This window comes from Rattus norvegicus, chromosome 2, assembly GCF_021556685.1.
Source record: "Rattus norvegicus strain SHRSP/BbbUtx chromosome 2, alternate assembly SHRSP_T2T, whole genome shotgun sequence".
Classification (NCBI taxonomy): Eukaryota; Metazoa; Chordata; class Mammalia; order Rodentia; family Muridae; genus Rattus; species Rattus norvegicus.
Window position 1 is genome coordinate 143,942,862 of NC_141535.1, and position 122,118 is coordinate 144,064,979.

The 122,118-nt window shown below is 38.7% G+C and overlaps 1 protein-coding gene and 1 pseudogene across 3 annotated transcripts; both read left to right on the forward strand.

Moving 5' to 3' along the window:
* Rps13-ps8 (ribosomal protein S13, pseudogene 8) lies at positions 9,068-9,441 on the forward strand (annotated as a pseudogene).
* Positions 18,711-70,250, forward strand: Tsc22d2 (TSC22 domain family, member 2). 3 transcript variants are annotated; one of them, XR_015667719.1, is made up of 4 exons: positions 18,711-21,529; positions 41,309-41,466; positions 62,632-62,683; positions 63,313-65,055. XR_015667719.1 is itself a non-coding variant. In NM_001191960.2 (4 exon segments), coding segments are annotated over 4 exon segments (2,307 nt in total). In that variant the 5' UTR covers positions 18,711-19,607; the 3' UTR covers positions 63,574-70,250.
* Positions 70,251-122,118: the final 51,868 nt, after the last annotated feature.

A 122,118-nucleotide genomic window follows, 5' to 3' on the forward strand; every position in this document is an offset into this window, starting at 1 on the left:
TTTGCAGGATACAGTAACCTGGGCTGGCATTTGTGTTCTCTTAGGGTCTGTATGACATCAGTCCAGGATCTTCTGGCCTTCATAGTTTCTGGCGAGAAGTCTGGTGTGATTCTGATAGGTCTCCCTTTATATGTTACTTGACCTTTTTCCCTTACTGCTTTTAATATTCTTTCTTTATTTTGTGCGTTTGGTGTTTTGACAATTATGTGACGGGAGGTGTTTCTTTTCTGGTCCAATCTATTTGGAGTTCTGTAGGCTTCTTGTATGCCTATGGGTATCTCTTTTTTTAGGTTAGGGAAGTTTTCTTCTATGATTTTGTTGAAGATATTTACTGGTCCTTTGAGCTGGGAGTCTTCACTCTCTTCTATACCTATTATCCTTAGGTTTGATCTTCTCATTGAGTCCTGGATTTCCTGTATATTTTGGACCAGTAGCTTTTTCTGCTTTACATTATCTTTGACAGTTGAGTCAATGATTTCTATGGAATCTTCTGCTCCCGAGATTCTCTCTTCCATCTCTTGTATTCTGTTGGTGAAGCTTGTATCTACAGCTCCTTGTCTTTTCTTTTGATTTTCTATGTCCAGGGTTGTTTCCATGTGTTCTTTCTTGATTGCTTCTATTTCCATTTTTAATTCCTTCAACTGTTTGATTGTGTTTTCCTGGAATTCTTTCAGGGATTTTTGCGATTCCTCTCTGTAGGCTTCTACTTGTTCTCTAAGGGAGTTCTTTATGTCTTTCTTGAAGTCCTCCAGCATCATGATCAAATATGATTTTGAAACTAGATCTTGCTTTTCTGGTGTGTTTGGATATTCCGTGTTTGCTTTGGTGGGAGAATTGGGCTCCGATGATGCCATGTAGTCTTGGTTTCTCTTGCTTGGGTTCCTGCGCTTGCCTCTCGCCATCAGATTATCTCTAGTGTTACTTTGTTCTGCTATTTCTGACAGTGGCTAGACTGTCCTATAAGCCTGTGTGTCAGGAGTGCTGTAGACCTGTTTTCCTGTTTTCTTTCAGCCAGTTATGGGGACAGAGTGTTCTGCTTTCGGGCGTGTAGTTTTTCCTCTCTACAGGTCTTCAGCTGTTCCTGTGGGCCTGTGTCTTGAGTTCACCAGGCAGGTTTCTTGCAGGGGAAAAGTTGGTCCTACCTGTGGTTCCAAGGCTCAAGTTTGCTCGTGGGGTACTGCCTAAGTCCTCTCCGCAGCGGCAGCAACCGGGAAGATCTGCGCCGCTCTTTCCGGGAGCCTTCGTGCACCAGGGTTCCAGATGGCGTTTGGTGTTTTCCTCTGGCGTCTGGATGTGCACAGAGTGCAGTCTCTTCTGTTTTCCCAGGCGTGTCTGCCTCTCTGAAGGTTTAGCTCTCCCTCCCACGGGATTTGGGTGCAGAGAACTGTTTATCCGGTCTGTTTCCTTCAGGTTCCGGCAGTGTCTCAGGCGCAGGGTTCCTGCCGCTCCCGGGCCCTCCCCTACGGGAACCCAGAGGCCTTATACAGTTGCCTCTTGGGCCAGGGATGTGGGCAGGGGTGGGCAGTGTTGGTGGTCTCCTCCGCTCTGCAGCCTCAGGAGTGCCCACCTGATCAGGCGGTGAGGTCTCTCTCCCACGGGGTTTGGGAGCAGAGAGCTGCTGCGGGCCGGGATCCGCGGGTCCTGAGTCTCATTTATTTTGTTGCAAATATCTAAAACTGGCAGACTCAAGACTGACCAGAGTATTTTACTCTGGCCAGAGGAGAGTAAGACAAAAGTGAGCTTGCAATTCCTGAACTGCACCATGTGTGCTATAAATTCTTTGTGCCACGGTTGCACGAGACAGTCCTCACACATGTGTCTCGTATCCCTACATGTGCTTCTATTTAGAACTCACAACTCAGATTTTCCAAGGTCATTTTAGATTCCATTCTTACATTCTTCAGCACTAATAATCCTTCTTGTAGCATTAGCCATACTGTGTGGGCTCCACAAATATAACCCACAATTCTGATAAAACTTAAAATATACTTCTAGGCTTTCGGACTTGCTGCCATCACTTCTGTTAGCCTATTCAAAATTCCTTCCAAATATTAAATTGTAATAAGGATTGGGTGACTGTTCTTCATGAAGAAAACACCACTTCTGAGAACGCGTTTCAGGGTGTCTGAGTTTGGTGCCATATTCTGGTGTTTTGGCACAGCTCCTAGCTTCAGCTTTTCAGAGGCACACTTTTATCTTATTCTACAAATTGGGCCATGCATAATTCTTTTTCCATATCTCCAGTATCCATCAGTTAACACCAAACAGGTACAATAAGAGAAGTAGAAGGATATAAGAATAAATGTTATAAATGTATATATGCAAGCCAGTATTTCTTTAATCTACTATCAACCCAATGTATAACATATGCATCGAGTAACTGTCATGTTGCAGGTACCACAGTGTGAGAAAGATAAGGTTCCAGTCCTGCTTAATGACACAACTTTATACTTCAAATGAAATCATACAGTACAAAAGCATTTGTCAGCTCTCTTTTGTTTCCAGATAGGCAGTAAGCATCTTCTATTAGCTTTGAGTTTCCTAGAACCACAGAGTACACGCAACTTATCTTGGCAACCTCAGCACGTGCAGGATTTACCCTAGCAAGAACTCATCAAAAGAAGATAAATCTGGGGTTTTTTTTTTGTATAAATAAAAATACCTGGCCTTTCTTATGATTATGCAACCACTTATGAACTTACTCTTAGAAAAGCTCAGTTCAGTATGATAGTAAAAGAGTTCTATTTGGCCTTCCTTTTTCAGTAAATTATATGTCGGTGAATAGCTAAACTATTATAAGTTTAGCTCTGTATCTGATGGTAGCATGGTGGAGCATTTGCTCCCCTAACACTGGGAAGTTCCTGGGTTTCATCCCAGCATCCCAAAACAAACTAAAAGATTTCATCCATTCCACTTCATATAGCATTTGACTCTAAAATAACTTTTGAAAGGGGAGCTGGACTTTTTTTATTTATTTTTTTTTTATTTTTTTTTTTATTAACTTGAGTATTTCTTATATACATTTCGAGTGTTATTCCCTTTCCCGCTTTCCGGGCAAACATCCCCCTCCCCCCTCCCCTTCCTTATGGGTGTTCCCCTCCCAACCCTCCCCCCATTGCCGCCCTCCCCCCATAGACTAGTTCACTGGGGGTTCAGTCTTAGCAGGACCCAGGGCTTCCCCTTCCACTGGTGCTCTTACTAGGATATTCATTGCTACCTATGGGGTCAGAGTCCAGGGTCAGTCCATGTATAGTCTTTAGGTAGTGGCTTAGTCCCTGGAAGCTCTGGTTGCTTGGCATTGTTGTACTTTTGGGGTCTCGAGCCCCTTCAAGGAGCTGGACTTTTTGACTCTTAGACAAAGTTACCTGTGGTTTAGAAAGCACCTACACTGGACACCTAAAATTTCAAAAAGAGGTAAGGACAACAACGGTAACAACCAAACTTCTAATAAAGTTTCAGCCCTAAATAAAAATTTTAACAGTTCTAGAACACAGTCAGATGAGTGAATGGAAATATTAAGAGGTCACTTCTGGAAAAGTCTACAGAAGTGATGGACTTTCAAGTCTGTGGAACAGTAAATGTTTAGACCATTGAAAGTGCTCACCTCCCCACCACATAGCTCTCCTCTTTCCCCAAGTGCCTGTGATCCTTATCTCCCCCTCCGAACTACCAGAAAGGAAAGTGGTCTAGGACTTTCTACTCCAGCATTTTTACTATCAGAGAAAGAAAAACAGGCCCAGAGAGGTGAGGTATCCAACCATTTTACAACTGAGGCTAGAAGCAAAGTGTCCTGTTCTCTCAGACAGGAAGCAGCAGTGGTTCGCAAAAATACTGCCTGGTATCCCGGGAATTTGCTCGTCTGCTGTGTGGAAATAGTCTGACCTAGAGAATCTAATTCCAAGACGGTTACACACACATTCCAGATTAAGACCCATCTTCATCTGAATAGAAATAGAGTGACAGATCTGCACCATGGCCACTGTTCTTAAGAGTAGAAAAATAAAATTCCTAATCTAGTATTCTAAAGTCTTCAGTCCTTTGTATAACAAAAAGCTCTTTGAGGAACTATATCCAGCCACAGCACTGATACCCAATACAATTGGCTAGTTTAGGTGGTGTGCCCCAAAGCCTGCATTGGTCCATTTCTTTTTCTCTCAAAAGGAGCTTCCCCCTGCCCATTTCATTTCTGATCAAGGTTAGAAACCTCTCTTCCAGCAGCCTGTATTCTTACATTTATCCATACCTAGTTGAGTCCCCTGGGTACCCTAGCATGAGATTTCAAAGAAACAAAACCAGGGAAGAAATATGTTCTTCTTCACAAGTCATGTGATTTAGGGCTTTGTCAACTTTGAGCTAGAGTCATAGAGGGGACATAGACTGGAGTATTGTTTAGATCCATTTCAAGTGTGGCTCTGATCCTAGATACTGTGAAAGACCTCAGTTCCAGAGGCTTAATTTCTTTCTCTCTAAACCAGTGGTTCTCAACTTTCCTGACACTGTGACCCCTTTAATACAGTTCTTCATGTTATGTGACTTCTGACCATAAAATTATTTCCATTCTACTTCAAAGCTGCAATTTTGCTACTGATATTATGACTCATAACATGAATAGTTTTGGAGATAGAGAACTGTCAAGGGGTCACGACCCCAAGGTTGAGAACCCCTGCTCAAAACTGTATGTAGATAATAACACTTCTGTGTGTTGGTGTAGCAAACACCAAATTAAAACACACTTATAAAGTACCTCATGATTCATACTCATTTCATCTCCATCTCTCCTTGCTGCTCAGCTTTTCTCCTCAAAAGCAAACCCCCACAGTTCTGAGGCTGGTGAGATGGCTTAGTAGGGAAAGGTGCTTCCTGCCAAAACTGAGAACCTGCGTGAAATCCCTGAGGCCCACTTGGTCAAAGGAATGAAGTTCTCCAGCAAGTTCTCATCTGACCCTCACACATGTGCTGTGGCAAGTGGACACACACACACACACACACACACACACACACACACCCTCCCATTAAATAAGTAAGCTCAGTAGACTATGCTGAGTGTGAGGACTGACCAGAAGCTGAGGCAGGAGGATTGTGAATTCAAGACAAGCCTTCAAAAAACCCCAAAGCTTGGCTAAATATACCAGTATTGTAATTCACTGTGCAACTGTCTCTACTTTGATTTGTATTTAAACATTCCCTTAACATTGTAAAATGAGCAGTTAAAAAACAAACAAACAATGTTTACTTCTTGGCTTGGTAGTGCAGGCCTAGAAGCCTAACTTTGCTACCTTCTTGGGAAACCGTGTCAGAAGAATGCTAAGTTCAAGCCAGCCTGCTACAAGAGTGAGTTCAAAACCCTCCTGGACCACTGAGTAAGACTCTGTCCCAAAAATGAATAAAATCTAAAAAAATGCTTGAGACATAGCTTGATGGCAGAGCCCAAGCACAGCATTTGTGAGCCCCAGTACAGTCAAACCAACCAATCCACCAAGGCTTAGTAAGTATAAATAAACTTGTAAATAAAATCATGACTATTCAGAAGAAAAAAGTTTAAGTCACAGCAATTCCAGGGAATATTTTTTTTATCCCAATTGAGGTATTTTATAAAGTATCCAACATCGTCAGGAGGTTTTCCTCTAATATAGAAGCTACCTGAGATAATAGCAATGACAAGGCTACCATCTTAGCTTTGACTTGTTCTATACTCTGAGTGAAGACATTTAAAACACATTGTTTTAGCAAACTATCACCTGCTCTTTTCCTCTAGTTCCTTGTCTTCAGTTGTCGTAGGTAGCCTGATATGCTCAGCAACTGGTAAACATTATAGCTCATCTCACGAAATAAAATTTAGGGAGTCCATGGTTCAGCGTAAATATTTGAAAGCTTTATTCTGGGATGGAATAATAATCGGGGATGATATAGGTGCAGCAGTCATGTATGAAGTTTCCAAAAAGGAAAATTCAAAATAGGAACTACAGTGTTGTGTTAGTGAGGCAACAGTTCGCCCTTTGGACTGTTGCTCACATTTCTCGGCTACACTACATGTCAACCTTGTAAGACAGCTGTGTGTTTCTTGAGTTCAATGCTATTACACACTTACAAAGCTTTGTGAATGTACTATCTCTTTTAAAGAATTCACAGCTCATGGAACTAACTCTATCGTTAATTTTTTTCCCATCCCTGTTAACACTGCATACTTTCCCACTGCCTTTCCAAAGAATAAGTGAGTGTATAAATAAATTGTTCACAGTTCTGAGCAAACTCTACCTTTGGGTTGGGTCAGTGGTTCTGAGCCTCTCCTGCTGCGTCTCCTCGGCTTCCTACTTGGCTGGAGAAGCGCAGAGGAATTCTGTGGCCCACTTTCAACAGCGCTGCACGCTGCTCTGTGGGCCGAAGCTCGCAGAGCTCATGCATCATTCTCCCGGATCCTCATGACAACTTCAGAACATAATAAGCAGCTTCAAAGGGGTCTGTAGCTAATAAAAAGTGTTTAAAACATGCCAAATTTCATGGTTGCTATGAAAATTATCAACCAACCAGAAACATTGGGTATTTTATGCCCAAAAAAAAAAAGTGTTTTAACTATGATTCATCTTCGGTCATTAGCTGATGATTCTGAGTCCTCATTATACTGAAACTGCACTAGCACCAAGGAAAAATATTTTCAGGTTTGGCTTCATTTATGTGATGGTTGTACCTCTTCTGTAGCAACCATCAATTCTGCCTCTGGGACTGCAAATGATTGGGATGTAATGTAAAGTTAGTATCCCATGGCAAGACATTTGCTGCTGCTGTAGATCAAGGCCAGCACTAGGTACAAACCCTAATGAGAACTAGTATTTAAATAGGAACAGACAAACCAAACAGATGAAGGAAAAGAATACCAAGGAGTCTTCCAATTTTTTTTTTATAAAACCTAGGTATTTAATAATCTGTGAGTTCAGAAAATTTTACCAATAGTTATTCTAGCATGGTAACTAGGAACTTTTTACCCTTACAGTAATCCCATTTGATTGATTTTTCTGTGTACAGGAAACATCTTTTTAAACTTTCAACTATACCAAATATTTTAAATAGTTCAGGGCTCTTTGAACCAAATACAATTAAAAATGACTATCAAAAGTATGGCAAGCATTCACTTACATGAGGGTGCTCACTGCTAAGTCTTCAGTAAGCAGCCTACGATCTATATAACCACACTGAGGGTGGGGAGCAAGGATTGCCCTAGGAAGAAGAAATAGAACAGATAGTTTTGGGTGAAGAGGGCTGGGGTTGGAGGTGGTTAGAACCTGAAGATCAAACAGGAAGGGAAGTCACAATACAGACTATTTAAGGGGTTGTATGAAAACCTAAATAATAAAGCCATCTTAAAATATATACATATAGGGGTTGGGGACTTAGCTCAGTGGTAGAGCGCTTGCCTAGGAAGTGCAAGGCCCTGGGTTCGGTCCCCAGCTCCAAAAAAAAAAAAAAAAAAAGGAAAGGAAATATATATATATATATATATATATATATATATATATATATATATATATAAAAGAGACTGTCTTAGTTAGGGTTTTACTGCTAAGAACAGACACCATGACCTTATAAGGACAACATTTAATTGGGGCTGGCTTACAGGTTCAGAGGTTTAGTCCATCATCATCAAGGTGGGAGCTGGGCAGCATCTAGGCAGGCATGGTGCAGGCAGAGCTGAGAGTTCTATAGCTTCATCTGAAGACCACTAGTGGAAGACTGACTTCCAGGCAGGTAGGATGAGGATCTTAAAGCCCACACCCACAGTGATACACCTATTCCGACAAGACCACACTTCCAAATAGTACCACTCCCTTGGCCAAGCATATTCAAACCTTGACATTCCACTCCCTGGTCCCCATAGGCTTGTTCAAACATATGAGTCTATGAGGGCCATACCTAAGCATAGCATAAAGCAAAATACATTTAGTCCAACTTCCAAAGTCCCCATAGTCTATAGAGGTCTCAACAGTGTTAAAAGTCCAAAGTTCAAAGTCTCTTCTGAGATACGTCCAATAACTATAATTCCCAAAGCAAGACAGGTGGGTCAGGTTTCTCCTGACTCGTTCCACTCCCTGTTATCACCTTTCCTCAGCAGGTATCCCACGGCTCTGACATCTCTAGCATCTTGGGATCTCCAATCCAACTTCAGCTTCATAGCTCCTTGTTCCGATGTCTGGGATCCACACATGATTTTCTGGGCTCCTCCAAACGGCTTGGGTCACTTCAACTCTGCCTTCTGTAGCACTCTAAACTCTGGTTGATTCCACTCCACTACTGCTGCTGTTCTTAGTGACTATCCTGTGGTACTGGCATCTCTAATATGCTGGGGTCTTCCACTGCAATTAGGTTTCACTAATAGGCTCTCATAGGCTTTTTTCATGGTTCCAAGCCTCAAATCCTTTACATGATCCCTGGGCCATCAACTACAACTGAGGCTGCACCTTCCCAATGGCCTTCCATGGCTTCTCACAGTGCCCAGCCTCAGCTGTTCTTCATGACCCCTTCATGCCTTCAAAACCAGTACACCTGGGCAACTCTTATGCATTACCAAGTCCAGCTGTAGCACAAGGTACAATCTTGGCTATCTCTGGAACACAGCTTCTTTGTGCTCTCAGAAAACACTTTCCAGAAGATTTTACCTCAGTGAGGCTAGCTTCTTCTTAATCCCCGCTAATTTCTTAGCTCCAGCTAACCAGCATCAATTGTTCTGTTGGTCCCTTCTATTTTTCACTCTAAACTAGAACCATGGGCCAAAGGTGTTCTGCTGCTTGCTAGAGCTGGAATATCTGCCCCCCCCCCTTATTCTATTACCAGCTTTCTGTTTTCCAAGTCCCTCTCTGCCTAAGCTTGGCTTTCTTGGAATTTGCTCTGTAGATTGACCTTGAACTCAGAGATCTGTCTGGCTCTGTCTCCTGTAATGCTTGGATTAAAAGCATGTACCACCATGCCTGGTTTTAAGCTTTTATTCGCCTAGAACCTGCTTTCTCCGAGGCTAGCCTTGAACTCAGAGATCTGTTTGACTTTGATTCCTGGGATTAAAGGTGTTTCCCTACCTCATTCTCTTTGCTACCAGACCTCCATCATGGGTCGCACGCATGTTCCTGGGAAGGGCCTGTCCCAGTCAGTGCTGCCCTACAGTGATAGAGTCCTCACGTGGCTCAAGTTGACCACTGACAATGTGAAGGAACAGATTTACAAATTGGCCAAGAAAGGCCTCCCAGTCTCCCAGATAGGTGTGTGTGATCCTAAGAGAGTCACGTGGTATGGCACAGGTCCGTTTTGTGACTGTAATATGTTGAGAATCCTTAAGTCCAAAGGCCTTGCCCCTGAATTCCCCGAGGATCTCTACCATTTGATTAAGAAAGCAGTTGCTGTCCAAAAGCACTTTGAGAGGAACAGAAAAGATAAGGATGCTAAATTCTGCCTGATTCTGATACCGTAAGACTAAGCAGGTCCTCCCACCCAGTTGGAAACATGAGTCGTTCAACAGCATACATGATGTTGTGTATACATGATGTGTGTAAATCACTTTGAGTAAATTAAAAAAAGTGTGTAGGTAGATCTAAATTTAGCTGGGTAGGATCTTGCCCCCAAATTCTTTAAACTGTTAAAGCCCATGTCCACAGTTATGCACCTATTCCAACAAGGCCATACCTCCAAACAGTGCCACTCCCTTGGCTAAGCATATTCAAACCATGACAGAGATATAAATTGGAATCACCACTTAACAGTGTTGACAAAGCCCCAACTAGACATCCCTTACCACCAAATGAAACCTCCAGTGCTAGGAATGGGTTATATGTAATTGTGTTGTTGGTCAAAGGGCCCCATGGAAATCTACAAGCAAAAGGCTATTGATTGCTCTCCATACACTGATAGTGAAGCCCTATTGCTGAAGGCAATCCCTACATTAACTCGCTGAACATAGAGAAGTTGATCTGGTGGTATCTACCTAGAGCCTACACCCCTACTGACGAGTGCTCATGGTATTGGAAGGTACTCTGTTCACTACCAGAGGAGAAAGGTAAACACCAAGCTAGTTACAAACCCTGAAATCTACAATGGTGACCTGCCTGCAAGATGCACTGGTATAGTAGTGGCATACAAGTCATAGGAGTAACCAACTACTAACTGATTGGAATTAAGGCCCAGTCCATAACATGGAACCCATGCCCCATAATGTCCAGGTGGTCAAGGACCTGAGACTACATAGACCATGAACTTCCGGGAAAGTGAAACACTACTGTTCCACTGAGGGATCGTAGCAGTGAAATAACTCTAGCGACATTCTTCTATACTCAGAGATCAGTGTCTTTCTGCAGTAGATGGGCACAAATACTGGGACTCAAATCTAGATATTATGCTGAGAATGAGATAGATACCTTCGAAAACTCAGTCCAAGATGAGGCTACTCCATCAAATTCCTTCCCTCAGGGTTCAGAGAACCTGAAGAAGAAGAGATAGAAAGATTTAAGAGCCAGAGGGGATGAAAGACACAAGGAAAGAAGGCCTTCTAGACCTAACAGGACTGAACGTAAGAACTCACACAGACTGTGGACAACGTAAGAACTCATAAGACCGTGGCAGCATGCACAGCTTGAGCTTACATGGGGCTAAGCCAAAAGGACTCCCAGTGCTGAGTGCAGAAGCAGACACAAACCCCATCTCTAACCCTGAGTTTATCATCAATTGATAACCACTCACAGAGAAAAACTTCATTTTCTCTTATGCAGTCTCAAACCTAAGAGTAGGCCCCATGCCCAAGAGTAGATGGCCAACACAAAAATGAACTAAATGGTATTGAGGGAGGTTTGGAACTCATAATCTTTGTCTGGGTCACTGCTTCCTCCTCTTCCTCCTCCTCCTTCTATCTTTCCTTTCTATATTATGATTTCTGATTTTGTTCTTTTAAGTTTTCTGTACATCTCAGGGTTCTTATATGTGTCTTGGTCTTTTTCTTTGGCTCTTTTGTTTTCTACTTGTTTGTTTTGTCCTGCTCTGGTTTGTTTTTATTTTAACATTATCATTATTATTATTATTATTATATTATTACTTAGTAGCCTTTTTTCTAATGAGAAAAAGGGTGTGGATTTGAGTGGGTGAGAAAGTAGAGAGAATCTGGGAGGAATCAGGGGAGAGAAAATCATAATCAAAATACATTATATGAAAAAATCCATATTCAATTAAAAATAAAATAAATGGCTATCAGAGTATTTTCCTGATCAAAATTTTATCTTGTGTTTCCTGTAAAATACTAAAGATGCTATATTCTCAGATTTCAACAGACTCCAATATACACCTGTATTTTTTTTAATTTTCAAAAGAATGAATACTTCAATTAAAAGACAAAGATAACTTCTCTTGTCTAGTAAGAGATTGGTTTCTTTTTTTTTTCCAAAAAATAAAAGGGGGTCCATCTTTGCAGGCACCATTCCATTTTTGTAGACATCATCCCATCTTTGTCGGCATTCGCCAGCGTCGTGATGTTCTATGGTTTTGACTACTCTTGTTTCTCACTTTCATAATATTTGAAAATATTACACTGTTGTAAATGGAAGGCCAATGTATTCCAAAAATACTTCCCTAGAGTCTAACGTGTCAGCCTCAGTGACAGACACGAGTGACACAGGGTAAACCAGACAAACAATAGCCCTTGCCATCCTGGGGTCATCCATTTCAGTGTGCGTTGTCCATTTTATAAAGTTGGGGGGCGTTGCTTGTTTGGTTGGTTTTGGTTTGTTGTGTTGTTGTTGTTTCAAGACAGGGCTTCTCTGTATTAGCCCTGGGTGTCCTGGAACTTGCTCTATAAACCAGGCTGGTCCAGAACTCAGAGATCTGCTTGTGCCTAATTAGTGCTGGGATTAAAGGTGTGGTTTACCTTTTTCATTTTTTAAACCTCAATTCTTTACAATAGTATCTGTGAAGCACCAGATTTATCAAAGTTATCATAATTTCAAAAGTATTGAAGAGATTTAATAAACTTCTCATTTTTGTTTGGAATATATACCAATCTTTTCACATTTATATTGCACACTGTAACAAAACAAACATTTTTTCTCTTATATTCTGCTTGAGGACAGGATCGCCTATGTGTTCCAGGGGAAGTGCCACAGTCTGTGAGTCACCTCTACCCCATCATCCTACCTCTTCTTTGGTTTTTTCCTCCATAAAAACAAATGTAAAGTGCTAAGGCAGGAATATTGCAAGGTCATGACCAGAGGAAACAACATATGCCGGTGGGGGAGGCAAAGAGTGAGAGAAATTTCCACAGGGCAGCCGAGGAGGGAAAGTGTGAGAGAGATTTAACCTTTATTCATTCACTAGGACTGAAACTGGAAGAAGATAAAAAGTGAAGGAAATACCTGGATCAGCTGGCTCTATCAGAGCCTGAAGGTGACATTAATATTTGAATTACTATATTTCTTTATATCTTTGGTGGCACAAACCTTTAACCCCAGCACTCAGGAAGCAGAGGCAGGCAGATGTCTGTGAGTTCAAGGTTAGCCTGGTCTATGTAGTGAGACCCTGTCTCAAAAAATAAATAAATAAATAAAAAGAAAGAAAGAGAGAGAGAAAGAAAAAGAGAAATACTAATATGATATTATTTTAAACATAGTAGCTAACTAAAAATTTTCAAAATTCAGTGGTAAATACTTTAATAATATAAATAAATCATTACCACATAATTTTTCTTTTTTGAGACATGTTTTCTGGGAGACGTTGATATTTTTCTTACAGGGGGTGTATTTTTTAATTTCCTTTTTGCTGTGAGAGATTATCTGACAAAAACAACTGAAGAGGAGAAGCTAGTCTGAAGGCCTCGTCCATCATAGGGGAGACGGACGGTGTATCTCCAGTCAGGAAGCATTAATTATGCTCTGTTTCCTTTCTCCTTTCATTCAGCCTAGAACCCCAATCCATGGACCAGTGCGACTCCCATTCTGTGTGGGGCTTACTGTCCCACCAACCTAATCTAGAAACTCCTTCTCAGATATACATGGGGGTTTGTCTCCTAGGTGATTCTGGATTCTGTCAAGTTGACAACATTAACAATCACAGAAAGCAGAATCATTGTATTGATGAAGTTCCAATAAAAATAATGTTTTTAATTTAAAATCTAGACATAAATAAGTTGTTGAGTAAATATAGAAGATCCAAAAAAGATTACTAATGAAATCTAGAGGAAAGGTAAAAAGTTCTCATCATTTAAAGAAAATATATTTATTTGTATCCAGGGACTTAATGGCTCAAATTGGACCAATCTTCTAGTCAGTTTTAATTTTGATTTTGTATTTGCCTCTAATATCTTCCATTTTGTAACTTCTCTGTCTTCTAAAGATCCCAAGTTAGAGGCAGGTAAGGGAGCGAATGTTAATTTGCCAACAAGCAGACCATTATATGGCCATTTTAAGAAACAATCAAGTTTTATGTGATCATGGATCATGAATTACAATTTCAATAAATAATATTTTCAAAGTAGGAATTTAAGCATTATAATGCTAAATATTAAAAATGCTTTGTTTCTGGGGACTAAAGATAAAATTATTTTTAATTAAATCACAACTGGGAGTACATGGTTCTCAGGATCTGTCCTATGCGTCTCAGCTTCTGGCTTGTACCCACTAAAGGTAGCACAGTCAGGCTGGAACAGCTTCAGAATATTACTCAAGAATAAATCTGGGGCTGGGGGCTGGTCTAGGGATAGAACGCTTGCCTACCATGTGCAAGGCTTGAGCTCCATCTCAGCACTGTATGAAAGAACTTTTTTAAAAGAATAACAGCTGAAATATCTTTTATCTTAAAATCCAACTTATATAGGTTTCTACACTCAAACATGCTTTTAAAAAGAGAAAACATTGCAAGCTGACAATTGTAATTAATAATATTAATTACTATTAATAATACTAATAAAAATAGTATAATAATAGTACTAGAAATTAAGATAAGCTAGAAGCCTAGAAACTAGCAATATCTTCCAATGTTTTATGAGTGTTGAAGTTACAACTTGAAATTATTATTTTAAGCAACACATAATTATACATACACCTGGTTCGCATATATATATATGAAAGATTCAATGATGCTTCAACTTATTAAAAAATAGCTATTAAATGTTGCCAAATAAGCTAGCTCATCTATGACAGAGTGTGACTGCTTTGAAAAATCATGTACATCTAGCAATTACTTCCTTTCTCTCTCTTTTTTATGTGCATAAATGTACATAAGTTTGCACACCATGGACATGCAGTGCCCATGGAGGCCAGAAGTGGGGTTCAGATACTGTGGGACTGGAGTTATGAAAGGCGGTGAGTCACCGTATGGGTGCTGGGAATCAAACCTGAGTCATCTGGAAGAGCAGTAAATACTCTTAACCACTGAGCCACCTCCCCAGCCCCACGACTTCCTTTCTTTTTATTACCTTTTAATTATTGGTATTGGAAATGCTACTGCCAATAGCAGCCCCCTGAGGTGCTGTCATTTCTCCAAAGTGTCAAAGCACTGCTCTGGGATCTTATTCTACATGCTCTTTCATTGCTTTCTGTAGTATAACAGCTTGCTGCTACACATTTCTTCTCAGAATAGGGATGCCAAAGGATTAAGAGGTTTGTCGGCAGTTATAAAGCAATTTTATAGCAAAACCAAACTCATTCTTGGTCTCTCCAATCAGATAATGTACATGTTATTCACATTAGTGCCAGTGGCCACGTATAACACAGAAAAATACATATAGTCATTAATAGCTTTCTCATTGTGCTACTGGTACACTGGAGCATTGAAGCTAAATGGTAGAGCCACAGGGATTCCATCTCAGTTCACTGAGATTACACTGTAAATTCAATGATGAAATGAAGCATGCTCCAACTAGGATACCACATTCATTACTTCAAAATGCAAATGCCTTCATTATATATCTTAACTTCAAAGGTATTTGGGACTCAAGGAGATTTTCACCATTAGGAAATGAGGAGAGATCATTATTGTTTCACATTGTATCAAATGCTAGGCATGTCTAATAATAACTTTCTTAAAGGTGAAGATTTTAAGCATCCATTTTCAAGTAAGATTTTCTATACTTCGGTAAGATTGAGTTATCTGTTACTAAACTAGCCAGGGACTTCCATTAGCTTAGTCCCTCTGCACTGTACTTTTTTCCTTCCTTTTTGGATAATATCGTACAATAGTCTCACTCTGAGGATCTGTTAATGTGATACTGCTTCAGAAATGGAGTGCCAGGAAAACCTTAGTAAAAATCTAAAGAGTGCTTGCTTACACAACTGTGTATTTTTTTTATTGATTCCTTTTTTATTTTTAAAGATTTACTTTATATATATGAGTACACTGTAGCTGTCTTCAAACATACCAGGAGAGGGCATCGGATCCCATCACAGATGGTTGTGAGCCACCATGTGGTTGCTGGGAATTGAACTCAGGACCTCTGGAAGAGCAGTCAGTGCTCTTAGCCACTGAGCCATCTCTCTAGCCCCAATTGATTCCTTTTAAAAGCTGAAAAACACTCCTTCATTTTGTGTTTTTTCAAGTAATTTGGAAAACTTCTGGTCTCCCATGGAGGCAAAAGAAGAAGAAGGAAGAGAAGGAGGAGAAGGAGGAGGGAAGGAAGGAAGGAAGGGAAGGAAAGAAAGAGAGAAAGAAAGAAAGAAAGAAAGAAAGAAAGAAAGAAAGAAAGACAGACAAACAAACATGAACTTTTTCTAAATCCCAGAATCAACATGATGGCTGGAACGTAGGCTGTCCAATGTACAGTAAATATCACTGGGTTTAGTATCACTTCTGAAGATATTTTCCTTAATGTAGATAGTTGCTTAACTTCTACTGAAAACATCATGCATTTCTTCTGAGTCTTTCATGGGCCATCATTCACTGGTAGATGGAGATGTTAGGCTTTCTTGAGAACCCATGGGTCTTGTCTACCATCTGATGACTAGAAGTGCAAGAATCCGGAAGACAGTGGCCTAGCGGAAGTGTGCTCTTTACAAATAATGCAAAGCTCACGTTGCCGCAGCATTGTTTTTTCATCAGTGCAGCGAGGCCTTAGTTTTTAGGGTTGTTTTTCCCCCTACGTTGTTCTTTCTTCTGTACTTCCCGTATGCTGCTGAAAACTGAAGTCTTTGGGGAAGTACCAGATGTAAGTCAAATGGTCAAGTTGGGGGCTAAGAGAGCAGAATCAGGATTCCCACTGCCTCCAGTGCATGGTTTGTGGGTACAGGCATGGAGCCAGGATAACTGCATTAACGCCTTTAAGTCTGGCTCTCCAGGGACCTCTCCAATTCCAATGAGGCTGCATGTTACTTATTAACAACTCTCTACACACTAGCAAAGGTACTTACACGAAGGCTGCAGTCTATTGACTGATTTACTTTTTATTGATTTTATTATTTATTTATTTTTTGTCATTTTGTTATTTGTAGACTTTTAATTCCTTGTGGACAACTATGAATTATATTCTTTTTGTAGTTTGGGAATAGTTTGGTTGTCCTTTATACATAGATTTCAAAATTCCTACATCTAAGAATTCTTTTCATTTCTTCCCAACAGTCTAAAGTAAAAAAAATTCTCATTTTTTCTCTCTTTTTTTTTAACCTAGGATTTGCTTGTTTGTTAAGAAACAGGATATTAATGAGGTAGGAAGGTGACTGGCCTGAAACTCCTGTGCTCAAGTGATCCATCTGTCTCAGCTTCATGAGTTCTGCATTTTTTTAAGGGAAAAATATACAAAAGTGGGGTCTTTAACTGTTTGGAAAATGCTATTCTCAAGAAAACAGTTAAAAACACACACACACACACACACACACAACTTCATGAAACATCTAAATATTTTAACTTAATCCTAAGATGTCTTTTTTAACACTTTCTACTCCCCTTGTAGAAGAAATGTTGTTCTTGTTTCTTCAAATTAGTTTTATGTTTACATTCCTGTCATAGTAGAGCTCACCTGTTGTTTAAGAATGAATGCTTACAGATTACTCTTCCCCCTTTAATTGTGTGACAGAGGAATATCACACTAATAATCAGAAAGGGAAATTTACATAATAAGATAATGCAATATCATGATCAGGCATATGGTATTTATTTTTCTGAAACTAACATAGTTTCATAAACTGATAACCAATTTTAACATCAAAATTAAAATAATCTATTATAAATTCACATTGGATTTAACAAGCCAATTATTTCTACCATATTGTCTTGAGAAATTACTGATTACAGATTTAGAAATGAAGTATTCCATCAGCTATCTCAGGCATAATAATAACAGCATGTAACAGTTTCGTTTTTTCCTGTGCCCCCTCAAGAAACAGGGAGGTATTGGTTTTTATACTGACCTCTGTCATTTGGGTTTGAAGCACAGTTTCTATTGAGTTTAAAATATTTATCTCTGTAAATTACAGCTAAGTACCTTAAAAAACTGTGTAAATTTTAATTCTCAATCTGTTGTTGGATAAAAGAGTTCTTTTACGGTTGAAGAACTGAGTAAACTACTTTAAATGAGTCAGCCTGATATGATCTCTAAAAGCTGCAATAAATCTGACATCTTGAGTTCCAGCAAAACTTCTCAGACTTTAGCTAAATGGGAGCTCTTTTCATATATCAAGAGTTCAAGAGTGGCCAGTGTTTAAAATAACATCCTCACCCTCCCAATGTGGAGCTGATTGCCAGCACTTGGGAGGCAGAGGCAGGAAGCTCACTCTAAGTTCAAGGCCACTTTGGTTTAAGTAAGTAGCCTAGGCTACAACAGGTCTCTCTCCCTCTTTTTTTTTTTTTTTTTTTTTTTCAAATGGACTCTTGGTTTTGATTAGGAAGTAGCTACCAGATGGAAAATTCAGTGGCACTTTCAGAGCTGCTGTCTGACTTAGTCCTGGAAGAAAGAGGTATTTTATTGTGCATGATCCAATGCAAACCAAGTAACAACAAGGCCTTAGCACAATCAAAAGAGCTCCACTTATTTAACACCATAGGCTCTTCAACTTTGGAACCTATAAGCAGATTTCACGTTCAACGTCTCAAAAGTTAAATGAACTCTTGCAGGCTTGAATCACAGCAAATCCTGGGAAATTTGGAATATGTTACTAACTCCTAATCTTTTTCGAAACCCGACTTTACTCTGGGCAAGTAATCATCCCTAACGCTGTTGTTGAAAACAGAATTTCTGTCTGAAAGATCATCTTTCTAATTCAGTCTGGCTTGCTGTTCTGTGTTTGTCACCCTCGTTTCTCTTAAATCTCACTTCTCCGACTATCATATTTTCAGGGCTTTTTAACGCGACTCGCTTTCTCCAGACATACATCTCTTCTGCAGCTGGATCGCCCTACTTTTCTCCCCTGTCACCCGGGTTCCACTAAGACTCTGTTAAACGTTAGACCCAGCACATGACCTCGGGTCATCCAGGATTTCCACACGCCGGCACTAAACCGTGCGACGTTCCAGGATTGCAAATAAAAACCGTCCTCTGGCGTCTCAACTCCTAATGAACCTGCAGCGTAAAATTTAAATTTGAAAAAATTTTAAATAAAGAACCCGCTCCCTTTTCTCTGCCCTTTGGCCCCGCCCACGAACCCCCCTCAAGCCTCCACGAGAAGCTGCAGGAAACCGGAGGGGGCGGGGCGGTGACGTCACGACGCCGACGCGTCACGGAACGGCGGCGGCTGCGGCGCTGGCGGTGGCTGCGGCAGCGGCGGCATTTTAGTCTGCGGCGGCAGCGGCTGCGGGGCTGCTGCTCCTCCCAGCATCCCTGGCGCGGCCATTTCAGCCCCATCTTGGCCGAGTGGAGGGAGCTGCAGCCGCTGCTTCAGCAGTTTGAATTTCAGTTTTTCCGGAGTCTACGAACCGGCCGCGCCGAGGAGAAGCGGAAGACGCCTCCACCGGTCCCCCTCACGCCGCCGAGCGCCTCCGCACGCTTGCCGTTCCTTCAGCCGCCGCCGCCCCTCACGCGCCTCAGAGCCGCGAGGAGGCCGGGCCCGCCGCAGCGGGTGGCTCCCTGAGGGAGGCCAGACTGCCGGCCTTCCCCGCCCCCGAGCGGGCTTCCGCCGCCACCGCCGGCATGGCCCCGGGACTGCGCTCGGGCTAGAGCCCGGGACGGAGGGCTGCCTCCCGCCGCGGACCTCCAGCCCCGTCAGGAAGCGCCGGTCCCGGCCTCGCCGCTCCGCCTTCTTCCTCCGCGTCGCCGCGCGGGAGCAGCCGCGGGACCCGGCCAAAAGAGCCCGAGCGGGGCAGAACCGCCCCTCACGCCGCCGCCGCCGCCTCCTGCGCCCTGCGCTCCACCCCCAGCCGGGCCTGCTGACCGCGCCGAGCGCCGGGCTGGACTGACCGCGGCGGCTGAGCTGTGCGAGCAGCCGGCCCGCCCCTGAACCACGCTCGGACCGTCACTGACGGGTTGAATTGAGGCACCACTGCCGCGGGAGGTGAGAAGGAAGGAGGAGGATGTCGCGCCTAGACGCCGGCGCCCAGAGCAGCCCGTGACTTGCGGCGTGGGCCGTAGACCCAGGCGCGAACTCGGACTTTGTCTTTGGGGGCCCGTGCTCGGCCCTTCTCGGTTTCCGGTGGGGTCCCAGAGGAGCCTCTGTCCTCCAGCCTTTTCCACCATGTCCAAGATGCCGGCCAAGAAGAAGAGCTGCTTCCAGATCACCAGTGTCACCACGGCCCAGGTGGCCACTAGCATCACCGAGGACACCGAGAGCCTGGACGACCCGGACGAGTCGCGCACGGAGGACGTGTCCTCCGAGATCTTCGACGTTTCTCGGGCCACGGATTACGGCCCAGAGGAGGTGTGCGAGCGCAGCTCCTCGGAAGAGACGCTCAACAATGTCGGGGATGCGGAAACTCCCGGGACTGTGTCCCCGAACCTCATCCTAGATGGGCAGCTGGCAGCCGCTTCAGCTGTGCCCGCCAACGGAGGCGGCGGCGTGCCGGCCCGGAGCGTGGCAGGGGCACTCTCCCAGACCCTGGCGGCGGTTGCCACTTCAGTGTCTGCTCCTGGGCCAAGTAGTGCAACTCCATCTCAGCCCCCTGCCACTTGTAGTTCCCGTTTCCGCGTGATCAAACTAGACCACGGGAGCGGAGAGCCGTATCGGCGCGGCCGATGGACGTGTATGGAATACTACGAGCGGGATTCAGATAGTAGCGTCCTCAGTAGGTCCGGGGATTGCATTAGACACAGCAATACTTTGGAGCAGACTGCAGAGCGGGACAGCGGCTTGGGCGCCACCGGAGGGTCGGTGGTGGTGGTGGTGGCCTCCATGCAGGGGGCGCACGGGCTGGACTCGGGAACTGACAGCTCCTTGACTGCTGTGTCACAGCTACCCCCGTCGGAGAAAATGAGCCAGCCCACTCTCGCCCAGCCGCAGAGTTTCAGCGTTGGGCAGCCACAGCCTCCACCGCCCGTAGGTGGGGCTGTGGCTCCAAGTTCGGTGTCGCTGCCGCTGTTCCCCGGAGCAGCGACCGGGTCGCAGCCAATGACGGCAGCCACTCAGCCAACTCAGCTCCAGGGAGCCGTAGCCGGCGGCGCCCTCCCCGGGCCTGTTGGCCAGGGGCTGCCGCCGCCGCCGAATGTCAACCTGGCACAGCCTGTGGCCCTGACAGCTCAGCCTGGCCCGGCGGTCGGCTCCTCGTTGTCACAGCAGTTCGCCTATCCCCAGCCTCCGATACCACCCGGGCATTTGTTGCCGGTCCAGCCATCGGGCCAGAGTGAGTACCTGCCGCCGCACGTGGCCCTGCAGCCACCAAGCCCTGCGCAGCCCTTGTCTACCAGCGCTAGCGCGACCTCTGCTTCAGCGGCCAGCTTTCCTCTGGGATCTGGCCAGAGCGTTTCTTCCTTGGGTGCCCAGATGATGGGCGCCTCTGCCCAGCCCAGTGAAGTCGTGGCCCCGGGTCCGGTTCCCGTGGGCCAGGCCGCTCCTTGTCAGCCGGCCGGAGTGGCCCCAGCTGCTATAGGAGGCGTGGTGCAGCCTGGCTCTGGGCTGACCGGGGTTGGGCAGCCCCAGTCCGTGCAGCCTCCGCCACATATGGGTGGCAGTGTTCAGCTGTCAGCCGTGCCTGGTGGTCCTCACACCGTGGTGCCCGGAGTTCCAAACGTGCCTGCAGCGGTACCCGTTCCAAGCGTGCCTGTTGTGCCCACCACTTCTGTTACTATGCCAAATGTACCCGCGCCTCTGGGCCAGTCTCAGCAGCTGAGCGGCCATACGCCAGTCAGCCGGAGCAGCAGCGTCATCCAGCAAGTTGGTCCACCCTTAGCGCAAGGCACACACAGTGCACCAACAAGTCTACCACAGTCTGATCTAAGCCAGTTTCAGACTCAGACCCAGTCTTTAGTCAGGCAAATTGACGATACTAGAAGAAAATCAGAACCCCTACCTCAAGCACCACTTTCTCTCATTGCTGAAAATAAGCCTGTTGTGAAGCCTCCAGTTGCAGATGCCCTGGCAAACCCTCTTCAATTAACACCTATGAACAGTCTGGCCACCTCTGTATTCAGCATAGCTATTCCTGTTGATGGTGATGAAGACAGGTAGGTAAATTTTTATTTTGAACATCTGGTAGAGTTGCTTGCCCAAATAGATGCAGTTTTGGGAGTGAGTTTGTTTGTTTCCACTTAAGGTCTTTATTTTTAAAACTTAAGTTTGGTAAAAATCAATTCAAAGTTTGGGAGTAAGGAGACAAAAGTCACGGGATTTTTGTTGTTGTTGTTTTGTTTTTGTTTTCTTTTTAAGAAATTAAATGGATAGTGGTTCAACGCCGTTGGTATATTTATTTCAGCTTAACAGTTTAAAGATGAGAGCTGGTATTGCCCCCACCCTTAGTAAGAGAGTCCCTTTCTAAGGTAGTAATTACTTTTGAGTGCTTATTGCAGTTTTGCCTGAGTTAGTTTTGAAACTCTTTAAGACAGAAAACCAGAGAGCCTTTTCCTGGGGGCAGGGAAGGAATGGAATAGAAGCAGTCTCCATCAGTGAATTGGGCAGACTGGAAAGAACGATAAAATGTGGTGAAGTCTAGCTTTGACTACCCCTAAGTCAGTCTTTAATAGAAGGGAGTCGTGAGAGTTCCCAGTAACTTTTCAAACTTTTCAAAGTTTAAGCAAAATAGGAAAAAGAAAAAGTACTGGAAGATGGATGTTCTATCAGTCTTTAGTGAAGGGAGGTGTGAAATGCCTAAACAATAATAAAGGCTATAGTTTTAAAATGTCTGTAACCAACGCCCTCTACCCAGAGTGTAGGGTATGCTTTTTAAATAGGTAGAAATTAGTGCATTGCTACGCTGTTCATGGTTGTGGCTACTTAGGAATTGTAGGGTTCTTTTTTTTTTTTTATTTTTTTTTATTTTTTTATTTTTTAAGGAACTATCACATAGACCTTTGACATGACATAATTCCAACCTTGTTAAAAACTTAACTACAGTATTAACACTACATTAAACATTACAGGAAGAGTTGGGTATCTTCTTACATTGTAGGTTTTCAAGAGGTTAATTTTAGGTGCTAAAAGGATCAAAATTTGGTATGATCTAGAATTAGTTATATAGACTATCATGAAATAATAAAGCATCTCTTCTATATTTTAGTCTCACACCCTTTGACTTCCAGTTATTATGTATATGTGTATGTATGTATATATGTACATATATATTATGCTAGTTAAAAATGCTTACTGGAATTCATCATCACTGTTTTTTTTTTTCTTGTGATTCAGAATTCATGACTTTTGTAGTCAAGTTGTAGGAAATCTATTGCACTTGAGAACTCAAGTGTTCATAAGTGTGCTAGTCAACTAGCCAGTCACTGAAACATTTAATGTAGGTGGGATTACGAAGTTAAAAACAAAGAAAACTGACTTCATAAGCAACTCAAAACAACAACAACAAAAAAACCCCCTCTGTTCTCTAGTTGCTCCTGTTTTTAAGGGTAGGGCCACATATGACAGGCAGGTGAAGTTTACCTTTCACCTTTGACGGTGGTGAATAGTACCTTATCTTTTCTAACTACCAGTAACCTATGTTTTCTCAGTAAATTATCTTTTACTTGCCCTCTCTGATTTATACACTGTCCTGTCTGTATCTCTTCAATTAATGACTTTTTCCCAATCTCTTTTTATACATAAAACCTATGAATGAAAGGTACATCTTTCCTCTTCTTGCACTTTACAGTTTACAACATCTACACTTAGATGTTCAGAACTTAAAACGATAATATATTATTGAAATAGAAATCTATTGACAAATGGAAACTCTGAAATATATTCCTGTTGAGTGTTTCTACAGATGCATATATTTTACCTCACTATAGGAAAAGTTAGTAATCTCAGAAATCTTATTTCCATTTATAATGAATGTTTTGACTACAGATAGTGCTATGTCATTGTTCTTGCATCAGTTGATCCTTTTCAAGAGTTTGATTGTGTGTAGTCCCATTTTAAATGTGCCACTTTACCCCAGTCTTAAATTCTGCATTGCATATTACCAGTTTTTCCATTGTTAACAAGCTAGTTTCCAAGATGTAATCTTACACACTTGATGTTTTATCACTAGACCAATACACCTGGTGAAGGAATGAATCCATTAATTAGAAATAGGGTTTGGTTTGTTTGTTTGTTTGTTTGTTTGTTTAAAAGAGGGCAGTCTAAAGTTTACACATGGGGATAACAGTTTCCCAGGCACATGTTTAAATTACCCAGATGAATAACTTACGAAACAATACTAACTAGAAACATTACTTTTAATATAAATTGAGGTTACTTAAAATCTGCAGTATTATTTATAATATTTCAAATACAGTATAAATTGGAGAGTTCTTGAGGAATTAATGTCTTAAACTTCCTGAATAGGTTCACACATTTCCTAAGGAAATACTTGTAAATATTCATTTTATGTTTAAATTCCAAATTTAGTGAACAGGTTTTAGTTCTTTTGTTTTTAAATGAAAGGAAGGAAGATGAGAGGTTAACTAAAGGTGGGTTTTAGGTTCCTACATTAAAAGTCTGTCATGGTTTGGTTCCATTTAAAGCCTATATTGAATCTGTTTGGAGATTATTAAACAGCTACTGATGCAAAGAGTCCTTATCATTGTCTGCTGACCCTACACTCTTAAGTAATCAAGTTGTGGGATTTTTCCAGCCATTTTGATTAGGAAGATTTATGGTTTTATATTAAGACTTCTCACGTTGAATTTGTATACACCGGTGGTTATAACGATGATTGATAAAGAATTATGTAGCCACTTTTACAGTGAACATTACAAACTTTGCTTAAACTGCCTATACATTTATTTAACAGACTTCTTTACTATAAATGAGAGGACATATAAACTATCACTGGCCCTAAATGGAGCACAGTACAGATTGTTTTCCATAAATAACTGACCAGTGTGAACTCAAAAGGTAGCATTCCTGGAACTCATGAATGGATATAATTGTGAACTGTTGACTGTTTGACAGTTGAACATCTGATTATTGTAAGGATCCCTTAGTGTCATGTTACTTAGTCTTGTTAGTTTAATTTGAATATTTTGCTAATGTCTAGTAATGTTAACTGGCATGTGTTGGTATGGGCTATAACAAATTTATCCATGTATATTTATTTAATGAAGTTCACATACCTTTAATGGACTTCTCTCTTTTTAACTTGAAGTTTAAGTGAGAATTTATTTAAATATATACCAGGAACAACATTGTCCTCTTGTCTTGGTGTAAACTGTATTGACCTTCTTTTAAGAGCTGTGTTACAGAAAGGTCTCTGTGATCTTCCTGCACATAAATTTAAAATGAACACTCCTTATTTGAATCTGTTTCTTTGCACCTTAACTTTTTTTTAAATTTATTGCATCATGGAGGTAATTTTGCTTTTCTGACTTCACAATTAAAGAGTAAAACATCAGTAAAATACTGTCTTATGCCAAGCTAAGACTTTGGGAATGTATTCCTCCTACCCAGGAGTTGGTTGGTAGTCAAAGTATAAAATTAGATGTATTCATAACATTATATCTAGTATAAAAACTGATAATGGTATGGTCATTAGAAATATCTAATTGCTAAAATATAAATTAGTTGTAAACATGGATGTAAATAAACTGAATCTAAAGATTTTCTAAAGAAGCTCAAATTCCTACAGCTTTTTCAGTAGTAGAATCTTGGCTTTTTATATTCACAGGAACATATCTTTTTTAAATTGAGAAATAGTTATATGGGCCAAATGTTTATTATTTTAAAGAAAATACATGCTACGTGTATATGGATGAAATACATTCCAAGTAACTATTTTAGTGTGTTTTTTCAGGTAGGTGGAAGAAGGGTATGGAATCATAAATATACTAAATCACCTTTGTGAGAAGTCACTTTACATAGTATTAGAAACAAAGATAATATGTACCCCTGAAAATAAATGCACCATCATTCTTTAAGGATCTGACAGCATTCATTTGGAATTGGTATGACACTGGGGTTATGCATTTGGTATGTGGTACTTTGGAGTGAAATTTATCTTTTTTTGCACAAGGAGAGGTTAGATGCAGAGATGTCTTCTGTTGTTCCATTAAACAAATGCTCTCACCCTCAGTCTTCTTAATAGAGGAAATGGATGTGAGGAAAGTAGAAAAGAGGTTTTGATTTTTCTTTTCCCATGATGGCCTGAACCTAGGGGTAGGAAAGTATTATATTGAGTGATGGCAAATAATTAAGATGAAAGAAAGTATAACATCCAGTTTGTTCTTAGAAGTGAACTTGTCAATAATGAGAATGGACTAATAGTCTGGTTTTTATAGCTTTTTACTTTTGGATAATTGTTTTAAACCACTTAGATACTATTTACTAATTACTCTTTAATATAAAGAGAAGGGGCTTTATAAAAGCCAGTCTGTCTTGTTAAATGTAGCCTAAATGTTGACTCCTTAGTAGATGTGTATGCAAAAGAAGACCAGTTTTTTTAAATAAGAAATTTTAGTTATTTTTGTTTGTGGAGTGTTAGGCAGCAAAACTCATGTCTTGGAAAAACCTTAAAGCTTGTAGGTTTTTTTTTTTATACTCAACTACTGGTTTAAATTATTGTTTTAGATAGCACTAAATAATAATACTGATGTACATACATCATTTATCTTTCCTATAGCAAACAAAGACATACTAATTATTCAATATCTGTATGTTTTTAGCCTAGCATTGCTTTAAAAAAAGAAAATGGTTGCCTTTTTAGGAGACAGAGGCAAACTCTGTAATTTAAGGCCAGCCTGGTTTAACATAGTTCAGGCTAGCCAGGGCTATATGATGAGACACCATCTCAGAAAATTATATGCCCCTCATAAAGATTCACCAGCCTGCCGTTATCATACCATGGCATTAATAAAATACACTTTATTGTGTATAGTTCAAACTTGAATGATAATATTGAAGTTACATGAATTGGCTTCATGTATGTTGCCCTGAACTTTTCTAATTAAAAAAATTAGCTTCATTTTATTTTATGTATGAGTGTTTTGACTGAATGTATGTATGTGTACCACATGTGTGTTTGCTGATACCAGTAGAGACCAGAAGAACATATCAAGTACCCTGGAACTAGAGTAACAGATGGTGTGAGCTGCTATGAGGGTGCTGGGAGTCAAACCCACTCACTCCTCTTTAAGAGCAACATTTGCTCTAAACCACTGATCCATTTCTCCAGTCCCCTTCCCTTTTAAATTCAAATTTCATAATCAAAACTCCAAATCAGACAAACTGTGTGTGTGTGTGTCTGTGTGTCTGTGTGTCTGTGTGTCTGTGTGTCTGTGTATGAATACATACATATTGGTAAAGTGAAAATTTTACAGATAATTTAAGTTACTAATTTTATTGCTATCCACTTAGGATATTTACTATTTGATAGATTAGGCAAGGTAAGCAAGTGAAATCTGATTGCTAGTTTAACTTAACTGAGTCTCTTTTTCCATTAAGTATTCACTAAAATTTGACTGGAGTTTTACTCTAGAGAAGAAAAGCTTTTTCTGACAAGTATATCAATTATAAAGAACATTGGAATATTTTAAATCTATTTTTATTGTTTTAGACTGTTATTTTTTATTAACAGCCTATACAACAGATAAAAGGTTTAATATGTAATAAAGGATTTTAAAAGCAAATTTTAAAGCCCAGTAGTTTCTAACATAGTTATAGTTTTACCATTTAGGAGGTTGTGTGTATTACACCAAACAAATCTTTTGTATAGTTTACCTCTGCCATGGGAACAGGCAAAAATGGAAAAGGGTGTTCTTTTGATTAAATACAATGAATAGTATGTGTATTAACATATGAATGACCATGACACCAGACAATTGAATTAAAATCTGTTGCTGTATATTTGGGATATTGGACTTTAAGCCAGTCACTAAGCCCTGTGAAATTTCTGCTTCCTTATATGAAAAATGAGTATATTCACCTTGGAGATCTCAGTCTTAATGCTGGGACTCTTTAATATACAGTTCCTCCTATTAAGGTGACCATGAAATTATTTTCTTTGCTACTTCATAGCTGTAATTTATCTACTGTTACAAATGGTAATAATAAATATCTGATATGCGGGATGTCGATATGTGACCCGGTGAGAGGGTCATTTGGCAGCCCACAGGTTGAGAATTGCTGGTCTAACATACTAAATTTTATGTGAATAATCTATAATCTAGGAAATTGGAGTAAATACTCCCATCTCTACTACAGATAATCCCTTGAAATGGTATAAATTTTTCAAAGAGTCTTCAGTTTTGATATACAAGTGTAAGACTGGTAAGGAAAGATGTTTTACCTGCCTGTGTGCGTGCCTTCTGGTGCCCATGGGAAAGGAGAATACTGCTTTAGCCATGGTGTAGTCAGAGTTATAGCAAATTGTGTTCTAATCTTGATTCTTCAACTACTTTGCTGATTTAATTGATCGAGTCGTTTAATTCCCCTCAACTTTTATCCCCCTCCATTTGTAAAGTTAGAATTTGGGTCTTAATCATATTAAAGTTCTGTCTAGTCCGATTAAGCCCATAAAAGATATTGGGAAGAACCATTTGTCAAAATCCTCCACCACTTTTTTTGCTAATACCATTGTATGATTGATTAATTGGTTGATTGATTGATTGGAAGAAAATGAAACTTCTTTACCTAAGCACTCCAGAAGTAATTGAATGCAAAATAAATAGCTAAGGAACAGTATTCCAGTCATTCAGTTTTTGTAGATGGTATCCTATATGATTAGAAATGTGATTTCTTAATATTAACTGACTTCTGTTTAGACATTGCCTTTGCGTATGTATGTATGTACGTATACATACATATGTTTGTAGCTGATAACATATCTATCTAAACCAGGACAAATCGAAAACTTGCTACCTCTGTTCTCCAGCCAACCAGTTTTCTGTCTTCAGAAGTAGTCCAGTATCTGTACATTTTCTGAGGCAAATCTTAAACTGAGTTTTAACTTAAAAGTCCATTCACATTAGATCACTGATAAGAGGTGATTTGCTAAGTTCAGAGAAGTAGTAGCTTGTGAAATGACATTGAAGGGTGAGACTGTCATACTTGGGAAATTATTTGATTAATTTGACAGGAAGAAGAGTGAAGGGCTTAATACCATAGTTAATTTAGATTCTTACTTTCCAGTTGCTATTTATAAGTATTTTTGAAGCTTTTTATTGCTAAACTAGTATTTGTCTTACAGCTTACTTCAGCATTTGTTTCAGTTATTGTATTATTATATATTAAAATGTGATAAACTTGTGGGAGTTGCGGGGAGTGTTACACTGAAGCCCAAAAGTCAAGAGCTGTTAACTTGGCAAATATACTAAATAGTTTTTGTATAACTAACTCTAAATTTTAAATTATTCTCTTTGCTTCAGCATTACCTTGATGATGAAGAAATGCTTGATGCATATTAAGATTCTCTACTAAAAGTTGTATTTTGTACAACATAAAATTAAGCTTAATTGTGTCAAGCCCTATATAAACTTAGCTCCATTTGATCTCTTCAGCAACCTGTAAACAAGTGTTCTATTCTCTTTTATGGATTAAGAAAACAAACACTTAGGGTCTGACATTCAGAAGCCAGTATTCCTTTGCTTGATTCTTTTGATATACTTTAAGCTTCACCAACTTTATGGCTTTGAGATATGCATATGTATGTTTCTCTTCCCTACTACAGTTAACGTACAAATAGAATATCTTGCTAAAGCAAGTGGATATATGTTATATATATATGTGTGTTATATGTGTTTGTCACTTTCTTTTTTTATAAACTGGGAAAGTAAAGTGACAGATTAGTGTATGATGCCAGGGACTAGAGAAAGAAAAGGCCATTGTAAATACCAATGGACACAATTAAACAATTACTTTGAAATGACATAAAAATTGAGGGGACTAAAGGCCTAGGAAAACTCTATTAATAAGATTATTTAAATACTAAATGAAATGTAATAGCACAAAGATTACTGTAACTGAAATGATATTAAACATTGTGCATTTTTGATATTCTCTTCCTCAAGAAATTACATTGGAAACCAGTTTTCTAACAACTTGCTTGACGTGAATACAAACTACTACTCTGAAGGGGTGGTATGCAATTCTTAGAAAAATGAGATGTAGTTTATATTGAATTTATTGAAGTCTTTAAATAAAAATTCTGTTTTCTTGTAAACATTTTTCCAAACCACTGATAAAATTTATCCTTTCCTCCCAGTATTATACTTTATTTCATAGAACCTTTTGATACCCTAATGTTTACTGTTAACTGTAGATAATTTTTTTTTTTTTTTTTGGTTCTTTTTTTCGGAGCTGGGGACCGAACCAGGGCCTTGCGCTTCCTAGGCAAGCGCTCTACCACTGAGCTAAATCCCCAACCCCTAACTGTAGATAATTTTTAATTTTATATTTGATTTATTAGAAATATATCATTACATTTAAAAATGGTGGCATTTTATAACATAAGTCATGTGACTTTATTTGAAGCCTATTTGCTTAGGTGGTGAATTTGCTTAAAATTAAATGTACATATTTCTGAAGTCAAAATATCTGAAGTTCTTTTTTTCTTAAATGTCATCTCTCTGAGTAGACTTAATTTTAAATACTCTTTATAATGAAGTTTTAATTCTAAACTGGACACTCAATTTCAAAGTTTACTCAGCTATTCTCTCCCTCTGCCATCTTCTTAAGAGTTATTTCATTAAAGTTGAAGTTTCTAAACAAAACCTAAGGAATACCAAACCAGTTCTCATATGGGCAGACCTGATTTAGTTGGTGGTAGGAGGAGCCAAATTATTGTTTTCAGACCGTTTGCTTCCTGTCTTACTTAGCTGATTTGGTTTTTTGAAGCACAGTGGGGAAAAAAGTAACAAAAGTTAGAAAATATTGGAATCCTCTTAAATTTTGTTTTTGGCAGATCTAATCTGTGCTTCTGAGTAAAGGGTTCAAAGAATAGAAAGGAAATAATAGAGTAGGGAAAGCAGTAATAACTACATTATTTAAGAGTCCTAATTAATCCAACAACTACTTTGGTTGTTTTCTGTTATCCAGTGTCATTGTGCCTTTTCTAGTTTACCTAGAGGGGTACCTGTTGGTTAAATCTGAAATGTTTTCTAACAAATGGTTTTGTATACAGCATACAGTTTGACTCAGTTCTGATTTTGAAGTCATGATTCTGTTATTTTATAGTTTAATGATCATTGATATTTGATTGCTATTGCAGACAACTATGTAGTTTTAAGGGTTTTTTGTTTTGTTTTAAATTTTCATTTATGTATATGCGAATGTGTGTGTGAATGTATACCATGTGCCTGCCAGTGCCCATGTAGGCCACAAGAGGGTGTTGGATCTCCTAGAACTGGAGTTACAGTGAATTGTTGTGACCCAACTGACATCTGTGATAGGAGCTGAGAGCCAGATCAATTGCCACCTACTTTTATTTTTAGGAAGCTACTTTTGTGTGATCTGGTTCTGATCAGTGAGATAGAAATAGTAAATCTTAGCCCTGTTAGGTAAGGTTGTTGTGGAGATTGAGTCAATTAGTGTAAAGTAGTGTGAGTGGCGTCTGGTATAGCAAGCATGCCCTTAGCTGCTATTCTTATACTAACGCATGGATCAAAGGTTTGGTTTTTGTTTTTCCTTGTGGACTCAGAGAAGAAAGATTGAGTGAGTGAGTGAGTGGGTGGTTGGGTGATTGGGTGATTGATTTGACATAGATTCCATGGAGTTGGAGTTCCATGCAGTTATGAGAGGATCCTGGTAACCAAACTTGGTCCCTCAGCAACAGCACTTAATGTGCTCTCAACCAGAGTGGCCATCTTTAGCTCCAAGTCAGGGATTTTTAAAGTGATGTAACAGGTACTTGTTAACTCCCATAAAGTACAGATAAATGGTGAAGAAGACAGAATTATGCTTCATGACTATAAACTGTTAGGAACCAGGTTTCTCAAAAGTTTATTATCTCCTTGAGAAATTATTCCTAACATAGTCAGTTGTACATACTGGAGTTTGCCTACATTAGCTCATCAGTTATTTACAGTTCTGTGATGTTGGCCCTAAGGATAGTAGGAATAAGTGATATAGTTAATAGGTTTTTACCCTTTAAAGGGACAGTAAACTAATCTAGAAATTAGAATGCTCCCCTACAATTGCCCCATACACATACTAGCCCAGAGAAACTGCACACAAGTAAACTTAAGATGGAAATGTATCATGAGCAAACCAGGAAGGATTTTACATTATTTATCATTAACCGTTCTTACTTTTAACAAATCCTAGGAAATTATACATATTGTACATGTATATTCCATGGAAAACAACTTAACAGCTAAAACCATTGGACTGTTAGTTAAGGCATCTGATACAACTTGGTGTTGATAGGCTCTGAACTGGTCACATCAATGTATATATGTACACAATTAAATATTAGTATTTAACATTATCTGTTATTCTTTCATTTATAACTTTGATCCTGAATTACTGTGGGTTCTGGAGTGTGTATGTATCTCTAAAATATTGTTTTAAACAATATCATTTTCTTTTTCCTTTTTCAAGTTTAAGTGGTTACACTGTAGGAATCTAAAATCTTCCATTTTTTGTAAGTTCTGATTATTCTGTACATTCTCAACTTCATTTCCATTTGATTCTTGGGTCTCACAGGAATCCTTCAACCGCTTTCTACCAAGCGTTCCATTTGAACACGTTTCAGGAATCAAAGAGCCTCTGGGATAGGTATGATTACTTGATATGGAATGCATACATGCAAAAGTGTATGCATGAATTGCTTTGCATAAAACTGACCTTTGCTTTTTTAAAGAGGGAATGCATTACATTATCTAGCTAGCATGGGACAAAGCAGCAAAATAAACCAAAAGACTATTTTCTATAGAATGTAAATGTGCTTTTTATTTTACTACATTGTGTCCATATTATATCTTTCTTTTTTAAACATTTACATATTTCTCTTGAAATACTCACTTCATATCTTAATACAAAACATTTTTTCTGTTAAGTCAGTCTTAATTTTTGTGCTGTTTTATAGAATTTATAACACACACATCATACTACTACTACTACTACTTCAAACTAAAAAAACTGGAGAAGGGACAAGACCTGAATAACAAAATTGCCACTAATTTTGACAGGAAATTGTCACCAAGTTTGCTTATTAGAATTTCATAGATCTGTACAATTTGTAAGCCCTCAAAACGTTTTTTTTGTTTTTTGTTCCCCCCACAGAGATACTGTTTAGGTCTTATTTTTCACTTAACAAAACAAAACAAAAAAAACTTGATTTCACTTTTGGCAAAAGATACTTTGGTTTATCTTTCTGCTTAACACACATTTTTAAATAGTTTATGCTTTGTTCAGTTATTTGGCTGAATATTTATTAGCAATCCATCATTCAGTGTTTAATTAATAGGAGTTGAGCACAGTGGTTTTTGGTTTTTTTGGTTTTAATTCCCACAAAGCTTGTTAGATTCTTTTAACTCTGCCTGGCAACGCATTTGTGTCATCTGGCATATTTTTGGATAACACTCATGGACTCAACTCCATCTCTTTCATTAGAAAAGAGAGTTGCTAAGTGCATGTACATGTCATATTAAGACATGGTCTACATTGGCTTAATGGAAAATGGTAAACCTTTCTTGTAATTTTTAAGCTTGATTTATTTGTGCATATAACTCTAAGGCTATTTTCTAAGCAAAGTATCTTGTAGATGGTTTGTTCCTTACTTAACCAAAAATCGTTTTAAATAATTTTGAAGAGGAAGTTTTAAAATTTGTAGTACTGTGTTCATGTATAAGTCGTTTTTTAGTTTGCTCTAACAGTATACAGTATTATAAATAAATAACATAAGTAGATTATAGTGTGAAATACTTGAAGTTTTAGTCACTCAAGTAGTACTTGAGGTGAACCTTATACTTTTCCAGAAAGGAAATATAGTGCTCTAATTGAATATAATAAAGGTAGCTTTTAATGCAGTTTAATTATTTGTAATATCTAGCTCTCATAAGCTGTCATGTCAGTATGAATGCTGTATTATTTTCGAGAGAGGTTTGATCTTTACTTTCTATAATTTGGATCTAATACCAAAATAGTCTAATACCAAAATAGTTTTATTATAAGACAACCATAAAAATTACTTGCTCATAATTTGTTACAGTGAAATACTTATTTGTTCTCTTTAATAGATACCAAATCCTTTTAACATATCAGAAATGAGGCAAGTTGCTGTATCTACATTGTTTCTTATTGGCTAAAAAATTATTTTTGAGCTGGGTAAAAGGCAGTGGACCTGAATTATCACCAATGTTTAAAAAAAAAAAAAGAAAGAAAGATAAAGATGTAGCAATCCAGACACTACAACACTCGGATCTTACTGGCCTGCTGGTCTACCCAATATAGCCAGTTAGTAAGGTGCAGATTCAGTGAGAGACCTTGCCTTGAATTATAAGATGGGATAGAGTAAGACACCTGATGCTGACCTCTGCTCTACACACACACACACACACACACACACACACACACACACACACACACAGAGAGAGAGAGAGAGAGAGAGAGAGAGAGAGAGAGAGAGAGAGAGAGAGTATGATGTATGTTTTTTTCTTTTTGGAACCTGTTATCTAGAACTAAAAGTTTAGTGGATATTTGTACTGTTGCCAATATAATCAGAGCTTAATATTGTAGGTATTCTTCTCTGTAAGCTGGCCCCTGTTTGGTACCAAGGTAACAAACTGAACACAATGGAAACTGAGAATAGTTTCCTTTTAACTCTTTACATGAAAAAAAAAATGTGGGCTGGAGATATGGCTCAGTAATAGAGTAATTATACACATGCATGCACACATACACACAGAATCCAAAGTGGAAAATGACTAGCTTTATTAGTTCTGAACAAAACCAGAGAAGAGTTTATACATTTTATTTGGCACATCTCTGCAGTCTTGTTAAGAGACACTGAGAAAGCATTGTGGTTCTATTTATTCATAGCAGATGGGTTAAAGATTTTTTTAATACTTGACTTAAAATGGTAATTATAACTTTTGACTTTGTTTTGGGTCTCACCAAAAAGCCTAATTTTGGACTACTGTAAATTAGGAACTTTGTATTTTTTTTCTTTTTTACAATTTGCCAGGTAAATATTTTACAAAGGTAATTAATTCTGTTGTTAAGTAGAACTATACAAAGAGTTAGGACAGTGGTTCTCAGCATTCCTAATGGTGTGACCCTTTAATACAATTCCTCCTGTTATGGAGACACCCCCCCCCAAAATAAAACTATGTTGTTGCTTACTTATAACTAATTTATACTACTGTTATGAATCAATATAAATTTCAGATATGCAGGATATCTGATATGTAACAACCGCCACCCCCAAGAGATCATATCTACAGATTGAGAACCACTGATTTAGGAGGCCATAAGTCCTTTATATGATCTATCTATACTATTTACATATTTTGAAGCATAAATTTTCATATCAGCGTTGCCTGATATCACATTTCAGGCTTCTGTTTCTGAAATCTTGGAATGATATCCAGTAGAGGTAACATTTTTAAGATTTATTTTTATTGGGGAGAGGAATGCTACTTGTGTGTAGGTACCTGGAGGCCAGAAAAAGGACATCAAATTTGGGTTTGGAGTAAAGGTGTTTGGGAGCTATGGTGGATGCTAGTAAACCAACTTGGGTCCTCTGGAATAGCTGGAAGCGCTCCTCACTGTTGAGCCATCTCTCTAGTTCTGGGGATAGCTTTTAAAGCCAACTTTCAAACCAACTTTCAAACATCCCAGAATATCTGAAGGTCCAGGATTGCACCCAATTTTAAGAACTGAAACCTTTTTCTCCTGCTAGGATACTTTCAATTTATCAAGTCTTTTACAATCAAAATAGGAATAACTGATACACTATTACATATTAACTTAACAGTTCTCCTTTGTTTCTTCCTGCATTTAAGTTAGAATTTACAATTTGAGAGACTTTAAAATAGATTGCCTTTGTCTATATTCAGATCATCTTTTCTGAGGTGTCTAGTATTTGCTTATCTACTGAAATTGAAGCCTCCTTTTCATCATTTCGTAGGTACCATCATAGTTTGTATTCCATATTTGTCAGTTTTGCAGAGTCCTCGGAGCCAGTTGGTGAAAGTATTTACAAATGTGAAGAGTCCAAAAATAATCCAGTCCTTTCTTAACCTCTGTTCATTAAAGTAAATAGTATAGCTTATATAATTAGCTTTCTAGGAGGTTATATCCTTGTGAAGTCAATTTTCTGTAATACCCTCACATACTGGCATTTTAGTGGTGCTAAATTTTGACGACCTTTTAAAAATTGTGCTCATTCTTAGATTTGTTAAATCTTTCTGGTTTTTTGTTTTTGTTTTCAGAATTTAGAAACCTGTCTCAATAATCATTGGGAATCGAACATCAAGAGGTTTTATCTATAAAAGTTTAGTGTAAGAATTATAGCAGTTTTACCATCTCTTAATAGCATATCAGGAAGATAAAGGAGTGCTAGAAAAAGAACATTTAGACTAAAGGGAGGAAATCAGACTGCTTAAAAATTTGCCTTAGGGATAAGCACTTGAAGTGTTTTGTCTTCATGAAGAAATGGGTTAAAACTCTGGGAAAAGATAACAAGATACATAACCCACATAATTGAAAATGATGGCTCCTTTATAATATGCAAGCAGTTTCCACTTCACAAGGAGAGTTGGAGTCATTGGTCAAAGCTACTCCAGAAGGTAGTTTTCTTGGTTGAAAAATAGATATAGTTTGGTATTAGAGTTAGAGAACTGAGGAAAAGGAGCATTCCAGTTAGAGAAACAGTACTGTGGATCATTGTAAAGATATAGAGCTTACTTAATATGTGTGGGTTAATATAGTAAGAGTGGTTAAATTTGACTTACCAATATAAAAGCAACATAGAAGAAGAGGTTGATTGAACAGAGAAAAAATATGATTGTCTGGAATTAGGAATCAATCAGTAAGATCTTACAGTTCATGGATTATAAGCACCCAAAGGACTTGAAAAACCCAGTTGGCTGAGGAAATGCTTATATTATAGGTTGCATTAGCAAAATAATTAATTTAGAAAGTACATATATAGATGAGGTTTATGGTTTTAGCTGTTTTATGGATTAGTCATCAGACCATTAGATCCAGGTATACAACTGCATGGAGAAATAAGATGTATTTTTCTTCTGTATTTAAAGTCCAAACTTTAGAAGAGGCCAGGATTCCAAGGAACAGAGTAGGAAAAGAGAGGGCTGGGCCAGAACTATAAGCAGTACCACCTAACATTTTGAGATCAGAACAGAGATAGTATGAAAAAGGATTTAGAAACGGGAACTTTCTGGGAATATTGCTTCCTAACAAAAAAGAAAAAATGTTTGCATCTGCTCGTAGGTAGAGTGTCTGCTTGCTGGAGTTTTAACTATAAGCTTACTCTTTGCAGTGTTGTTTCATTGGTTCCTAGACATCTCTTCTTTCAGTTTTACTGTAGTTCATTTAGAGCACTTGGTATACTGATACCTGTTTTCTGCACATCAGTAGACTTCAGAAATGACAATCAGAAACTATTTAGCAACTTACCAGGCTAAATGGTTTTGTTTCTTCCTTTACCACCTGTCTGTTTAAATTACTAAACAAATCATCCATCCTACTTACAAGAGATCATGGTAATTATGTTCAGAGTGAAGTTTTAGGTAAATTAAGGAGGTATTTATTATTTATATATGTTTCTCACCAAATTTTAAGAGAACAAGAACTTTAAAGACCGGAAAACTGTAAATTCACTAACCTACAAAATCTAGAACTTTACAGCAGAGATTTGTTAGGAGAACCCTCTTAGTGTTGACTCAGAATAAGAGAAAATTTAAATGCACCCTAAAATTTTTACTAAAGTAGAACAAATAGGGTGCCTTTCTTTTGTTGTTCTGTTTTTCCATTGTATTCATCAACAGTTTAAGATTTAGGTTCATACTTTAATATATTTAAACTCAGGTACAGTTTGTAAGCCTTTTGAGAAGAAAGAAATATCACATGAAATTGTAATTCTTTTTAAGATTTGGAGCAGTGGAAGAGATTTAAACTGTAGCTGGTGTGTTCTTTATGTGTCTGCACATACATGCTCATACTAATATCGCAAATAAATCATTGAATATTTTGGTTTTGGTGATCGATAAAGAGAACTTTTAAATAAATGCTGTGGATTATCAAAAATTAGTTTCTATGTTTGGATTTTTAGTTTGGTATTTCTAAAATAATTGTCTTTAGAAGAAATACATTTTAATAGAAGAAAAGAATTACAGAGTTTATTATCCTTTATCTGGATATCCTTAAAAATAATATGTTTGTTATGACAGTTTTTCTCTTCAGAATTTGAAGATTCATTATTATAAATATGAAGAGCTTTGTAGGATGCTACTGGGTTTTTTTGTTTGTTTTGTTTGGGGTTTTTTTTTAGCTTTTTAATTCTATAGTATTTGAGTCAAAAATAATGGTATCTTCTATATTAAAAGTGTGTGTGCAGATAGTATGACTGTCACTGTCCATAGTTACTTATACATACTTAAGTATGTAATATATTCGTGTATATTGCATCAGGCATGGAAGCGCAGGCCTTTAATAACAACATTCAGGAGCTGAGACTGGTGGTTCTCTCTCAGTTTGTGGCCAGCAACTTCCAGGACCACTAGAACTACACAAGAACCCTGTTCGCAAAGGAAATCAACAACTCAGAGTTAAATATATAGTTTCCCATTAAGAAAGTATGTAGTTTCTTTACTTATTCTTGAGTAGTATATGCCCTCTGTTTACTTTGTTATTCAATTTTATCCAATTTCAATTTTTTTATTTTGTTATTACATCCTTTATAAATGTATATAGGACTGGGGGATGTGACTTAGTGTTAAGGATGAGTTTGTGTCTAATATATGTGAGGCTCTGAACACAAACTTTATCACTGGAAAAGAAATAAAAGGAGGGGATGGGCAAGGGAAATGACTCAGTGGGTAATGCTTGCCACATAAGCTTGAGGATCTTAGTTTGATTCTCCTCATTCACATTTGAAGGGGGTGGGGGAAAAAACAGGAACAGCAACACACACCTGTTCAATTCCAGCACTGGAGAGGATCCATAGAGCTTGAAGGTCAGCCAATGAGAAGCCCTAGTTCAAAATCTAAGGTGGAGAACTGATTGAGGAAGACACTTGATTCCTCAACACATATGACATATACATACATGTTGACACAAAAATAAAAAATGTCTATCAGCATGTAGAAGCTTTTTTTCACTGTGTCATATTAGATCAATTCTAACATTTATTGTAATTTCTATGTTCGTTTCTGGGAACATGTGGTCTTCTGCTTTTATTCTATCAGGACTATTTAGATTAATTGCTTATCTTAGATATTTAAGTTCATATTCCTAGTACATAATCTATGGAAAAACTATGTGTAAAAATATAGGGAACTCTGAACAGCAATGAATTTTATCTACATTATTTATTTATTATTTATGGGTAGTCATATAGAATGTTTGGAATACTTTAATGGTTTATACTTGAAGATGGATTTGTATATGACTCTGAAGATATTTTTTCAAGTGGCAAACAAAAGGTTAGGGATGTGGCTGTTAGTGGTAGAGCATTCACCTACTCAAAGTCCTGGCTTTAACACCTAGTATGTCAAGAGATTTTTCACAAAAAGTTACGTGAGGAATTCTTAACAAGCTTATTATTCAGTGTCTATCACTTTTCAAATTAATACTTGGAAATTTTAAGCCATTCACCTGTGCCTTCCTACTCATTGTTTTGTTCTGATTTTTTTTCCCCCGTTTTGTTTGTTTTTCATAAAGGAAAGTGAGCTAAGTGATGGTAAATATAAACTTGGTTATTGACTTGAAACTTTGAAAAGTATGTTGTCAGTTAAGTGGGATTTCTCTTCCTGACAACAGAAATATTGTTAGATCATGGTTGATAAAGACTTCATGTAAGCACCCATAAAAGGAATTCTAATATTAAATTTTCAAAAACCCTCTGATTAATCTTTATTCATCAATAAGTACTTCAGCTAATTTTTTTTAGAATAAGACTTTTCTACCATTTGGAACTAAATGATTTGAAGTAACTTTTCAAATACAACCCTGTTCTATATGATAACTAATTCTTTAAAATGTGTGCTTAGAGGAAAAAATTGAAATGGAATTGTATTTCTTAAACATAGTTTTTAGACTCTGGGATTATATTTGTATAATATGTTTCTATTTATTCTTCTACTATAAGCTTATCAGTAAAATAACAGAATTTGCTTTATGTATGGCTAGTTTAATTCTGTGTTCTAAAGCCTCCTAGGCACTTAACTGTAATAATGTGTGTTAGTTAGCAGTCCCTTTAACAAAGAGTCAAGCAGATTGCTCATTAAATGACCAATTCATTCAAGCCTTCTAGACAAACAAATTACCAGTGCTATCAATACACATTTCAAGAAGCATTTAGTTTATTAAATAGGACTATATGTTTTATCTTCTTGAGAGATTTTTCCCATGACAAGAGTAAATCATCAAAATTAGACACTTTAAAAATACTAATTTTGATTGCTAGGATTATAACTAAGAATTTTCAGAGACATTTGGTGATAGTTGATAAAGCAATCACAGCTTTGGATAAATATGGATTTTTGCCTTCACCAGGTGATTTCATTATAAGCTTATGCATTCAGGGGAAAAAAAATCCAATTCACATAATTTTAATGAAGTCAATGTGTTGTGAGATTACATTTGGAAAGATTGTATTTGTAAATAGTCATGTATGATAGAAAAGTTGCATTCAAAGGTAAAATCTATGTATGGTAATACACCTCATACACTTAGGTAAGATACCTTAGATAGCTGCAGAGTTTCCTTTCCAAGACTGTCTGGAGTTTTAAACATACTGATCTTCCTCAATAATGGGTCTCTTTCTTTCTCCCTCCTCTTTGCTCCCCACCAATCCACCCATTCGTCAATTAAATTTAGAGTATAATTTAGCTAAAATTCTATCCACAACTTTTGCCTTTGCTGTGGATCACCGATTTTTAATGATGTCATTCTTTAGGGATTGAAATAGATGTCCATTAGGAAACTTTCTGACAAAAAGAAATTTAAGAAGATAGTCTTAACGAAGTAGTTTTGGCCATTTTAAAATATTTCTCCAGGTTTTTGTTTTGTTTTTTCTTTTTTTTTTTCTTTCTTTCTTTCTTTTCTTTCTTTTTTTTTTTTTTTTTTTTTTTTTTTTTTTGCCTCCTCTACCCAGATATTTCCAGGACCACTGTTGATTAATTCAGGATATACTATTTTTTGTACATAAAGCATGTGATGAAATTTGTTCTTACCAACATGTCTACTTTAAAAATTGGGAGTATAGACAGAGATGTCAGAATAAACATGGAATGCTGTCTTAAGTGTTGAAGTGATCCATGCAGATTTTTATGATTTTGCCAATTTTGCTGGATTAGAAACATCCATGGATTTGGGCCAGAGAGTAGTGCTCCAGTGCATTCTATAGTGTTAAATAAAAACTGTCTATATCAGTTTGTATGGTGTTAAATCAGAATTTCTGGATCATGATCTTTTAATTGGTTCCATTTCTATTTGACTTGACTCTTCACTGACAAGTATTCTGGTGGCCCGAAAGTCCATGTTGGAATTTTAAGTTTTAGTCAAATCAAGTATTTCAAATTATTTTACATCTAAAAAATATCATTTGTGTAATCATGGTAAAACATGAACCTTTGCTATAAACGATTTTAAAGGCTATTTGATTACAGCACTTATTTACTTAAACTCTTTGCTAGAATTTTTTTTAGAATTCAGCATCGGAGGAGGAATGTGACATAATAATGATCGAAAGCCGAAAGTTTAAAAGTTGTGATGCCCTCACATGGTGGAGGGTTATTCTAGCTTCTAAGGACTGAATGTTGTCCACAAGAGTGTCTCATCAGGTCATAAATTGGTAAGACTTAATGGATTAGATTTTATGTATTATACCTGATGTTATTGTATTGAGATGACTATATGAACAAAATGAGCACGTTGTGTAATTAATAGTATAAAATATAAGTTAAACTTAGAATTTTAAATACTTGGATTATGTAATAATTTCAAAGTCTCACAAAGTACAAGGCCCTGTCTCTGTAGTATTTAATAAATAAAGCAGTTTAAAAAAGAAAGTGAAATCCTGTATAATAGTGACACTAAATATTTTTGTTGCATCTGTTACAGATACTTACAGTATAGTAAAAGCCCAAAATACTTTGCAGCTATTTTTCCAGGAAATATTTGAGAAGTAATTTTTTAAAGGAATATATCCATTTTCTTTATAAAATACTGTATACATTTTATTTCTTTGGAGGATTTTACTTTCTTGATAAAGGCCATCTTTGTTTCTAAACACAGCCAGTTTTTTCCCATTTTAATGTTGAAAATACTTATTTAAAATGCCAGTGTCATATGAAAACAATATATTAGATGTTAGTATACTTTTTTATATCCTGAAAATTAATTTCTCTCAGAATTTTCTGCTTAGAAAACAACTTGTTTTATGTACCTTCCTTGGTTTGTTTTCTAAAGCTGTGTTTTAATGAAGTGGATTTTTAGTAGGAGTTAGGTCAGGGTAAATAAGATTTTTTTTTTTAAATCAGAAGTTCATATTTTGAAAATGAAGGGAAAAAAGTATGGGCTAAATTTGATGTCCATAATTAAATAGTTAAAGAACAAATGTTCTTATTGAGGTATGGTATACAAACACTACAAAGCTCTCATGAAGTATTTGGAATTATTTTCTAAGAAAGCTAAAAGGTGTGGATTGATACTAAGCAAGCCACTGTAGCTGTTTCAGCTTTGTATTCAAGCAGACATAGGTCTTTGTCCTCTATCCCCTTAGTCACATTCACGCCTAAACTTCTTCTCAGTAATATCCTCAAGTTGTTTCTAGTGTGGTTTTTATACCTACTCTGTAAACTGAAATTTCTTCAAGTAGTAATCATGAGAGTGGGAAGAAATAAAACAAAGTACATTCTTTATTATTCTATATACTTCTTGTTTCTTCATTTTTCTATAGCAAATCTACCTAACTCAATCAAGAGAATATCTAATTTGTCTACAGTATGTTTAATAGTTAAAGGCTTCAGAAAATTGTAAATTTTAGGAATTTAAGGTGGAATTGTACACCATCTTATGTTAAAAGTTTAGAGCATTCATCAGATCTTCAAGAATAGTTACTATCAATACTAAATGTTTGGCTCTGCTTGGTGGCATGTACCTTTAATCCTTGCACTCCAGAGTAAGAGATAGGCAGATCTCTTGAGTTTATCCTTGTCTATATAGCAAGTTCCAGGACAGCTGCAACTACATAGTGAGACCTTCTCCAAAAAATAACAAGCTAACGAAGTGAGTGAGTTTTGTTTTACAAGGCAAGCCTTGTTAGTCACCTAAGTGCATGATTTACAAGAGGAATTTTTAACAAGTGCATTGATCCTACTGATTTTCACTGATAACTGATCTTGACAGAGAGTGATAGAACAAATCAGAGCTCATACTGCTAGGTGTGGTGGCACATGCCTTTAATCCCAGCACTTGGGGATTTGAAGTCAGGACCTCTGGAAAAGCAGTCAGTGCTCTTAACCTTTGAGTCATCTCTCCAGCCCCAGGGAGGCTGTTTTAAAAGAAGCAGAGTCAGGCAGGTCTCTTGAGTTCAAGCCCAGCCTGCCCCAAGGATCAAGCTCCAGGAATGCCAGGATGACACAGAAATCCTATCATTTTGTTGGGGTAGGAATTCTTATACTGCCCTTGTTTAAGTTTTGATTCAGTTTCTCTACAAACTAGTTGTGGTTTTGCTACTATTAGTTAGATATATAGCTAACTTAGTTTTTTTTAAATCATAATTATATAGATATCTATCAGTTTCCCTGATGGGTAAGGCTCCTTCTTTATGCCTATAGAAGGCCATTATTAAAAGTGTGTACCATCGGGTTGGGGATTTAGCTCAGTGGTAGAGTGCTTGCAAGACCCTGGGTTCGGTTCCCAGCTCAAAAAAAAAAAAAAAAAAAAAAAGTGTGTACCATCATTCCTATCAAATTTTCTTGGTTTGCAGAGAAGGAAATTGAAGCATGGAATGATTAAATAATTTATTACATAGTCATTAAATGGTGGCACTAGGAGTCACATTTAGTTTTCATTGGAATATATATAGGTTCTCAGTATGCCAGCATGTCTCCATGTACCCTAGATAACTTGGTAGATAAGTTTATATTAAACAAAATTATGAATACATAATTTTAATCCACATTGAACTTGAGTAGAAAATTATCATTTAAACCGTAAGGTATTTTCCAAAATATATGTCAAGAATTGTATAGTGTCACAAAATTTTCGCATTAGGAAACCTGTTCAAGTTTAATGCTTATTATTAAGCAAATAAATGTCTATTGTAATACTTTTTACCAAAAAAGTCTTCAGCCCACAAGATAGAGAGGGTGAAGGTGTTTGACACCAAACCCAATGACCATAGTTCAATCCCCATGATCCATATAAGGGTGGAAAGGAGAAAACCAACTCCCACAGGTTGTCCTCTGATCTCCACATCCACATTGTGGTATGTTCATGTGTGTACATACACACACACTAAATTAAATAATGTGAAACATTAAATTAAAATCTTATTAGAATAGTATTAAATGAAATTATTAAGAAATTTACTCTTTAATAATCAAGTTTTATAAATAGCAAATAATAAGGATGCTGGTTTTTTGTTTTGTTTTGGGTTTTTTTGTTTGTTTGTTTGTTTGTTTTTTAAGATTGATTTTCAGATCCCATTACAGATGGTTGTGAGCCACTATGTGGTTGCTGGGATTTGAACTCAGGACCTCTAGAAAAGCAGTCAGTGCTCTTAACCTTTGAGTTATCTCTCCAGCCCCAAGGAGGCTGTTTTAAAAGCTCTAATTGCATGTATTTCCTAGGATAGTGGGAAATACATGGGTGAGAACTTCTTTCTTTGTGAATTTTTACTTTGTTATAAATAATTCCATAGAGAAATTTATTTGTACTTCTGAAACATTTATTAAGCAAAGTTTCTTTGAGATATATAAGCATTTAATCGTTATATATGATTTACATATATCTTTTTGGTTTTAATGTTACATCTCATGGAGCTTCAAGCTTTATAACTTTTTGTTTATATCTTAAATATAGAGAACTATTAAACATTTTAAAGTTCTGTGTGCTGAATGTGACTTAAAGCCAGTCATAGTGAAATACATCTCTAATCCTAGCACTTACAAACCAGAGGCAGGAGAATTGAAGAGTTTGAGGATAGTTAAGTTTGATGAGACCCTGTCTCAAAACAGTAGAACTGTTAATATAGCTTTATGATATATTGATTGCCTTAAAGGTCCAAAGTTTTGGGTTCAGTCTGCATCACTGCATAATTGGAAGAGAGAGGGAGGGAAGGTAAAGTTTAATCCAAAGTGATGCAAAGTCAAGTTAAAAATCAAAAGACATTGCAGTTACTTTGACATTGCTTGCAAATAAACTATTCAGTGCTACAATTAAAGGTATACAAACAACTTTCAACTTTATATCTAATCAGAATATGAAAATCTTTAAAGTATTTTTGAGAATACATTTATGCTTCATCTTTACTAGTCATATTTTTATGTTTCAAAAATAAAACTATGGAAATTTTAGACAAAAAAAGAAAAGAAAAGAAAAAAATTGCACCCAATCTAACTTTCTAGCACAATTACTGTCCCAGTCCTTACATATTCCCCTTTAGAGTTACATGTATAAATACATACACACACATGCATACATGCATGCGCATGCACATATACTCACGTAAACACATGAGTGTATGTACTAATAGTGGTAGCTGTGTAACTTTTCAGTACTTTTTAAGCTAATACAAAGTAAAACTCGTATGTGATAGTAAATTTCGTTTTGCTATTGTGACAAATACTTGAGAAAGTAAGGGAAGGCTTATTTTGGCTCACAGCTTCATAGATCTCAATCCAAGTTGTGGTTTTGGATAGAGAGAGAGAGATAGAACATCATAGTGGAAAGTGCATAGAGGAGGAAACTAGCTTATCTTGTACCATCAAGGAAGCAGTGAGCCTGTAAGAAAAGTGTGAAAGGAAGGGTCTTGCACATAAAACAAACTCATCAATATCATATCCCTATAATCTGTCTCTTCCAACTAGGTTCTGCCTCCTAAGAGCCCATTAGAGCACCCTCATGATGTAGTCACCTCTCAGCAGGGTCTAAGCCTTTGGGAGACCCTTTATATCCAAACCGAATTGCTCTGCCTCAGTCTCCAAAAACTTGTGGCTGTCTCTAATGCAAAATTAATTCAGTAAACATCAAAGTTCCACCATTATCCCACAGGCAGAGTTCCTCTAAGACTCCAGGCAAATTCATACCCTATTAGACTGCATTAAAAACAAAACAAGTTAATATACTTCCAGTTTGCCCACGGTATAAACATTGCCATTCCAATGGTGAAGGAGACATAGACATGAAGAATTGAACCAAAACAAGACCAAGCCCCAGTAGGGCAGACATTAAATCCTCTAGTTCCTTGTGTGGCATCTGTTATATACAGTGGTATGATGTGCACTCTTATGCACTTAGCCAGCCCAACCCCTCTGGCCTTGCTGGTTGCAGCACACATGACCTCTCTACTGGGCTGGTTCTGTTCGTTGCCTATGGCTTTCCTTGGCTAATTTCCCATGTTCTTGTCATCTCTGACTTTCTGGAATCTTCATGTCAACTTGAGGATAACTTTTACAGCTTTACATAATTGCCCTTTCCAGGGGGCTTCCCACAGGGATTCTAATCTTACTACATATTGCCTGGCTTTCAAGACTTCCTTTGGATATCAGTGGACATTTCTGTGGCCCCTCAATGTTTGAGATCTGCATGACTACAAAGTCAGCATCATTTAGATGATAACAAAAAGATGATTACTACCACAAAGCACATATAAAAGAATGGTAACTGCACTTCAAATTCTGTGAAAATACTGAAGAAGGTACATGGTCTAGTTAGCTGTTCTTATAGCTGTCCTAATTACAAATGTAAGCTTCCATTTGTTGTCATATAAGTTACAGTGCTAATATAACCATAGTTCAAAATGGTAAGGAGGTATTACTTAAAAGAAATCACAATTTTAATTTTAGAAATCACAAGAATGTCCTCTCTTTGTATGTAGTTGTTGATTGTACAGGGACTTCATAGGGTTATTTGTGCTCAGATCTACTAATGTAGAGAGTAAAGTGTCTTGGAATTTCTTCATGCTCCAAAATCTCATTTACTAAGAACTCCCACTTGTTATGAGGCATTTTAAAAGCATTATGAATCATCTTTATCTCATCTAACCAAATCTTTGTCCTGCTCTGCTCACCTTCAGAATAACTTGATTTCTTTTACTTCCTCTTAGACACATTTCTGATCAATCCTTTGATTGGTCAGTTGAGAGGAATTCATGGATAGGTATTTATGAAATACGATTATGAAATTCATATCTTCACTATATTGACCTCTGAACCTATAATTATAATGTGAAAAGTCTTCATTATCTGAAAGATTAGGAGTTTTCTGTACAATCGTCCATTCCTTTATCATCATGCTCAGGATAGAACTACTATGTTTTTATGAGACCCTTCTAGTCATTTCTAATCATTTAAATACCTGATAAGTTTCTTATATCTTTGTCCTGGCAAGCTCAACATAGCACCAGTTCAAATTGATCTTTACAAGTGTTAATTAGGTAACACATTAAATATTATAAGCTGTGTTTCATAGTTTCCTTTGGAAATCCACTAAATATTAGTTATATACAGAGTGTATAATAAGAAGATCCCTGAGCTGGATAGTTCCTACTGTCACGGTTTAAGAGGCAACATTTGATAAAGAGAACAAACAAAATCAAATGGTGAAGAATCAGAAGACTATTGATAAGACAGAGGTAGCTAATGTAGGCCTGAAAAGAAAGGTCCCATCACAGAAGACTTATCTTTTTATCTAAATTAGTATAACAAATATCAGATCATGATAGAGATTTAGGATTCATCATAAAGAGTTTATATAAAGCAGAGACCCATAGGATGATTCAGTGAATAAAGGTATCTGCTGCCATATCTGACAGTTCGTTCAATTCCTGGACCCCACATGGTAGAAAGAGAACTAATCAAATCCAGATCTCACAAGTTGTCGTCTGACTTCTTACAGACACACCCCACATAATACATTAATTAATTAAGCCGATGTGAACAGCTATTACGACATTCTGCCATGTGACTTATCTAAATTTTACTGTTACCTCCGGTATACCTCACTATCATTTCAGAAATATGATCAAGCTTTAAACAAGAAAGTTGTTAGTAGTTAAAAGCTGACCATTTTTGTACCATTCTTCTTTAATGGGGAAACAAAATTTGAAACCCTTGTATATTTTCCTAGTGCAATTTTTCTAGTGCCTTTATTGTTCCGCACTAGACACCTAACTATGAAAGTTTAGAGCAGTAAAAGACTAGGATAATAAATGATTTAAGCGAAGCAGCACTGTATCCCAGTGTTGCTGGATTGTTTTGTTATTGTTGTCATTTTGTAATATTTATTGTTGGAATTTCACATAACACTAAAAATGCCTGGGGTATTTTGAGTTATACTTTTTGCAAATTTTATGTTAAATTGATTCTGCTACATTCCAGTAACCATTGGTGTTTTTTTTTCATAGTAACTATATTTTATTTCATACTGTTAAACTCTGATAATCTAAGGATTAGATAGATTTATTACTGTGTAGTTTATATAAATGCTTATAAGCCTTAGTGTAAATTTCAATATCAGGTTAATTTTATTGTATCTATTTGGGGATTGTATGAAGTCTTAAAATTTGTCTAACAATATAAAAAAATCTAATAGGCTATAATTAAGATTGTTTAAAATTCTTTGGAATAACAGTAAACATGTTTTTAATAACTAATCATAATTAATTTCTTAATATTTCATGGCCTCAGGACCTTAATTCTTACTTTGTAGTTTAAGATAATTTTAAAAAGCTGGTCTTACCAGAGTCAGAAGACAAGGTAACTGTATCAAACAGTAGATGAACTAACTGAATCATGTATTTTCATAAGACCCCCTTGACAGGCTTCCATTAACATACTTCAACTGTGATCCCCACTTTACAGATAGATGGTCATAGTGTGTTAACTCTCTAGAACACACCCCTTTAGTAAATGGATAGAATTTAGATGTAAAAACTGGAAACCGAAAGAGGAAAATTCCATGTTTGAAGCTAACCTGGGTTATGTAGCAAGGTCCTATCCTGAACAAAAGAAAGAAACTTTTCTTAATTCAAAAGCCTATGCTCTTAAAAGTGCAATATTCTTTGAATTTCAAAATTTCAATTTTTGACTCAGACAATAGATGAGAGAAGATGTTTTACCTCCTAGAATGGCTACCGCACCATGAAACAGAGAAAGGGGACTTTAGTAGTACTGAAATGGTGGCCTAAACAGCATTATGCTTAACCTGTGCTCTTTTATTTGTTGAAAGTGTTCGTTTATTCAGAGTTAAGAGTGTAATTTTTACACATCTCAACTGTAAAACATTGATTCGTTTACTAAAAACTAAATTGGTTTATTAAAACCCAAAGGAGCACAGTGTATTGGTACACACTAGAAATCACAGCACTCCAGAGGAAGAAGGGGTAGGATTGCAAGTTTTAGACCAGCCTGTGCTACATGAAGAAATCCTAAGTAAAATAAAGTGAGCAGATATTCCCCCCGATAAAGAATACTGTTCATTTCCTTAAGGAATAATGCCTGTTTGGTGATATTATTTTTTTTTTTCTTTTCTTTGTTTTTCGGAGCTGGGGACCGAACCCAGGGCCCTGCGCTTGCTAGGCAAGCGCTCTACCACTGAGCTAAATCCCCAACCCTGGTGATATTATTTTAACCCAAACAAGAAGCAAGCAATTACATATTCAGAACTCTTAAGATATTCTCTTATGCTTCTGGGTTTAATCCAGTTTTGAAACAATCTCTTGACAAATTACTACCCTGTACTTCAGATGGGGGTAGGTTATGAATGAAGAAACATAAAGTAGCAAAGAAAAACATTAGTAACCTTTGAATGTGATTTAGCTGTGGGATCTTAGTGCCTTTTTTTTTCATTTGTATTGTCCATAGAGTTAAGAGTTTTTTTCTAGAACACAGATTTAAATAACTTTTCTGTCAAGAAGTGAACATAACTAAAAATAATAGCTATAAAATGGGTAAGAACTATGTACTATTATTATATGTTACTATTATTGGATTTCACTTTATTTTACAAAGAAGTAGTTTGATTTCCATTTTGGTCAAGCTTCATATAGAAATGGAATTGAAAGGATCTGTTCAAAAATGGCTTTTAAGCTGGAAGAAACAGTATTTTAGGTTCTTGAGAAAGGAGATAGTTTGAGGCTATTGAATAAATAGTATTTCTAAAAACTATATATGCTTTCTCAAGCCCATCTTGCTCCATAACGTTTTATCTTTTGCAGTGTACTTCCCATTTTATCTTAACTCTGAGCGTGGTCATTTTCCTCCACAGGCCGAGTTAGCTACCACATTCTTAGAACTCTCAGATCTAGAGCTCTAGCCTGAAAGTCCTCTGAAGTTCTAGGTACCTACTGTATGTCTTCTTTCTGTATTTCTCTGCCAGGGTGCACATTTCAGGTGAGACCTAAACTCATTTAATCCCTTTTCTACTTTACCTACAAATCTTGCTACCTTTATTATGACACACTACTAGTATTGAATTCCAGATACTCTTAGTCCCTGTCCTCTGCCTCTTTGCATTTCTTTACAATAGAGTCCCTTTCCCTCTTCATCTGCTTGATCTTTCATGGTCTCTATGTTTCAGTTATAAAATTCTTTTTAATCTTAAGTACACAGTACTGTTTTATACCTATGAATATCTGCTTCTACTTTCTTTAACTTTTTTTCTACCATTCATCTTATTACCAATTCCTACACAGAGGGAAAGAAACAATATTTGCATGGTGATACTACTTCATAAAACTCTAAAACCAATATATATCTAATAAGAGTAATTTGCTAAAGGACAAATGACTTGAGGTAAAACCAAGCTACACGGTGTATTTACTAATTCCATATCTAGTGATCCTACTAACCCTGGATGCTGCCCAACTTTTCTTATAATCAGTGCTCTTTGGTTGGCATTTTTGGTATAGAAAAGGCAGAGTATGTATTATCCCAAAAGTTGTCTTCTCACCTTGACCATAAACCATTGTGTTCTCCTCACAGGCAGAAAGTAAACAAATCAATGTAATTAAAGATACATTGCTTTGTCATTTTTCTTTTAAATATTTTCACTTGTTATATGTATGGATGTTTTTACATTCATGTCTATATGTGTATCATATGTATGCCTGATGACCATGGAGGTCAGAAGATATCAAATCCCTAGAACTGGAGTTATAGACAGCACCATGTGGGTGCCAGGTATTAAACCTGGGTCCTCTGCAAGAGCAAGAAGTACTCTTAACCACTAAGCCATCTCTCCAGTCCCCCCTTTTACTTATTTTTATTTTGTATGTATGAGTGTTTGTGTGCATGCTTTTATGAAATCAATGTAAGATTTTAAAATGGCAAGTATTTAGCTTCAAAATACTCTTAAAAATGATAGAGATTCAGAGCTATTTCCATATACATTTAGTCTGAATGTAAAACGATAGCGTTGTCGATGTCTACTATTTAGGAAGAATTACCATAAAGAAAGTTACACAGTAAATGCAGCAAACAGTTTGGGAAGTGATATTAAATTGTATACTTAGAGAAAGAAGCCTCAGAATTAGAGCACAGCAAGTGACACAGGATTCAAGTATACATTTTTTAAAATTAAACCTTTATAGAAGAGAGAACCTGAGCTGAGAGAGAAAAAAAAATTAGCCCACAATACTTGGGGAGAAAGAGATAAGCAAAGAGTAGGAGTTCTGGAGAAAGCTCTGTAATAGAGCACTTGCCAGGCATGCAGAAGACACTGGACCCCAGCCTTGGCACCAGGAAAAAAAATAGGAGTAAAGGAACTTAGGAGAGTTTAATGAAATGAAGAATTTCCAATTTAAAATTTGACCAGGTGTTTGAAAACTGAAAGAACTGAGGACTACATATGGTAATTCAGTCCTGTGATCTTGATGCCCTGGATGTGGAAGCAGAGGATCAAGAGGAATCAAGGCCTGGGGCTGGGCAGTGAGCACACTGCTGAAGAGCAGTGGTTGCCCTTTCAGAAGATGAGGCTTCAATTGCCCGCCCCTACATGGTAACTCAAAACCATTCTCCTAACTCTGGCTCCATGGGAATCTGGCACCCTCTTCTGGCCTTCTTGGCCATGCATGTGATGCATAAACAAACATACATATAGGCAAAACACCCATACATATAAAATATACAAAGTTCAAAGTTGGGATGATGAGACAGCTCACCAGGTAAAGGCCAAGCCTGAGTTCTATATTCTGCAATTACACAGTAGGAGAGAATCAGCACCTGCAAGTTGTCCTTTGTCCTCAGCATGAACATCAAAGGCTAAAAGTTAGCCTAGACTAATGAGCTACTACCTCAAAAAATGAAAAAAAAAACATTTTTTTAAGTTACCTTTTGAAATAAATGTAAGGGGTTTTCATTGAAAGCCTAGTTCCTTTTGAAGGGAGAGGAGCCATCTTGTTGTCACTGCTGAGAATCCCCAAGCTATTTGGACATGGCTATTTGCAGGTTATTTTTAGGTCCTAGTACTGTTTGAAGTTTTATTCTGTTCGTGGTTTCTAAAATGAAACAGGAATCTGAACGAACCTTTACATTTGTATGTCCTTACTTCTACACTCTTTTCCACCATGGTTTTTCTCGATTGTATTTGCTTCCACAGATGCATACCATGAAAACTGCCTGTGAAGGTTAGGTAATGAAAAAATACCATCATTTCCTCTTAGGAAGGGAAGAGAATTGATCTCTACTACCTGGCTCTTAATGTTTCCTTTCCTAGGTGAAATCTTTTAACTCCTTAGGTGTTTATGATATATATTTTACTGTTGGGCTTATGCCATTTTTTAATTAAAATTAATACCTTTGAGGAAATAGAAAGTAAGTATTGAACTATGTAGGTTATGCTTGGTTTTTGCTTTTAAGGTTTACCAATATTCTTACCAACTTCTACCCAGTAAACCTAAAGGATGGTGTTAAAATATAGAAGTACTCACTATGGAGTCAAGTTTTTTAATTAAAATCTAAGCCCCTTGGTGTGTAGCATTCACTTCTTAGTAGTATATCATCAGTACACCTGATTATGGCAGTGCAAACAGTAAAATGAAATCAAGAAAGCCTTTTTGAATGTAAGCACCCTAGCTTTAGTGAAAATGTCACTCTCCTCCCACCCCTTTCTCACACTTCCTTGTTTTAGTCTGACTCAGAAGGAAGAAATAATCTTTAAGTCTTCTCAAATCTTGCCAGATGTTAGTGGGATAAGAGGCAAGTAGAGGGTTCAGTTGGTAGGGTGATTGCCAGAGTTCTGAGCTTATCCCTGGTGCAACATAAAACTGGCATCATGGTGTATGCCATATCATAATACATGCCATGTAGCCCTAGTTCTGGGAGGTGGAAGCAGGAGGACTGGGAATTCAATGCCATCTCAACTACAGGTGGAAAGGATGGAAGGGGGTTGGGGGGGTATGGTAGTGAATAACATCATTCATCTTGAGAATAGATATCCCATGTTCTTATAACATTAAATTATTTAACTTCAAGTAATAGTAACCCTTTTATTTGAATCATTTGGATATATTTACTCAAGTATCACTTTATATCATTTTCAGTTTTCCAGACAAAATTCACACATACTCTACTTTTAATTTAAAAAATATTTAGTTCCACTAGTTTGTTTACATTTATTTATTTTGTGTGTGAATACACATGTGCCATGGGTACAGCTGTGGAGGTCAGAGAACTTGTAGTTGGTTCTGCCCTTCCACTCACTGGGACAAAGCAACGCCACAAAAAAACTTTATCAGAATTTTACTGACAGATAAAAGGATGACTCCACTAACCCCAAATATTGAATTGGAGAAAGATTCCGAAAAAATACTATTAATCCTGGTTTTATCTTCTTACAACTAAGCTATTTTTGTTGTGTAAATAGACTGGACAGACAATGCTAAGTAATGAGCTCTCTTAAGTATGTTCAACTCTCCTCAACTAAGGACCTAAGTTGTGCCAATCATAGATGTCACAGTAAGTCTATTTCATATATTTAATAAAGTGACTTATTCTGGACTAGTGACATGGCTCAATGGTATAAATATTTGCCTTGTAAACCTAAAACTTCAGTTCCATCCCTATGACCTACTCAGGAGGAGGAGATTCTCAGTTGTCTTGTCTCCACATGTGTGCCTGCCCTCACACATACAACAATAATAAAATGTTAAATGTCTGATGGCAGTGACTCAGTGGATATAGGTGCTGCTACCAAACTTAAAAACTTAGTTTGATCTCTAGGAGTTTGATCACACGGTAGAAGGAGGGAGCGTCCTCTCTCACGTTGTCCTCTGACTGGCATACAGACACATATACACACATTTTTTAAGTGGAAAAGAAAAAGCCCTATTTTGCAGGATGAAGTAATCCCTAGAGACAATAGACTCAATAGCTTCTCCTTTCCTTCCATCATTTCCCCCTTTCCCGCTAGTTTTTTCTGTAGCCATCGACTCATGTCTTACATTTATGCTACACACGGTAAATTAAGTCATTTTTGAATGTTTTTCCTATATACTTCAACATATACTGAAACTAGTCATCTATCTCTGTTCTCCATGTGTCCACCTTTCCAGACATGCACCTTCTTAGTTTGTGTGGGTATGTTTATTTGGGTTCTTTGTACATTTGCACAGCATATACAAGATATATCACTTCTTTGTGTATGTGATAATATTTTTTGCACACAATAATTTTAAAGATGTTCTTCTGTACATTGTCCCCTCCTCAGTAAATAAAACAACACCCCCTGACCCAGAGATATGTACTGTTCAGTTAAATATATTGCTATGCTGTGAGAAAAACATTTCTCCGTGTTTGCTTTTTTAGAGACGAATACCATTCAGCTGTTATTTAACCATTTTTCCACTGATAGAACTCTTACTGTTAAAATAGTACTGTAGTGCCTGGAGAAGCACTGGCTGCTCTTTCAGAGGACCCTGTCTTGATTCCCAGAACCTACATGGTAGCTCACAACGTCTGTTACTCCAGTCCCAGGGATCTGACACCCTCTTTCAGCTTCCCAGGCACTGTGCACACATAATGCACAGACATACATTCAGGCAAAATACTCATACACATAAAGTAAACATAAAATCTCAAATAAGTGAATAAAAGTGCTGTAATGAGTGGCCTTGCAAGTTAGATATGCTGTATTTGTACCTGAGAGATAAATTTTTAGATACAGGAATACTGGTTCAAACAGTGAATAAATAAAGGAGAGGGAAAATTGGGTTGAGTGTCTGAATTGAAAAACATTGTTATGATTTTTTTCATGTCTTCTGGTTTTTGTTCTTTGTGTTGGTGTGTGTGTGTGTGCGTGCGTGCGTGCGTGCGTGCGTGCGTGCGTGCGTGCGCGCGCGCGCCTGTGCCTGTGCCTGTGCCTGTCTGCCTGCCTGTCCACATTCTTTGTTTTGTTTTGGGAGACAGTCTCATGTAGACCAGTCTTGCCTTTCAAATATTTTTGTAAGCTGTCTGTGTGAATTCTTTCTGTTAGGCTCAGAATCTTTCAGATAGCTCTAAGTACTTTATATATAGGAAACTTATAAAAGACATATTTTCGCTTTTCTTTATGTTTCAGACATAATTAAACTGTTAAAAGGTTTTTATGAACCCCTTAATATAAATTACATAGTTGACTTTAGACAAAAGGGGGCTAAATTAGGGAAGGAACATTGAATTGATATGTGTGTGTGTGTGTGTGTGTGTGTGTGTGTGTACACATGTATGTGTATATATACATGTATGTGTATATATATCCATATACATGTATATATAATTTCTTTTTTACCATATGAATGTCTTTAATATTTTTACTATAAGAAATTTCACAGAGGAGATTTGTGGACTCACCAGTGTCTTCCATGGATAATCTTCTGTGACTATATTAATATCTACACTAGGAACCTAACATAGGTATATGTCTCCTTTTCTCCTTTTAAACATTTGCTTTTCTGATCAGGAATTTTTTTTTTTTGGTGTATTTTTTTATTTACATTTCAAATGTTATCCCCTTTCCAGGTTTCCTGTCTATAAACACCCTATCCCATACCCCATCCCCCCATGCGCCTTGTATGAGGGTGTTCCCCCACCCAGCCACACACCCTTTCCCTGCCCTGCCCTGACAATCCCCTCCACTGGGGGATTAGCAGGACCAAGGGCTGGCCAGGAATTTGACCTAAAATTAGCTGATGAATTTTCTAAAAAAAAAGTGAAGGATTAGTGAACAAAATTTTTATAGAAAATGCTAACAGTGAATATCAGTCTTTGCATAAATATTTACCTCAAAGTTTCCTTGTGAAAAGCATTTACATCTTTGTTAACTCTGGTTACTTGAGAAAATAATAACACCTAAAACTTATAATAGCCTTCATATCTGCTTGCTCAAGATAAATAATAGCTATAAAAAAGAATCACTTAACTGTGATCCAGGGATGGGAGCACATGTTTGTAATCGCAGTATTTATAAGACTGAAGGAAGAGGATCATGAGTTTGAAGTCAGTTTGGGATGCAGAGTGAGATCATATTAAAACCCCTGCCCCATTTCTTTCTTTAGGTCACTACTAATGAAAATCTCAATTGAACATTTTTCTGGGGGCTTTTAATCATTAAATTAAGCACATTATTTGTTTTATATTAGTAGAATTTATGAATGCTTAGCTTAATTTACCCCTCAATCTGTGTGTTTTTGTGTGGGTGTGTATGTGCATGTGTATGTTCACTCTGTTTTGTTCTTCTAGGGATAAACCAAGGACTTGACATAGGTTAGATAAGCACTGTAATCACTTAGCCATAAGATTTTCTTCTTAAGACAGGAAATTAAGATTTGCATTTGCCTAGAGATTATTTCTATGTGAATTTTATTTCTTTGGACTCCTTTCAGGGGAGGGGAGAATTAATTGCCCTTAACTGTTAAACTGTAAGTATTTTAGGCCCTTGTGAATTTTGGAGAAATAATCTTCCATGGGAAGAGCACACGATTACCCACTACTAGATAGCCTTGAAAACATGCATCCAAGCAAAACTATATGGATTACAAAGGTTGTACTTAGAATTATGTTTGTGTGTATGTATCTTTGTATGTAACAACATTAATTTTTTTAAAGGCCATGATTAAGCTGGGCATGTGGCTCATGCCTTTAATTCCAGCACTCAAGAGGCAAGAGTCAGGTGGAGGACAGCCAGGACTAAACAGAGAAACCCTGTCTTGAAAAACAACAGCAACAACAACAAAAATAAATAAAAAAGAGGCCATGAATTTGGAAGAGAGCAGGGGATGGGGCGGGCTTAAGAAGGGGGAAAAGGAGGGAGGAAATGGTGTAATTATAATCTTAAGAAATAATTTTTAAGTATTTAAGTATATTTAACCTTCAGTTTTGTAGAACTTTATGTTGATTAGACTTAGTTTGAATCAGCAACTTACAGTTGTTATTATCGCTCTTAAATAACTGCATTTCTTAAAAGACAGGCAAAATGCTACCTGGGTTTCAATTAATGTTTTATAGTAATAATGCTATTATTATATCTCTTCTATTGAGAAATGGTAGAAATAAAGCTGATAAATAATTTACTGTAAGCAGCATATGATTTCTGAGGGGTTTAGGATTTAGCTCCTATCATGATTGATGAAGAGTCACTTTTACCTGGTTTGCAGAAGGGAGCTTAGGGATAAAGAATCAGAATTGACTACTCAAAGTAATTGACTCATATTACAGAAGATTTAATTCTGTAATTTAAGGAATTCTTTTACTGTATTTGTGTCACTGTGAGTGTGACTTAACAAAAAATTTGAAGGATCTTTGAGTAAAAACAGGGAAACTTTTGTATAGTTTTCGATTGACAGACACATAGAATTTTAATATATTAACTACGACAGACAAGAACTTTTTAGTTCCTAGCAAATAGGCAGACTACTGACTGTCCAAAGATCATTGAGCAAATAAATGCCTTTTCTAAGAAGTTGCCTCCCTTATTCTGAGAGTGGAACTACTTCTGGGAATGTGCTAGATAAGATAAATAACATGTTATAAACACTGCTTAATCTTTGGCTCCATGCTCAGTTTCACAGCTAACACTTAGTGCTTATTTAAAGCATTCTTTAACATACAGTTCAAGATTTATTTAGGTCACTATAGACAGGTGCTTTCTTTCAGTCTTTCTCAGGAAGAAAAGCTGTAGATGTTAAAATTAAAGGTTTAGGTTTGAATTCTACCATAGCATGTTAGTTTCCTTACTTAATACAATGTGAATATTGCCAAGGCTTATTGATAGTTATAGGCCTGCCATAAAATGAATTGTCATAAACTTCCTCTGCTTTATCATTTTGTTCATTAGCATTTAGACATTGAAAAGACCTGAAACTGGAAGGGGTTTTAACATACATTAGCTATCTTGTTTCAGGGGTGTGTCTGACTCAGAAGTTCTAGGGCAGATCCAGATATACCCACTTCTAGCAAGTTCCCAGGTAGTGTTGCTGCATCTAGTTAAGAGGAACTTCACTTTGAAAACTAGTTTATCAGAATTCGGAGAATTTTCATGGCTTCTCAATACAAACCATTAGTGCTTGAAATCAAATTACTGTCGTCTCTAATTACTGTCAGAATGCATTTGAGCTTTTGTGTGTCAAAGAACTATGTTCACTTGGAGAAATATGTTTGCATTGTTCTTTTATTGTTTCTGTTCTTATTTTAGACAGGTAACTACTCCATGCCAGTCTACTTTATTATAGATTAAGCAAAGGTACTTCTCATGTCATTTCAAGAGTGAAATCAGATTAGATGACATTGTCTTCACTCATTTCACTTTAAAGTCCAGGTTTCTTTCTGCCTTCTTACCTTCTTGATAAAGCTACACATACTTGATCATGACCAGTTGCTAAAGAATAAGAAAAACCTGGGAAGAAAAGCAGCTGGTAGGAGCCAGGTGGGATGAAGTAGATCATCATGGAAAGGCACACTACCTAATGTAGCATGGTTACTTTGACTTCTGCTCTTTCTGTGACTAGAACTATAATTAACTTTATTTAAACATTAAATTCAGGGCTAAGCATCTAGCTCATTAGTTCTTATCTTTCAACATCCTGTATTTTTGTTCATTGTCTTTGTTAAAACTTTTAACTTGTTAATGAATGCTAATCAAGAATTTTTTTTCCCCTAAAAGATGTTGCCCATAATTGAAAATTAACTTTTGGCTTCATTTTGCACTTCTAGTTTACAATAATAGCTTAAAGCAAGAAGACTCTGAGCGTTTCATTTTTCTCAGTATTTCTGATAGTAATTATAGCACTTGATTTAAAATGGACTTCAGTTTGAGGGAGTGAGTGAGTGTGTGTGTGTGTGTGTCTGTGTCTACCACCTCATAATCGAAAGCACGTGGTTTACTCTTACACTGTATTTATTCTAACACTACATTTTAGGGGTAGATAAACCATATGAACAGATTGCAAAAAAGACAAACTATTCCCTTGAGGAGCTTAGAATTTGAAACTGTTTATTTCTGGCTGTATAGTAAAAAGGAATCAAGGTATAAATCAAGAAAAACAGAAGGGAAAAATATTTTTCTTCATCATTTTAAAGAAAACAATCTCTGGCCTGAGCACCACAGAGAACATTTACCTCATTTGAAACTACACTTAAGACAACAGTGTTAGTATCTTGATTATAAATCTGGCCATTTAAATGGTGATTCCCAAAACCTAAGTTTTTAACAGAATCACCCAGAGGGGTTATTAAAATACATTAGCTGTTCTCATTCTAGGAGAGTCTGACTCAGTAGTTCTAGGGCAGATCCAGATATAGCCACTTCTAGCAAGTTCCCAGGTAGTGTTGATGCAGTGTTAACCAGTTAATACTGGTTAAAAGGAACTTCACTTGGAAAACTAATTTATCTGAATTCAGAGAATTTTCATTGCTTCCTAATACAAGCCCTTGGTGTTTGAAATCAGATTATCTCTAATTCCTGTCAGAATTGTATTTGAGCTCTTACGTGTCAAGGTACTATTTACTTCTTCTCTAAAGATAATGGAACTTCCCGCAAGAACCTCAATCTAATAAAATCAACCATAGTTCTCTTAGTATAGTAAAAACAATTACTACCTTGTGTTGACCACTCATTGTGCCAGGAACTATGCAAAATAGTATTTAAACTCATTTAATCCTCAGAGGCTTAGGACATAAAATGCCTATTGGAGGTAGGAAAAAAAAAAGATGTATAAACTGATTTCCCATAATTCACAGTGAGTTTGTTAAGGATCAGGAATTTAGTATGGTGCTATGGTATCTTCCTACACTATTTAAAATTAAAAGTATACATATTGCTGGGCTAGGAGAGGGATAGAATACTTGACTATATACTATAGGACAACAAAGGGTAGCACAAAAAGAGATGGCCCTGTGCACCTTAAAGAACAAGTGAAAGCCACATAAATTGGAACTACAGGTATCTCGGTCCAGAAGCAGTTTCTGCAAAGTGAAGGAAACATGAGAACACATGTGTATCAGATTGGAAATATTACCTAAGACCGAAATTCTTAAAAAGGATTAGAGGCCATCTACACAGAGGTCAAAGTCATGAAGAATTTCATATACTAAGCCATTTTAAAAGTAGGATTGGTTGCTATGTGTGATGGTATATACCTTTGACAACAACACTGGGAAGCCAGCAGCAGATAGATCTCGAGTTTGAGGCCAGCCTGGTTCACATAGTTTCAGGTCAGCAAGGGCTACATAGTAAGACCCTGTAAACCGCCCCCTCCCAATAGGATTGGAGTTTTGTTTAGTTTTGTTTATTCTTCTGTAACTTTTCATTCACTATAAGCTAGTGGTTCTCAAAATAGTCAGGTAACAGGCTCAGCATTTTCTGGGAACTTGTTAGAAGTGTGGTTTAGAGCTCAGCAGTCTGTTTATGCTAGACCCCACCCTAGATGACTGGTGCATACTAGTTTGAGAAGCTATACTTATTATAAATTGTTGACTATTATTAAAATAGTAAGTGTATTTGTGATTTAATTTTATTTAGAATACAGTGCTCAACAAAATTGAAATGTTGAGACCCAATAAACTACTTTTCTTTAACATGATCTTTCTATAGCTTGTAAATTCATTTCTTTTTTGCTGCAATGAGATCAAAGTCAGGACAAGAATTTGTTAGGTCAGCATTCAAAGTGTAGCTTAAAAACATTATTGACTTGTTTTAATTGTCAAGAAAGAGAAATAATAAACTCCTTTTTAAATTTTTAAGCTGTTAATGTATAAAACTGGTATTATAGTTAACATTTTAAAATACTTTATTAAGCCACATCTATCAAAGGAATAGGATGTTTTCACACTATGAAATGACTTAAAGTTAACAGTCTTAATTAGTAGAAAATATAAACTAGGATTCTCAAGCAAGTGCTAGTTTAAATGCCTGTCACCATCTTTATTTGTGGTGATTTTTTTTTTTTATACTAAAGCCTTACAGATTATACGGTTGGTCAGTAATTTAGTTACATGTAATCTTATTTTACTTTGCGCATATTTCTCCAGTAATTGAAAGCTCAGTGTTGCTTAAAGTATGCAGTACCCTTTCTTAGCAGCAGCAAGAAGTTAACTGGTGGGGTTGGAGATTTGGCTCAGTAGTAGAGTGCTTGCCTAGCAAGCACAAGGCCCTGGGTCCCCAACTCCGAAAAAAAGAAAAAAGAAAAAAAAAAAAAAAAAGAAGTTAACTGGTACACTGTTAGTGTTCAAAAAGACACACAGCATTTTCTGTGTGTTGGCTGAAAGTACCAAAGAGGCAAGTCCACTGAAGCTTAGGAACTGACCCCATTCATTTTACAGATAGGGAAACTGAGGTCCAGGGACATTAAGTAAATGAATGAGTAGCAGAAACTGGCATGATAGCCAGGCCTACTTGCATTGTATCTAAAAGGTACATGGAAAGAATAGTTCTGAACCTCAACCTGGCAAAATACTAATAGCCCATACCATTCAAAGTAAAATAGTTTCAGAAAGTTTTAAATCCCAAATTCTTGACAAGTAAATATACTTTGTAAGTAATATTTAGTAATGTCTTACTCCAAAATTATATTTAAAGACCTCATGTTAACTCAAAGAAGTATCAGGTTTTTTTTACAAGACTATTTTGATACAAAAATTTTAATTATGTCTTTCAAAAGTCTACAAAAATACCAACAAAAGTATGCATAGATTCTTGGTACATTTATTACTTAAACGATGGGAGAATATAAATCATAAAGAACAATTATTTAATCTTCTGTGTGATATAAATGCTTAGGTTGTATTTGAACTTGGGATATCTACTTAGTAGCCAGACAACTGAATTATTTTCAGGAAAAACACATGCTTTTCTTAGGTGATATCTGCCAGCAAGTAACCTATAATCTACCAGAATATTGAATTCCATTTTAATCAGCTTATCCAAAATCCTCAAGTTCTTTTTAGAAGCCCTTCTTACATACTTAAAAACCAGATGTTAAAATATAAAATTGATAGAAGTCATTATCTAAATTTTAGTATATTAAAACCACCCAAAAGAAACTCCTAATTAAAATTGGAGTAAGTTTTAAAGTGACATATTTATGTCATAGACAAATTATAAATAGTGGGACTATAAAGGATTTTAGAAGACAGCCATGTACTAAAGATCCTCATGTTAAAAAGTTATATTGAATTATAAAAATATAGTTAATAAATCATATTTAAAGTCATCACATTTAGTATTGGGTAAACGCAAATATTTTTTACATTATTTTAAGAATTGGAAGGACGGTTAAAGTTTTGAGAATAATTTAATGAAATATTCTAATTTTTTCCAGTGCATCTGGGGGCGGTGTTGTAGCCATTGACAACAAAATAGAACAAGCAATGGTAAGTAGGTTCCCAGTTGTCTTTTCACTTCACTTGGTCAGACTGACGGAATCTCCTAAGTCCAGATAGCAGAAAACTAATTTCTTTAAGCCAAAAGTTGCCTATTACAGTATCAAAATTTAGAAAGTGCTAGAACATGGAGAGCTTCTAATCCACACATACTAGTTGTCCTTCCATCTGATCATGTCATACTTTGTGCAACACCATGGATCCAGACCATAAGAGGGAAACACATACATAATTCAGTGCAGTGTGCTTTTCATCTGAAAGGCTATGTGGCACTGCAGTCTCTAAAATACTCCTGTAACTAGTTTATTATCAGATAGCTCTGCATTGGAATATCCCAATGCCAATTACTTCTCTGTTGTCTTTATCCTGTACTTTAAAATGCTCACTCTAAACTTTGGGAGCACTTTCTGTACTAGCTGAGAAAGAGACTTTTTCTACTCCATCTCCCACAGGCCCTGTTTAGATATCACAGAAACATTAAAAAGCAAGAGGAGAAAACTGCTTTTAAAAAACAAAAATATAGAAACCATTTAGCGTTTATAAGGCCAGATAGCCTAGAACAAAGTAGCTCTTAACTCTTCTCAACTCTTTTTTGATGTTCCTAATTTTGTTCTTCACAGGATCTGGTGAAAAGCCATTTGATGTATGCAGTAAGAGAAGAAGTGGAAGTTCTAAAGGAGCAGATAAAAGAATTAGTGGAAAGAAACTCTTTACTTGAACGAGAAAATGCACTGTTAAAATCTCTTTCAAACAATGATCAGTTGTCCCAACTCCCAGCCCAACAGGCCAACCCTGGTAGCACTTCTCAACAACAAGCAATGATAGCACAGCCTCCTCAGCCAACGCAACCTCCACAGCAGCCGAATGTCTCCTCAGCATAAAGCTTTCCTAAGCCTCGCTAAGGAAAAACTGAAAGCAATCTTTCCTTGTGTGCCACTGGTGTTCTTTCCACTTTATAGAAAGCAAGTAGCCATGCTTCGGCTGTGTGCTTGGCCTTTTCAGTATTAGACAATCGTTCTACAGGAGCTTTCCCTCTCTAAGATGTCATGCAGCACTGTTGATGTCCACTTCTGTGTCATCAGTACACGAGGAGAATACTAGATGGGGTTTATTAAAGCAAGCAGAGTCTGCATTCTACATGTGCGCATGAGTGGGATCTTTAAAAGTTTTGGTGGCTCTCCTATGTTTCTTACCACCCATGGATGTACCTTGAGCCTTCCTGTCGCATTATAAATAACAGTTCATCTAAAGAGCCACTTTTCTTTCAATATCAGTAACATTTGCCTACATAAGTTTTCATTCATTTATTTTGTGTTTTATTTATTACAGGGCTGCTATTTTCATATTGTACATGAACAATGTCACAGAACTTTTTTAATTTTCTTGAATAATTATAAGTATCAGTAAAGGAATTGAACGACAGGATTACATTTAATAAATAAAAACGTTTAGGCAATAATTGAACAAAAGAATCCTGGCACATTTCTAACACTAATGGCAATTTACCGTTGGTATTTATTTTCAATAGTAAAGATCCAGCTTGAATGTAAATTTTGTATAGTTGTAAGTATGAAAAACACAGTGCACCTGTACAGGTAGTCACCAGTTATTGTGATATAATAATAATTGGGCTATTTTCATGAAGAAAACGTTGTTCATTTGTTTCTACTTTCTAATAGAAATTGCCACGATTCCTCTGCTTTTCAACATTTCGTATGACTTTTTTTTTTTTTTTCTTTTTCTTTTTTTTTTTTTTTTCGGGTGGGAATAAAAAAAGCTGTGAAATTGTTCAACCTACTTTGTAACCAAAGAAGCAAAGCTGTGTAATGGAGTTTTGTTTTGTTTTATAATGCACATTCTTTATGTATTTTTATTTAGTGTTTTCTTGGTCACAATTTTCTTTGCTGTCTAGCATGATCTGCATGGCCTGTAATCTTTGAACCACTTTCGTACCTCATGTTTTTATCCAGCACTCTTATTGTACTGTGTACTAGTCTGTGAACAATGTCAAATAAAAAAGAGCGAACAGGTCGTATGGTGGAGCTGAGCTAGTGTACAATGCACCAGTTGTACAGAAACAAAAATGAAGTGAGCCATCTTTTGTTCATTTAAAATGGTGTTTTGAATTTCATATGCAGAAAACGTTTTGTTACATTGCAGATTTTAATGTATTTAATAAATGCAACATGCAGATTAAGTGCAGTGTATACTGAGTATTTAAATTAAAATGTACATTTCATAAATACAGTTTCAAGAGAAAGCATCATTTTGTGTATACTAACACATTAAGTGTATGTCAGAAATTGATGTAAAAATATATATTTTAACACATTTTCTGAAATTAAACTACAGTTTTGTTCAAATATTTGGCTCTATATGTGTTCAGAATTTGACTAGATTTGTATTTTCACAGTTCAAAATATTCCTTAAGTGAACACCCATGATGTTAATGACAATGATAGTTCTTAAATTTTCAAAGTAAAGTAATTTAAAGAACACAAGAATGGTGAGCAATATTTGTACTCAATATTCATATTATGTTAACAATATAAATAGGAAATCCTTGTCTACCAAAACTTTTACTTGAATTCAGAAAGGTGCCTGTAGAAATGAACATGTCCTGTATGGGTAGCCCACTAGCCAATTAAGTCTTAATTAACATGTCCTGTATGGGTAGCCCACTAGCTAATTAAGTCCTAATGAGAAACAGTAGTTGCTCTCCATGTTAGAAGAGGTTAAATGTTCTTTATCTATTTGAAATGTTCTAGCTTTGAACAAAAGACATAAAATTGAAACATACATGAGATTACCAAATATTTTATATTCTAGTTGTGCTACGAGAAATAATGTTCAGTAAGCAAAATTTTCATGTTAATTATTAATATTAGAAATACATTAAAGAATAGGTAAGTATGTTGACTTGAGTATGTAATAACCCTAAGGATTCAGAATGAGATTCTAGTAGAGCCACTGTGGGCAAGATAGGATGTGAAACTGCTGTTGGAATATAAACCTGAAGATTTCTCTCCATGCCCACTTCATTGCTAATAGTGTGGTACTTCATACAAAGAATATTAGAAAAGGGTTGCAAAAGGAGACAGTTAAGTGGTAGATGGCTGCCCAAGAATGCACAAGATCTTCTGTTTGTTTGATGCCTGGCACTTAAAAGAAAAAAAATGTTTTTGTGAAAAAAAAGAAATGAGTTTTTATTCTAGGGATAGAAAAACAAAATATAGTATCCACCAAGAAAATCATTAATATTCTAAGGTTAAAAAATGATGACAGCAATTGCTACTACTTGCATCTTTTTAAAGGGAGCAAAAATCCTAGAAAATGGTTTAAAAAAATCCTAAAGGATTGACTTCTAAAAAATGCAAATCATTTAAATCAGTTATAGCTTTTAAATAGTAGGGATTAATGTGATAAGGTGGGCTTTTCTGTATTCTCCAGAATGAAATCTGGCAGTGTATATTAAGAGCTTTGAATATTAATAAACAAGCTTAGTGGTGTGAGGCTTAAGGAGCAGTGTTCAAAAACTGCAGTCGTGTGCTTGCCCTATATAGTCATTCCTTCCCTGGGATACACAAGTTGTTATTGATTGCCTACCCTGTCCCCTATTTAAGTTGTGTAATGAAGTTTACATCTAAATCTGTTTCCCACTTTCATGAGGCACACTGAACTCCAGAGACAGGAACAAACGTGAACCAGGTATTGTGCTTTTATTTGGAAATATTTGAATTTGAATAATTTCCTAATTGGTTTGTTAATGATCTTCATTTAGATTAGGTCTTTGTTGGGGTTAGTCTCTGAATACTTAAGACTATCAACTAGTTGAAATTCCAATTTGTGAAGTAAGTCTTTTGGGAATGTCATCTACCTTTAATTTTCTGTGTCAGCCTATAGACCAGGTGCTAATACATAAGCTTTATGTTGGCTTAATTTTCTAAAAAGTACTGCATGTACAGTTGCAAACTAATTTTGCCCAAAGGAAATTCTTTTTAGGTAGTGCTAATGTAATCTTAAGATCTAGCCAACAAAACAAAAAAGTGTAGGGAGTTGGAGAATTAAGCATTCTGATATTTTAACTGTTGGAGGAAACTATTTATCCCAGATGACAGGTCCTTTATAGTGGATGTGTTTCATTTCTCTTCAGTGATTCTGTTGAAAGGCGAAAGGCCAGTCCTCAGGCTTCACACTTGAATTGAGGCTACACAAACCAACCAGTAGGGTGAGACAAGAAATACAGTAAAGGATGGCTTTCTCAAGGGGTTCCTGAAACGGTGACATCTAATACTTGAAGGTCACAAGAGGAAGAGTGTGTTCCAAACACAAGAAAAGTCTGCTCAAAGTTCTGAAAGCATAAACGGGGCTCCTAAAGAGCACAGAATTTTGTGAGAGGGAAACTAGAAATAACTGCCTCATCAGTGTCGGTAGTTTGGCTTTATTAACAAGAATGGTTCAGTGAATGATGACTAGTGGGATAAGCTGAGTTCAGTTCATTGGAAGAGTGGTGGGTGGAAACAGGAGACTGTTTAGAAAAGTCCAGAAAAGTGGTGAGACAGCATTTCTGTGGGGCAAATTGAAATTTATTGAAGTTGAGAATTCGCAACCCTTTCTCAGTGAATATTCCACTTCCAGAATCAGCACTTTGTTCTTTGGTTCTTTGAGAAAAAAAGCACCTCAGCCAATACTTGTAAGTTTAGTCAGTCTCATGCCCAGGAACCATGCATCTCTACAAAATTAAGGTCTTTGTTTCCTGTTGAAGGAATTGCAAGAATTTGACCGAAGAGTGGGGCACACAGGAATTTGGTCACGCTATGGTTCTGTAGACTCAGCCCAATGGTAAACAATTGAATCTTCCTCTGATGACTTTGGTCACCATAATTCCACAGCCTTTCCAGTCCCTTGCTTCCTGAAGAGATAGTATGGATTCTGACTCCAGTGCAAGTACTGACATCTAAGAATAGGTTTTCCTTTAACATTGCCTTTCATTCGCTAACATAGGTCAGCCCTGCAGCCTTCTCTTCAATACTCTGCTAATGCAATAACAAACCTCTCCTGCCCTGCCTCAAGCCCCCTCCCAATAATTCATGTTTCAATTTTCTAATACTAATCTCTGATGTTTGCACCAATTGGCCCATCATTTGATCTTCCAGGGTACATCCCTGTCTCACAGTTTCATAACAGGTTACGAATTTCTCTATTTCAATCTTTTTCCATGTGCGTCTTTCCTATATATGTGAAGGGTTATTATACAAGAGTTCCCTTAGTGGTCTATATCAGTCTGATGTGTTCAAATGGAGGAATTGCTGAGTACTATAGAAAACAAGTTAAAGTTCACAGACTTGCACTTTTTCTTTTCTCTCTGTTTTAATGGAATTAAAAAATGAGCAGTCTTTGAGGGATTGGTGATTAGTGATGGCAAGATAAGCTGTTATTTTGTGATGGCACAGTCTACTTGGAAACTTACTTTGTTCAACATGATTGGATAGTGAGTTAGCTTTGTGGGTTTTGTTTTGTTTGTTTTTTCTTGCCAGGGAACCTGATAAATTAGGCAGTTTGGAGTGTTTCCTTACTGCCTTTCATAGATCCAGAGTCCATATGTTTACAGACTAGGACCTGCCCACAGAAGCCATAATGTTCCTCTGAAAGAAGGAAGGAAAAGAAATTGCTAAGTTTCAAAAGAGATTGGAGATTAAGACAAGCCAAATGATGCACTTCGGCTTTCCCATAATAAAATTTAAGGTTACTCGTAGTGCCAACTGTTTGCATGCTTTCATTATTTCCATAAAATAACCGTAAAGTGCTCTTGCCCACTGCAATTCAAAATGTCTTCCAGATCATAGTTTCTGTCATCTTGCAATTACTACATTGATAGATAAACCTGAAGACTGAAGAGAAGGAAACATCTCCCACACATGGCATATATAATACTAGGCCAGTGTCTAGTTCTAGCTCACTGAAAAAATATATAAATTCCCTTAATAAGGTAGTAGTCTTCACAGATAAATATGCTGATGTTTGAGGAAGTAATTTGGGCTTCATTTGTATTTTATTTCCTAGAAACGTTGAAAAGCAATTTAATTCTATCTTAACTGAGGTGCTTAACCCTATACTGAATGTTTGAGGACAGAAAGCTGTTTAGGACATGATTTATGCTCCCAACCCCAACCTCAGGATCTCCTCATCCAATGCGAAAGTAGAAGATGAAGTACCATGTTCCTTGTCCACAATGAATACGGTTTATAGACCTTGTTTGTTAGGTGGAAGGATCTCTAAGTCAGTAATAATTTGCTGTGTCATGTGAAATCTTTTGCCATTGCCAGGAAATAACTAAATCACCAAAAAGCTTTAGCATCAAATAATCCTTCTAGAAAGAGGAGACCAGACAAAAGAAGACTTTTCATGCCTATACTGAGCCTGGGAGGTCACCCCAAAAAAGAACTAATCTGAGAGAGACGTTTACACATTTTTAATACTCTCGGTTTGTAGATAATTGATCTAATTTAACCTAACTTGACTAGAATTTACATGTCATGAATTATATTGTCTCGTCTCATAAGCAACATGCATTTTGGCTGTTCTCATCAGCTATCATTCAATGAATGAAGTTAATAACTCAGGTACCTGATGCCAAAAAAGAATCTCTACTAGGACTGAGAATTCTGAGATAAATACAAGGCTATATGCTAGGTAAGTGGTAAGCCCTACAGTTCAGATCAGTAGGGAAAGAATGGCTTAGTCAACAGGCAGTATTGAAACTGTAACCTTTGAGGGTAAAGAAGGTAAGCTTAGCTCTCTCACAAAAATTAGAAATTCCAGCTGCACAAGAAGTGAGACTTCTACTTTCTGAAATTCAAATCTTTGATATGCATGAAAATGAATAGTTTTACAAGTAAAGTACAAAGAGATGCTCGGCCTCAGCAAAGCAAAGTGCACATGAAACACTATCTCAGATCCAGTTGGTGACTATTAGACACATAAGGATTAAGAGCTGACAAATGTGCAAAAACAGGAATCTGATGTAAAGTTTGCACAGTCACTTTTAAAGGCAGCTGGGTAATGTCCAGTAAAGTTGAAATTTTAGATGCCCTATGACCCAATGGATCCAATTTTTAATATCTACCCTAAAGAAACACACATATTCACAAGGCAGCTTCTACGAATATAAAATTGGAAAAATCAAAATCTACCAAGATAATGGAATATGCTAGATGCTATAAAATATTAGGTATCAGTGAACAAGAGTGAAGGACTGTATGCTGACAGTAGATCTCTAGGACGCAATGTTAAATTTGTTAAAGTTTGGGGGGAAATACATGTAATACACATGATACTGTTGACGTTTAAAAAAATGCCATACACAATACTGTATAGTGTACTTCTGCAAATAACTATCTGTGTACAATATAAATAGAGAGTTTGGAAGGATACTAACCAAGCTGTTTACAGTAGTTTGGCGGTGTGCGTTAGCTTAAAGTGTAATATTTGATGTTTGTGAATTTGCATTCATGTACTGTTTCTGTAGTAACATTAATAAATTAGAAATAAAATGAAATAGTGTTTTCTTCTTGTCTACTGCTAATATCTCCTCCAGCATTCTAGGTCTTGCCCTCAGCCTCCCCACTTGACTACTGTCTGCCATATTTTCCATCCTTCCCCCTGCCCCCACACCCTCCCCACTTCTTGTATATTACCCCTCTCCTCTGGATTATTCATGTAAATATATAATAAATAATAAAATGTAACTCTCCTCCCCTAACAAAGTCTTATTTCCCCCTCCTTCCCCCAGCTTTCTCTTTTGCTTTCCCTGCTCTCCTGGGCTGTCACAGTAGTGCCAACTGGCCTTGGTCCACAGAGCCACAGGAGCTGTTCTTGTCAAGGCCACCAATGTTCCTATGAGGCTAATCAACTACAGTGTTCTTGCTGGAATGCTATGCCTAATTTTTGATAATCATTTAATTGACATGAGATACCATTTTCCATTTCTTTCAATTTTCCTCACTGCCCTTACTTCTCATTTTCCTCTTCTATTTGTAGGAGTGTCTCTTAAAGCATATAGCATATCTTTTTATGTTTTTAAATCAATCTGTCTTTTAACAAGTAAATTAATCCATTCCCATGTATCATCATTGCTGGCACATCTGGACTATTTCCACCAAGTAATTTTGTGCTTTCTCTTTAAAATACTTTCTTGGAACTTCCTAGTTCTCCCTTCTCTTGGCTTAATCAACCAATAGTTGTTACTCATTCTCTACCCCTTTCATTATTGGAAAGTTACATATCCCATGTCCACTCACCCTAGTGCTTATTTTACCGTTATATTTAATCATTAATATATTAATTGTGGCGATCCCCAATCATATACAAAAGAAGTGTGTAGTAAATGTCCATGTACTCAACACCCAATTTAAACTATATCTGCTCATGGCCAATCTTCCATTACTAACATTTCTATCGACTACTCCCATGATCTAGATTACTTTGAGAAGAACCTGAGATGTCCCACACTTAACAGTCACAAATATATATATTGGTAACTATACCATTGCACGACCTCAAAATGAGCAATCTGTTTGTCTCACAGGAAATCTAGTCAGCATTCACTGATGGTCACATCTGCCTTCTGTCATGTTTATAGTTTGTTTGAATCTGGACCAAAGGAAAGACTGATGCCACATCTTAAATGGTTGTCATGCCTCAAAATCTCTTCATCTAAGGGTCCATGTGTCTGTCCCCAGCCCTTGAAGTCCTCTAGTGATCTGTGCTATTTTCCTGTGGCTATTCCTGGAGCTTGAGTTTTCCTGTTGCATTTCTGTAGAGTTCTCTATTTCTAAATCAGATCTCAAAGCTTCAAACTTATGTTTTGTCAGAATTGATTCAAACACCATGTTTGCTGTATGCTTCTGATTGCCTCCACTCTTGGGATGTTGCCATCACCGATCATTATTCCATGTGCCTATAAGTTCTGTTGCACTTTCTCTCACACTCGTGGGACACTCTGCTGAAGAGAAACTTGTCCTTGTTGACTGGAAAGTCACCCTGTTACCTAGTCATCCTAGAAAGATGGGGACTTTATCCCTTTTACTTCCAGTTTCAAGCTAATATATTGAGTTCTACAAATGAATAAAAATAAATATGTAAATAACTGATATTTTGCTCTATGGGAAAATGAAGGCAGTTCATTTGGAATTCCAACCCTCTGGTACTCTGTAGGGAGAAGCCAGGGAAGAACTAAAAACAAAAGTTGGCAATTGAAAAATGGTCTCAACTGCTGAGTCACAGAGTGACTTCTGAGTCCAGAGCATTTTGAAACAGGAGGATTGCCATGAGTTGAAGACTAGCCCAGATTACAGAATGGGACTCTATCTCAAAAAGAAAGGTAGGGGATGTGTGGTGGTTTGAATGAGATGTCCCCCATAACCTCTGGCATTTGAATATTTGGTCCCCAGTTGGTGGCACAATTTGGGGAGGTTTAGGAAATATGGCCTTGCTGGAGGAGGTACACCACTAAGGGAAGACTTTGACATTTCAGAAGTCTTAGACCATTTCCAATCGGGGATTTCTTAGCCTGTTGCTTGTGCTTCTGAGATGCGAGCTCTCCACTATTCCTGCCATTATGCCTACCTGTTGCCAAATTTTCCTGCTGTCATGGTGATGGGCTCTCATCTCTCTGGAACCCTAATCCCAAAGTCAACCCATTTTTCCTTCTATGAGTTGCGTTGCCTTGGTATTTTGTCACAGCAACAGAGAAGTAACTAGGAGAGGCTGAGAAGAAGTCCACATCCAGGCACAACTGACACTACTTTGAGAGTAACAGCAGCAGCTGGAGACAGCAGTGAAGCTGCCCAAGGACCTGGGAGTCACTACACAGACAAGTAGTCCACCCACACATGCCGAGATAACATATACAAACTCTTTCTTTCTTTCTTTCTTTCTTTCTTTTTTTTTTTTTTTTTTTTTTTTGGAGCTGGGGACTGAACCCAGGGCCTTGCGCTTGCTAGGCAAGGGCTCTACCACTGAGCTAAATCCCCAACCCTATACAAACTATTTCTAATCAGGGCAATTCTTGTTCAGCAACATCAGTACCCATGGATTCTGTTGTGTTAGTTCAGCATGCCTCCACAAAGACCAATTTATCATCCTTTTGGACTTTTTCCAGACACAAGGAAAGTGACTCAGGTCAAGGACTTAGTGTTAGAGCATTAGCTTAATCTTGTGCAAGATTGTGCAAGAACCTAGGTTTGTGTAGTCCTCATCCACCATTCTTGTCATTGATTTCAACTCCCCATTCTGCCCCTAATAGCCAACTGTTGCTAAAACCGTCACTGACAAATTTTGAAAATGAGTCCCTTTATAGAATGAAAGTGGGACCCTTTTAGACCACCCTGTCCTATTCTCTAGAGAGAGTGAAGAAGTGGAGTTCCAAGCCCAAATCTTGGCTTTTACACAACTGATAACTTCCAGAACCTTCCCAGTTCAGCATTCAGTAATGGTTCTAATGCCAGCCGATCCATCCAGAAATGCAGCTTCCTGGAAGCATTCTCTTCTCAGATAATCACACCCTTGAACAAGCTTCTACCCCTCGGGTCCTGACTGCCATCCCGGGGTGGGGAGGCACAGGAACAAGAGACACGGCATCATGTCTGCGACTTCCAGATATTTAAAATGAACAGCTTAGACTCTGGGTAGGAGAGCATCAATACTTAAAGGCAGAAGCTGAACAATGAAAAGGCCCCTTCGCCCTCTGATAGCCCTCCATAACCACTGGCCTCAGAGTTGCAGTCTGAGAGCAGGGACTCTACTTTCACAGTTACAGTTGTCTATTCTGGCACTAATTACTCAGATTAATGAAGGAGTAAATGAAGATTCTTATGAGCCTTGTACATTTTTTTTATTCTGAAGTTTTCTGATCATTAAGTATCACAGTAATAACTTACTCATAGGCTTCTTGTAGGACATGGCCCCTCATGCCGGCTTCTGCTTTTTTCTTTTTTTTCTTTTTTTTTTTTTTTTTTACCACTTTTCTCGACACCTGGTTAAAGCCATGATCTTTTTCATCACTTTTGACCAGAGGCTCTGGAGAAAGACTGGGAAATTTACAACCATTTTGACAAAAAAAAATTTTCTCTTTACCCTTTTAGAACAGCACAACTACCCCACACCTTGGAACAGCAAGAATTTTTGCTCATTTGACAAGTATGGAGACATGTTTAGGAGCCTGCCATCAGCCCAAATTTTTGGATTGGAACAGAGGTACAACTAGAATCTATGAGACGTGGTATTCCATGTCTCTCCCACTGTGCTTACATGGGCTCAGGATCAAAGGGATAAACGCATATTTTCTGGAACAAACATTTTGAAGATGTATACCTGGCTTGTTGGGGTCATGACATCTATAAACCTCGGGTCTGTATTTAACAGCTGGCCATTCAGGATGAACAGAAAACGGATAACACATAACAACACACCCTCCCCCAAGCGGCTTTCTTCTGCTCTTTGAAATCAGTGCCGATTGCTCCTTTGTCAGGAATGTGGATCTTCAAGCCAAGTGTGTTAGCTCACACCTATATTCTCATCATTGAAATGCTCAGACAGGATTGCAAGTTGAGGCCAGGCTGATCTATCTAGTAAGTCTATGCCAGCCTGGGCTACATAATGAGCCCTTGTCTCAAAAAAAAAAAAGATTTTTAAAATATTTTAATAAGTTGTGCATACTCCTTTTTTTAAATGACAGTTTCACTACTTGTAAAAGAATCATCAGTACACCAAACAACACAGGACAGGCTCTTGAGCCCTACCAGGCAGCGATTGAGGTTAGAATAAATGTAGTCATCCACACAGTGCTTGTGAATTGCCCTATCACAAGGCCAGTAGCTGCTTCGTGTAAGTTACAAATAACAATTCACTCCTTTTTCATATACAGTTTAGTGTGACCTTTTAAGTATAAAGGGACAATTTTACTTAATATTTTTTCCTCCAAGGAATTGTTTGCAGTTTTATACTAGATCTAAGGAAGAAAACTAGGTCATGCTGCTAGGCTAAAAGACAGAAAAGTAGACAAAATATACTCATTAAATTGCTAAGAAATCTTAGAAAGATAACATCTCTGGATAAGACCCAGTCTGTGCGGAAAAAAAAAGTTGCTATTCAACAAAGGGGAAGGGACATATAATACAGAATCTCATGCCCTTCATAAGGACACATTTGCCAGGCCTGGTTGACATAGGGCTAAAATCCAGCTACTGAAGAGCCTAGGACAAGAGAGTCACAGCTTCAAGGTCTGCTTGGGCTACAAAATCTACCTAAACATCTTAACCAGACCTTATGTCAAGATCAAAAACAAACACACATGGGATGGGATACACCTCAGTAGCACAGTCCAGCATGAGTGACAAGCTCCTGGTCTTTATCCTTGGTCAGTCTCTCTCTCTCTCTCTCTCTCTCTCTCTCTCTCTCTCTCTCTCTCTCTCTCTCGCCTCCCTCCCTCTCTCCCTATTTCCCTCCCTCTCTCCCTCCCTCCCTCCCTACCTCACTCTCTCTCCTCCCTTCCATCTCCCCTACCTCCATGTACTGTGTTGTTTTGGTTTGCTTGTTTAAGTTAAAGTCTTGCTATGTACCCAAGACAGACCTCAAATTCTCTACAATCATCCTGTCTCAGCCTCCCCACATGTTAGGACTACAGGTATAACCACAGTATCCCACTTTGTGTAAGCTTTTCTTCTTCCACTCAGGCCCCATAACCTATAAATAGGGATTACTTCTAGAGACTTCCATAAATTCTAAGTCCACCTAACCAGAAGCGTCCAACCCAGGGCTTTGAGCCTTGCTCTGCTTCACAGCAGCCGGTACACACTATCTGACTGCTGTTAGCCCTGCCTGATAAGGCCTTCCTTTCAAATAAATTACTTAATCCCTTCTTAAATGCAATTTCCTTGTTACATTGTATTTATTTTGTGCTGACGTGGGAGGGGGGAGTGTCTTGCTGTTGGAGCAGTGTGCTCACAGAGGTCAGAAGTTCTGCCTAAGAAAAGGATTTCTTACCCACACAGTTAACCAAAACTGGTGCTTTCAATCATCCCTGTTCTGGAGCCCCAGACATTTTTGTACCACAGGGCAAGGCTACACAGTAAGATCAGGATGGGGAGTAAGGAAGAATGCATTCTGGTACAGATGTATGTCAAGAAGACCTAAGGGCTGTTTGGGTAAGAGGATACTTGCCTGGCCCCCTTTGCAAAGTCCTTGCATTCTGAATACCACAATTATAAAATTAACTCTGAAAATATACTTATGTAAAACACAAAAACCAAAGATGAGTTTATTTTTAAAAGATATGTTGACTCCTGCCTAGGAAGCAGTAGGCTAACTCCAGATCCTCAACTCTCCTGCCCCTCCCAGCTCTATAGAGGGATACCTGCTAAGGTCTCCCTTTCCTCTCTGATCTCATAACCAAGGAATCACAACAATCTTCTCTAATCTCCCTTCTCCCAAGACATCCCAGGATCCCAGGCTCCAATACTGGCAGGAAATCCACCAGGAATCCTTGAAAATCCACCAGGAGAGCAGGCCAGAGAAGCAGATAAGCTAACCTTTACCACCCACTGCTCACTTCTCTCCAACTCTTATCTTCCTTCCAGACTCATCACTAGCTCTGCAACATCCCTAGCTGCTACCCTCTTCCTAGCTCCTCTGCTGATATCTCCTGTGGCTCTCACATGCTTTCCCCTCACAATGTCCCTCCACCTCCTCATTGTCTTATCCCAGCCCACAACTCCAGGGGACACCCCTGCTCATCCGAAGGCTATCCCTGCTGGGGAGCAAGTGGGTAACTTGACTACATACCTTCACCTTGGCTCCTCCAGATCTATCGGACTCTTCAGGTTTGTCCCAAGCTCTACAGCAGTTCTTCTGGGGTGACCTCTCTTCACTCTCTGCTCCAATTCCAAGGAGACAAAGTTAGCAGATTCTGGTTGAACACGCTGCTCTCTTCCCTCCTGTGAATCCCCTCAGACCCACAGCCTATGCCCATTCCCAGGTGTCAGCACCCAATAGCCAGAAGCACATTTTACCTGGAACTGCAAGAGGCCACAGGATCCACAGAAGTTCCTAGCAGGCAGTGTGTACCTATTATACTCTTCTGAAAAATCAGAGAGGGAACAGAAACCCAGGAAGAAAACACTCACCCAACAAAGACAAGACCAGGTTATCAGCACCTAGGACTATATAATCTTCCTAATCCCAGATGGCTAGACACAAACACAAAAACACAATCAATAACACACAGGACAGCATGCTTCCTCTACTAGAGCCCAGAAACCCTTCCGAGTAGGATTGAATGTGCCAACATAGATAAAGCACAAGAAAAAGACCTTTAAACAGGCTTTGTGAACATGATGAAGTCTTTAAAGAGGAAATTAATAAAACCCATAAAGAAATTGATGAAAACACAAACACTGGAAGGAAATGAAGAAAACTGCTAAAGAAATCCAGGAAAACACCAAGAATGGACAGAAGTGAATAAAACTGTTAAAGATCTGAAAATGGAAATAGACTCTATAAAGAAAACCCAAACTGAGGGGATTCTGGAAATGAAAATTTCCACAATTCAAACAGGAACTATGGAGAGAAGGTTCACCAACAAAATACAAGATGGAAGAGAGAATCTCAGGCATTGAAGACACAATAGAAAAGATGGATATGTCAACAAAAGAAAATGTTAAGATAAAAACTTCTGGTACAAAAACATCCAGAAAATCTGGGCCACTATGAAAAGATCAAATCTAAGAAATAGGGTTAGAGGAAGGATAAGAAACACATGTCAAAGGCACAGAAAATATTTTCAACAAAATTATAGACAAAAATTTCCCTGACTTCTGCCAGAGACATCTATAAAGGTTCAGAAAGCACACAGAACATCAAATAGACTAGACCAGAAAACAAAGTCCCCTCGGCACATAATAATCAAAACACTGAGTACAAAGAACAAAGAATAATAAAAGCTGTGAGGGGAAAAAGACCAACTAGCATATAAAGGCAGACCCATCAGAATTAAATCTGACTTCTCAGTGGAGACACTAAAAACCAGAAGAGCCTAGACAGATGTGTTGTAGACACTAAGGGAAAATAAATGCCCCCCAGACTTCTATGCCCTGAAAAAACACTCAGTTACCATAGATGGAAAAAGTAAAACACTCCATGATAGAACCAAATTGAAGCAAAATCTACAAATTCAGCCTTACAGAAGGTACTCTAAGGAAAACCTGAAAGTTAACTACAACCATGAAAGAAGAGGACATAAATAATCTCAGACAAGCAAAGTCAAAAGAAGGGACACAGGGACACACGGACACACACACACCCTAACACCAACACCAATAACAAAATAACAGGAATCAGCAATCATTGATCATTAATATCTCTCACTATCAATGATCTCAATTCCCCCAATAAAAAAACACTGGATGAAATAATAGGATCCACCCTTCTGCTGCATCCAGGAGACAAACCTAAACATTTAGGATAGACATCACCTCAGGGTAAGGGGTTGGGGAAAGAACTTAAAAATCGGTCTGATGTGTCCATTCTAGTATCTACCAACATGGACTTCATACAATTCAAAAGGCATAGGAAAGGATGCAACATACTCTTCAAGGGAAAAATCCACCAAGATGTTGCAATTCATAGCACCTATTCTTTAAGCAAAATGGCACCAACATTTGCAAAAGAACCACTACTGTGGCTTAAATCACATATTGACCATCAAACACTGATCGTGGGAGACTTCAATAGCCACACTCTCACCAATAGACAGATGGTCCAACAAAAACTAAACACTGGAGTGAATACATAGTACAAACCAGATGAACCTAAAGATATTTACAGACAAGTTCAGCCAAACACAAGATGATATACCTGCTTCTCCCCATATCATAGAACTTTCACAGTCAAACAGAAGGCAAATCTCAAACAGATACAAGAAAATTAAAATAACACTCAGCATTCTATTGGACCACCAGAGTATAAAGACACATCAACGACAACAGAAACAGAAACCTTACAGACTCATGGAAACTGAAATACTCTCAACAGAATGAAAGTGGACTGAGACAGAAATTAAGAAAAACCAATTAGACTGTCTAGAATTGAATGAAAATGAACACATATGTCCCCATTGGAAACAATGAAAGAGATTCTAAAGTGATTCTAAGTCCATAGCACTAAGTGCCTACATAAAACACTAGAGACAGCTCATGCTAGCAACTTAACAAACAGCACACCTGAAAGCCTAGAACAGAAAGAAGACATCATGCTCAAAATGAGTAGATGACAAGAAAGAATCAAATTCAGGGCTGAAATTAATAAAATAGAAACATCAGATAAAACTATAATCAGCAAAACAAAGGCCGGTTCATTGAGAAAAGTCAATAGGATTGACAAACCCATATCCAAATAAACTAAAGGACAGAGAGAAAGAATACCCAAATTAACAAAATTACAAGTGAAAAGGGGAACATAACAGAAATTTAGGAAATGCAGAGAATCCTAAGGACTCCCTTTAAAAACTTGGGGTTGGGGATTTAGCTCAGTGGTAGAGCTCTTGCCTAGCAAGCGCAAGGCCCTGGGTTCGGTCCCCAGCTCCGAAAAAAAGAAAAGAAAAGAAAAAAAAAAACTTGTCCTCCACCAAACTGGAAAATCTAAAACAAATGGATTACTTCTAGAGAGGTACCACTTATTAAACCTACATCAAGATCAGATAAGCATGTTAGGTACACTCATAAATGAAATAGAACAGTCATTAAAAGTGTCCCAAACATAAAAAGCTCAGGGCCAGGAGCTGGAGAGATGGCTCACCATTAAGAGCTCTAACTGCTTTTTCAGAGGACCAGGGTTCAATTCTCAGCATCTGTAATTCCAGTTCCAGGAGATCTGACATGTTCTTCTTCCCTCCACAGGCAGCAAGCCAGCACTCACGTGGTACACAAACACTCACACATAGAAAATAAATAATGAGATTTAAAAGCCCAGGGTGAGACTGTTTTAGCATCAAATTCTACCAGGCTTTCAAAGAAGAGTTAACACCAATGTTCAATTATTCCACAAAACAGAGAAAGAACGAACACTGCCCAATTTAATGAGGCCAGAGTTACCCTGATACCCACAACTCATAAAGACCCAACAAAGGAAGACAATTACAGACAAGTTACCCTCGTGAACACAGATGCAAAAAATGCTCAATAAAACACTTGCAAACCAAGAACACAAGAAAAAGATCATCCAACATGATCAAGTAGACTTATCCCAGAGATGCAGGGATGGTTCAATACACAAAAATCAATAAATGCACTCCTCCATATAAACAAATTGAAAGTAAAAACATGATCATCTCATTAGATGCTCAAAAGCTCTTTGCCCAAATCCAAGACCCTTTATGGTAAAAGTCCTAGAGAGAGTAAATACACAATGGACATGCCTCAACATAGTAACAGTTCACAGAAAGCCCATAGCCAACACCAACTTATTTGAAGAGAAACGTTATGCAATTCCACTAAAATCAGTCACAGAAGTCAAGACCACAGTTGGGGAACTGTGCTAGAACTTCTTACCACTCTATGCTAGAACATTGATAGGCTTCACGAGGTATTTTTAAGGGCTCAGTTAAATGATATATAGAAATGTGGTTCTGTAGACTATAAACACAGAACAGTTGTTGAAATGATGGGAGAGTGTTTCATCTCCTCTTACTCCCCTAGTATTTACTGAATTAAAAGCAGACAAGCAAAACTTTTGGGAAGACTATCCTAGATTTAAGAGTAGGAGTTAAAAGTCATTTGCATGCAAACACAAATTAGATCCCCAGAGCCTGCAAGGTGGACCAACACTGAATGGTCCTCTGACCACCCTGCCTGACCTCACAGACATAATATACGTAAATTAATATTTAAGAGTTTTGAGTTTGATATCAAAACAGTGAGCTCAAGAGTTAAATCTCATTGTATTAGTGTTCGTTATCTCGTTCTATATATCAATTGTATATTAAACTATTGGAGAACCAGAAGCTTGCAAAGAATGCCAGAAAGCTGAAGGGGACAAATTTCTCATGGGATAGTAGAAGAAAAAACTCTTATAAACATCACCTCTCAACAAAAAAGTCATTGGCCAATGAGCTGAGGCAGGAAATGGGTGGGACACTGGCAGGAAGAGAGAGGATTCTGGGAAATAGAGTTTAAAGGAAAGGGAGGTAAAACATATCTGAACTAGGTTTAGAATGGAGAAAGATGCCAAGGAGATTGGAGCAAGGTGCAGAAGATGCAAAGGACGGAAGGAGAGGTAACTAATCATGTGGGAAACACAATAAGTTACCAGCTAGTCAGGGAAGGAGTCAACGCTTTTCACCTATGTAGGATTAGTAGGGTCCCTCGTCCACTCTGCTGCGAAGTTTGGCGCTTACCCCATGCTGCTTACCCCACAATGGGCGGGCGTCCGGCTGTGGGAAGCCTCCGGACACCACTCTGGGGTAGGGGAAGCACCGGGTCTGAGCGCGGGACACAGCCGGAACTGGCTCCGTGGTCCCTAGGCCTGCAAGGAGGCCGGGGACATAGGTTCTCAGGCTCTTGAGCATCCAGGCATCCAGGCACCACTGAGATGCTGTGAAAAAGCTGGGAACCGAGTGGGGGCCCACGGGGCTGGATCTAGCCTAGGACCCAGGGGAAAAGAGGGAGCTGTAGTTGTTCCCGGAGTCCTTGGCTGGGCAGGGTGTGTGTGTGTGTGTGTGTGTGTGTGTGTGTGTGTGTGTGTGTGTGTGTGTGTGAGCTTGGTGGCAGCTGCCACCTGGAGCGCATGGAGGTCTTCTGCAGGAGATTAGGTGGCAGCCCAGTAGGTGAAGAGCTTCTCTATGACTCCCCATGGGGGGTCCCATGAAAAGAGGTAGCTCATGGTTTCAAGACATTTATTTTAATGGCGGAAAATGGATGAGTAAAACTGTACCCCACCTGAGATTAAGTACCTTTTGCAAGGAGGAGTGTCTGGGAAGGGAAATTCATTGGCTAAACCTCTAGGCCTTTAGGTACCTCTTTATAATGGAGATCTGTCTTGAACCTACATGACCTGTGGTCACTGTCCTCTACCTGCGAAGCAGCTTGGGATGTTGCCCTTATGTGACTGATGGTCACAAATCTATGGAGGGCTGCTGGCCAGTGACCATCCTGGTTTCCTGGGAGCTTAGGGAAGTGTCTACATCCCTTTCAGGGTCACCTGAGGTTTCAAACCTCAGCTCAACCAGTCTTTCACTGCCCCACACACCTAGACATTTAATAATAAATTATTAGCTCCAAGACGTCATTCTGGGAGCAGGAGCTGAGTAGAAAAAAAAACCGTTGTGTTTTATTTTTGTTTCTTATTTGTTTGTCTTGTATAGGACTGTGTTAGAAAATGATCACACCTGAGAAAACATATTTACAACTTTCTCAGGTATCCTATCTTAAAACTGCCACTGAGCAGATGTGAACATTAGATGTTTGTGGTATTACTAAATACTCAAGCAGCTTACCCCCTGAGGATCTAAAGCTGAAAGAAGTATTTTAAATTAAAAGAAATCTGGTAGTTCAAAATTAATATCAGAATATTAAAAGTGATATGATTATACATTTACATGTTTAAAAATAAATGGTTGTGTCTTCTGGTCTGCTTCCCCACCCAGGCCAGATCATCTGGCCTAATACCCTCCCCATACCCTATAGTCTGTGTGCCTCCCAGGAGGTCTGCAGTAACCAGGGATACAGGAGGGCCAGCCTAACCAGAGACAGCATCACCTGCCTCCAAGGAGACTGGCTCTAATCAGAGGCATCCAGGCCAGTTAACAGGAGAGATAATCAGATGGCCAGAAGCAAGCACAAGATCATAAGTGACAGAACCCAGTGCATCACCATCAGAAGCCCTGAATACCCTAACACACCTGTAAAACAAGATAATGACCTAAAATCCTATCTCATGAAGGCCTTTAAGACAGTATAAATAACTCTTTTAAAGAAATGTCGGAAAACATAGGCAAACAGTTAGAAGACCTTAAAGGAAAAATAAATAAACACCTTAAACAAATACAATCAAGCAGGTGAAGGAATTGAACAAAACGGTCCAAGAAATAAAAATGGAAATAGAAACAATCAAACACAACAACAAAAACAAAAACCCTCAAATGGAGGAAAACCAGGAGATGGACAACTTAGGAAAGAGATCAGGAGCTACAGATGCAAGCATCACCACCCGAATACCAGAGATAGAAGGGAGAATCTGAGGTGTGGAAGATATTGATATCCAGACCCTAAGAGAACCCAAATGCCAGCCCAGGATATATACCCAGCAAAACTCTCAATCACCATATATGGAGGAAACCAATATATTCCATGACAAAACCAAATTTAAACAATATCTTTTACTAACCCAACCCTACAGAGGATACTGGAAGGAAATCTCCAACACGAAGAGGTTAACTACACCCAAGAAAATACAAGAAATTAAATATTTCACAACAAACCCAAAAGAAGAGAAACACACACACACACACACACACACACACACACACACACACAATACCACCTCCATACAGAAATGAAAAGGTCTAACAATCATCTGTCTTTAATATCTCTCAATATCAATGGACTCAATCCCCTCAATAAAAAGACCAGGCCAACAGATTTGATATGTAAACAGGATCCAGCATTTGGCTGCATACAGAAAACACACCTCAGTGACAAAAACAGACACTACCTCAGAGTAAAAGGCTGAAATTTTTTTCCCAAGCAAATGGTTCCAAGAAACAAGCTGGCATTGCCATTCTAATATCCAATAAAATAGACGTTCAAACAAAAGTTAACAAAAGAGATGGAGAAGGACATTACATACTCATCAAAGGAAAAATCTATCAAGATGAACTCTCAATTCTGAACATCTGTGCCCCAAATGCAAGGGCACCCACCTTTGTAAAAGGAATTTTACTAAAGCTCAAAACATACATTGCACCTCACACAATAATAATGGGAGACTTCAAACACACCAAGCTCAGCAATGGCCAGGTCATTGAAACAGAAACTAAACAGAGATACAGAAAACTAACAGAAGTTATGAACCAAATGGATTGAACAGATATCTATAGAACATTTCATCCTAAAACAAAAGAATATACCTTCTTCCTGGTACCTCAAGTTACCTTCTCCAGAATTGACCATATAATCAGACACTGTAGAGAAATGGCACGAAGAGACTACTCCCAACTTGCTAGCTGCTGGGCAACAACGGTTCCTATCAATCTTAGCATACTAGGATAATGAGAAGGCATGCTTTCTCAAGCAGAGAATCCTGGTGTTCTGCCAAGTAAGCTGAAAACCTGAGGAAGTGGCCTTCATGATCCTTTGCTCATGAGAAACTTTTTTTTTTAATTATAAGAAGCAACACATCTAAGAGTTGGACTGCTGACAGATATCTCAGTCTGTAAGGAGGTTTAGGTCACTTCAAACCAAGATAAGCTATTGCTAGGGAAAAAGAACCTGGTGTAAACTGGAAACCATGGGAAATCTTTATTTTCTTTGCCTTTAGAAAAAAAACTGAAACTTTGAATAAACTGTGCATTGGCTGACTTAGCTATATATCCCCTGTGTCCTGTTAATTTGGCTCTACCTTTGGAACCCCAACACACTAGATGTTGACAAGACACAAAACAAGACTCAACAGATACAAGAATATTGAAATAACTCCATGCATTCTATCAGATCAATACAGATTAAGGCTGGTCTTCAATAACAACATAAACAACAGAAAGCCCACATAGTCATGGAAACTGAACAACTGTCTGCTCGATGATAACTTAGTCAGAGAAAAAAATGAAGAAAGAAATCAAAGACTTTATAGAAACTTATGGAACACAATGAAAGCAGTGTTAAGAGGAAAATTCCACCAGTATTCACAGTGTTAAGTATCTTCATAAAGAAACCAGAGGGATCTCATATAAGCAACTTAACAGCACACCTGAAAGCTCTAGGATAGAAAGAAGCAAACACTCTCAAGAGTAGAGGGCAGGAAATAGTCAAACTCAGGCCTGAAATAAAAAAATTAGAAACAGAGAATGATAAAAAGAATCAACAAAACTGAGAGTTGTTTCTTTGAGAAAATCAACAAGATAGATAAACCCTTAGCCAAACTAACTAAAGGGGACAGAGACAGTATCCAAATTAACATCAGAAATGAAAAGGGGGATCTAACAACAGAAACTGAGGAAATTCAAAAAAATCATCAGATCCAACTACAAAAGCCTATACTCTACAAAACTGGAAAATCTAGATGAAATGGATGATTTTCTAGACAGATACCAAATATCAAAGTTAAATCAAGATCAGGTAATCTATCTACACAATCCCATAACACCCAAGGAAATAGAAATAGTCATTAAAAATCTCCCAACCATTAAAAGCCCAGGGTCAGATGGTTTTGTGAAGAATTCTACCAAAGCCTCAAAGAAGAGCTAATTCAATACTCAAAAAATTATTCCACAAAATAGAAACAGGAGGAATATTACTTAATTGATTCTACAAAGTCACAGTTACTGATACCCAAACCACACAAAAACCCAACAAAGAAAGAAAACTTCAGGCCAATTTCACTTCTAATATCAATGCAAAAATATTCAATAAAATTCTCGAAAACTGAATCCAAGAACTTATCAAGATTTCACTATGATCAAATAGGCTTCATCCTATGAATGAAGGGATGGTTCAATATATAAAAGGCCATCAACGTAATACATTATATAAACAAACTCAAGAAAAAAACTCATATGACCATCTCATTAGATGCTGAAAAAGCCTTTGACAAAATACAACAGCCCTTCATGTTAAAAGTCTTGGAGAGGGGGTTGGGGATTTAGCTCAGTGGTAGAGCGCTTGCCTAGCAAGCACAAGGCCCTGGGTTCAGTCCCCAGCTCCGAAAAAAGAAAAAAGAAAAAAAAAAGTCTTGGAGAGATCAGGAATTCATGGCTCATACATAATAAAAGTAATATATAACAACAAACATCACACTAAAATCAGGGATAAGACAAGGCTGCCCACTCTCTTCCTCTCTATTCAATATAGTACTTGAAGTTCTAGCTAGAGCAGTTAAGCAACAAAAGGAGATCAACGGGGTACAAATTGGAAAGAAAGAAGTCAAAGTATCACTATTTGCAGATGATATGATAGTATACGTAAGTGACCCAAAAATTCTACCAGAGAACTCCTACAGCTGATAAACAACTTTAGCAAAGTGGGTGGATATAAAATTAACTTAAATCAGTAGCCTTCCTTTATACAAATGGTAAACAGGCTGAGAAAGAAATTAGGGAAACAACACCTTTCACAATTGCCACAAATAATATAAAATATCTTAGTGTAACACTAACCAAACAAGTGAAAGATCCGTATGACAAGAACTTCAGATCCCTGAAAAAATAAATTGAAGAAGGCCTCAGAAGATCTCCCGTGCTCATGCATTGGTAGGATTAACATAGTGAAAATAGCCATCTTACCAAAAGCAATCTACAGATTCAATGCAATCCCCATTAAATTCCAACACAGTTCTTTACAGACATGGAAAGAGAAATTCTCAACTTCATATAGAAAAACAAAATAACCCATGATAGCCAAAATAATTCTTAAAAATAAAAGATCTTCTGGGGGAATAAGCATCTCTGACCTCAAGCTGTCCTACAAAGCAATAGTGATCAAAACCACATGGTATTGGTACAAAGACAGAAAGATTGATTGATGGAATAGAATTGAAGACTCAGAAGTAAACCCACACACCTAAGGACACTTGATCTTTGACAAAGAAACCAAAAACATACAGTGGAAAAAAGAAATCATCTTCAATAAATGGTGCTAGTCTAACTGGCAGTCTGCATGTAGAAAAATGGAAATAGGGCTGGAGAGATGGCTCAGTGGTTAAGAGCACTGACTGCTCTTCCAGAGGTCCTGAGTTCGATTCCCAGTAACCCACATGGTGGCTCACAACCATCTGTAATGGGATCTGATGCCCTCTTGTGGTGTGTCTGAAGACGGCTACAGTGTACTCACAGACATAAAATAAAATCTTAAAAAAAAAAAAATGGAAATAGATCCATATTTGTCACCTTACACAAAACTCAAGTCCAGGTTGTTCAAGGACCTCAACATAAAACCAGATACACTGAATCTATAGAAGAAAGTGGGAAAAAACCTTGAACTCATTGGTATGGGGGAAATTTCCTGAACAGAATACCAATGGCTCAGGCTTTAAGATCAACAATTGATAAATTACACCTCATGAAACCGAAAAGCTTCTGTAAGGCAAAAGACATCATTAATAGAACAAATCAGTAACCTACAGATTGGGAAAAAGTCTTCACTAAACCTACATCTGATAGAGGGCTAATATCCAAACTATATAAAGAGCTTAAGAAGTTAACCTCAGAACAAAAACAAACAAACAAAAAACCCAAATAACCCAATTTTTAAAAATGGGATACAGAGCTAAACAGATAATTCACAACAGAAGAATCTCTAATGGGCAAGAAACACCTAAACAAATGTTCAGCATCCTTAGTGATCAGAGAAATGCAAATCAAAACAACCCTGAGATTCCACCTCACACCAATCAAAATGGCTAAGATCAAAAACTCAGGTGACAGCACATGGTAGCAAGGATGTGGAGAAAGAAAAACACTCCTCCATTGCTGGTGGGATTCCAAACTGGTGCAACCACTCTGGAAATTAATCTGAAGGTTCCTCAGAAAATTATAAATAGATCTTCCTGAAGAACCAACTATACCCAAAATATGCCCTACCATGCCACTGAGGCACATGCTCCACCATGTTCATAGAAGCCTTATTTGTGATAGCCAGAAGCTGGAAACAACCCAAATGTCCCTCAACCAACTACTGGATACAGAAAATATGGTTCATTTACACAATGGAATTCTATTCAGCTATGAAAAACGAGGACATCATGAATTTTGCAAGCAAATGGATGGAACTAGAAAATATCATCCTAAGTGAGGTAACTCAGACCCAAAAGGACATGCATGATATGTACTCACTGATAAGTGGATATTAACCAAAAAAGTACAGAATACCCAGGATACAACCCACAGACTGTAAGAAGTGTAACAAGCAGAAAGGACCAAGTGAGGATGCTTTAATCCCACTTAGAAGAGAGAAGAAAATAATCACAGGAGGCAGAGGGAGAGCAGGACCTGGGTGGGAGAGGGGAAGGGGAAGGGAAAAGGAGGACAGTATCAGGTATTGGGGGGAGGGGCAGGAGAGAAGCCCAGAGGGCCAGGAGAATTAGTGGAAATAAGCAGCCTTGGGGTGAGGGGTTTGGGGGACCCTCTAGAAAGCATCAGAGATCCAGAAGGTGAGAGACTCTCAGGACTCAGTGGGGGTGACCTTAGCCCAACCCTGGGGAGAGGAACTGGAAGAACCCACTTCCAGTAGACAGACAGGGCCTCAAGTGGAGGGACTGGGTTACTAACCCACAGTCAAAATGTCTGACCCAGAATTGGCAAAGGGCCTGAAAAGTATTTCTCCAGAGAAGATATACAGATGACTGAGGGTTATGTCAAAAGATGCTCAAACTTCACTAAACATTAGGCAGAAGCCTCAGCCTTCCTAACTCTGAGACCCTTTAATACACTTCCTCATGTTGTGGTTGACCCCCAAACATAAAGTTCTTTTGTTGCTACTTCATACTTGTAATTCTGTTAGTACTATGGATTGTAATGCAAATATCTGATATCACAGGGATATCACTGCCTGTGAAAGGATTGTTTGACCCACAGTGGTATTGAGACTCACAGTTTGAGAACCACCACCTTAGATGACTGCAAATTCAAGTCAAAATAAAGTGTCATTTCCGTAGAGGGCACTGGAGAGATGGCTTAGCAGTTAACATTGTGTACTGCTCTTGCAGAGGACCAGTTTTGTTCCCAGTCTCACTGCAGGCTCACATGGCCTGTAACTTCAAATTCAAGAGATTCATCGCCCTCTTCTGGCATCTGAGTGCATCTGTACTCATTTGCACAAAGCCACCCACAGTTAAATACATAATTTAAAATAAAACTAATACTTTTAAGATAATAAACATTGGCAAGGATTCAATAAATTAGGTCTCTTATACATTACTTATTGAGACTATTGACAGAACCTTTGTGGAAAAAAAACACAAAAAGGCAATGCCTCAAAAATTAAAAATAGAAGGGCTGGCGAGATAGCTGAGAGGTTAAGAGCACTGGCTGCTCTTCCAGGAGTCCTGAGTTCAATTCCCAGTAACTACCTGGTGGCTCACAACCATCTATGATGAGATCTTATGTGTTGTCTTCTGGTGTACAGGTATACATGTAAGCAGAACACTGTGTACACAGTATATAAATAAATCTTTTTTAAAAATTAAAAACAGAACTGTTATATGAACCATAAACCTTACTGTTAGGTATACATCCAAAATTAGTCAAGATCTCATGGAAATTTCAGGAATTCCATCTTTATGCAATATTATTTATGTATTTTACAATATGGAAACAATCAAAATATTCATCGGCAATCAACAAATGAGCGGAGAAAAAGTTGTTTAGCCTTAATCAAAAGGTGTCTATGTGACAGCATAGATTAAACTAGAGGAGAGCATACTGAGAAGGAAGCCAGTTGAAGAAGAAGATACCTCATGATTCCACTGAATTGAAGGATGGAAAGAAGTCAATCCCAAGATCGAATGGCAAATATGAGGAGCTAGGACAAATGGGAAACAACTGAGCTGCAGATCGGAGCTGCAGAATTTCAGTTCTGCAGGCTAAGGATGTGGGTCTGGGAGATGGTTTATCTAGCATACGTGAAGCCACGTTCTATACTCAGTTCCACAAAAGAAGGAAGGATGGAAAGAAGGAAGGAAGGAAGGAAGGAAGGAAGGAAGGAAGGAAGGAAGGAGAAAAATTCAGTTGTCCGGGTTGAGTTCTAGAAGCCTGCTGAGCAATGTTATACATCTGGGTCACTTTAAGTGTGTATCAGTCATCATATGCCATAAGAGTTAAGTATTTTCCAGGCTCACAGCTAACCACTGGACTGAGCATGGAGACCCCAATGGAGTCTGAAGGGAATGAAGGGGTTTGCAACCCCATAAGAAGAACAACAGTATCAACCAACCAGAGCTCCCAGTGAGTACACATGGAGAGATCCATAGCTCCAGCCGCATTTGTAGCAGAGGATGGCATTGTCTGGCATCAGTGGAAGGGGAGGCCCTTGGTCCTGTGAAGGCCCAAGTGTAGGGAAATGGCAGGGCAAGGAGGTGAGAGGAAGTAGATGAGTGGATGGGGGAGCACCCTCAAGGAGGCAGGGGGTGGGGGGAATGGGATGGGGGTATTTCCAGAGGGGAAACTGGGAAAGAGGATAACATTTGAAATGTAAATAAAAAATTATCCAATGAAAGAGAAAAGAAAAAAAGGGTTAAGTATTTTCACTTGGGTTATGCCTATATTTGTACATTGATAAATTATAAACTTATATTCTGCCAATAATGTATCAGACAATAGTGAAAGTCAGTAATTTTTCTTACCCTTAAAAAACAAAATCTGTTTGGGGAACTAGAAAGGTGACTTAAGAGTTAAGAGCATTTGTTGCAGGACCCATGTACAGTTCCCGAGATTTCAGCCGGAAAATGTAAATAAGGTTGCTGGTATTTCTTGCAGCTCCTTGAGGAATCACTGTGCACACACACTCGGGATGTATGCTATATCTACGAGACTTGGACATTTAGATTAAGTGGTCCACAGCTGCAGAAGTGACTATGTGTGAGACAGTTTTGTTTCAGTGCTTTTCGAAAGTAACTAGGTAGGTAGGTAGCACTCCTTACTCTCCACTTTTTTTTTTTTTATTAACTTGAGTATTTCTTATATACATTTCAAGTGTTATTCCCTTTCCCGGTTTCCGGGCAAACATCCCCCTCCCCCCTCCCCTTCCTTATGGGTGTTCCCCTCCCAACCCTCCCCCCATTGCCGCCCTCCCCCCATAGTCTAGTTCACTGGGGGTTCAGTCTTAGCAGGACCCAGGGCTTCCCCTTCCACTGGTGCTCTTACTAGGATATTCATTGCTACCTATGGGGTCAGAGTCCAGGGTCAGTCCATGTATAGTATTTAGGTAGTGGCTTAGTCCCTGGAAGCTCTGGTTGCTTGGCATTGTTGTACTTTTGGGGTCTCGAGCCCCTTCAAGCTCTTCCAGTTCTTTCTCTGATTCCTTCAACGGGGGACCTATTCTCAGTTCAGTGGTTTGCTGCTGGCATTCGCCTCTGTATTTGCTGTATTCTGGCTGTGTCTCTCAGGAGCGATCTACATCCGGCTCCTGTCGGTCTGCACTTCTTTGCTTCATCCATCTTGTCTAATTGGGTGGCTGTATATGTATGGGCCACATGTGGGGCAGGCTCTGAATGGGTGTTCCTTCAGTCTCGGTTTTAATCTTTGCCTCTCCCTTCCCTGCCAAGGGTATTCTTTTTCCTCATTTAAAGAAGGAGTGAAGCATTCACATTTTGATCATCCGTCTTGAGTTTGGTTTGTTCTAGGGATCTAGGGTAATTCAAGCATTTGGGCTAATAGCCACTTATCAATGAGTGCATACCATGTATGTCTTTCTGTGATTGGGTTAGCTCACTCAGGATGATATTTTCCAGTTCCAACCATTTGCCTACGAATTTCATAAACTCGTTGTTTTTGATAGCTGAGTAATATTCCATTGTGTAGATGTACCACATTTTCTGAATCCATTCCTCTGTTGAAGGGCATCTGGGTTCTTTCCATTTTCTGGCTATTATAAATAAGGCTGCGATGAACATAGTGGAGCACGTGTCTCTTTTATATGTTGAGGCATCTTTTGGGTATATGCCCAAGAGAGGTATAGCTGGATCCTCAGGCAGTTCAATGTCCAATTTTCTGAGGAACCTCCAGACTGATTTCCAGAATGGTTTTACCAGTCTGCAATCCCACCAACAATGGAGGAGTGTTCCTCTTTCTCCACATCCTCGCCAGCATCTGCTGTCACCTGAGTTTTTGATCTTAGCCATTCTCACTGGTGTGAGGTGAAATCTCAGGGTTGTTTTGATTTGCATTTCCCTTATGACTAAAGATGTTGAACATTTCTTTAGGTGTTTCTCAGCCATTCGGCATTCCTCAGCTGTGAATTCTTTGTTTAGCTCTGAACCCCATTTTTTAATAGGGTTATTTGTTTCCCTGCGGTCTAACTTCTTGAGTTCTTTGTATATTTTGGATATAAGGCCTCTATCTGTTGTAGGATTGGTAAAGATCTTTTCCCAATCTGTTGGTTGCCGTTTTGTCCTAACCACAGTGTCCTTTGCCTTACAGAAGCTTTGCAGTTTTATGAGATCCCATTTGTCGATTCTTGATCTTAGAGCATAAGCCATTGGTGTTTTGTTCAGGAAATTTTTTCCAGTGCCCATGTGTTCCAGATGCTTCCCTAGTTTTTCTTCTATTAGTTTGAGTGTGTCTGGTTTGATGTGGAGGTCCTTGATCCACTTGGACTTAAGCTTTGTACAGGGTGATAAGCATGGATCGATCTGCATTCTTCTACATGTTGCCCTCCAGTTGAACCAGCACCATTTGCTGAAAATGCTATCTTTTTTCCATTGGATGGTTTTGGCTCCTTTGTCAAAAATCAAGTGACCATAGGTGTGTGGGTTCATTTCTGGGTCTTCAATTCTATTCCATTGGTCTATCTGTCTGTCTCTGTACCAATACCATGCAGTTTTTATCACTATTGCTCTGTAATACTGCTTGAGTTCAGGGATAGTGATTCCCCCTGAAGTCCTTTTATTGTTGAGGATAGCTTTAGCTATCCTGGGTTTTTTGTTATTCCAGATGAATTTGCAAATTGTTCTGTCTAACTCTTTGAAGAAATGGATTGGTATTTTGATGGGGATTGCATTGAATCTGTAGATTGCTTTTGGTAAAATGGCCATTTTTACTATATTAATCCTGCCAATCCATAAGCATGGGAGATCTTTCCATCTTCTGAGGTCTTCTTCAATTTCTTTCCTCAGTGTCTTGAAGTTCTTATTGTACAGATCTTTTACTTGCTTGGTTAAAGTCACACCGAGGTACTTTATATTATTTGGGTCTATTATGAAGGGTGTCGTTTCCCTAATTTCTTTCTCGGCTTGTTTCTCTTTTGTGTAGAGGAAGGCAACTGATTTATTTGAGTTAATTTTATACCCAGCCACTTTGCTGAAGTTGTTTATCAGCTTTAGTAGTTCACTGGTGGAACTTTTGGGATCACTTAAATATACTATCATGTCATCTGCAAATAGTGATATTTTGACCTCTTCTTTTCCGATCTGTATCCCCTTGATCTCCTTTTGTTGTCTGATTGCTCTGGCTAGAACTTCAAGAACTATATTGAATAAGTAGGGAGAGAGTGGGCAGCCTTGTCTAGTCCCTGATTTTAGTGGGATTGCTTCAAGTTTCTCTCCATTTAGTTTAATGTTAGCAACTGGTTTGCTGTATATGGCTTTTACTATGTTTAGGTATGGGCCTTGAATTCCTATTCTTTCCAGGACTTTTATCATGAAGGGGTGTTGAATTTTGTCAAATGCTTTCTCAGCATCTAATGAAACAATCATGTGGTTCTGTTCTTTCAGTTTGTTTATATAATGGATCACGTTGATGGTTTTCCGTATATTAAACCATCCCTGCATGCCTGGGATGAAGCCTACTTGATCATGGTGGATGATTGTTTTGATGTGCTCTTGAATTCGGTTTGCCAGAATTTTATTGAGTATTTTTGCGTCGATATTCATAAGGGAAATTGGTCTGAAGTTCTCTTTCTTTGTTGTGTCTTTGTGTGGTTTAGGTATAAGAGTAATTGTGGCTTCGTAGAAGGAATTCGGTAGTGCTCCATCTGTTTCAATTTTGTGGAATAGTTTGGATAATATTGGTATGAGGTCTTCTATGAAGGTTTGATAGAATTCTGCACTAAACCCGTCTGGACCTGGGCTCTTTTTGGTTGGGAGACCTTTAATGACTGCTTCTATTTCCTTAGGAGTTATGGGGTTGTTTAACTGGTTTATCTGTTCCTGATTTAACTTCGATACCTGGTATCTGTCTAGGAAATTGTCCATTTCCTGAAGATTTTCAAGTTTTGTTGAATATAGGTTTTTATAGTAAGATCTGATGATTTTTTGAATTTCCTCTGAATCTGTAGTTATGTCTCCCTTTTCATTTCTGATTTTGTTAATTTGGACGCACTCTCTGTGTCCTCTCGTTAGTCTGGCTAAGGGTTTATCTATCTTGTTGATTTTCTCAAAGAACCAACTTTTGGTTCTGTTGATTCTTTCTATGGTCCTTTTTGTTTCTACTTGGTTGATTTCAGCTCTGAGTTTGATTATTTCCTGCCTTCTACTCCTCCTGGGTGTATTTGCTTCTTTTTGTTCTAGACCTTTTAGGTGTGCTGTCAAGCTGCTGACATATGCTCTTTCCTGTTTCTTTCTGCAGGCACTCAGCGCTATGAGTTTTCCTCTTAGCACAGCTTTCATTGTGTCCCATAAGTTTGGGTATGTTGTATCTTCATTTTCATTAAATTCTAAAAAGTTTTTAATTTCTTTCTTTATTTCTTCCTTGACCAGGTTATCATTGAGTAGAGCATTGTTCAATTTCCACGTATATGTGGGCATTCTTCCCTTATGGTTATTGAAGACCAGTTTTAGGCCGTGGTGGTCCGATAGCACGCATGGGATTATTTCTATCTTTCTGTACCTGTTGAGGCCCGTTTTTTGACCAATTATATGGTCAATTTTGGAGAAAGTACCATGAGGAGCTGAGAAGAAGGTATATCCTTTTGCTTTAGGATAGAATGTTCTATAAATATCCGTTAAGTCCATTTGGCTCATGACTTCTCTTAGTCTGTCGACATCACTGTATAATTTCTGTTTCCATGATCTGTCCATTGATGAGAGTGGGGTGTTGAAATCTCCCACTATTATTGTGTGAGGTGCAATGTGTGTTTTGAGCTTTAGTAAGGTTTCTTTTACGTATGTAGGTGCCCTTGTATTTGGGGCATAGATATTTAGGATTGAGAGTTCATCTTGGTGGATTTTTCCTTTGATGAATATGAAGTGTCCTTCCTTATCTTTTTTGATGACTTTTAGTTGGAAATTGATTTTATTTGATATTAGAATGGCTACTCCAGCGTGCTTCTTCTGACCATTTGCTTGGAAAGTTGTTTTCCAGCCTTTTACTCTGAGGTAGTGTCTGTCTTTGTGTCTGAGGTGTGTTTCCTGTCGGCAGCAGAATGCAGGGTCCTCGTTGCGTATCCAGTTTGTTAATCTATGTCTTTTTATTGGGGAGTTGAGGCCATTGATATTGAGAGATATTAAGGAATAGTGATTATTGCTTCCCGTTATATTCATATTTGGATGTGAGGTTATGTTTGTGTGCTTTCATTCTCTTTGTTTTGTTGCCAAGACGATTAGTTTCTTGCTTCTTCTAGGGTATAGCTTGCCTCCTTATGTTGGGCTTTACCATTTATTATCCTTTGTAGTGCTGGATTTGTAGAAAGATATTGTGTAAATTTGGTTTTGTCATGGAATATCTTGGTTTCTCCATCAATGTTAATTGAGAGTTTTGCTGGATACAGTCACCTGGGCTGGCATTTGTGTTCTCTTAGGGTCTGTATGACATCAGTCCAGGATCTTCTGGCCTTCATAGTTTCTGGCGAGAAGTCTGGTGTGATTCTGATAGGTCTCCCTTTATATGTTACTTGACCTTTTTCCCTTACTGCTTTTAATATTCTTTCTTTATTTTGTGCGTTTGGTGTTTTGACAATTATGTGACGGGAGGTGTTTCTTTTCTGGTCCAATCTATTTGGAGTTCTGTAGGCTTCTTGTATGTCTATGGGTATCTCTTTTTTTAGGTTAGGGAAGTTTTCTTCTATGATTTTGTTGAAGATATTTACTGGTCCTTTGAGCTGGGAGTCTTCACTCTCTTCTATACCTATTATCCTTAGGTTTGATCTTCTCATTGAGTCCTGGATTTCCTGTATGTTTTGGACCAGTAGCTTTTTCCACTTTACATTATCTTTGACAGTTGAGTCAATGATTTCTATGGAATCTTCTGCTCCTGAGATTCTCTCTTCCATCTCTTGTATTCTGTTGGTGAAGCTTGTATCTACAGCTCTTTGTCTCTTCTTTTGGTTTTCTATATCCAGGGTTGTTTCCATGTGTTCTTTCTTGAGTGCTTCTATTTCCATTTTTAATTCCTTCAACTGTTTGATTGTGTTTTCCTGGAATTCTTTCAGGGATTTTTGTGTCTCCTCTCTATGGGCTTCTACTCGTTTATTTATGTTTTCCTGGAATTCTTTCAGGCATTTTTGCGATTCTTTCAGGCATTTTTGCGATTCCTCTCTGTAGGCTTCTACTTGTTCTCTAAGGGAGTTCTTCACGTCTTTCTTGAAGTCCTCCAGCATCATGATCAAAAATGATTTTGAAACTAGATCTTGCTTTTCTGGTGTGTTTGGATATTCCATGTTTGTTTTGATGGGAGAATTGGGCTCCGATGGTGCCATGTAGTCTTGGTTTCTGTTGCTTGGGTTCCTGCGCTTGCCTCTCGCCATCAGATTATCTCTAGTGTTACTTTGTTCTGCTATTTCTGACAGTGGCTAGACTGTCCTATAAGCCTGTGTGTCAGGAGTGCTGTAGACCTGTTTTCCTCTCTTTCAGTCAGTTATGGAGACAGAGTGTTCTGCTTTCCGGCGTGTAGTTTTTCCTCTCTACAGGTCTTCAGCTGTTCCTGTGGGCCTGTGTCTTGAGTTCACCAGGCAGCTTTCTTGCAGCAGAAAAGTTGGTCTTACCTGTGGTCCCGGGGCTCAAGTTCGCTCGTGGGGTGCTGCCCACGGGCTCTCTGCAGCGGCAGCAACCAGGAAGACCTGTGCCGCCCCTTCCGGGAGCTTCAGTGCACCAGGGTTCCAGATGGTCTTTGGCTTTTTCCTCTGGCATCCGAGATGTGTGTGCAGAGAGCAGTCTCTTCTGGTTTCCCAGGCTTGTCTGCCTCTCTGAAGGTTCAGCTCTCCCTCCCACGGGATTTGGGTGCAGAGAACTGTTTATCCGGTCTGTTTCCCTCAGGTTCCGGCGGTGTCTCAGGCAGGGGTCCTGCCGCTCCTGGGCCCTCCCCCACGGGAGCCCAGAGGCCTTATACAGTTTCCTCTTGGGCCAGGGATGTGGGCCTGGGTGAGCAGTGTTGGTGGTCTCTTCCGCTCTGCAGCCTCAGGAGTGCCCACCTGACCAGGCGGTTGGGTCTCTCTCTCCTACTCTCCACTTTTTAAACACACAGGTTTTGTCAAAAAAAAAAAAAAAAAAAAAGCTGCCAGCTTTCAAATGACACAAGTTCCTAGACATCTCGACAATGGCAACAATTTGCCATCCTACAAGACAGGTTCTTCCTATAGGTGGCTCCCGATATCTCAGTTACTTCCACTTACAATGGCATGACAGGGACATGTAAACAACGAGAGCTTCAGGGGGACATGTGTGTTATCACTGAGATCCAGCTGCTAATTTCCTGCTATCCCTTTCCTGACAGAGAGAAAAGTGAGCTTCAGACCCAGCTACCTGATAAACTAACATGACTGAACTTTTAGATCTCTCAGGAAGTAAAGAGCAGACTGTGCTGTTACCGAGGGACTCCCACAGGGGAGCTTCTGTCTTTGTTCTGTGGAGAGAAATGGTCAGAGAGAGAGAGTGGTGAACATCTTCACAAGGCCCTTGAGACACGCCGGCCCGACACCAGCACTCAGGCCGACTATGAGCTTAAGTGGTAATAATGTCCAGAGTGATTATATGGCTACTTGATTATTATAACCTCCACATATTGTGTAAGAGGGAACCCCTGCCTGAACACATCAAGTAAGGTGACCTGACGGTGAATATTGAGTATCTCACTTCAAAAGACAGCTAGGCTAAAGTTACAAAAAACCCCAGCTTACCCAGGGTGAGAAAATCCTTCAAATTTGGTGGAAATAGAAACCACCCCTCCTTCTTCCAGCCCCCGCCCTGTTTCTCTTCCTTCTCTTCATCCTCCACTACCCCTCCTCCCACTCTTGCTGTTCCTGTGTCCCTCACTTTATATACATACCCTAAGTGATGGTAACATAACATGGAAATATTCTTAATTTGTTAGGCTCGACGTAGACATGTATCTCGATTTCAACTGTAGAGCTTTTCTGTCTGGTTTGGTTGGGTTTTATTTATTTTTCAAACCAGAGTCTCGCAGTGTCGTCCGTCCTGCATGGCCCAGCACATGTTCTGTGTCGGCTCTCATCTCTCCTCCTGCCTCAGCTTTCCAAATGCGAGGATTGCTGCAGTGTGTTACCTCGAGCTCAATTTTAGTTCTGAGGTCACTGACTCGATCATGTTACGGTTCTCCTCAAAAAGTTGTGTCTGCTTTGAATCGTAGGTGGTCTGAAATCTATGTAGTATGTTGTGCTATGAGGTCAGCACTATAAGGACACCTATGAGAAGTCCATGTGTAGTTTAAGGTGTTTAAATTCAGCACCGCACACAAAATGCAGCAAATGCTTTTGTTTTGTGTGGTCTCCACCTGGTGGTTACAAATCAGAACACAGCCCCCTCATTTCAGTTCCGCTTGAGATCAATGTTTTTGTTGTTGTTAGGGAGAGCTGGGGTTTGCAACCGGTCTTGCTCCGTAGGCACATTGGCCTCACAGCCTCTCAACAATCCTCTGCTGGACTGGAAATGGTGGCCTGGAAATGGCCTAAGTGTCTTGGCCTAAGTGTCTGGATCTCAGATGTGTGCTGTAATGTTTAATAAACTCTTAGTGTTTTCCAAACTGGAAAAGAAACATTAACTAGTATGAATAGAAAAAAGGGTATCCTTTACCTTCCCTTTCTCATTTTGTTCTTGTACAGCAGTTAATGATGGGAAAGTGATGGGAAAGGGGTCTTCACTTTTACCTTTGGCTCTGAGATTACTTTCTACTGTGGTGTGAAATTCTCCAACCCTGCCATCGTCCTTTAGCACCTCAGAAGGTCTTTTGAAAAGCATTCATAGCTTTTAATGTATGTTCACAACTTGAAACTGCAAATATATAGAAGTGAAATTCCTTCTGAAATGTGACAGTCTAGCAGTATCCCAGAGCCACCATGGAAGGCCACCATATGTTGCCTTGCACTGCATAGTGAAATTGAATACTAAGTCCTCCCCATTCTCTCTCCCACCTGTCCCAAGTCTCACTTCTTATTCCTGGCTGGACCAGACTTGCTATGTAGATCGGGTCAGCCTCAGTTACAGATTCATCTACCTCTGCTTCCTGAGTTCTATGATTAAAGAGGTCTTGCAGCTGATCTTTGCTATTTTGTGGGTTCTTCTTTTGCCCACCCTTTATCCCCTCCAGTTTCACCCCCTATTGTTAGATAGGAGAGAAAGAAGGATAGAGGTGGGAGGGGGGATCTGAATCTACTTCTGTTCTTTCTTTGACACAGCTACAGCTACTAGCAAACTGCATCCAACACCCCCTAAACAACCAACAACCACCAACTCTGCCTACTGAGGCTTGAGCATTCAGATACCCTCTGAAAGTTCCCAGAATTCCAAATTGCATGCAATCACAGAAACTAGGTACAGCTGGCAAAGCCATGCCCCTGCTAGAGCATGAGGCAAATCATAGTCAGCTGCTGTGGACAGTTGGAACCAGCCCCAATATCCCTACACCTGGGATTAAAGTGAAAACACATAATATTTCTGTGTTTTAAAAAAAAATCAAAATTCCAAAATTGTCACTACAATGTCTGTCTTATTTCTAAGAAGTCAATAAGATCTCCCCCTTTTTATACAAAGAGGGAAGCACATCAGAAAACACCCCCTTTTCCCTATCTTTCTTCCTTGCCTGTCGGTATGGCTCAACCAGGGGGCGGCCATTTGTAAGGTAAGAAAAAGCCTTACAAGAAACGGGATTTTCCGGTGCCTATTAGGAGCCGCGAGCATATGTTCTGCTGATGTTACGCCGTAGTTTGTTACGGCAGGCAGTGCACACTGACACCTAAGAAGCCTACAGATACAGACACCAGAGATAAGCGGGAATGGTGCAACCCCCTCAGTGTCAGCCTCCTCCCTGACCTGTAAATTATATGAAGACGGAATCTGGGGAATCTCTGCTCAACTGCCTTCTTAGAGCACAATGCTTTATCTACAGTCGGTGCTGGTGATTTGAGATGTGCAGTGTTTGATGAAACTTTGTTTCCAGGGTCTTCCCTGCCTCTTTCATTGTTCTCATCTCTTCTGTATACTGTATTTTACCATTCTTTTTTTTCTTTCATATTTTAGCATTGCAAGGAAATCAGAATGGATTACAGGTTGATGTCATCCTATGTTTACTGCTAGCCATGCAGCAGCTGTGATCCAGCTCCCATTGGCGGTGTGTTCAAGAACTCGGTAATGGCTGTCTGTACTCGCTCTTCTGTTGCGTTATATGTATTGTTTCTATTGGGTCTGTTAAGCCTAATAGCCTTCAGAAGGCCTTCAGTATTTGGAGCCATTCAGTACCAATACGACCGGTAGTGCATAATGAAAGAGGGCTAGGCACAAGGTGACACCTAAGTTGGGTGTTTATAAACTCATACAACCTTGCTTTTTTGTGAAGCGATAAGGAAGTACTTTAGAGACCTAATAAAGACAGGGAGGCGGAGTAGAGAGAACAGAGTTCCATTTTGTTACAGAGACACACAGAAAGAATTGCCTGTCACCCTCCCACTCTCCGGCTGCTTCACAGTAAGCAGCATCAGCACCACCTGGGAACTTACTACAAGGTAGAATCCCAGACCTACTGAATCACGGTTTGCATTTTCACAAAGTTCCCAGACGTTGTGTATGTTCTGTGAAGTTTGAGAAATCCTGGATTATTACATCCAAAGAAATTCACCTGAATATATTTTAAGGTATTCTCCAATACCTCAAAACAGATAAACAAATTGTCAAAGCAATCAGAGCCCAGTGTAGCCAATTATTGCATAAAGACTGCAGCTGAGACATTACTATTTGTAACAGGCAGCATGAATTTTTTTGAAACAGAGTCACTCTACATAGCTCTGACTGTCCTGGAACTCTCAGTGTAGAACAGGACAGCCTCAAACTCACAGATATCTACCTGCCCCTGCTGTATATGTAGTGTATAGGTGAAAGGCATGGGATGCCACACCCCACTTTTTTCCCCCTCTGAAAGATATATATTATGATGTCCTTTTACATAATGCTAGAAGGTTGAAGATTTGTTTCTATTTTGAATTATCTTTAAGCATATTGGTCTGTGTGGGGGGCTTGTGCATTTGCCCAGTGAGGACATCAGATCCCTTGGATCTGGAGTTATAGGCCCCTGTGAGTCACCAGACATGGGAGGAAGAGATAGAAGTCCGGTTCTTTACAAGAGCAGAATTGGTTCTTAACCCCTGAGCCATCTTTCCAGCCCAACAGCAGGCCTTCAGTGAAGCAGCTCTAAGGCAACGTTTCCTACTCTCCTTGTGAGACTGGAAAGAGAGACTTGACAAATGACCTTTCTTAGAATTTAAAGTACTGTAGGAAAAGATGAACATGTCAGGATTTTGTTGAGCCCATTAAGGGAAAGTTAGATCCTCCTGGTGAAAAGAATAAAACCTGAATTCTACCTCTGACACTTTGTTCCAAAGATTAGAGCATTATAGAGTATTGTCTTGTTCCTTGAGATTTAAGGGAGCTGAACCCACCAGTCATTGGCTAGATGATGAAGCCCCCATGAAGAGGTATTCACCTTATGATATGCCAGGACCATTGCATTATAATAAGCAAAGACAGTCAATATCAGCCCACTTATTTGGTACCCATGTCCATCATGATGTCTAGTCCAACTGAGAGCAGTATTGTGGAGGGGTTGGTTGTCAGGGGCAACTTGAATACTGGGAGCAATAAAGGCAATGGCATATGTGTTGGTTTAATTAGCTGGAAGGCAGTGATAGGCATTGGTTGCACATAGGAGGAGGGCACCTGAGGAAGTAAGGCAGATGACAGTGTCTAGGTAGAGAGGGGTTTTGTTGCTGTTGTTCTTATGGTTTTTGGTTTTCTTGTTTAGTTTTTTTAAGCAGCTAGTCATTTTCTTAAAATGAGGAAGTTGACGTATGAAAGAAATAACCAGAAGCCAAGACCATTTGAAGGATGGGTTGGAGCCTAAGGATTTGATGTTAGGGCAATAAGACTAAAGGCAGTGAAAGAGATCACCCTTTAGACCAGAAGGAAGACAATTTATTAAGTAGGCTACAAGAAGCATGGCAGATGTGAAAATACCGTGAGACCCACTTGTGTGTGGAGATGGGCTGTCGGAGGTCTGCCTTTAAAAGGAGGCTTGTTTAGAAGTTTAGAGCAAACTTCTTTGCATGCAATTTCTTGGATTGTCTACCATTCGGATGGATACAATTCCGTTTGATATGAGATGTTGGCTATTTCTACTGGTGTGCTGCTTCACAATTTGGAGAAACAGAGCCCTGTTGCTGCTGTTGTTGTTGTTGTTGTTGCTCTTGTTGTTGTTGTTGTTGTTGTTGTTGTTGTTGTTGTTCTGTCTGAGGATGCCCCTGAACTAGACTTGCATTTAGGATCTATTTCCTTTTCTGGTGTCTGAGTTGCAACCTTCACTGTATACTTCTTCTGGGGAGAGTGACAACCCAGTCTTGGATAAGAGGCTGGAGGTCTCTTCTCAGACAGCTCCTCTGGGCTATGTCTGCTTTCGCGTGTGTCCTGGAGTGTGTTCCATGGAGTGCCATGGAAAGAGAACCGCACTTCAGGGTGGTTTGCGGAAATGGCCTGTTGTTTCCCAGCCCGAGGGGCTTGAGAAGTGGGGCTCCTGACGGTGGTAAGGGTTAAAAATTCTTGTTGAAACATCAAATCAGGATGGAACTGTTGAGTCCTAGAAGAAACAAACCTGACAATGTTAAAGCTGTAGACAGCAAATTCAGGACATGGACATATGGCTGTGAGTTGCTCTGGCACAGGAGGCAAGCAGGACAACCTCAACAAGACATTTGTTCTAGAATTCCACCTGTCACCAGAAGTTCAAGTCGGGGGGCCCCAGCATTTGGGAGGTAGAAACAAGAGAATCAAGAGGTTTCAGTCACTCTTGACCAAACAGCAAGTTCAAGACCAGCCATGGATGTAGAAGGCCTGGCTGGAAAAAAAATCACAAAATGAAAATCAACTAAAAGTCAGTAGCACACCTAGGGCCTTCAAGCAGAAGCTACTGTACGTGAACTTGACCATTCTTATACTTCCAAGAGTTCTTGGACTGTTTGGCTTGAGAGTTCTAGACTTTGAGCTGTGAGGGGAAAGTAACAGGCCTGGCATAAGAGAAGGTTTACCCAGTAGAGAAGACAGCACAAAGGCAAAAACCTACTCCAGAGGCTGCCATAAGGCAGGAAAGAGTCAAGGCAGGAAACCTACTCAGACATGGCCTACAAATGTGTACCAGTTGCCCAAGGATTCCCTGGAGTTCCTTTTTAAGTTGTCTAAAAATGGTTCCTTGAATAAGGGCCTTTGCAGGTGATTAGGAGCACAGCTCCCTTGAATGAACTGGGTCAGGTAGGTAATTACTGTTGGCTGCCAATTTGACAGAGTCTGGAATCATCTAGACAAATTTCTTGACTTGTCTAGAGATATTCTAGATTGGATTGACCAAGGTAGAAAGATCCAGCACAATTAAGGGTAACTCCATTCCTTAGGCTGAAGTCTCACACGAAATAAAAAGAAGAAAGTATGGCATAGTAGTTAAAAGCACTGGCCGGTCTTGCAGAAGGCCTAGGTTCAGTTTCCAGAATCTACATGGAGGTTCACAACCATCTCAAATTCCAATTCTGGGGGACTCAGTGAAACCGTTTGGTGACCAGCCATTCACTTGCTGCACATATAGTCACTAGGTGCTCATACATACACATATGATAAAGATAAACATATATTTTAAATTTTTGAATCCCAATTGAAATTTATTATTTTTAAAAATCTGTGCAAATTTGTTTTCCCTTTTGCTGAAAATAGATTCTTTTTTACATGATATACCCTGATTACAGTTTTCCCTTACCATACTCCTCCCAGTTCCTCCCTCCTCCCCTCCCTTCCACTTTTCAGTTACTTTCTATCTCTCACTAGAAAAACAAACAGGTTTCTATGGGATAATAGTATCATATCAGATCACATCATTAGATAAAACAAAGTCTTACACATCAAAATTAAACTAAATAAACAAACAAAGGAAAAGAGCCCAAGAGAAGACTCAAGAATCAGAGACCCTCTCATTTATACACCCAGGAGACACACAAAAACACTAAATATATATACACAGGACCTGGTGCAGACCTATGTAGGCTCTGTGCATGGTGCTTTTGTCTCTTGTGAGTTCATACCAGCTTTGCTCTGCTTAGAGGGACTTGTTCTCCTGGTGTCCTTCATCCCCTTTAGCACCTACACTCTGTCTGTCTCCTCTTCTGTGGGGTTTCCTCAGCTCTAAGGAAAGGGATTTGATGGAGACATCTCACTTAGAGCTAAGAGTTCCAAGGGTCCGGCAGCCTGCTTGTCTCTCTGTCTCTGTCTCTCTCTGTCTCTCTGCATAAGTGTCTGGCTGTGGGTCTCTATTTTTTTCCATCTGTGTCAGGAGGAAGCTTTTCTGATGATGACTGAATAAGGCACTGATCTATGAGTATAGCAGAATATGAGTAGGAATCGTTAATAACTTTTTTTTTAGCACCAGTAGTATTTGGTATTACTCTAGGTTATCTACTCTCTGGTTTTCAAGCAGTGTTGGGTGGTCTTAAGTCGAATCAGAAATTGGTTGATTACTCCCACAAGCTTCATGCCACCATTGCCCTGGCATATTTTGCAGGCAGGACAGCATTGTAGATCGAAGACTGGGGTTGGTGTTTATGTTTCTCTTTTGGTAGCTTACAAAGTACCTTCTGTGGAATGGTGAGGCAGGTACAAGGTAGAATGAGGCCTGTCATTGGACAAGAAGGAAGGATGGGTGGGAGAAAAGTTTGAGGGAAGGGGAGGAGACTGGAATGGAAAGGAGGGGAGACTGAAGAAGAAGGCAGAGAGAACACGGAGGCTGACGTTAAGATTCCACTGTACCCTTACAGGTTGTTATGAACGTTCTTAAGGGATGGATGTGTACAGGGCTTTGTATGGTTAGGTGGGTAATTGTGTCTTATCAATGGGATCAAAGGTTATTGGGTTGTGTGTTCTTTCCTGTGGTGATTTGACTTTGGGAGCATGTGTGGCGGCAGAGACACTGGACCACCATGGAGTTGGGGTGTGTGTTTCTGGCAAGATATCTACCAGATATTTTGGGGCACTGTGGTGTGGATCTAGAGGGGGTAAAAGAAAACCACTTTTTATGGTTTTACAACAACAACCTTCCTATACCAAAGACACTAGAACGAAGGGTGAAGGCTCCGTGTAGGCACCAGCTTGACTTCTCCATGTACGATGAGTTGCGTAGGTGTTTTCTTCAGCATTGGGGCCTTGCTGTCAGGTTGTGGAGAGCAACCTATTGTCTTGGCAACAACCTGGGTTGTTTGGGGATTTCCTCGAAACATCTTTGGCCAGCAACTTAATTGGATGTTGCCCAGTCACAGTACTGGAAGCATCACTGGATGCGAAGAGATGGCCAGTTGTGACTTTTTTTATCTTCCTCATTATTTGGGACTTCATTAGGATTGCGTTCATGCATCTTAGGAAGTTTCCACAGAATGAGGTTTCCATTTTACCCCTCACATGCCCTTTAATTCTAGCTGCTCCTTGAGCATTCCCTTTCTGAGCCCTCTGGGCCCTCCCACCTCATCCTCCCATTTCAGACTACTTCCACCCTGGACCCAGTTTACCCATAAAATCTATTCCGTTTCCTCTACCAGGGAGATCCACGTGTCTTTTCCTAGTGCCTTCCTTTATACCTAACCTCTCTGACTCTACAAATTACAGCTTGTCATCATTTACTTAGTGGCTAATATCCACCTATAAGTGAATACATACCATATTTATCTTTCTGGGTCTGGTTTACCTCACTCAGGATGATTTTTTTCCCCTAGTTCCATTCATTTGCTGTAAATGTCATGATGTCATTTTTTTCAACAGCTGAGTAATTGTCCATTGTATAGATGTACCACATTTTCTTTATCCAGTCTTTTCTTGAGGGACATTAAGATTGCCTTAAATTCTGGCCTATTATGAGAAGAGCAACAATGAAGATCATTCCCCAAGTGTCCTTGTTATGGGATGGAGCATCCATCCTTTAGGTGTATGCCCACGAGTACTATGGCTGGATGGAGAGGTAGACAATTTCCATCTCTCAGGAACCACCACATTTATTTCCTTAGGAGATCTATGAGTTTGTGCTCCTACCAGAAATGATGAGTATTCCTGTTACTCTACATCCTTGCCAGAATGAGCTGTCACTCGTGGTTTTGGTCTTAGCCATTCTGACAAGTATGAGATGGAATCTCAAAGTTGTTTTGATTTTCAGTTCCCTGATGGCTAAAGGTGTTGAATATTTCCTTAAGTGATTCTCAGCCATTTGTGTTTTCGCTATTGAGAATTCTCTGTTTAGATCTATAACCCATTTTTTAAAAATATTTATTTATTTATTTTACATATATGAGTACACTATAACTGTCTTCAGATACACCAGAAGAGGGCATCAGATCCCATTACAGATGGCTGTGAGCCACCATGTGGGTGCTGCGAATTGAATTCAGTCAGTGCTCTTAACCACTGAGCCATCTCTCCAGCCCATGTACCCCATTTTTAATTGGATTATATTTTTTGATATCCAGTTTAGTGAGTTCTTCATATATTTTGGATATTGGTCCTCTATCAAATGTGGAGTTGAAAACAATCTTTTCTCATTTTGTAGGCTGCTGCTGTTTCTGGATGATTGTATCTTTTGCTATGTAGAAGCCTCTCAGTTTCATGAGGTCCCATTTATTAATTGTTTTTCTCAGTGCCTGTGCTAATGGTGTTCCGTTCAGAAAGTCATTTACTGTGCCATTGAGTTCAAGTCTATCCCCCACTTTCTCTTCTATCAAGTTGAGTATACCTTGTTTATCTTGGCCTGTGATCCATTTGGAGTTGAGTTTTGTACAGTGTGATAAGTATGGGTCAATTTACATTCTCCTACATTCGGACTTCCAATGTGGCCAACACCATTTGTTAAGATGCTATCTTTTATTCAGAGTACATTTCTGGCTTCTTTATCAAAAATCAGGTGTCAATGAGTATATAGGTTTATATCTGAGTCTTCAATTTGATTCTGTTGATCAAATGTCTGATTTTATGACAATACCATGCTGGTTGTTTTTTTTTTTTTTATTATTACTATAGTCTTGTGCTACAACTTGATATCAGAAATGGTGGTACGGCCAGCATTTCTTTTTTTGTTCAGGATCATTTTAGCTATCTTCAATTTTGTGTCTGTGTTTCCATGTGAATCCAGGTATTGTCCTTTCAAGATCTGTGAAGAATTGTATTGACATTTTGATTAGGATTTTATTGAATCTGTAGATTGCTTTTGGTAGGGTGACCCTTTTTCCTGTTAATCACACCAATCTCTGAGCATGGGAGATCTTTTGATCTTCTGATATCTTCTTTAGTTTACTTCTTCAGAGACTTTAAGTTTCTATCATATAAATCTATTATTTGTTTGGTTAACAGTACCCCCAAGATATTCTATATTATTTAATCCTATTGTGAAATGTATTGTTCCCCTGATTTCTTTCTCAGTCCACTTTCATTTATACTTAAGAAAGCTACTAATTTTTGTGAATTAATTTTGTATCCATTTACTTTGCTGAAAGGGTTTATCAGCTGTAGGAGTTTCCTGGTAGAATTTTTTAGGTCATTTATGATACTATTATATCATCTGCTAAGAAAGATACTTTGATTTCTTCCTTTCCGATTTGTATTCCCCCCCCCTTTTTTTTTCTTTCTTTTTTTTTAGGAGCTGGGGACTGAACCCAGGGCCTTGTGCTTGCAAGGCAAGCGCTCTACCACTGAGCTAAATCCCCAACCCCGATTTGTATCCCCTTAATCTTAGGTTGTCTTGTTGCTTTAGTGAAGAAGTCAAGTGCTATCATGAATTGGTATGGAGAGAGTGAACAACCTTGTCTTCTTGCTGATTTTAGTGGAATTGCTTTGAGTTTCTCTCCATTTAAGTTGATACAGAACATGGGATTTCTGTAAACTGCCTTTATTATACTAAGGTATGTCCATTGTATATCTATTCTCTCCAGGACTTTTATCATGAAGGGGTGTTGAATTTTGACAATGGCCTTTTCTGTATCTGATGATGTCATCAAGTGATTTTTGTGTTTAAGTTCGTTTATATGGTAGAGTACATGTATTGACTTTTGTGCCTTGAACCATCCCTGCATCTTCAGGATGAAGCCTACTTAATCACGGTGGATGATCTTTTTCATGTGTTCTTGGATTTGGTTTGCTACTGTTTTTATTATTTTTGCATCTGTGTTTATTAGGGTAACTGTAATTCTCTTTCTTTGTCGGCTCTTTCTGAAGTGTGGGTATCAGGGTAACTCTGGCCTCATTAAATGGATTGGGCAATGCTCCTTCTGTCTCTGTTTCATGGAATAATAGAGCACTGGCCTTAACTCTTCTTTGAAGGTCTAGGAGAGCACAATGCTAAGATCACCTGACCTGGACTTTGTTGTTGTTGTTGTTGTGAGTTTGTTAATGACTGTTTTATTTCAATGGGCATTATAGTCTACCTAAAAATGCTTATATGATTTTGATTTAGGTCTGGTAAGTGGTATCTCTTTAGAAAAAAATCCATTTCTTTTAGATTTTCCAGTTCAGTGGAGTACCAATTTTTTTAAGTGTGTCCTTATGATTCTCTGAATTTCCTCAATGTCTGTTATTGTGTCCCTTTTCATCTGTAGATTTGTTAATTTGGAAATTCTCTCTCTGTCTTTTAGTTAATTTGGATAAGGGCTTGTCAATCCTATTGATTTTCTCAAAGAACCAAGTCTTTGTTTCATTAATTCTTTATATTATTTTTGTTTGTTTCTATTTTATCAATTTCAGCCCTAGATTTGATTATTTTTTGCCACCTACTCCTTTTGGGTGTGATTTCTTCTTTTTGTTCTAGACCTTTCAGGTGCGTTGCTTGTTAAACAATGAGCATGAGATCTCTCCAGTCTTTCATGTAGGCACTTTGTGTTATGAACTTGCCTCTTGGAGCCACTTTCATAAGTGTACCATAAGTTTTGGTATGTATGTGTTCATCTTTGCCCAATTCTAGACAGTGTGTCTCAGTCAGGGTTTCTAGTCCTGCACAAACATCATGACCAAGAAGCAAGTTGGGGAGGAAAGGGTTTATTCAGCTCACACTTCCACATTGCTGTTCATCACCAAAGGAAGTCAGGACTGGAACTCAAGCAGGTCAGGAAGCAGGAGCTGATGCAGAGTCCATGGAGGGATGTTACTTACTGGCTTGCTCAGCCTGCTTTCTTATAGAACCCAAGACCACCAGCCGAGGTATGGCACCACCCACAATGGGCTGAGTCTCCCTCCGCCCCTTGATCACTAGTTGAGAAAATGCCTTCCTTCAGCTGGATCTCATGGAGACATTTCCACAACTGAGGCTCCTTTTTCTGTGATAACTCCAGTTTGTTTCAAGTTGACACACAAAACCAGTCAGTACACACAGTCTAATTGTTTTTTTCTTAATGTGTGTCTTGACTCACTTTTCATTCTATAGAGAGTTGTTTGGTTTGTATGAGTTTGTAAGGTTTCTGTTGTTGTTGCTATCTGGCTTTAAACCATCCAGGTCTGATAGGATGTGGGAGTATCATTTCAGTTTTCCTGTATCTGTTGAGATTTGCTTTGTTATGAGTATGTGGTCGGTTTTAGGAAAAGTTCCCTGAGGTGCAGAGCAGCAGGTTTATCATTTCGTGTGTGGGTAAAATGTTCTGCAAACTTCTGTTAGGGCCATTTGATTTGGATTTTTAACCCCTACATTTCTGGATTTTGTTGTTGTTGTTGTTGTTGTTGTTGTTGTTGTATGACCTGTCTATTCATGACAGTGGTATATTGAAGTCACCCACTATTAGTGTGTAAGGGTCAATCCCAGGTGATCCCTTGTGAAGCTCAATCCCAGGTGATCCCTTGTTGGGAAATGGAAAACTGGGATAACAATATTTTGAAATATTCAAAATGTCCTGGAAATGAATTTAGCTTAAGACTTGAGATGACTCAGAAACAACACTCATCTAATTTTACACAGGATTGTATTGCTTATAAAGCCGGCCTGCTAAAGGTCATTACCAAACATCGGGTGATCAGGAGCAGGTTGCCATTGTCCCTGGAGATGATTCCAAACCCCAGAACTGATTGGGTTAGAGATACCTGAGGACATCACCGCTGAACTCAACATTTTCGTCCTACTTTTCTGAGGATTGTTGTACAATTTGGATCATGTCTATAATCTGTGGGGACACTAAAAGATTATCAGGATGAGTGAAATATGTTAAAGACATCGCTTTAAGACATTTGTTTCCAATTATGTCTTTTAAAAGTTTTGATGATAAATTATCTTAAGCCAAATGTTAAGCCCAACTTTCTTTTTTGTTATTGTCATGGAGTTGACTGGATTAAGCACACACATATGTACACATACACATAAACACACACATAAACACATATACACACATACACACATATACACATATACACACATACACAAATAAACACATTCATATAAACACACATACACACATAAACACACATGTACACACATATGTACATAAACACATGCACACACGTACACACATACACACATAAACACATTCATATAAACACACATACACACATAAACACACATGTACACACATGTACATAAACACATGCACACACGTACACACATAAATACACATACATATACACATAAACACATATGTAGACACACATGTACATATACACATGCACACACACAGAAATACACACATACACACACATGCGCACACACACACACACACACACACACACACAGAGTCCTTTTAGAGAGAAAGGAGAAAAAATCAACATTTGCCTGATCTGGTGCTGATGACAGCTGTTTCCCTATGCTCCAGCTACTTCCACACCTCTTTAAGATTTTTATAAAATTGAAGGAAGGTTAATGTATTTCATTTTACAGTGTGCTGGTCTACTTTCAGCATTAGTGTGTTTTATGATTATTTTTAAAATTTTGACATTGCACGCTTTCTTCTCATATTGTAACTAAAAAAAAAAAAAAACCCACAAAGAACCACAAAGACATTTCGGAGGCAGCATAAAGAGACAGGAAAAATTAAGGGGGACATGGGGTGCAAAAGACAACCATCCCCTTGGATCTAGTCTACATTTCCTACTGGCTGAGAGATGTGAAATAACACAGCTGATAAAACCATTATCATTATCTGAATTTTGTTTCCTTTAATAAATCTCAAGCAACAACGAAACTCTGCCTTCCTAGGACAAGAGTGAGTTGAAGTGTATGAGTGCTTCCCCCTCACCCCTAAATCTAAACATTACACTGCATAAGACACACAGCTTAAAACAAAGAGCAGAACAGCAGATCTGAGAAAAAGAGCTGACTAGATGTTACTCTTCAGAACCATCTTCCTTCTCCAGGCCTTGCTGGGAGAGAACATTAGGGAGGTGAGAGGAATAGAAGGGGTTGTCCCTTCCACTGAGAGCAGCAAGCATGTGGGGCACTGAAGGAACAGAGACTTCCCTTTTAAGTACAGGGAAGGAAGTGCGCCTCTGACTCTTCTAAGTTTCAGGGGTGGATAAGCTTCAAACCACAGGAGCTGGCCTGGCCTCACTCTTATCCGCTTTGAGGGTGGGGAGGTGAGGAGAGAGAGAGAGTGGGGAGGGGGAGATGAAAAGGAGGGGAGGAGGAAAGTAAAGAGAGATGGAGAGGGAAAGAGGGAAGAAGAAAGGGGAGAGACGTAGGAGTCTGACTTGATTTTTGGGAGTTAGAGAAAGGCACTTAGGGGCTCTGTGGCCTAACAAAAACCCAAACCGCCTTACAAGTTCACTTACAATAAGAAATTCTTTAAGATAAGAGAAAAAAGAAAATAGGTTTCTATATTTTCATTTAATTTTCAAATTTACTTGTACTTTGCTTAATGTTTAAATATTGGTGGCAATTACCTCCTTTGAGGACTGTAGCTTAGAGAGGCACAGAATCAGCACATGTATAACACAGTAGCAACACCAACGAGTGATTTTCTTGAGACGTCTGCGTCTGCCCTAGTGTGGTTGTCTATTTCCCAAGTCAGTCAATTCCCTCTCCCCCTCCGTCTCCTCTTCCCGTCTTCTCCCGTGTACCTATGAGAGTGCATTTCTATACTTAAATCTGGGACATGCATTGTCCCTGATTTTTACTTAATCAAATGTTTGACTTTGCTTTACCCTGGCTGTCTTAATTAGGATTTCTATTGGTGCAACAAAACATTGTGACCAAAAAGCAAGATGGGAGGAAAGGGTTTATTTTATCCTACATTTCCATATTGCTGGTCATCATTGTCTTAGTTAGGGTTTTACTGCTGTGAACAGACACCACGACCAAAGCAACTCTTATAAAGGACAACATTTCATTGGGGCTGGCTTACAGGTTCAGAGATTCAGTCCGTTGTCATCAAGGCAGGAGCATGGCGGCATCCAGGCAGATGTGGGGCTGGAGGAGCTGAGAGTTCCACCTCTTGTTTAAAGACAGCTAGGAAAAGACTGGCTTCCAGGCAGCTAGGACGAGAGTATTAAAGCCCACACCCATCCAACAAGACTACACCTCATAATAGTGCCATTCTCTGGGCCAAGCATATATAAACCTCCACAATTATCAAAGGAAGTCAGAACAGGACTTCAAGCAGGTCTGGAACCTGGAGTCAGGAGCTGATGCAGAGGCTATGGAGGGGTGCTGCTTACCAGCTTGCTTTCTTATAGAACATAGGACCACCAGCCTAGAGATAGCACCACCCACAATGGGCTGGGCTCTCCTCATTAATCACTAATTGAGAAAAATAAACACCTTATAGCTAGATCTTGTGAAGTCATTTCCTCAGCTGAGGTCCCTTCTCCTCTGATGACTCTACTTTGTGTCTAGTTGACTCATAAAGCCAGTCACTACACTGGCTTATCCTGAAATCCTTTTCTGTGAGTTTCCCTGAGAATAGGTCCAAAGGGTGGGCACTCCTCAGGATATTCTCAGCCACTGCTGATGTTTCCAGATGCAATCAGCAGATGGCTCTGTAAGATTGGTAGTTGCAGAAATTGAACACAGGGTGGCGATGTATCATTATTAAAATATTAATGTAGTTATTTACTTTTGGAGAAACAGCATAAATGGAAAGTTAAATGTATGAGAGATTACATTTTTATTTTGTTTGTTTTGTTTGAAAAGAAGTCTCACTGTGTAGCTCTGGAGGGGTTGGAATTGACTATGTAGACCAGGCAGGCTTAGAATTTGTAATGCAGACTCTGCCTCCCATGTGCACAGGGCCCAGATAGGAGATTATGTTGTAATCCGGTGATGCAAATGAATGTTTAAAGCCTTTTATTTGGAAACAGTTTCAAATCTATTAAATGATAGGAAAAATAGTACCAAAAGGAGTTTTATGCCTTGACTATCCCCTTAGTATTTTCCAATAAAGAAACACATATTCTAATATACAAGTCTTCTTCGAAGGGGATGGGGTAGACCTGGGAGGACTTAGGAAAGGAATGGGGGAGAATATGACCAAAGTACACATGCATAAAATTCCCAAGAATTAATAAAATCTTACATTAAAAAAAGAAAAGAAAAGAAAAAGTAATTACTATTATTAAACTGTTTCATTTGTGGTGGTGGCAGTTTGAGACTGGGTCTCTCTGCATGCCCCTGGCTGTCATAGAGCCCTCTAGGAAGACCAAGCTGGCCTTAAACTTCACCTACATCTGCCTCCAAAGGGGCGAAATTAAAGTGGGTGCCACCATTATAAGACTACTTTTAAAGAAAAAAGATTTTAATACAGTGATTCTGCTCTAAAAACAAACAAACAAGCCAAAAAACCTTTATATTTACTTCTACAAATTAAGCTATATTAGACTTTCCCCCAAATAATTCCTCAACTGCAAATGGGGAGGGAAGTAGATGTAATAATAATAATAATAATAATAATAATAATAAATATCTCTACCAGTCCTACATCCAATAGAGGGATAATATCTAATATATACAAAGAACTCAAGAAGTTAGACTCCAGAGAGTCAAATAACCCGATTAAAAATGGGGTACAGAGCTAAACAAAGAATTCTCAGCTGAGGAATATCGAATGACTGAGAAGCACCTAAAGAAATGTTCAACATCCTTAGTCATCAGGGAAATGCAAATCAAAACAACCCTGAGATTCCACCTCACACCAGTCAGAATGGCTAAGATCAAAAACTCAGGAAACATCTGGCAAGAATGTGGAGAAAGAGGAATTGTTGATGGAATTGCAAGTTGGTACAACCACTCTGGAAATCAATCTGGAGGTTCCTCAGAAAATTGGATATACTACGCCCTGAGGACCCAGCTATACCACTCCTGGACATATACCCAAATGATGTTCCAACATATAACAAGGGCACATGCTCCACTATATTCATAGCAGCCTTATTTATAATAGCCAGAAGCTGGAAACAACCCAGATGCCCTTCAACAGAGGAGTGGGTACAGAAAATGTGGTACATCTACACAATGGAGTACTAGTTAGCTATCAAAAACAATGACTTCATGAAATTCATAGGCAAATGAGTAGAACTAGAAAATTTCATTCTGAGTGAGGTAACCCAATCACAAAAACCCACACATGGTATGCACTCACTGATAAGTGGATATTAGCCCAAAAGCTCGAATTAGCCAAGATATAATTCACAGACTACATGAAGCTCAAGAAGAAGAATGACCAAAGTGCTTCGGTCCTTCTTAAAAGGAGGAACAAAAATATTCATAGGAGGAGATATGGAGACAAAGTTTGGAGCAGAGACTGAAGGAATGGCCATTCAGAGCCTGCCCCATGTAGGGATCCAGCCCATATATATACAGCCACCAAACCCAGACAATATTGCTGATGCCAAGAAGTACATGCTGACAGGAGCCTGATATAGCTGTCTCCTGAGAGGCTCTGGCAGAGCATGACAAATAGGCGAATGCTAGCAGCCAACCATTGAACTGAGAACGGGATCCACATTGGAGAGTTAGAGAAAGGATTGAAAGAGCTGAAGGGTCTTGCAACCACATAAGAACAACAATGCCAACCAACCAGAGTTCCCAGGGACTAAACCACTACCCAAAGACTACACCTGGACAGACCCATGGCTCCAGCTGCATATGTAGCAGAGGATGGCCTTGTTGGGCATCAATGGGAGGAGAAGCCCTTGGTCCTGTCAAGGCTGGATCCCCTAGTGTAGGGGAATGTCAGGGTGAAGAGGTGGGATGGGGGGTTGGTTGGGGAGGAGGAACCACACTCAAAGAAGAAGGGGGAGGGAGGATGGGATAGGGGGCTATGGATGGGAAACTGGGAAAGGGAATAATATTTGAAATGTAAATAAAAATATCCAATAAAAAATATGATCTTCAGTTCCTGAACTAGAAACTATACAGAAAATGGCATGCTGATGAGATGTATCTACTCTTAAACAAACCAGAATGGGGATTACCCAGTGGTGGGATATTTTCTTAGCATGTGCAAAGTCCTGGGCTCAAGTCCCAGCATTACAAGAAACAAAACCAAACCAATAAGCAAACCAAATCTAGAAGTTCTGAATCCCAGTCAATCCAATGGTGATAAGTTAAAATAAGCAAAGTACCAATAGTAATAGTTAAAAGATGTGATAAAGATAAAAATGATAGAAATAAATCCAACTATAATACATTACTAATTATATGTAAGTCAACTAGAACTTTTAAAATGTAAGGGTACAAAAGAGCTAATCATAAAGGAAAGAGAAAGATATTTCACAAAGTGTATCCAAAACAAGGTGAATATATATTTTCAATATGTATGAATATATGCTTAAATACCTATTTATATAAAACATATTTGAGTATATCTTTGAGAATGTTTCTAAAATTATATATCCATAATCTAAATATCAATAATAATAAAATACATGTAAAAATAATTTCTAGAGGTTGGGATGGCTATTATATAAGGAAAGTATACGTAAACTGACAACATGACTACTTGATGGTACAGGTAAGGGGAAGGCTTTTACTGTAGATATGAGAAAGAGAATAGCTAGAGGCATCTGGAATAGTCCAGAGAAGAGAAAGAACTAGATTGAACATGGCCAGCAGGAGAAGTGGAGAGAAGCCAAGTAGAGAGGAAGAGGAAGAGAGAGGGGGAGAAGGAGAGGGAGAAGAAGGGGAGAGGGAGAGGAGAGGGAGTAGGAGAGGGAGAGGGAGAGGGAATCATAAACAGTAGGGTTTTGAGTAGCTGGGGGGAGGGAAGCTAGAGAGACTTTAGGGTGAGAAGAGCTAGGATCCTAGCATGGACTTTGAAATGTGGAACAGGTGTTTGTGATATTGAGGGAGGCTGGAGGCCAGCATGTTCTTTGGTACATTAATAGGCACCAGTTATCCATTAGTCTCTTCTGCATTTTGGAATTTGTGTGTATTAGTTAGAGTTTTCTAGAGCAACAGAACTTATAAAATGAATATATATTCATATATATTTGTATATATACATATATTTGTATGTTTATGTATAATATTTATATAAATATATATAAAGGGGATTTATTAGAAAGATTTACAGGTTGTGATCCAGCTAGTACAACAATGGCTGCTGTGAATGGAAGTTCCTAGCTAGTTGCTCAGTCCAAGAGGCTGAATGTCTCAGTCAGTCTTCAAAATATGCAGGAGGTGTGGTCCAGATTAGAGGTGGGTTTTCTCGACTCCAAAGATCTGAATTAATGGTACATCTACCTACCTCAAAGATCTTGATTAGATGCAGATCTTCTCACTTCAATTTAAGCAATAATCTTTCACAGTGGTGCCACTACATTTTTTACTTAATTCCAGATGTAGTTGGGTTGACAATCAATAATAGCACACACACTGGACCTGACAGAAAAGTATCTAGGAACTTGGATATGCCAAGCAGAGCTTGAAAACATTTGAAGCAGAAATGAATTCAGAGGCATGGTTATACATAACTTTAATTCCAGCATTCTGGAGGCAGATCTCTGTGAATTTAAGGTCAGCTTGGTCTACATATCATGCTCCAGGTCATCCAGGGCTATATAGTGAGGCCTGAATGTGTGTGTGTGTGTGTGTGTGTGTGTGTGTGTGTGTGTGTGTGCACATACCCATACATACACATATATAAGAAGCTATAATATGTAGATGACTTTTTCAGTTTTATTGTAATACATGTGATCCAAATGTCACTGAAATACCCATAGCTAGTTGAGTAAATCATGAAACATCCCACCAGAGGATGATCTGTGCTCTGTCGGTGTGGTCAGTGTGGGCTGGTACCAAAGCATGCTTCGCTTCTGTTTCCTATGTGGATATATTTTTGGTAAAAAGCAAATGGGGGGAAAAGTATCTGTGGAAGTCTACCATTTGTCTCTAAAATGAGTAGTTATGTATTCATAATGCATATCTATCTGTCTCCCCATATGTCTCATAAAGAGAGAATGAAAGAAACTCTTGTTGACATTTCTCTAAAACCCTTCAGTTCCTCTGCAAGGTGCACACCCAGGAGAAGGAAACACACAGACTTGTACTTGAATGCTTGTGGCAACATTACTCAGGACAGCCTGAAGGAGAAACAACCTGATGTCCATCAACTGACGGTAGAAAACAAGAAGCAGTGCTGATTCTAGCTGTTAAAGAAATGAACCTTGGGGTTGGGTATTTAGCTCAGTGGTAGAGCGCTTGCCTACCAAGTGCAAGGCCCTGGGTTCGTCCCCCAGCTCCGGAAAAAAAGAAAAAAGAAAAAAAAAAAAAGAAATGAATCTTGAAATTTTCTTCCAAGAAGAGGGATCAGGCACAAAAGGTGATACATTGTATCATCCTGTTTCTATGAAAAGGCCAAAATGAGCAAAAGAAAGAGATTAGTGATTGCTAGGAGCTGGGGGAGGTACGGTGGGTGGGACGGTGGTACTGGTGTGGCTAGAGAAGCAGCTAACAGATGCCTTATCTCATTTAGAAGAGGAACTTGGCACAGGCGCCTGGGGCTGCCACTTGTATCCAACATTGCACGGGTCAGAGAGAGTAGACAAGGAAATGAAATAAAAGCTACTCAAGTCAGGAGCGAAGGAAGCTATGCTTGGTTATAAATGACAATCTTATATGTCAAATAGAATCTACTAAATCAAACAAATAAAAAATCAGTGAGGCTGCAGGATTGGTACACACCACAGTATACTTATCTATACACTAGTACCCAGCAGACAGACACAGGATACAAGCAATGATGCAAGGCACAATGTGCTTATCTGTACGAATCAGGCAGAAACGAAGATCAAGATCAAACTACTTACAATAAAGTTCAAGAGAATAAAGTGCTTAGAAACAAATTCCACCAAAGTGCAAAACACAGACTCAGGAGAACGGCATTGTTGAAAGAGTACCCCAGTAAAGGAAAAGAAGTGCCTTGTTTGTGGATTGGGAAACAAGGTCGCAAAGAGTGCAACATAGCCCAGATTGCTGTCCAGAGGTCACAGAGTACAGCCCAGACTGATGTCCAGAAGTCACAGAGTGTCTGCTAGTTGGCTTCCTGGTAGAAGGCGGCAAGCTGTTCTGAAAATTCACAGGGAAACTCAACGGAGCCAGAAGAGCTAAAACAACCTTGAAAAAGAGAACAACTTTGCTTGACTTATGTATACTTCCTGATTTCGTAGCAATCAGGACACCATGGACTAAAAGAAGCCCAGACATACGGATCAATGGTTAGATATGTAAATCCAGAAACAAACCAATATATAGGTGGTCAATTCATGTTCGACAAGATTGCCAAGACAATTCAGTATAGGAAAATGTCATTTAACAAACTGCACTGGATAAACTAGATATCGAGGCACAGAAGATTAAAAGCAGACTCTTACCTGGAGCCATACACTGAAAATATTCAAGATACATTCATATTTCAATATGATAACCCAAATTATAAAACCCACAAAAGAAAAATAAGGGTGTGCCATCATGTTTTACAATTTAGCAAAAAATTTTTCTATACGACACCAAAAGCACAGGTAAGGCTGGGGTATTGTGGTACATGCTGGAAAGCCGGCAGAAGACCCATCCAGGCTATATTAAAAAAACAAACAGCAGGGACTGGAGAGATGGCTCAGTGGTTAAGAACACTGCGCATCCTGAGTTCAGTTCCCAGCAACCACATGGTGTCTCAGAACCATGTGTAATGGGATCTGATGCCCTCTTCTGGTGCGTCTGAAGTCAGCAACTGTGTACTCACACGCATTAAATAAATAAATCTTAAAGAAAAGCAAACAATAAAGCTCTGCCTAGGTGAGTAATGAAAGAAGAGAAATAAATGGGCAATGTGTGCCCGAAAACCATTAGCCGTCAAGTGCAAATCAGAATCGGGATGAAATACCACCTCATGCCTCTAGAACAGTTCAGGGAAGGCCAGATACAGTGCTAAGAGGGCTACAGGAAAAACTGAGGCGCTCCTACATTGCTAACAGGGATGAGGGAAGAGCATCTTACACTGTTGCCACAGTCCTAGGAAGTTAAGCCACATGTCCTGCCTAACCAGTAAGTGTGCGACTACTTAAAGGTATATACCTGAGGGAAACCAAAATGTAGGCTCACACAAGAGTTTGTGCACAGCTGTTCACACACAACTCTTCATTTTTATAATTATCAAAGGTGAAAAAAACTCAAATTTCTTTTTCTTTTTTTTAGACAAGGTCTCTTTATCCTGTCCTGCCTATCCTGGAACTCTGTAGATCAAGCTGGCCTCACACTCACAGAGATCTTCCTGGCTCTGTCTCCTGAGTGCTGGGATTAAAAGTGTACGACACTAGGCCCTGCTCAAACCCCTTTTTCAATATGATCAGAACCATCAATATAGCAAATCCACACACTGGAATATTATTTAGCCACAAAGAGAAATGAAGTGTTGTCACATGCTACAGTGTGGATGAAGGCAGTTATAAGAAGGCACATAGTAAACAACTTTTATTTATATGAAATGTGCTTGGCAAATATACAAGGAAATAAAGTAATTGTGATTTAAATTGCCAAAGGTCAAGTCAATATTGACAAAAACCTGACAGAAACCCAGGCCTTGTGGCATTTGAAAAGTCACTCAACCTTGCTAGTAACAATAACAGTGTGCTGACACAACACAGAGACTTACAAGCCCGCTTATGAGTGGGCAAAAGTTAGCATCTGCTGAAACAATACACTGGGGGTGCAGAGATAGCTGCCTGGTTAAGAGCACTTGCCCTTCTTGCAAAGGAACCAGATTCTGTCCTCAGAACCTACATAGTGGCTCACAACCATTTGTAGCTCTGGTTCAGGTGACCCAACTCCCTCCGAGGGCATCAGGCACACACATGGTACATATGTGTGTACATACATGTATACATACATGCAGGCAAAACACTCTAAAACTCAAACTGTAAATAAATCTTTAAAACGTTAAATGTATTTTGATGAACTCTTGCTCATTTAATTTTTTTAAAGAGATGTTAGCGCGTGCGTGTGTGTGTGTGTGTGTGTGTGTGTGCGCGCGCGCGCGCTAATCTATGTTTCATGTGTGGGACTGTTCATGGAGACCAGAAGGCAGTACTGGATCCCTGAGACTTAAGAGTTAGTTACAGGCAGTTGTGAGCTGCCATGTGGGTGCTGGAAATAGAACATTAGTCCTTTGCCACAACCAAACAGTGTTCTTAACTGCCACTCCAATACTCCAGTCCCTTAATTTTTATTTTACTTCTTTGTTTTGTTTTTGTTTTTTAAGTCACTTTATGTAGTCTTGGTTGTCCTGGAACTCACTATGTAGAACAAGTTGGCCTCAAACTCACAGAGATCCACTTGCCTCTACCTCCTGAGTGCTGGGATTAAGGGTATAGTCCTCCACATTCAACTTAATTTTTTGAAAAGAAACTCTTTCATGGAGTAATTTTGCTCTGACTGGTACATTTAAATTATTATGTATTCAATTCCTAAAACTTCCATTTCTGTATAGAGAGTATAATATAACCCACATTCTGCAAATTCCAGCATAAATTGAAAGAATTTCAGCATCTCTTGAAAATAATAGGGCATGAGCTGGGGGGCTGGGCTACAGTATGCTCAATGCCGGGCTGTATGTCCCTCCTCAGTACCAAAACGTAGTGCTGCATAGGAAGATATACATCTGTACCAGCTATTTCAAGATGTGGGTTGGCTGTGTGTTATGTTATACATGTTTATGTGGAAGTACAAAAAGTGAGCGCATCCCACACTGACTTCAGAAGACAAAGGGGTGTTTGCATTCTAATTTATCAACCATATATCTATTTGTCTATCTATATGTCTGTCTTCCATATATCTATCTATATAGCACTCGTGTATTTATCCTGCTATTTGATGATGTTAAAAGCTGAACTCAGAGCCTAGTGAATGCTGAGAAGATACTAGAACAATGAAGTATTACCCTACTGGTGTTTCTACTGTAAAAGGAAACATTTAAAGCAAGCATGACAGCATTTCAACAACTGTGGCATACTGACATCTCATTGTTTTACTCGAATTTAATTTTTAAAATGTCTTCATCTGTGTGAATGCTTGGCTTGTGTGTATGCATGTGTACCATGTACATGCCTGGTGACTGCAGAAGTCCTGGAAACTGCAATCAGGATATATTATATGAGGAAAAAAGTATATATATACATAAATATATATATCACTCATATATATCACTGATGTGTATAATTTTAAAAAATAAGATAAAAAGAGCCCTCGTGTGTGGCCATAAATATTAAAAATAATTTGAGGCAACGGGCATCATACCATGCTACCTCCTGCTACTCTCTGTTCCAGTGATCTCTCTGCCTCCATGGCTAGCCCCACATTGGCGTAGGCTACTCTCTGGCCCCAGCAATGGCCGCCCTCTTGTAACTTTCTGCTGTGAAGTCTGCTCACATTCCCAGCATGCGCCCCCTATGGTTATTGTCACAATTCCCAATATCCCGGTAAAATCAAAACTCCAGAAGCTTGTAACTTGTCAATCAAATTTGTACCAGTAAATTCTCACTCCACAAAACATCCACACAATAAACTCAGAGCATATTGATATTTTTTTTTCTTTTCTTTTTTTCGGAGCTGG